Source organism: Muscardinus avellanarius (genome assembly GCF_963383645.1).
Source record: "Muscardinus avellanarius genome assembly, chromosome: 17".
In the NCBI taxonomy this organism is placed as follows: domain Eukaryota; kingdom Metazoa; phylum Chordata; class Mammalia; order Rodentia; family Gliridae; genus Muscardinus; species Muscardinus avellanarius.
In genome coordinates, this window is record NC_137803.1 from 300,885 (window position 1) to 422,780 (window position 121,896).

The 121,896-nt window shown below is 56.1% G+C and overlaps 1 protein-coding gene across 5 annotated transcripts; it reads right to left on the reverse strand.

Annotated features, from left to right (window-relative positions):
• Nucleotides 1-25,868: 25,868 nt before the first annotated feature.
• On the reverse strand, nucleotides 25,869-121,033 carry NFATC1 (nuclear factor of activated T cells 1; the record flags this gene model as incomplete). Of its 5 annotated transcripts, none has more annotated exons than XM_080714745.1 (10): nucleotides 25,869-25,918; nucleotides 53,165-53,845; nucleotides 66,939-67,071; nucleotides 71,027-71,082; nucleotides 75,704-75,844; nucleotides 77,671-77,843; nucleotides 79,262-79,464; nucleotides 92,743-92,902; nucleotides 107,793-108,894; nucleotides 120,907-121,033. In XM_080714745.1, 10 exons carry the CDS (start codon nucleotides 121,031-121,033, stop codon nucleotides 25,869-25,871), a joined length of 2,826 nt encoding a protein of 941 aa, XP_080570871.1. The 5 variants fall into 5 exon arrangements, with proteins under 5 accessions (XP_080570871.1, XP_080570873.1, XP_080570872.1 ...); XM_080714747.1 differs by lacking the exon at nucleotides 120,907-121,033 and adding an exon at nucleotides 117,014-117,092; XM_080714746.1 differs by lacking the exon at nucleotides 120,907-121,033 and adding an exon at nucleotides 117,002-117,092.
• Nucleotides 121,034-121,896: the final 863 nt, after the last annotated feature.

Consider the following 121,896-nt stretch of genomic DNA (forward strand, 5'->3'; position numbering starts at 1 on the left):
TCATTATCACCACTACCATTATAATCTTCACCATCATTACTGTCAGTAACCATCATTTACTGCAACCATCACCACCATTGCCATCACCACTACCATCATCACCACCACCATCACTATCATCACCACCATCACCATCATTGCCACCACCACCACCATCACCACCATCACCACCATCACCACAATTTCCACCACCCTCATGTGCCTCCCCATGGTAGTCCAACTCACCCTGCACCCCTGGCCTCCCCAGCAGTCTTTCTGGGAATTTGGACATCATTCACACTGAGAAATGAGGACCCAGGGAGAGGAGGAGCTGGGAGACAGACAGAGGATCCTGCTACTCACGAGACCCCCTCTACATCCTTGGTCTCTCAGTGGCTCATGGTGTCACTTGACCTGGACTTCCAGGCCCCGGCTCCCACTCAAGCTTTCTACTGCTCCTGTTGGGCTGTCCTTAGTGGTCATTTTGGTGGGCAGGAGGATGCCCGGAGGGCCCACTGTGGGAGTGCTTTCCTTGGCTTGCATGAGCCTGGGCGCTGTTGCAGAGCAGCCTCCGCCTCCTGGGAAGTTGGAGAGCTGTGGGCCCGGGGGCGTGCCTCACCCTCTGGGGCTCCTTCTGCAGATGTGGCTGCCAAGCACACCCGCCAGCTCGAGGTGTCGCTGGCGCCCGAGTCCTCCCCAGCCAGTTTCCAGCTCACCAAAATACCTGGGGCTTATAGTAATCTCCTTTCTTTCCTCTTGTCAGCCAGCCAAGGCCCAGGGAGGTGGCTTTGTTTGGGCGGCAGTCTCGCTGAGCTGTGAGTACAGCTGTGGAGCCCGGCAGAATTGCAGGCTTGGGTTTTCACCGTCTTCTCATTTCACTTTATATGACTGAATGCTTGCAGCTGCTTCAAAGGGATGCGCCTGTTACTTTATTCACTGTGTCCTGGGGGCGGGGAGCCAGCACAGCTGGGCAAAAGTCCCCCCACCCCAAGCTTGGATGGAGTACAACACATACGTATCTCTGCAGGCAGACTGTCAGCACTCACAGATGGTCACTCCTGGGCAGGGCAGGGCAGGAAACTGGAGGAATGTGAAGCCTGACTCGGGCGCGCTGGCGCACCCAGAGCGGAGCTTGAGCTCTTTGTCCTCTCCTGCCTGCCGAGAGGACCCCAGGGCCAGGCTCGGAGACCGCTCACCTGCCTCTGTCCGCCTGCAGGACAAGCTCCAGGTTTCCATTTTCAGGCCTTTTTCTGCGGTTCATTTGAAACCTTCTGCCCAGACCTCCCTTGCAGGAGAAGGGTCCGCACACCCGCCTCCTCCGATGTGCTAGGGAGGAGTGTGGCCACACCATGGGCCGGCTGCAGCTGGGCACCTGGCGCCTGGCGCGTCCCACCAGGGAAGAGGCTCAGAGGTGAAGTGAATGGAAGGCTGGAAGCCAGCCACTTGGCCTGGGAGCCACGCGGCCTCAGTGAGCAGTGAGTTAGCAGGATGTGCTCTCCTGGCCAGAGAGGACTGTTTTTTCCTTTTAGCCTGGGGCATTTATCACCACCTCCCAGCCATCGCGAGGTGCCTGAAATGCATATAAAAGTACTTTTCCAAACTGGAAGTCTGAACTAGAACAGTAAAAACAGGCTCCAGGTTTACGGCCCCACGTTTTCACTTCTCTGTCTCTGTCCTGTGTTTTTCTTTTTTCCAGTGAATCCCGGGCCCTTGGGGAGAGGACCTGGCATCCTGGGGGTGCACCCTGGGCTGTGTGAGGGTCTCCCAGAGTGCCCCCACCCTGCAGTGCCCTCTCTGTGGGCAGGCTGGCGTGAACAGCTGTTTGGCAACCCTTAGTGAAGATCAACTGGAGATGGCTACAAAATTGAAGAACGTGGTGGAAGGCGGTGGCGAGACCCATCCGCCCTCTGTTTTCACAGCGCCATGTGCCCCGGCTCCTTCCAGGGCTCCGCTGGCCTTCCGCGTCCCGGGTTCTCCTCTGGCCCACACAGCTGCCATTACAGGGATGTGCTTGGACTGGGGGCCTGCCTTCAGCACAGCGTCCAGCCCACTGCAAACACGTGGAACCATGTCTCTCAGCGGCGTGTGCTCTGCTTAAAGTACCTCGTTCATGGACGCAGAGGACCTCATTTTACGATGTTTTTGCTGAGTGCTCTGCAGGGCAAAGTCTCCCTTGTGAAAAATCAGAACGGAGCTGAGTTGCCAAAGGTGCTGTTCCTCCAGCTTCAGCAGGATATCACATTTGCCTTAATATTGTTTTAAGTGAAAGCAATTAGTCTGCAATTTAGTTTAATCATTTGCCAGATTTCATTTTTAAAACCCCAACCATTTAGGGGTTAAAACTCTTAACCTGTGTTTCCACTCTGAATGCAGGGGAGCCAGAAGGGGCGGCACTGACGGGATCCCGGAATTCACCTGCTGCCAGCAAAGCAGAGCTGGGGAAAACACCAGCATCACGCACCAGGCCCTCTAGAAGGCAGGCTGGGTGAGCTGGGCGTGTGTGCGGTGGGCAGCCCGTCCTGGAGGCGTGAGGGCATGCCGTCTCCAGCACCAGCTTCCAGCTCAGGAGCCTGGACCCCGAGCACCGGGCTTGGTCAGCAAATAGCTCTGGGGTCTGAGCATGGTGCCCCTTGCGGATGACCTAGTGGCAGAGGCCTGGCCAGGCCGTGGTGGCCATCCTAGGCGCTGTTCTGCCCTGTTTTTTATCTATTTGTTCGTGAGCACATTCAAGTCTCTCTTGCTTCAGCAAGACTTTCTCTTTTTATTGTTTTAAAGTTTAATGAACATTTTAATTTTCATTAAAGTAATGCTTTTTAAACATTCGACATGTTGTTATACTCTACCAACCACAACCACAAAAACACGTCCTTGGTCACCACCTCCACACCCCATGGCTTGTTGGCAATTTTTTTGACTTTCGTTTTTCAGCTCTAGTTTTAAAAAATGTTTCACTGCCGTTCAATGATTTCTGAGCTTGAGGAATGAGCTCCTGGCTTCCACTGGGAGGGTGATGGACAGTTCAGGCTGGAGCGGGCCTCTGCAGACTCTTTGGCCTTCCTCCCTCTCCTCCGCAGCCTCCTTTTCCTCCCTCCCCAGCCTCAGGGCTCCCTGTTCCTCCCCGGCTCTGTGCTTGGCCCTCACGGGGGGGCCAGAGCCTCCACCCCCTGCTCTTGGCCGCGTGCTGGTCCTCCTCCCCCACTGTGGCTCCCTGCACCTTCTTGGTCCTGTGGTGTTTCACCTCCCCACACCCAGATATCGTTTCAGTGGGGCTTCAGCAGAAAGAAACGAAGATGTTCAACCCACGACAGTCCCTTAAAGGAGGTGCCCCTGGAATCATTCGGATCCGGCTCGGGACCGAGACCAGCCGACAGGACGGGCCCCGTGTGTGAGGTCCGCGGGGTGCCGCTCCCTTGGCCTCTCTAGTTGGAATCTCATGGTTCCCTGAGTCCACACCGCTGCCTGGAGTGGGGCAGCGACCCCACCTGCACAGCTGCTTCCCTCCTGCTCTGGTGTGACCTGGCTCTGGGGTCCCAAGTCCCTGTCGACTCGGGATGCAGAGCCCGCCGCTGTGTGTGCTCTCGGTGTCAGGACACTGCATGAAGCCAGAGCAGGTGGAGGTCACTCGCTGTCCTGACCACGAGGACAGAGCACCCTTCTCTGCATCCTGACACCCACTCCAGGCCCGTTCTGCCCGGGTCGGCACCGGCGGATCTCCATTCTCACCTCCATGTGTGGAGAGCAGCCAGGAAGGCAGAGGGGGCTGCAGACCCACTGGGCCCTGCACAGGGGCTTCAGGAGCCACCCTATGGCTGGGTGCCTGTGATGTCGCCGGGAGCCTGCTCTGGCAGGGAGGCACCCCATCTTCTGCCCCTGGGTGCAGAAGGAGTGGAACACCCAGGTTCCCAGGACATAGACCCTGCCCATGCCTGCTTCTGCTGGCATCCTTGCTGAACCTTGCCTGCTTCTTGTGGACCATGAGCAATAGAGTGCAGACATTCCCATGAACTGCAGAGCCCCGGGCGTGTGCTGGTCAGGTGCCCCACAGCCGCACTGCTGCAGCCATGGGCACGTCCAGTCCATTCTCCTCCACCTCGATAGCTCGCCCAGCCACCCGCCCTAGAGTGTCTTTGGCATTCTGCAGAGAGAAGGCAGCCAGGCCCCGCAGGACCCAAGACAGAGCAGCCTGCTGGCTGCAGGCACGTGGTTGCTGGCAGGGCCCCACACCAGCCTACTGAGGCCTCAAATGCAGGGCAGGGTGGATGGTCTGCCTCAAATGTGTTTGCATTTTGACATAAAACAAGTTGACATTATTCATCTGCAGGAATGAGAAATTATTATCTAATTTCTGATTCTTGGGAAGAAGCGATTCTCTCTAGACTCCTAGGGTAAAAAACACATGACCATTTCTCACTCAACTTCCTGACACCTGTTGGGTCAAAACACACCTGGAAGCCGGGCGTGATGGTGCACACTTGTAATCCCAGCATTCGGGAGGCTGAGACTGGAAGATTACAGTTTGTGGAGAGCCCTGGCTACTTACTGAGGCCCTCTGCAACTTAGTGAGACCCTGTTTCAAAATAAAGAATAAAAATAGGATGTATTCATTCGAGTCACCCCTCCATGCCAGACTGGTATGGAGCTGTAGCTATCTTCTGTATTTCTATCTTTTAATAAACTTCTTTAAATCTTCAAAAAAAAAAAAAGAATAAAAATAGGGCAGAGGAGCTGTGCGTGGTGGCACATGCTTGTAATCCCAGCATTTGGGAGGCTGAGACCAGGGGATCACGGTTCGCGGACAGCCTCAGCTACTTAATGAGGCCCTCTGCAACTCAGTGAGACCCTGTTTCAAAATAAAGAATAAAAAACAGGGCAGGGGGTGTAGCTCAGAGGTCGAATGCCCCTGGGTTCCATTCCCAGACCTGCAAAACAAACAAAAACAAACAAGACCAAAAACAAACAAACAAACATGGAGATCCCCCTTCAGGCCTCCGGCAAAGCCCACAAACACCAGGGTGCCGCACGGGTAGCTGTGCATGCGGGCAGGGTCAAGGCAGCACTCTGGCAGGAGCCGTGGCAGCCACAGTACCTCTGAGCCTGTCCTCCTGTCCTCGGCGCCCTGCTGACTGGTTAGCGTTGGTGTCAGGCTGGATGATGGAGACGGAGTGGGCTGGGTTTGAAAGAGCCCTCTGTGTTTTCTGAGACATGTATGCTTCTATTTTTCAGATTTAGGACATGCCTCCATCCCATGCTGGGGAAAATTATTAGCATAACGAGCAGCTCTTTGTTTCAAATCTCATCCGATCACTCTCAGCTTTGTGTACAGCTCTAATACTTATCAGGAGCCCTTTGGTGAAAGCTCAGGTGTGCCCAGTGCCAAGTGTTTGAGCAATGTTCATACACCACAGGTAGCAGCCTGTGTTGTACGATCCAGGGCAGCAGACAAAGCTCACAAAGGGGCTTGTTGGCGTACACCCCTGAACGAGGCATGAGGCCGCAGGACCAGCCGTGTGGTACAATGTGGGCGACTGTGCCAGCCCCGGCAAACACGTTTGACCACGTGGCAGCATGAATAGCCAGCCTTCCCAGGATACGCGGGCGCCGCTGGGCCTGTAGGTCTGTGCCAGTGCCTGCCGGCTTAACTTCATGGTGACCCCCAAGACAGACGTGGCTGCCAGTCACTCTCACAGATAAGGGAACTGAGGCACAGAGATGCTAGGGAGCTTGTAGAGTTCACACGGAAACAAAGTGAATGGCGACCCCAGATTCACATTCAAGGAGCCTGAGTTTCCGTGCCGTTGGGCCACAGGCACGAAGTGCTGGCTCGGCGAGCTTCTGCTTACATACATGCCTTGAAGCCTCTCCGAGAGCGAGATGTGCAAAACCCAGAAGCACTTCTGCCCTGCCAGGCTCTCCGATGGACCGTCACCTTTCTACGTCTGTTGCTGTGAGCTCCACTGCTCTTGGGGTTGGAATCACATGTTGTTGTACCGCCTTTTCACTAAGGTTCACCCCTGTCACTGGGTACATCGATAGGTTTTGTTCAGTGCTGCGTAATATTTCTGTATATGGACATACCACAGTTTATGTTTCTGTTCAACTGCTGATGACATTGGCTTGTTACTAGCTTTCAGACATCAAGAAGCTTATACAGAATGTGCATCTTTTGTGAACCTAAGTGTTTCTCTGGGTATAAGCCGGGAGTGGAGCTGAAGGACCGCGAGTGTCTGTATGTCTCACTCTAGTGAACAACAGAGAACAGTCTCCGAGCATGGCTATCCCAGACCCTGCTCCCTCAGCAGCGTGCAGTTCTCTTCGCTCCATGTTTCCCCCACACCTCCTGTCCGCAGTCCTTTTCATGATCGCCATTCTGGGGCAGGGGGTCATGGTCTCTCATTCTGGGTATTTTCTAATAAATAATGACAGAGATTCTTTTTCAGATACTGACTGGTAATTTGGATATTGTCCTTTGGGAAGTGTCTATACAAGTCAGCCCTTTTAAAAATATTGAGTTGTTAGTATTTTTCTTATTGATTTGCAAATGTTCTTCATATATCTGGGTATTTATTGCAACATGGGCCATAAATCTCTTCTCTGTCTGTGGTGTCTTTGGATAAACAAGTATTCATACACACACACACACACACACACACACACACACACACACACACATATATTGGTGGTACTGGGAATGGAACCCTTCTACCTCCAGGCTGCACTCCCAGACCTATTTTTTAGATTTTTATTTGGAAACAGGTCTCTTAAGCCAGCGAGGGGCTTCTAACCTGCGTGATCCTCCTGTCTCCGCCTCCCAAGCGCAGGGATTACAAGCGTGCGCCACCATGCCCAGGGTATTCATAATTTTAATGGAGACAAATCTATCTTTTCTCTTTTGGTTCAAGTTTTCTGTGTCCTACTTAAGAAATCCTTACTAACCCAAGGTCATGAGATTCTTCTTGGTCCCACATTGAATCTAGAATCCACCCAAGGCCACATTCTTCCCTCTGTGGCCCCCTCTCAGACAAAGGAGGGGCTCACAGTGAAACTGAGGAGGGCGGGGCCAAGGAGGGGCTGCGTCTCCTGGTGCTCTCTGCCCTCCTCTGCCCCACCCAGGAGCTGAAGGCCCAGCTCAGGGAACTCGGCTGTTAGTGCTGCTCTGGGCCAAGGGCTCTGGGGAGGAGGTCATGGCATCCCTGGCCCCTTACAGCTCAAGAAACTGCTCGTCCACTTGGCACAGCGACACGGCCGCAGCCCTGGAGCAAGGTGATCCTTTTGGAGACTGGGCCCTGCGCAGCCCCCTTGTCTTGTGCCTGAGGAGGCTGTTCCTGCCAACTGTCCTGGGGACCCTGATTGCAGTGGCATCTAACCCCTTCAGCCTCCATTGCCAAGGAAACAAAGCTGCACCAGCCGCTGCTGGCATCTCCAGGGAGCTTGTGCACGAGTCCTTTGCTTAGGCACGCCAGGCCAATCGTCAGCTGCACCCAAAACGCACAGCTGTCTGTCCAGGAAGGCAGGCTGGGCTCCCAGGAAGGGCCCCAGGCCGCAGTGAGCTGCAGGCCGGCCCAGCTGCCCTGTGCCCAGCACACCTTGCGGCTCTGCTGGTGCCCGGTACTGTGAGCAACAGGTGTAGACGTCAGCCTCACACTCTTCCTGCTCCCGACCGGAGGCCCTTCCCCGAGGACAGCAGGCAAGGCAGGCTGCGGCAGGAGTGTTTTATTTTACCTTCATCCTAACACTGACTGTCTTTCTGCTTCTAAAAGTAATGTGATCCACTGGAGGCTTAAAAATGTGACAAAAGACCGAAATTCTTGACACTGCCTGGTCCTAGGTTCAGAGCTGCCTGTGGGTGCCTTCTGTTTGGCCTTGCCTCATCCCTGGTCACTGGCCACAGCAGAGGGTGAGTGCCAGGGACACTGATGGCTCTGTAACAGGCCAGAGAGACCCCAGCTCAGGCCCGCTGAGCCATGAAGCAGGAGACAGCCCTGGCTGAGAGGCTGGAGGACCTGGGGATAGGAGACAGTGGAGGGGCCCTCCAGGGGGATAAGAGGGCCCAGGGAGGCCAGGCCCGGGCGACCCAGCAGCCTGCAAGCGGCAGGTTGCAGCCCATTGCTGGTTGTGAAATCCACTAATGAGCCCTAACTAGCCTGTAGACAACTGGAGTAGTGCGGAGCAGAGCCATCTGTTCTGGGATCAGAGCAGAACGCACGATTCCTATCAGGCCATCGCTCATCGGAGCCGCTGCTGACGAACTCTTACTCCAGTTCTGCATGCGCCTGCTGGGCGGGCTGGAACGTGCTTCTTGGAGCCCCATTTGCTGGGGAAAGTTGGAAAGCCACAGTGTAGAGGACGAAGGGCCCAAGGCTGTGCGCATGGCCTTCTTAGAGGAGGAAGAGGGCAGGGGACCCCGGCCAGTGCGCGAGGAGGCTGGGCTCCTGCGAGCCCAGGGTGGCCAATGGCTCTCCGTGCCAGGTGAGGTGCTGACGGCGTCCTGCCCTCCCTGCTGTCCCTCCTTAGCTCCTTGACATGTCCCTCCCTGAACCCCAGGCCCTCCAGAAACTGCAGTGGCAGCCCCACCTGGCATGGCGTGGGGTACAGGCTGCTGCGTGCTTTCCCAGAAGTCGCTCTTAGAATGAGTCCCAAACAGCCTCTAATGGGATCAAAGGACCAGAAGGAAGCACCCACAAACCCATGGAACAACACCTCCTGAGTGGCTGGCTCAGCACTGGCCCTGGTGGGCTGGCAACGGGGGCAGCTGTGCCTTGTGAGTGGGAGAATGTGCTCTCCTCTTAACCCATGCTTCCAGACGCATCCTGCTGATTTGAGGGTAGCATGGCCCACCGGAGCTGCTCTCATGAGCCTGGAGAGGCTGGTGCACACCCCTCCAGGAGCTGGCTCCTGAGTTCTGCACTGTCTCAGGAGCACTGGCCTCCATGGGCCCTAAATTATAAAGGACTTACATTTTTCTTCCCAAACAAAACTGCTGCTGTGTCTTGGGTGTAGACATGGTGGCCACATGTCCTTTGCCTGCAGTTGGTGAGGACAGGGCTGTGGGCTTCTTGACTGCCCCAGTGATGCTGCCTCTGGGCAGCCTCCACCCTCAGCCTCCAGACTGGGGCTGGTGCTGTCTGCCCCCCGTAGCACGGCGGCCTCACCCCACGACTGCCCGGTGCATCTGGGCAGCCAGATTCTGTGTGCACTGCAGTGTGTGGGTCTGGGAGGGGGTCGTCTGTGCCCAGCCTCCCCACACCATGGTCTTAAAAGCTCCCCTCCAGGGGAGAGCAGCCCCAGTCAGCCAGGCAGCTGGGGCTACCTGCTCGGCCAGGCAGAGGCCAGCCCGAGGCACCTCTGCCGACCTCTGTCTGCGTCATAGCAAAAACACAGCCTCCCAGGAGCCAAGCCTCCACGTCTTTACCTGCACAGTGTGAGTTTTCAGGCCCTTTGGTGGAATCAGTTCTGAGAGTCTTATCTGAAAATAGATCCTCAATTTCACAGACAATTGGGAACTTCCCATGGAACTACAGAAGCTTCACCATCGCCCCACACCCGGGAGCCAGACACTGTTCCTCCTCCCTGCCCAGTGCAACCTGCACAGTCCACGGTCGGGGCAGTGGCGGGGAGGGGAGCTGGGCCCCAGTCCAGGCCTCCGCGATGCTCCAGGCTGCTGTGGGCCAGGTGCAGGTCCTAAGCACCTGCCAGCAACACCATGTCCTCTCCCTGTGTGCACGAGGGTGCCATGACCTCTGAGCAGGCTGGGCGAGCAGGAGATCGAGGCTGGTGGATGCCGCTGCCCTGGCCCAAGGAAGGACTGTGTGTGAGGGGCAGAAGGGAGGCCACAGAGGGAGCCAGGGAGGCCCCAGAGAGCCATCTCTGCTTCTGGCGCTGGCGTGCAGGGCACACTACGTGCTTAGAAGTGTTCACTGAGACTCATCTTCTGTGTCCCGTTTCCTCAGAGAGGAGATGAAAACACAGACGTTGAGCTGAGGAGCAGGACATTGAGGGCAGACATGGAATCCACGGTCAGCTCAGAATGCACAGAGAGCGTGGCCAAGGAAGGGCCGGGCTCCTAAGGTGCTCTGCAGGCAGCGGCCGCCGCGGGCCCTGTGCGACCCTGTCTTCCTCCCTGGGTCCCTGAGGCTTCGTGGGAAGCTGCCCTAGGCATGGGGAGCGCTGGCCCGGAGCCTGCAGTGCTGGCTGAAGGGAGTGACAGGGAGGAAGGAGGGGGATGGAACAGGCGTGGAGCGGGAGTTTGTGGGTCAGGAGCGGCCCAGGGGAGATTACACAGAGGACACTGTTGCTGGTGGCACTGAGTGCAAAGGACCGCACAGCAGGCTGGAGGCTCATCAGCTCTGGGCTGAGAGGACAGCAGCTCCTGGAGGCCCGGGGGCTTCCTCCCAGTGAGATGGGTGTTTGGTGACAGAGGGTCCTGGGCCCCAAGCAGTACTTGAAGCAGACAGGCCACACAAGGGCGGGGAGGAAGAGGTGGCCTGGGTGTGAACCGTGCATGGTCTCCTTGTGAGAACGGCCCTCGGCCCTCACAGTGATAAGCTGCAAAGGAACCTCAGTGACCAGCTGTCTCAGCTCAGCGAGGTGGACGCGACGCCCAGGTGACGCCTGCTCGGTGCCCTGTGCTGCTTCCCAGTGCTCCGGCCCTGGCAGCTCTCCCTCCTCTGTCCACTCATCCCACACTTGGGAACACCGGATTGGATCGACCGTTTGATGAGACACCTGGCCCTCGACATGAAGGCAGAGGCGGCTGAGCCACCCGGGAAGACGACCGGGTTGGGCCGGGCCGGGCTGCGTGGGCCCCGGGAGGACTGGCGTTCTCACAACCAGGCAGGTCCTGGAAAGTGAGTCACCTGGGCCACACCCAGGACGCCGTTGGTCTCTGTGGCTGAGGTTGGCTGAAACGTGGCCTCACCAGTCTGCCTTAGTTTACCCAGTGTGAACTTTATAAGACCAAGGCCTGAGTGGCCACTGCCGCTCTCCAGGGCGTGTCTGTCACTTGCTGCACGAGCCCCTCCCTCCGCAGGCTGCGGAAGCTGTCCCCAGGGCCAAGGCTCGATGGTACCCAGATGCTCTGGCTGGCCCGCGGGCTCCGACAGCCCTCCGTGGGGAGTTGCCTCTGCCAGGCTCGCGTGGGAGGGAAGGCTCCCGGCCACAGCACCAGCTCTGGAGCCTGGCCAGTGAGAGCCAAAGCACACATTCCTCCCTGCGAAGTCACAGCTCTGCTCCCCGGAGCCCTGTGAGGTGCGGTGTGGCACCTGAGGTACGCGGCAGGTATGACCGCTGACCGGGGTGGTGAGGGCAGGTGAGGCCGGAGAAGCCTGTGGACCTGTGTCTACGGAGCAGCTTTGCAGACCAGGTCTGCGCACTGCCATGGAGTCTAGGCTCTGGGAACTACAGAACTCTGCCGCCTTTGGCCCAGTGGGTCCTCTGTCCAGGGGAAGCAGGGCAGATGCATCTCCCACATGGAGGACCAGGTAGGTCTGCACGGGTCTGGATGTGTGGGCCACATCCGCCCCCAGGAAGCACGGTAGAGGATTTAAGAGAAAGCTACACAGCCCGTGGAGCCGCTGCGCTGTGCTCAGACTTTCAGGAGTGTCCATGGGCCTCCGGCCGCCCCTGCCCAGAGTCAACACTGTGTCCGGCCAGGCGGCCACTAGCAGATGCCCCCTAGGGCCCATGCCGGGCCTCAAGGTCGTGTCCACTTGCTGTCTTCATTCTGGCACCCACACCCAGGTGCCTGCACCCCACATCCAAATCCTTTGTTTCCCTTAACACTGACAAATACCTAGGGCTCCTGGGGAGCAACCTGAGGCCCAGAAGGTTTGCACAGTGCTGTTCACACGCACCATCGTTGGCACACGCGGGCCCACGTGCACCGCTGTCGTTTCATGAGGCACTCGTCTTCAAGGCTTCCAGCTCACCAGGCTGTGTGCAGGAGGCCTCCCAAGATGAGGGCCTGAGTCACTGAGCCCTAGATTCATGGAGGAGCATCACCCCTAAAGACCGAAAATGCCACATTCTGGTATTTAACCAAATCGCTTATACACAAGTTCAAAGGTGAGACTTACAGGAACTCTTTCGACATCCTCTTACCTACATGTGGGCCATAGCTCTTTAAAGCTGACATGCCCCGAATGGCCCTCATCCATGTCCCGGTCCCCCAGGACAGAGCCAGCACCCTGGAGGATGCTGGAGGGAGCAGGTACGGAGGAGCTCTGCAGTGGCCTGGGCCCTGAGCTGCTGAGGGCGCTGTGGAATGTGTTCTTCCAGTGGCAGAGGACCCCCGGACCCCAGAGGCAGGTATGCCCACCCTGCAGGAGCCCTGTGGCCCTGCCCTGGGTGCTGGGGATGTGGATGGCACCGCTCTGCACGAGAGCCAAGGAGCGCCCAGAGTCATTTTTTTTTCAAATGTTGCCAGGGAGAGATATTTTTCCTTCAAAATCTTAGAGTCTATGTCACCACGTCTTGGGAACTTCTGGAAACTTAAAGTGCTTTCAGGGTGAGCAGAGGCTCACGGGCTCCTGCTTTCTAGGCTGGTATTTGAGACCAAAGCAAGATTTGGCCCCAGGAGGCTGATGGCTCAGCACATATCTCAGTGCAAGCCCTAGCTGCTGGTGACGGCAATATTTGCTTTGCAAACCACAAGTTTAGTACTTAGAAAAAATACACTGCTCACCCACCAAGAAGAAGGGATGGGAACAATGCGGCCTTGTGCCACAAACAGAGCAGCTACTGACGGAAGCCGGTGCGCAGACTAAGGGTCCTCCACGGGGTCGCCGTCCTGTCCACACCAAGTTCCCAGCAGCCCAGGGAGCCCGAGATGTAAGACCACCTGGCATTTATATCCCGTGCTGTGCAGGGCTCAACTGATCGGCTATGGTCAAGTGGGTGGGCAGCGTCCTGCCAGAGCCTGGACAGCAGAAGGCACACAAGATCTGGGGCCGACTGGCGAGCTTGTTAGAATTTTCTGAGATGTTCTGACGCATGTTCAAGCAAAGTTGGAGCAGGAGCCCTGGGACAGGGCTCAGTGGTGCAGTGGGACAGGGTCTGCAGGAGTGTATGCCTTGAAGGGCAGGGCAGGGATGAGGCTACTTCTTGGTATCTGACCTGAGCATGTGTCCGCCTCCCACAGATAGCCGTTTTTGTCAGGTGGATGCTTTGATGAGCATGAGGAGAGGGGAGGGTTGGGGTGGTGTGGGGAGGGCCACGGAGGGGGCTGGCTGCCCGGGGTCAGCCCAGAGCAGAGGCCAGGGAGACAAGTCCACTGGGGTTCTCAGGGGGAATTCTTGGTTAGCTATGAGTTCTTTCCTTAATTTTTCTTTCAAACTCCTTTAAAAAACCCACCTTTTATCAGTGTATTCATAAGTCGATTTTCCTTTCAGGACAATGTAAAGAGAAGTGGACACCAAAGCGCTGAGATGTCTCACATGGTGGAGTTTACAGAGTGCTGGATACTAGGGTACTGAGATATCTCATACTAGTTTACAGAGTGCTGGATATTAGGGTACTGAGATATCTCATACTAGTTTACAGAGTGCTGGATACTAGGGTACTGAGATATCTCATACTAGTTTACAGAGCACTGGATACTAAGGTACTGAGATATCTCACACACTAGTTTACAGACTGCTGGATTCTAAGGTACTGAGATATCTCATACTAGTTTACAGAGTGCTGGATACTAGGGTACTGAGATATCTCATACTAGTTTACAGAGTGCTGGATACTAGGGTACTGAGATATCTCATACTAGTTTACAGAGCACTGGATACTAAGGTACTGAGATGTCTCACACACTAGTTTACAGACTGCTGGATTCTAAGGTACTGAGATATCTCATACTAGTTTACAGAGTGCTGGATACTAGAGTACTGAGATATCTCACATACTAGTTTACAGAGTGCTGGATACTAGGGTACTGAGATATCTCATACTAGTTTACAGAGTGCTGGATACTAGGGTACTGAGATATCGCAGACTAGTTTACAGAGTGCTGGATACTAGGGTACTGAGATATCTCATACTAGTTTACAGAGCACTGGATACTAAGGTACTGAGATGTCTCACACACTAGTTTACAGACTGCTGGATTCTAAGGTACTGAGATATCTCATACTAGTTTACAGAGTGCTGGATACTAGAGTACTGAGATATCTCACATACTAGTTTACAGAGTGCTGGATACTAGGGTACTGAGATATCTCATACTAGTTTACAGAGTGCTGGATACTAGGGTACTGAGATATCTCATACTAGTTTACAGAGTGCTGGATACTAGGGTACTGAGATATCTCATACTAGTTTACAGACTGCTGGATACTAAGGTACTGAGATATCTCACACTAGTTTACAGAGTGTTGGATACTAGGGTACTGAGATATCTCACATACTAGTTTACAGAGTACTGGATACTAAGGTACTGAGATGTCTCACACTAGTGTACAGAGCACTGGAAACTAAAGTACTGGGATGTCTCACACACCAGAGTCTTCATTCTGTTGATACTGAAGCCATGAGATACATGGATAATGGATGGATGGATAATGGATGGATGGATGGATGGATGGATGGATGGATGGATGGATGGACAGATGGATGGATGGATGGATGGATGGATGGATAAGGTGTGTGTGGATGGATGATACAAGGAAGAAAATGGGTGGGTAGATGGGTGGATAAATGCAAGGCTAATCAGTTAATAGACGGATGGACACACGGATGGATGGATGGGTAATGGATGGATAGACGGGTCACTGAATGTCCAGATGAATGGATAATGGGGATGGGTGTGCGGATAGTGGATGAATGATGAGTGCTGAGCAGATAGATGAATGGATGGCTGCAGGGCAGGTGAGTGGGCACACAGGAGAGGCATGAGTGGGAGATGGACCCATGGACGGTGGACAAGTGGATGGGCAGGTGGAGGGTGGATGCGAGCAAGAGGGCGTGCAGCCCGTTTCTCCAGAGCACAGCACACTGACAAAGCCCTACAGTCTACGGGTAAACCATGGCCCAACCTCAGTGACTGCACCTGTGCTGGGACTTGCTTTTCCTTCCTCACAGAGGAGCTTTGAGGATAAAACAGAATCCAGCACATTTGAACAACACTTTGAAAACTGTAGCTGAACTCCTTTACGAGCTGCTATCATCCAGATTAAGTGGCGTCTACACTGGTAAAGAGTCTGGATTAGAGGTATTTTTAAAATTTGCTTATTCCTTTCAAGTATGTCATTATAGGAACTAATTGCTAATAGCATATTTTCAAGTAGAAGTCCTGCTGGGCCTACTCCAATGAATGAGAAAAAAATCTCATAATTAGCAGCCTTATTTGCATACAGACAATGAGCATTCCTAAAGTCTTTAACCCTGTTCCCATAAGAGCAGCTCTGGCATTCTTGTTTTAAGTGATTAAATTGCTTGGCAAACCCCTTCCTCACTAGAAAGCCGAAAGGTAAGATTAACCCAGCCAAATCATCATTAATACCCAATTATTCCAAATTCCAAGTTAAGGTAGTCTCAATTAATAAGGCTCCCAGGTACAGTACATGAAATGGCACGAATGAGGAAGGTCCACAAGACGCAGTGATCTCCATTCTTGGGTCATAAAGCTAAATGCGCACACAGCTCGCTGGTCTGTGTCTGGGTCCACACCACTGGCTCGTGCAACCCACGCCAACCCTGCCAGGCAGCCTGGCCTTCCAGAAGCAATGGCTGGGACGAGGCAGGAGGAGGAAGCCGCGCAGCCAGAGAAGGCGGAGGTAGGGCGGGCCCGTGCGGGCTGCACGTGCGTCCCGGGCCCCAGCCGCGGGCAGGCTCCCGCACACCTGCGCACCGAGCTTTTGCTTCACCCTTGCGTCTTTAAAAACTGTGAAACTGCTTGGCTCTTGCCCAGGACGCTTTTGTTTTCCTCCAGGTAAGAAGCGTATTTGGCAATGAGAGCTGTTTTTCAGCCTCTGTTTGATGCTTTCCCTTCCGATTAAAATTATATGAGGCCCCAAGGCATATCCAGTGATCACGAGCCACTCTCTTGGCTAGACATACAGTTTTTATTTGAATAGCATTATTGTTACATGACATAAAATACAGGGGAAGGAAGATTGACTACTGCGCCGACTAGAATCTGGCCTACCAGGGAACCCTTGAAATATCGAACATCAGAATTTCTGCTTTTAGCCAAGATGAACTAACAGGGACCAGATTTACTCTTCCACCAAAACAACTAAAAAATGGACAAAATATACGAGACATGTGTTAGACATTAGACATCAGGCAGTGAAAGCCGGAGGTCCCCAGGAGAGGCCAGCAAACCTGGCAAGGCCCCACTTATGGCCTGGAGTAGATTCTGGGCCTGGTGAGGGAGGAGGACCCCGCAGAGCCCACTAGTCTGCCAGAGGTGGAGATGGAGCCAGGGGTCTCAGGAAGACTGCCAGGGAGGAAGGAGCTGCCCAGATGGAGCTCTGGTGTCTGCAGAGGTGGCCGCGGGTCTTCATCTGTGGCCTAATCAACACACTCGTGCCAGGCAGCTCCTCAGGCCTGGGCAGGTGCCACCGAAAGAACGGGGCAAAGGGAGCAGCCCAGTGCCCACTCCTCTCTGCAGAGTGCCGCAGTCACGCACCTCAGACGGCCTCTGGGCAGGCTCCATTTCAATGGTGGGGATTGGCCTGAGATTAAATGCTGCTCCTGTCCTATCTAAAAAAGCTTAAAAACAAGGAGGACCCAGAAAAATGGAGCACGTGCCATGCGACTTAACCATGCCCTGGACTGAGCTCAGGGGTACTATGAGAAAACAAAGCACCCCAAGACCTCCTGAAGTGCAGTCTACATGCCCGACACCCACTTAGAAACAGCAGGCTCCAGAGGAACAGGAGACCCAGCCCGTGATGCCAGGAAAGACTGGTTGACAATTGGTCCAAATGGGCAGAAAATGAGACCGGTGATAGGATCAGCCAACGCAGACGTGAAGACAGTTGCTTAAGCCATGTCCACAGGTTCAGGGAGTCAGAAGAAATATTGAACCTGGAAAGAATAAATGAATCCAAACCAGACTCCTAGAGTTGGAAACTACAGTGCCTGCATTGAAAAGTGTAGTGGAAGGACAGCAGATTAGACAGTGCAGAAGAAAACCAGGGAGCTTGAAGACAGCACCAGAAAACCAGAGCAGGATGCTTTTGATGATTTCAGAACTTACGGTGGGGAGGTGCCTGGGTCAAGAAAGCAGAATGGGGGGCCCAGAAGGAGCCCACATCCCTGTGTCCAAAACAGAAAAGGCCTTTTGGAAAATGGTGCCATACTGCTTAGACAAACAAGAAAAAAAGGCGAGTCTTGACCAAAGCCTCATGCCGTATGCAAAATAAACAAATAAATAAATAAAACTGGCCATGAACTTAAATATAAAACATAAAACCATACAGCTTTTAGAGTAAAACATACGAGAAATGCTTCCGGACCTAGGACTTGGTGGAAAGTTCTTACATGTGACATGAAAGCACAGTCTATGAGAGGAGAAACTACAGATTGGACCTCATTGGAGTCAAGCAGCTCTTCTGCCCTGAAGACCCTGTCAAGGAGCTGGAAAGCCAAGATGCAGACCGGGGCACACACCTGCAAACCACGTACCAACCAAGGGCTCGTGTCTAGATAAAGAACTGTCGGAACCTGGCAGCCGGCACCAAGCAAAATGCAAACAGCTCTTAGAAAGGGACAAAGACTGCAAGAGAAATCTCAGTGGACACAGATGTGTCCAGATGCAGAGAAGCACTCAAAGAGATGTCCAACACGATTAGCCACTAAGTAATCCACAGTAGGCTTATCACCGCATGTATCAGAATGACTTAGTAACAACACCAGCCCCACCGTGGGAATGTTGGTGGCACAGCCACTCTGGGAAATGGTTGGGTGGTTTTTCAGAAGTTAAACATGTACTTACCATATGACTTGGCAGTTGTGTTCTTGGGCCTTTATCTAAGAGAAATGAGAACAATGTTCACCAAACCCTGGGTACCAATGTCATAGCAGCTTTATCAGCAGTGCCAAAAAGTAAAGGCAAAAAAACCCCTCCCAAACAAAAACAAACCCAAACAACTCGAATGCCCTTCAACAGGCAAGCGGCCAGTGTGGCCCGTTCACCGCGGGCATCACCCAGGAAGAAAGAGGAAGGGGCTCTCGGGTCAGCAGCAATTGAAGCCAGACGGCTTTGCTGAAGAACTCTACGTTGCCTGTTCTGCGCAAACTTGCAGAACCTTGAGGGCGGGTACTCCCCACACCACTCTAAGGCTGGGGTCCCTCTGGTATCAGAAGCAAAGGTATTGGAAGGGAGCAGAGGCATCCAGGGCTCCGTTGCACCCCTAGAGCCGGTGCCAGGCTGCCGTTGGCGGGTGAGAAGGCAGAGGCCTTCCTGGGCTCTCCATTCTCCACCGCTCAGCACTGGGCTCTGGCCACTTCCAGAATCTGCAGCAGTTTGATCTTACAGGGAGGGAGGCGGGAGGCTGGGAAGGGAGGGAGGATGTAGAGGAAGGCCCAGCACGATTCAGACCTGCGTGGATGTCGCAGTCGGGAGGGGACTCCTGTGCTCACCTGTCTGGAAGCTCTCCAGCTTCCCTATCAAGAGGAAAGCCATCGCAGACAGTGGGACCCCAACAGTCAGGTTCCATAGGATAAGGAGTATTTGAATTCAACCCTCCTTTAACACAGGATTAAAACATCAACTGACCACCTGGAGTGAAGGGCCAGGGTTCAATGAGCCCATGGTGGGCAGTGTCTGCCAGTCGGCTTGCGCTTCAAGGACGGGTTGGGGGTTCGGAGGTGTGGGGATCTCTGCGTGTGAGAGGGGTCATGGACGGCCATACATGGGATGAGCTCTGAGGCTGGGGTCGCATGTTCTGGGGTAGGCTCCCACACTTTCTTTTTGCTGGGGAGTAAGCACCCTCTGAGGACCAGGGGCTGGCGGAGGACACAGAGTGCGAGGGGATTGAGCCCTTCCTGGTGAAAGGGCGCCATGGCCGGCCACACTGGCCAGAGAATGTGCAGGTGGTCAGAGGCGTCAGTGGCTCTGTGTAGCGTGAGCCAGGTAGCGGCCTCTCCCTATGGCCCAGGTGTAGAGCGCCGGCCCTGGCCTGGCTGGGTGTGCCCACAAGGAGCCCAGCACTGGCCTAGAAGTTCCACTGCCTTGGGCTCCTCCCTGAAGGAAGCAATGTGGGTTCCTGAGGAGCAGGAGGCCCCTCCATCCTGTGTAGGGGTGTGCAGGGCCGTGGGGCGCTGTCCCCTTTGAGCCTCCACCTGCTTCATGGCGGTCCTTTCTGCACTTCCCCTGGCTCCACCCTCTGCCCCACTTCCTCCAGGTTGTCCAGTGACCCCCATGACCCCAGCAGATCCCACATCTGCACCTTCGCCTGAAAGCTCAGGTTCATGTGATCATTACTAGTGTTCTATTCTTAATCATCTCTCCAGGAATGATTAATGCCCTCATCAGTCTCCCTGAGAGTCTGTTCTCAGTGGCAGCCCATGGCATTTTATTTTATTATTTTATTTTTAAACAGAGCCTCACTAAGTTGCAGAGAGTATCATGAGTTTTCTGAGGCTGGCCCTGAAACTGCAATTATCCCAGCTGCATTTTATTTTTATTAAAATTTTTTCCCCTCAGGACTGGGGACTGAACCCAGAGGCATTCTACCACTGAGACACATCCCCAGCCTTTTTTTTTTTTCCTTTTCTTTTTAGCACAGAGAAACAGGGTCTGAGTTGCAAAGGGCCTCACTAAGTAGCTGAGGCTGTCTTCGAACTGCGATCCTCCTGTCTCAGCCTCTTGAATGCTGGGATTACAAGCATGTGCCACCACGCCCAGCTCCCAGCCCTTTTAATTTGCATTTTGAGACTGAGTCTTGCTAAGTTGCCCAGGCTGGCCTTGAACTTGTGGTCCTCTCGCCTCAGCTTCTTGAGTCATGGGATCACAGTGACTGGTTTCCGTGTGGTCATTTTAAACCTCGGTCAGCTCACATCCTGTCATGCTTTAGCCCCACGGTGGCTGGGGCTGGCCTCAGGGTGAAGCCTGGGTCCTCAGCAGAGTCCACGGGCCTTGCAGTACCGGGCCAGTTGCCTCCCTGCATCTGCTGCCTTACAATGCACACGACCAAAGTTAGCAACTTGAAGCAGCGGGCTCTCGCTGCAGTCTGGAAAAGCCAGGCAGGGACGGCTGGTCTTGGCTGTCCTGGTGTGGGCTGGGGCCGGGCGGTGGGCTGGGAGCCCTGAAGCAGCTCTACTCCTTCTCTCCTACTCACGATCCTGCGGCTGGCGCTGCTGTGCTTTGGGTACTCACTGGTGCACAGTGCGTACACACACACACGAATGCACGCATGCACGCACGCACACACGCACAGGGCCTGTGTGGCTTGGGCTTCCTTATGGCATGGCGGCCAGGGTTCTAGGGCTAGCATTCCTCAAGGGTAGGCAGATGCTGCCACCTTCCTGGCCCAGCCCTGGAGTCCTGGGGCCTGCCTTCTCTGAGGCAGCACAAGTCTACCAGGTGAGGGAGAGGAACACTTGCCCTGTGACCCAGAGCCAGGCTGAGCACGGGGCACTGGGGCTGTGGAGCCAGGCCCTGTCCAGCTCCCTGTCCCGGGTCCCCTCAGCATGGGCTCCTGCTGTACAAGAGACCTGCTGACTCGCAGAGGCACAGAGGCTCTGGGATTGCCCTGTTTCCATGTGAAGAAGTTGAGGTGCAGAGCTCTTCCCACCAGGTCACAGGTGGGAAGTCTCCTCACAGTGTGGGCAGCACCCAGGCCCGGCTGGGGAGGAGGGAGCCAAGGCCGGTGTTCCCACCCACCCTGCTGGCGAAGACTCCCCGGGGCCAGAGCTCAGGTCTGGGATGCTTTCCTCTTTGGGGGAGCAGAGCCGCTGTCTCTGGGATGGGCAGTGCCCAGGAAGGCAGGGCGTCCCTGGACGCTGGGTGGACATGGCTGCTCCTCCCTGCAGTGGTGGCAGATCTGGACGGGCAGGAGGGACACAAAAGGTGCCACGTGGGGCTCTGCTCCGCCCCACCTAGGAGCCTGTTGGGTGGGCACTGTGGAGACCCCTCAAAGCCTTCGTGTCTCAGGGTTCCAGCCAGCAAACACCAGGGTGTGGTGTGCCCTGCCTAGGGCCTCTGTGGGCACGGCGGGCTCCTGGCTGGGAAGGGCAGCGGGCTGCGCGGGGTCCAGCTCCAGAACCGGCCAGAGGAGGCAGCAGCGACTGCCTGACACAGCCGGACAACCCTTGGCTCCAATCACCCGAGCGCTTCCCCGCAGATGTGACTCAAGCCACCCCCAAAATAGATCCTCATTAGCGATTCTCTTCCCCCTTTTTGGAGAAAGAGGGATGGCTGCCGGAGGGAAAGTGCCCATAATTAAACCCATTAGCAGCTGCTCAGCGGCTCCGGGCACTTTGAGGAGCCCACTCCGTCCTGTCCCTTGGGGAAGAGGGGACCAGTGGGACATAGGGAAACTGTTGGTGGGAGAAAGGAGGGTGAGGGCAGCAGCTGCTCTCGGGCCCGAGGCCCCTGCGGGCAGGGCGTGGTGCCATGGGCTGGGAGGTCGCCCAGCCTCCACCCACTCCGGGGGGGCTCGTGCCTCGCTCCTGCTTTGCTCCATTCTGTGTGAGCATGTGTGCGTGCGTGTGTGTGCATGTGCGTGTGCATGTGAGTGTCTGCGTGTGTCTGCGTGAGTGCACACGCACGTGTGTGTGTGTAAAATGAGTATCGCCTGGCCTCTTTTGGTGCCATTCGAGTGATTCAAACTCATAGGACTTTGAGTCCCAGCTTCCTGGCAGAAACCCAAGACAGGAGGTTCTGCTGGGAGTGGTCACACGTCATGTCGGCACACGGAGTCTGCCTTCTGCTTCGGTCTAAGCAGACAGTCATCTTAGACCTAACTTAATTTTTTTGGCATAAAGAATTATAAATATGATGTGCTTCACATATGTGATTTCAAATCAGGTTACTGAGCCGGGGTCTGTCTCAGGCGTGGATAATTGAAAAGCAGAGTTGGTAAACAGCTGCTGCTCACCCTCAGCTCATCCTGTACATGAACCTCACAGCAGTATCACCGTAGTCAGACAGTAGACACCTGAGCGTCCACCGCGCGTGAGTAGGAAACAGGTGAGCCGTGTCCATAGCCACGGTGTGGGTGAGCTGCAGCGTGTGAAGGTCCCAGGCACACAGGCCGCGCCCGACCACCATTCCTAAGGGGGCCAGAGCAGGCGGAGCCCCTGAGTTAGCTGTGGCTCTTAGGAGCTGGGGAAGGAGAGATGGACATGGCATTTTTTGCAGGGCAATGAAAATATTTGGAACTAGATAGAGGTGGTGACTACTCAGTTGCAAAGACACAAAACACCATGGAATCGCATGCTTTAAAACGGTAAATTTCAATGTCCATGAATTTCATCCCCATTTCTGAGACAAGAAGATCGGGTAGACATCTTTAAAGAGGCCCTTTGACTTCTCCCTCACCATGGTCCTGGCCTCTTCCCACAGGGCCTCCTCGAGACACATGTACTCGGTACAGCTTAGTTACTGCCACACAGGAGGCGTTTATGAAGACGTCGCCAGTGCTGGGAAGCTCACTGCTGCAGGACAGCTGCCCACCCTGGGCTGGGGCAGTTGGTCTGCATGGGTCCCCCGGCGGGCAGTGTGGGATAGGACCGCTACTAACCACGGGGACCCTGCGGCCGGGCCCATGAGCCCCTAGGCTGGGCAGCAGCGCCCTCAAACGTCTGGGTCTCTGCTGAGGCTGCACTTGGTTAGATTTGATGTTTACAAGATGAGTTTTTCATCCCACACAGTCCCAGATGTAGGGGTAAAGCAGCGGTTCCCTGCTCTTCTCGTAGTGAATGAGTCTTGGAAAGCCTGTCTGCCCTGGAGGCCCCCACAGGCCTCCGTCGCTGAGTACAGACAGTGCGAGAGGCCCGTGAACCTGGGAAAGCAAGCCCCAGACGCCCTGCCAGGCTCGCTGGGCCGCCACCTCACGTGGCTTCCCGGGACACAGCCTTGGTTCCGCGGCGTGTCTGAGGGGACACAGGCTGCTCTGACAGCCAGCTCTGCTCAGCCAACCTAGCTCGTGCAACAGTCTTGTCCTGATCACTCTGTCGGGATTAGTCTAGAAGGTGCCAAAGCTGACGAACAGGGAAGAAGCCCACCGGCCACTCTTCACAGCTTGGAATCTATTTGGGGCGATAAGGTGCTATGTTGGCAGAGGGGAGGGGGACTTACAAACCCCAAGGGCGGCTCCAAAGCCCCTTCCTCAGCCTCCAGCCAGGCCAGTTCCCAATGGAGCACAGCATGGGAGCCGCTGAGCAGTCAGGACCAGCGAGGCCTCTGCCTCCCACCAGGTGCAGCGCCAGCCCAGGCCTTGCCATTTATCTAGCATTTAGAGATGCTGAGCCTGGTGATGACCAGCTCCTCCTGCCTCCTCTGTCACTCCTAAATCACCCCTCAGCCGGCCTCCCTGACAGGACACCGAGAGCTTGCTTCAAAGGGCATCAGGTGGGGAGGAGGGGCAGGTGCTTCTGCTGTTTGAGGGGATGGGGACTTCTCCAGTATTTTAACTCAATCTGGAAACCTCTCGGCAAAGACTGGGAACTTTTGCATTTCATAAAGCCCCAAAGCAAAATCTTGTTTCAGAAAGACACCTAAGAACCATAGTTACCATAGAGGTCCTGGGTCCATACTTGTCTGAGTGGCTAGAGCACCTTCCCGCACAAATTTGAAGGAGATTCGAGAGGGGACAGAAGAGTAACTGGAGCCAAGTGCAGAGAGGGGCAGGGTCTCACTGGGGAGGCGCAGACCTGCTCTTCCCAGAGGATGGTCGAGTGGTGAGCGACTGTGTGGGGCCAAAGCCTCACCCCGACACTTTTCGAAGCAAAAGTATTGGGTGTAAGCAAAAGTTCCTTCTCCACCTAGCCTGTGTGAGCATTTTCACAGTGCTTTATTTAGAGCCTGAGAACTGTACCCAATACCCACCGATTTCTGACAGGTTTTCTTTAAACGCAGCAGGAAGGAAGAGAACACCTCCATAGCAAGGCACATTTCCTTCTGTTTCAGTGATCACACAAGCAGCCAGCTCTACCAACAAAAAGCACATTTCCCAGACCGTCCCCTGTCCGTGCCTTTGAGAACAAAGAACTTTCCATGCATGCGATGAATCACTCAGACTGAGATCGTCCAGCAAAAAAAAAAAAAAAAAAAAAAAAAAAAAACTGCTTTATTGGATCCATTTTCTAGCTACAAAGATAGCCGACACAAATATCAAACGCTTCCTTTCATGACAGTCTACTAGGAAATGGTTCATGCAACTCCCTGACACTAAGCACAGGGTAGGTGTCCGGGCTGGGACAGGGCGGGGCGGGGCGGGGCGGGGGCGCTCAGGTAACGCACCGCATGTCAGCTCTTTACGGTCCTGCGCAAACCTTCAGATATGGCTTTCAGACTTTGCTTCCTTCTGTGAGTTAGAAAAAGGTAGCACATCATCAAACAATTGAGTATTTTAAAGATGTTTCTTCTTTTCCGGGCTGTAACTTTCAACCTCCACCCATGGTGCAATTCAGGCTTGTTCCATAAGGGGGCGTTAACTCCTAAGGCACAATTATTAGGTTAAACATGTTTTAATTAAACCATGCTTTTTGGTTATATGAAACAATAGGTCACTGCCAGTAATAGAGTGCAGTAAGCAGTTAATAGTACAAAACGCAGCAGTGGTGCCTACACTAACCTATCTGTCAACAGGAACTAAGCTGAAAACCCACTACACATGGCTGCGTATGAAAACATTGCTTTCGGTAATTGTTTTCTTAGATGAAGCAGAGACTATAAGGCTTCTGTGAAATAATAATCCTATAATTGAACAAATATATTACACTCCTTTGTAATGGTATTTACAGCTACTTTCCGATTTTGCCATGTGGTAGCCCACGGGCGTCTAAATGCACTTCTCAGGAGTCTACAGTGTCCGGCATTGCCCAAGATGGCAGGGGCGACAGACCCAGTGGAAGGTGCTAGAGGTGGGTCTGGACTCTCAGGTGCTTCTGCAAATGGACACTGGTTATTGCTAATGTGGAAGCCCTGCTGGGCATAACGATTACCACCATCTCTGCCACTGATTATTGATACATAAATATATGCCTATATAAGTACATGCATGCTAACGCAGGATCCACCCGGGACACACAGGTTACTTTTTTGTCCAGCCCTGTCTTATGCTATTCAACTTCCCCGTGCTATGTTCAAAGCCAGATTAAAAACAAAACCCCAGCATGCTCCTAGGAACAACCCTATGGCTTCTGTCACACGGGGGGGGGTCTATCATGCACGCGTGGAGATGGCTGATCGGAAGACCTCTGAGGTGCGCTGAGTGAGGCAACACAGCTGTGTAGCCCCAGGGAAAGTCAAGGAAGAGGAGGGAGTCCTGCTGAATGTCTCCCATCACCCCCGGCTTGCCGAAGTTTTCTTAATTTGTACAAATAAAGTCTTCTCCTGAAGGCTTTTGATAGCTCTTGCTCCTAGGACACTCCTGGCAGCAAGCCCAACGCTCCACCCATGATGCCCGAGGGGGTGGCGTGATGAAATAAGGCACTTCCAGTATTGCGACCCGGCTTGCGAGGACAGAGCTTCAGATAGACCCTCTGCTGGCCCTTCCCGCGAGGGTCTGTTCTCCAGAGACGGCTCTCCCGCGGAGCCGCTGCGGCCCCATCCGCCCCTGCACTTCTTGCTAGAACTACTTCTTTGTGCATGCAGGGTAAGTCTTCAGCTTGCGTTCAGTGGGCTGGAGTCTGAGTGGTACCAGATGTGTGCTCAGCTCACGTCGTCACGAACCTCGCTTGCTATGGCGCAGCTGTGCCCACCAAGCCAACCCCGGCGCGGCGGGCTACGAGTGGGGGTTCGTGCTGGAGAGGTCGTTGCGTATGATTTCATTTACTGCAAGAAAGGGAGAGAGAGCATTAGGGAAGAGCAGCCGCGGCACCTGTAGGCAGGTAACAAGGAGGAGCTGCGGCTGTGGAGAGGTCAGTGCCCCAAGGGGCTGGCCCTACTGTTCCTGAATGGTCTCGCACCTCTGAGCTCCGCCTGCCGGCTGGCATCTCCATAGTGATACCCTGGCCCTGAGCCCTGGTCCACACTGGTGGGAGTGGGCTCAGCCCAGTCAGGGGTCCACCAGATGCCCGAGGGCATCCTCAGGGCTGAAGTCACCGGAACGATGTTTCCTGAGCTTGCAGAACAAGTGCTTGGACAGGCCACGGGCTCCCCGGAGCATGTTCAGTGTGAGAGACGGTGAGGCGTGGGGACTGCCCTGTGTCTGGGGCCATTCCTTCGTTTCTCTTGCTATGATGGTCCAGCCACAGTGTCCCCACAGGCCATGCTGGCCACTATCAGCCTGTGGGTTTTGGCAGATGGACAGAAAATGAGAGAAGCTGGCAAAGGCCATCAGCAGGGAGCCGCACAACATCCCTCTGCCCAGCCCCGATGGCCCCTGATGGGCGGCTGTCACCATGGCCTGTCTTCCTGGCGGGGTCTGGGGTGGGGGAGGCTGCACTGACGTCAGGGAACTGCCGGGGCTTCCCTTTGTCGCTGCGGCCAGAGCGCCTGCACCCAGATAAGCACCGGCCTCCCTCAGAGGCCAAGGGCGGCTTCCTGGAGCCCCGTGGGTGTGGGCTTCATCACCCCACTCCCTTCCCTGAGCTGCCTTTCAACACCCCCCTGCACTATTTTTAAGAATAACAATAATAAAATGCAGTTGGGGAACCAGGAATTGTGTCATGGGAACCGATAACAGAAGAAACTTTGGCTGCAAACAAACCATGGGCTTGCGGGGGGCCGGGGTGGGGGGAGGAGGCTCGCGAGAGACTCGAGCGTTGCAGGCCACCGCGGTCAGCGCTGCCCCACACGCATGAGCAAAGACGGACCACACAGCGGCCACCCACTCCGGGGCCTCCGTGGAGACGGGGATGATCTGGTCCACAGTGCCAGCCGCTCTCTGGAGAAGGCTCTGGCGGAGGCGTGGGAAACTCCAGAAGGCAGGCAGGCTCCCTCCCACCGTGGCTCTTCACAGCCACTAATGAGGAACCGGGTCCAGGTGCTCACAGCCGGTCCAGGACCAGCATCAGGACCCAACTTGCTCCCGGAGGCTGCGAGGCAGCTGCTCAGCTACGGCACTTTCCATGACACACGCAGGCAGGTGTGGCCGATGGCAGCCCTGGGGCCGGGGCCGGCAGGGGCACTGGAGGACAGAGCACTGTTCTTGGCCGAGAGCCGCAGGGCCGTGTCCTCCTGCCTCGGTATGCGGTGGGGGCACAGCGGCCGCAGCCCTGACGCTGCGCCTTCCCTCGCTCGGTCAGCCTTCTTGTTGTAAGAGGCATGTGTGTAAGTTCACTTCGCCTGATCCTTGTGACAGCAAAGACCCTGACGAGACAAGTCGCCAATTGCCGGGGTCCTTAGCATGTTTCTTGGGGAACAGAAGGCTTGCTTGTGACTGGGGTTTCTCGGTGGCAGGTGAAGGGTTCACACACTTGGCGAGGTGCAGGTCTGCTTCGGTGAGCAGGTGGAGGCTAGGATGTGCCCACGGCCTCGCCCCCGCAGCTCTGGCGGTCCCTGGCCCTAAGCCTGGGGTGGCGGCGGGGTCCGAGTGCACATCACCCAGCTCCTGGGCCCATGGCCCTCCCTGGGCGGGTGGACAGCTGGAGCTGGGAGAGATGTCTGGGGTGCAAAGCAGCGAGATGGGGAAACGAGCCACCCACTCAAGCCAGAGAGGGTTCACTGGCCGGGGCTTTTGAAGTAGGCCCACAAGGAGAAGTGGGAGGGTGTTCCAGGGCACCAACAGAGCCAGTCTGACAGCGCACTCGGGTCTCACGAGAACTGAGAAACGCTCCAAACCTATGCTACAAATGGTGATGGAGGGTGGGGAAGGCCTGAGGAGGGAAGGGAGGCCTGGGGTGGTAAGGATGGGACATCAGGGAGGCCTGAGAGTATTGAGGGTGGCCAGGAGCGAGGCTAGGAGTAACAGGGTAACAGTGATGGGCAGGAGGGAGGCTGAGGACAGTGATGGGCAGAAGGGAGGCTGAGGACAGTGATGGGCAGAAGGGAGGCTGAGGACAGTGATGGGCAGGAGGGAGGCTGAGGACAGTGAGGGGCAGGAGGGAGGCTGAGGACAGTGATGGGCAGGAGGGAGGCTGAGGACAGTGAGGGGCAGGAGGGAGGCTGAGGCAGTGAGGGGCAGGAGGGAGGCTGAGGACAGTGAGGGGCAGGAGGGAGGCTGAGGACAGTGAGGGGCAGGAGGGAGGCTGAGGACAGTGAGGGGCAGGAGGGAGGCTGAGGACAGTGATGGGCAGGAGGGAGGCTGAGGACAGTGAGGGGCAGGAGGGAGGCTGAGGACAGTGAGGGGCAGGAGGGAGGCTGAGGACAGTGAGGGGCAGGAGGGAGGCTGAGGACAGTGAGGGGCAGGAGGGAGGCTGAGGACAGTGATGGGCAGGAGGGAGGCTCAGGGACAGTGATGGGCAGGAGGGAGGCTGAGGACAGTGATGGGCAGGAGGGAGGCTGAGGCAGTGATGGGCAGGAGGGAGGCTCAGGGACAGTGATGGGCAGGAGGGAGGCTGAGGACAGTGATGGGCAGGAGGGAGGCTGAGGACAGTGATGGTGATGAGCGGGAGGCCCGTGGGGTCTCAGCGGGGCAGGAGCTAACCTTGTTGGGAGGGCGCCCAGAGGCCTGTGGATGGTGGGCGCCCACAGGTGGACAAAGGCCACACCCAGAGGGGCACCGGCCACCGGTCCCACCCCCACTCCCCCCGCCAACTCTTCCATGAGGTCACGGTTCCGGCCCCGGCCCACACTGCTGGTCCTGCTCCCCCGGGAACTTCCTCTCCCTGATAGGCTGCCCGTGACACCCACGGGTTCGCAGGGAGCCTCCTCTCGCTGATAATTTCCACCTTCTTATTCAGCTTTTCCACCGACACGCAGGCTTCGCTTCACAGAGGTGTCTGAACTGCAGGTGACATGTGACCCCCGCGAGGCCCTGAAAGCGGAACCTCGGCCGGCTCTCAGTCAGATGTGCCTCAACAGGATGTGGCGGGCTGTTGAGCCACAATTCAATTTAATAAGAAGGGTTTTCCCCATGTACTTGATTTTCTCTAAAATGCATCAAGGTGGAAAATATGGCTTTTTCCTAAGGTGTGTATGAGGCGGTTCAAACCCTCGTGAAGGCCTGGCATGCGAACACAGGCTGCCCTCACCCGTGTCTCCTGTCCGCACGACCACACCACACCCACCTCACATCCCTGCCTGGACTAGGGAAACAGGAGTCACAGTGTTTTAAGGAACACGGGCAAAGCTTTTCCCCGTGCTCGGTGCTGCAAGTATCAGTGGGCGCCGGGTCCCCACAGACCACTCCTGGTTCCCCTCGCGAGCTGGGCCACCACCCAGAGGGAGAGGCCCTTCCTAGTCTACACTTCCACAGGATCTGTCCCTCCTTTTTGAGCGCCCTCTTGGGAACGCTGACAATTACATGGCCACCGCTCATCTCAGGTTTCACTCGTGGGTTTTCATATGACTAGAACAAGAACATTGCAACCCAAAAGGTGCTTGGGAGAGTCTGGGTGCTGTGTATTTTACCCCTTTCATGCCTTGCTTGTGAAAAGCAAACTTTCCCCACAATTCTGAATTCTTGGTTTCTGAAAGCCACGAAGGACAAGTAAAATCTTAGACAGTGAGCAGGCTGACTGGCCCAGTGTCCATCCAGCCCCTGCGTGGGTTTCTGACCCTTGCCCCAGGAGTAGTGGCAGACGTTGCAGCAACCAGTTCTGCCAGGGAAGAGACCACGGAGGCCCAGAAAACAGAAATGGCGGCCTGGCTCCCGAGCAGCTCCTAGGAGGCTGAGGTCGGTGAGCTGGAGCGGGCAGCCACCGGCACGAGCAAGGCTGGCTCCCGGGTCCTCCCCGCTGGCACCGCGTGGGCCCACTGCCAAGTCCACGGGGCTAGATGTGAATCAAAGTGCTGCTCCCTGGGTGGGCTGGCGGGGCCGCGGGCTGGGCACAGAGGACGGCAAAGGGCGGCCCCTCCTCTCCTCCAGCCCGCCGCACACTGTCCCTTTGTCCCTGGTCCTTATGTTTTCCCTGCAGAGGTGCTTGGTTCTCAGAGCTAGGTATCCCTGAGGCAAGGAAAGGTTGAGGACTGTTGTGACTATTCTGTGTCTCTGCTAACAAAGCATCACGGTACACACCCACCACTGCCGCCTCTGCACATGCAGACACGGTCTCCTCCTGTTTGAGCTAAAATGCTATTTTTTCCAGTCATTTCTCCTGTATTATCTTTCGTGAGCCTCAGAGGACTTTTAGGAAGGTGGGATGGGGAAAGCCAGTGACCAACGGCCCCACATGAAGCCTGAGCAAACACGGCATGCCAGCTCCTCCCTCTCAGACACAGACGGTGGGTGGGTGAAGTGACCAGAGTGCCGTACCCACTGCGGCAGAGATGTGCTCACGCTGGCTCAGAAACTGCATCCCAAATCCCAGCAGAACTCGGGTGTGATGCCGCATGCCTGTAATCCCAGCACTTGGGAGGCCGAGACAGGAGGATCGCAGGTTCAAGGCCAGCCTCAGCAACTTAGTGAGGCTCAAAGCAATATAGTGAGACCCTGTTTTAAAAATTTTTAAATAATAAAATAAAATAGAGCTGGGATGTAGCTCAGTGGGGCCACATTCCCAGTGACACACACACACACACACACACACACACACACACACACTCCAGCAAAAGCCAGGGGTGGTGGTGCAAACCTGTAATCCCAGCCACTCAGGAGCCTGAGGCCAGGAGGACCACAAATGCAGGGCCAGCTTCCGCGACTTAGTGAGACCCTATCTCAAATTTTCAAAAGGGTTGGGGTGTGGCTCAGTCTAAAGCTGCCTGGGTTTGATCCTCCACACTGAAAACAAGAAGAATAAGAAATCCTTACGGCAGGGAGGACATTCCGAGACGCTGGATGTGAAAGGCTGGTGTGGCCTTCACGGAGGCTGCAGGCCAGAGCTGGCCAGTGAGCTCCTCAGAGGACCCCTGCTCCATCAGCTGTGGCCCCTGGGCTCTGACTTCAGAGCGCTGCCTCCGCCGCAGGCAGGCCCCTCGTCTTCCTTCTCCCGCAGATACAAGGCCTCCTGTATCTTATCACCGGGCCCCAGAGTACAACAGGGTGCATCTGTGTCTGGCTTTGCGCAGCAGGGCTCTGGTAAAGCGATGTTACTTAGCGTTGTGCCAGGAGTCCCCACAGAGGAAACCTAGGCTCCCTAGATCCTGCATAGGCCCAGGCCCAGCCTTCTGGAATCAGAATTAAGATACATCTGAGGACACGCCGCCCCGGAATGGGTGGAAGGGGCACCGGGAAGTGTGCGGTGTCTTCAACAGCATGACCTGGTCTAAATTCCCAGGAGTCCCTCCAGCCAGGCGAGGCCTTCTCAGTGGCATAAAACAACAGCCACAGCATTTAGCCAACGATTCCCAGGACTTCCCAACTCAGACGGGAACTCTCCCCACGCTCCATTCAAACTATGACTCAGAGACGTGGAGCCACCTCCTGGCCCTGGCCTGGCCCTTCTGCAGAAAGCCTGGCCGCCCTCTGCCTCCTGAGCTCGTGCTCTGGGCAGGTGTCGGGAGGCAGTGGGCTGGGGAGCCCCGGGCCCTCCGGGTCTTCCCCTGAGTCCTGCTCGCCTCGAGGTGTCTGAGACCCTTTCTGCTCCAGCCTCCTGAACCAGAGCCCCTGCTTCTGTGAGGAGCACCATCTCCTTCTGCAAACCAGCCTTAGGCCAGAGTGGCCAGGCCCGGCAGCACCTGCATGGGGAAGGCAGAGCTGCTGGGCGGCCCTGGGTGCGGCTCCCGGGGGCTAACTCAAGGCAGGGCTGGTTGCAGCTACTCCTGAGCCCCACGTTGTCGGCCTGACAGGGCTCTGGGATCCTCCAGGTCTCTAGTAGCAGAACAGAGCGGCCCAAACACTCAGTTAATGCCAGCCCTCAGGTGGCCTGGCTTTAGGAAAGAAAGATATGCCACCCCAGTGTTTTCTGCTGAACTTTCGGTTTACTGATTGTCGGAAAAAGAAAGAAGAGCCTGGGCAGCTGAGTGGAAGTCACGGGGTTTGCAGAGAATGCAAAGCAGAGTGGAGCGCCCACCGACTCCCGCACTGGGCTCAGGAGCGCACGCCCTGTGCGCCACCACACGTAGGCCTCCAGGTTTCCATGATGCTCACAAACCCTTCATTTCCAGAGCACGTATCCGCACAGGGACAATGCGACGTCCCTCCCGTTGGATGCAGCCAGGGGAGCTGAGGGGCGGCATCGGTTCGACACGCTGAGCTGCCTGCCCGGCTGCCCACGCGCCTGTACATGCTGACGCACATCTCGGTGGGACACAGGAGCGTGGGCTGCGAGCCCAGCCAAGGGAGATGGTCTAGGATCTTCTGCCTTGGTCTTGGCTCTTTAGAAACTGGACTTGGCTTATAGAATAAGAAATCTGAGCTGTGTGGCGGCACAGGCTTATAATCCCAGTGCTTGGGAGGGAGGCTGAGACAGGACCGCAGGCTGGAGGCTAGCCTTAGCAAGTAGCAAGATTCTCAGTGACCTACTGAGATCCTGTTTCAGGATAAAAAGTTAAAAGGGCTGAGGTGTAGCTCAGAGGTAGCGTGCCTGGGTTCAATCCTTAATACCACAGAAGAAAGAAAAGGAGAATGAACCAGAAACCTGGTTCAATAATGGCACCCTAGGCACTCAGCCAATCCTTTGGGAAGGATACTGTGTCAGTCTTCAACAACTGCCTTAACCCGGGAGCCGGCTGGAAACACCTCCCGGCATGGGACCCTGGATCCAGGCCCTTGGGCCACCGGGAGGCCACAGCTGAGCTCGCAGCCATGTCTTGTTTGAGAGCACTTCCCTCAGAGCCCTCCTACGTGACCCTGGCAGGGCTCCGCCCAGGACTCCGCTCCTGTCCCCTCTCTGTGCGTCCACGCACTCCATGCCGCAGCCTCTTGCCCGGCTCAGAGTCCTGAGCCGGAGGGTGCCCAGCGGGCACTGGGCCACTGACACCCAGGTGCTCCTCTCTCCTCCGAGGGACAGGAAAAGCATTGTCTTCACAGGCCACAAGTCCTAGAGAACATTTTTATTTTTAAGAGAAGCCAAAATAACTTTTAGAGACTCGAGCAAAACAGGACGGCCATTCTTTCCCGTTCCTATAACCAAAAGATAATTACAAAAACTATTTGCTAACCTTCCCAGAAGTACACCTTTAGCTAAAGTTAGAACTGTAACCCAAGAGGATAATAATGGAGGTAGACACAGCAGACCAGAAATATCTCAGGCTGTGTCCCATTCTTAAATAACTACCGTCTGAGAAGTACCCAAATTACATTTGCTGTACTAAACTTTTACAATATCTAATAATTCTTGGAATAAGGGAGCCATGTGGTGGTGGCTGGAAACCTTAATGAACATATAGATTTTCGTTGCTGTAACTTTTGTGACAAAGGGTTATGACAGATGTATTTACCTGCTTGTTCATGGCTTCGATAAGTTGCCGAACGCTCGGCTTTCAGTGGCTCCACCTGTCTACACATTTAACTCATTTGGTTACTTGAGATCCTGTAGTCAGTATGAGCTCAGAACATAAAAATATCACAATTAAAGCCACAAATTGGAGATCAGAAAATGGGAAGTAGAGAAGACAGCTTCTGTCCCACTGTGAGTGCACCTGATCTGGCGCAAGGGGCCTGGGCACGCGCTCGGGGGCTGCCTCTTCCATGGGTTCTCAAATGTCTTCAGGAGAGACAGCCTCTTAGTCTACTGTGGAGACTCCCCTCAATCAAAGTCTTCCTGAGATTTGCAGTTGGCCGGTATCCGGCAGCCTGCTTGTCCATGACTGCCCACTTGGCAGCCACCCCAGAACCCCAGGGGCTGACCTGGGGCTCAGGGCGGGGGCTTTGCACAAACAGACAGCGACCCCCATGACCCAAGGCATGGGCTGCAGAACCTTTCCAAAGATGCTTCAGGAGGCTGTGGAAGGAGCACAGCTTCCTGGCGTTCATTAAAAAGCCAGCTCTGGTCCTTCCTTGGTGTCCTGGGCCCATCTCAACTCTCACTTATTTTTACCTTTTAATCATAATAAGCCACCGCCACGGGGCCTGCTATTTTTGGAAGGAGAGAATGGGGCAGCGAAGGGGCTGAGTGACAACAAGTCACAGTTTTAATAAAACATGACCCTCCATCTGCAGTGGGGCTGGCGCTGATGAGTTCCGCACTCGGGACTGTCAGCCGCTGCGTGGAATGATTTTCCTGTAAGTGCTTGCTTCCCCATTTAGCCTGCAAACTCCTGCGCGTGCAGACCCGTGTGGAAACTTCAGCAAGGCAGGGCGCGGGCGGCCACGTGGCCGGGAGAGTCCAGCAGGCCGGTCCTCAGCCTTCCCGCCGATGCGGGCTGGAGAATGTTTCCACATTATCTGGTGCACTCTTCTATCTGCGCCAAGCTCCGCTCAGCAACCACTCGCCAGGATCATTAAACCGCCAGCAAGCACTTTTCCAGGACTTTCTTTGTGCCCTTAGAGAAGTTGTTTCTCCAGGTTATGAAATTACCAAACAGATTGAAAAAAAATTTTTTAAAGTCACTTTTAATTAAAATCAGCGGACTTGGAGAAGCGTGACCGGTGGGGTGTAGGCTTTATCCTGTCACTCTCCTCTCTGACCCTTTCAGCATGAGACGGGCGCTCTCTGGAAAAAGGCACGTGGGGGAGATGGTTGAGCCCAAATACTGCTGTTGGGCAAAGAAAAGGTCACGGGTCAACAGCAGGAACAGAAGCCAAACGCCAGGGGCCTGGCTCCCCCCAGCTCCAGGGCAGGTGTGGCGCCCAGGGCCAGCTCAGGTGGGGGCGCTGTTCGCTACGCAGGGCGGCGCTGGCCTTGTGCGACTGGGCTGAGCTCAGCTCACGGAGGATTGCCTACACTGTCAGGGGCAACAGTCGTACTGTGCTCAGGTAAGAAAGACACCGGCGCTGCAACTGAGGTGTGCAGGGAGAGAGGTCGGGCTGGTTTTTAAACATCTCCCAGCAGTATCGGGGAGGAAGACAAGAGAAGTCCTCCACCTCCTTTGGAAGGTAACGAGGAACAAGTGCCCTTTGGACTAGAGGAGAAGCCAAGGGTCCTGCAGGACTTTGGATTTCAGCCTCCCAGCACACTGCACCGGCTCATCTGAGCAGGAAGTCCAGGAGGCAGCCCTGGCGCTCCGCCTGACCTCCCCACTCCCTCTCCCACTGGCACCTGCTGTCTCTCGGGAGGGAGAGGCAGGTGACCAGGAAGCCTGGGCTTGAGCACACACTGACCCTGGAGTGGAACAACCCTAAGATTGAATTTTTGTATCGATTATCCAATTATTAATCTTTATGGAGGCCATTCCAACGCTGTACATAATGAGCAATTCATCAAAGTGTATTAGGTGCCAGGGAAGTTGCGTTCAGTGTAAAGGGCCATTAGGCTCCTTGTAATTGCACATTACTGGAGCTTTCCTTAGCCCTAAATCAAATCAACGGGACCGGCACGCATGCACTCTAATTGACTTTGTGTATCAGCGCACGCCCCAGGAACCAGGGAGCACCAGGCCTGCTGCAGGACGGGCTCCAAGGACCCAGAACCCTGTTGGGCACAAGGCAGGACTTCCAGTGCTTGGCCGAGGTGAGAGGGGGCCACGTACAGGGCCAGGGTGGGTGAGCCTGGGGCCATGGTGGGGCAGGGAGCTATTCTCAAAACCCATTTTCTGCAGGAAATTTTCCCACCCAATGCTCCTGGACCAGACAGACCTAGAAGCCCTGCACTCAGAGTTTCTGCCTGCTTTGGGCCACCTAAGGCACGAGGACAGCCTGCAGCTAGCACCTGTTCACTCCTCTGGAAGGTGCAGTGGCCTCCAGGCCTTCAGCTCCAGAGGGCCTGACCCTCCCGGGGGCCGCCAGCTCTGCTTGCCGCTGCCTGGAACTGCCATCCTGTTTAAACCAGTTCCCCAGAACCACTCCAGTTTTCTGAGGTGTCAGGTTCTTGATTATTTATACCCCTACAACTCCCAGGACAAAGTCGCCTGTAAGTCTTAGGCAGTTTTGTTTTGTTTGATTGACACATAACAGTTGTAAGTTTACAGGGCAGTGAGGTGCCCGATGTGGTGATGTCCTGCAGTGATGGAATCAGGGCAAGGGGTACATCATCTGCCTGGGGTTCAGGCTGAGGGACGGGGCAGGACCCAACACACCAGGGTGGCTCCTCCCCCTCACTGCGGGTAGGGGAGGTGCTGTGGAATTTCTTCTCCTGGAGGGCTATGTACTCTAGAAATTTTTGCATTAATTCTTCCTCTGTTCACCTAAGCTTGGTTTCTGAGTAAGCCTTAAAATGTGTCTTCAGAAGAGACGGACCTGCAGAGTACAAGTCTCCAGATCCGGCCTGATCCAGCCTGAGGATGTCCGAGCTCCACCCGGGTAGAGGCTGACCTCAGCCAGTGCCCAGAGCTGGACCAGAAGCTGGGATGGGGCTCAGGGTCCTGGCTGCTCAGCCCCCTCCCATCTCCCAGATGCTGTGTCTGACTGGCAGCTGGCACCCAAGCACGCACAGGGCCACAATCGGACTCCATCAGAGCCCCAGAACATGGCCAGAGGGGCCATACTGCTGGACAAGAGTCCAGATGGCTGCATACCCCCCAAAAAGCAGGGGGTTCTGCTAAGAGGAGCCTGCTGACCCCGAGGCAGTGAGCACCCCGGGTAACTGGCCTCCTCTCCTCACCTCTGGGGAGCCTGGGCCTGGTGTGCAGCCCACCCGCCTGCACACTGTCTGTTCCTCCTGCAGGAGGAGCCCCAGAGCCCTGCCTGGCAGGCCTTAGCCAACCTGCATTCTTGGGTGGGCAGAGGGCCGAGACCCAGACTCTGGGGTGGTGCCTGGCAGATGTCGTACACTTTGAGCTGAAGGTCGTGAAACCCATTGCCAGCCCAGCCCTGAAAGCAGAGAGGGGTAAGCAGAAGAAGGGGACAGGAAGTGGCCCCAGGGGGAAGGGGCTGCCTGGCATCTCAGGGAGGCCACGGCCTGGCACAGAGCCCAGGTAAACCCACCTCCCAGGGAGCCCCCACTCGCCGAGAGATGCTCCCCAGGTTAAGGAGCGGCCCGCTTTCCATCCTCACGCTGCTGCGCAATGCCTTGATTCTACATCACCACGACAGGAAACCACGCAGAACGGAAAGCTGGCGTTTAATCCACTGGAAACCACCATTTCCATCCCAGCATGAGAAAAAGAATTATAAAAAATATCAAACACTGCAGTTCATATGGTGATGAAAGATAAGTAGAAATGAGAGGAACAGAGAGGCAGAGGGAGAGAGAGGGAGAGGGGGAGAGAGAGGAAGGAAGGAAACAGGGAGAAGAGAGGGGACAGAGAGAGAGGCATAGGGAGAGACAGGGAGAGACAGGCAGAGGAAGAGATAGAGAGGGAGGGTAAGATAACCACTGTGCATTTACCGGGGTTTGGACACAGTTTCAAAGGACAGGCGGGCTGTGCTTTGAGCTTTTCTTTCAATCCAGTATAAACACCTAATCAACAGACAGGATTTGACAAACGTCTTTAGCTCCTTTCTTAAATTAAAGCACACGGAGCTCGCTCAGCGCCCACCCCTCCCAAACACGCACTGGTGCCTTTCCAGAGGCTGTAGACGCTGTGGTCAGGAGCGAGCAAAGGCTCCAGGTGACGAGCCTGGCTTCCTCCCCAGACCGCGCCAGCGTCTGCCACCTCGCTCCATCCACCCCTCCGCCGCGCTCTCTCCAGCCATCTGCCAAGAGGAAATAACTGCTGTACTGGGCGTCTGGGAAGCCCAGGAAGCAATCTGAAATCCACAAAAATAACTGGAGCTCACTTTTACTGAGCTGTTCAGTTCCATTCTGATTTTTATTACAATGTCAACAAGAGTTTAATTTGTTTTAAAGTTTAGGTTCTTAAATCGGAGTGATATATGGTAGTTTACAGCTTGCTGGTAATAACTACTGTGGAAAAAGGAAAGGGTATATACAGGGAATCCTGAGTCTGAGGCTGTGAGAGCTGGAGCCGGCCAAGGGCACCACCGCCCAGGGGCACATGGCCACGTGACCGCACCTCACCCACCCCACCAGCCTCATCTGGACTGTAATTGAAAGGAAATGTCCTGAAATGCAGTTTCTAGAGCTAAAACGGTTGCAGATGCTAAGTAGGTCGCCAATGGTGAAAGTATCTTAGGGCGAGGAAGACGAGTGCTGAGGTATTTACTGACTCACACCCCTTCCGTCCCTAAGGGAGGGCTGGCACGGCCGCCAGTCTCTGCAGGGCGGGCTCCTTTGCTGCGGCATCGGCATCCCCGTTTCTGGGCCGTGGACCTTCCAGCCCTTTGCTGGGGTAAACTCCAAGCCCTGCTAAAGTCATTTGCCGAGACACGCTAGACTAGACTGCAAATCCAGCCACTTTATGGGCAGAGACAAGGGAGGGACATTGAAAACCCCAGTGGGCTTTAAGACAGGGGTCCCAGGAGGGAGGGCAGGCCCCCCAGCGGCAAATCGGCAGCCCCACGTGAGGAAACCCAGGACAGCGACCCACCCGCCTATCACAGCCCCACGCCCACGGGCAACAGCCAGCCCGTCTGTGCACCAGACATGCCAGGCCAGGCGGCGGCTTTCCTCCTCTTCCTGCCCCAACCTGCTCCAAGCAGGCCGAGCTGGTGAATCCCAGGCTGCGGGAAACCCTGCGCCTGGCTGCTTCCAGGCCCAGCTTCCTGCCATATCTGAAGGAGCCGCAGCTGGGAGGGCTGATAGGCGGCACCCACGGGAGTGGACGGGCCAGGGCTGATAATGCCGGGCACGGGAGCTGCGGGTGAGATGACGAGTGTCCCGTCTGCCTGCCGCCTGGGAACCGGGTGCTGGAGTGATAACCTGAGTGCCTGGCTGTCAGTCAGGGTGGGGGCTGCTGACTGGGGTGGGGACACTTTCCTTTGCTATGTGTGAGCGTTCACACTATAGTCTGGAAGGAGGAGCCCTGCTTTGGAATGAGGATTGAGGGATGAGGGAGTCTCTACACCTGGCTAGCTGTACTGTGGAGACTGCAGGCCACTGGAATCTCAAGGCTTTGGGCCTGCTGAAGGGCACAGGTGCAGAGCCTCAACGGAGACACCCACGCTGCTGTCTGCGTCCCTCACGATAACCCTTAACTTGACCAAGCACTTGGTAACTAGCAAGCACAGTTTCACGCCCTAAAAGAAACTCTGCTGTCGACACCATGTCCACATCCTATGAAGACAGACGGGAGTTTACCTACAGTCATCCACGGACCGTCTGATCCATGTAGGCCTTGGACTCAGAAACTTCCCCTTCTCTTTCCACCCTGAGAACTTTAAAAGGCTGCAGAGCTTACTCAAATGTTCCTGGGCTCTAAGCTCAGGTGAAAGCAGTTCCTTAAGTGTGCTAGAGGAGTCAGACCAGCAGGTCACGGTGGCACACTGTAACCCCAGTACTTGGGAGGCTGAGACAGGAGCATCGCAGGTAGCCAGCCTCAGCAACTCAGTGAGGCCTTCCACAATTATGTGAGACTCTTCCAAAATAAAATAGGGCTGGGGTGTAGGTCAGAGGGACAATGCCCCTGGGTACAATTCCCAGCAACACACACACACACACACACACACACACACACACGCGCGCCAGGCCTGTCCTCGTCGGAGACTGCTTTTGGGACGGACGCAGTGGGCCAGGTGCATTGGTTCCCCAGCTGCCGCCTGCCATTTTCTTGGGCGAGACCCCACAGTGAGCGGCCTACAAAAGGCCTGGCTCTGCAGATGCCTTGTTGCCGTGGCAGCCCTAAGTGGCATCTCCTTCCCTGAATGGCCCCGCACCGGCTGGCTCTTCTGAGCCACTGCATGGGAGGGCGGCAAGGATCCCTCCATGTGCAAACCCAAGGGCCTGTTTGCTCAGGAGCCACCTTGTCTTGCATCCACACAATTCTTGCAGTGCTTGAAGCTCACTTTTAGACAAGTAAAAAAGAACACGGCACTGCTAATTCACTCCCCATAACCCTTTACTATACAAACTTCACGGGGATGTATTTCACATCCTGTGGATTCCAGCTACTTCAAGGATACAATTCAGTGATTTTTAAAGTAAATTTACAAAGTTGTGTGACTTGACATAAATCCGCTTCAAAACATTCCCATTGCCCAGGAATGATCCCCCCCTCTCCACGTACACTTAAGCCCTGAAGAGTTCACAGAGATGGGCCACGGAGCATGGGGCTGGGTCCAGCTTCCTCCACTCGGCTCCACTGTCTCCAGGTGCGTCTGTGCCCAGCGTAGCTCAGGACCAGTTCCTTCCAGGGCAGAATCCCTCTCAATAGTGAGGATACACCCTGCTTCTTCTGCTTGCTCAGGGGTCACTGGACATTGCTGTGTCTCAACGGCTTGACTGTTATAAAGAATGCTGTGTTCAAGCCGGGCATGGTGGTGCACACTTGTAATCCTTGCGCTTGGGAGGCGGAGACAGGAGGATTGCGCAGGTTCGAAGCCAGCCTTGCTGGCTTAAGAGACCCTGTTTCCAAATTTAAAAAAATATAAAATAGGTCTGGGAGTGTAGCCCGGAGGTAGAAGGGTTCCATCCCCACAGCCACAAAAAAAGAAAGAAAGAAAGAAAGAAAGAAAGAAAGAAAGAAAGAAAGAAAGAAAGAGAGAAAGAAAGAAAGAAAGCCAGCCAGCCGTGCTGGACATCATATGCAGATCTCTGCAGAGGTATGTGCTTGTGTCTTTTGAGTAAACACGGAGTAGTGAGTTGATAGGTCATATGGTACATTTAACTTTTAAGAAACGGATGAGGTGGCTGTACCATCTCATTTCTGAGTCAGTAATGTGTCCAGGTTCCAATTCTTCTGTGCCCTCTCTGGAGCTTACTATATTGCCACTGTAATGTATAATGATATATCTCGCTGTGATGTTTAATTTTCAGCCAGGCACCTTTTAACGCTGCGGGGTATGTTCTGATACCCCATGTTCGAGGTCACACCTTCGTGATGTGATCTCAAAGAATCAAGTGGCCGTCCCTGACTGCAGTGTCAGGCTAGAGGATGGTAATGCTGGCCACTGCATATCTTCTTTGGAGAAAGGTCTGTTCAGATCATTCACCCAACTTTTGATGAGAATTTTATCATATTACTATTGAGTTGCAAGGGTTTCTTGAAATTTCTGAATAGAAGCTCTTTATGGCTGGGCGTGGTGGTGCACGCTTGTAATCCCTGCACTTGGGAGGCAGAGACAGGAGGGTCGCGCAGGTTCGAAGCCAGCTGCGTGCGCTAGCTTAGGAGACCCTGTTTCCAAATAAAAACGTAAAAATAGGTCTGGGAGTGTAGCCCGGAGGTAGAAGGGCTTCCAGGAACCCCAGTACCACCACCAAAAAAAAAAAAAAAAAGGAAGCTCTTTATGAAATGGTTGGTTTTCAAATGTATTCCTCCAGTCTACTGTTTATTTCTTCATTTCCTTAATGGTATCTTTTGAAGCACAAAAGCTTTAAATTTGATGAGGTTCAACTTCACCCATTTTTATTTCATGGACTGTGGTTTTGGAGTCCTGTCTAAGAAATCCTTGCCTAACCCAGGGTCTTGAAGATTCTTTGAGTCACCTCTTACACAGGCTTTTCACTGACTCTGACATTTAAGTCCCTGACCGCTTAGGAGTTGCTGCAGTGTGTCTGTGGTGCGCGTGTCTAGCACATGGGTGGCTGGCTACCCCTGCACCGCTGTTATAGGGCTGCCCTCACCCTCGAGAAGCGGTCTGGCACGTTTGCTGAGGATGCTCACTCTGCCATGGGCTCTCCCATCCTGCCGGATGGTGGGCCTGGGTTGGTGCTACATGAACAGGCAGGGCCTGCGCTCAGATTTGAACCCGCAGCACCATGAGAGTCTAGCCTAAGAACATTCGTTTCTGCAGCCGCGCTTACTCAGACGTGCCCTTCCAGGGCTGCTGTGATGTGGGTTTTCTGTTTCACTTTTTGATTATTCATTGTACACAGAAATATAATTGATTCGTACCCTAAATATATATCTTATCGCTTACTAGTTTTTACTACTAGATTCTTTTCCTTTTTTTCTTCTCTTTTGGCAGATTTCTTAAGATTTTCTACAACATCTTTTACAAAACCATGCTATCCACAAATTAAGAAAATGTCTTCTTCCTGTCTGATCCCATGTCCTTTATTTTTCTTCCTTACCTGGTCACTCTGGACAGGACCTTAGGACGACACCAAGCCGTGAAGGAGGCCCCTCACCTCGTCCTCCCCTCAGAGGGAAGGCTGCCGGCTCCCCAGCACACAGGGCACCTGCCCGAGAAGCCCCTCCACTCCAAGATGCCTGGGCATGCCTCACAGTGGGTGCTGGCTCCATCAAGAGTGTGTTCTCGTGCACCGATTGAAGTGATTTTGTAGGTTTTGTCCATTACTGCTCCAGCACACCACATTACATAATTATCAGGTATTAAGTCAACCTTATGTTATTGAAATAAGTCTCACTTGGTAATGGTAAACAGTCTTTTTTCTAATTATTGAATCCCACTTGATTATATTTGTGGTAGACTGTTGCCTCTATATTCATGAATATTAGTTTATACTTTTCTTTTTTTGTGACATCTTTGTCTGATTTTGGTATTAGGATTATAATCAAAGAATTGGTTAGGAAGTGTTCCTTCTTCCTCTGTTTTCTGGAAGAGTTCGCGGAGTGCTGTGTGATAGAGTTCACCAGTAAGGCTCTCTGGACCAGGACTTTTCTATGTGGGAAGATGTTAAATTATTAATTTTCCTTGTTTGCAATAAATTTATTCATATTTTCCCATTTTTTCTTGACTCAGTTTTCATTCATCTAGGTTGTCAAATCTGCTGACAATCCTCTGAGTGTATAAGGAGTCAGTGGCAATTTCTTCTCATTTCTAACTTTTCTTGGTCAAACTAAAGATTTGTCAACTTTTTCCCTTTCAAATAATTAACTTTTGGTTTCATTGGCTTTCTCTGGTTTCTCAGTTTCATTGCTTTCTGCTATAATCATTAGTATTTCTTTCCTTCTGTTTGCCTTGGGTTCAGGTTTCTTTTTTAACATTTTTGGGGAAAAAGCTTAGATTATTGATATAAGACCTTTGTTTCTAATATGGACTCTTAAAGACATAAATTTCCTTCTAGGTAGTGCTCTATTACATCCCACAAGTCTTGGTGTATTGTGTTTCATTTGCATTCATTTCAAAGTATTTTCCTATTTCCCTCATATTTTCTTATTTAACCCACAGGTTATTCAGAAATATGCTAATTTCCACATGGTTTGTGAAGTTTGCTGATTTTTGTTGTTGACTTTTTACTTAATTTCATTGTGATCAGAATTAATGTTTTAAAATGATGTGAGGTCTTGTGACCCATAGGAAGTCTTTCCTGGCAAATGTTCCATGTGTACTCCACTCTGTAGAGTGCTCTTCAGATGTTCTTAGTCCGGTTGGTAGTACTGCTTAAGTGTGCTACATTCTTGCTGTCTCCTGTCTGGTTACTTTAGCCATCACTGAGTCTACTCATCTGTCAGTAATGACTACAGGTAACTTTGAGTCACAAGTCTCTCTCCTCCTGTTTGGGGCTTTGTTACATGTGACAGTGTGTTTGTAATCGTCATATCTTCTTGAATCTACCTTTCACTATTTTGTGATGATAGAGGGAACGCTACCATTGATCCCCATGTCTCCAGTGTTTGTCTGCTATTAGATGCTGTGGTTTGGATATGGTTTAATTGCATCTCCAACAACCCACTGTGATTACAGGCTTGGTCCTCACGGTGGTGAGACTGGGGCGTGGAGCCCCTGAGAGGTGGGTGTGGTGGGAGGCCCTGGTTGTCCCTGGAGTGTCTCAGAGGGGCTCAGGATCCAGACTCTGACGTCCTGTTTGCATATGTGATCTGCCCTGATGTGCCCCAGCTGTGGAGGGAACCTCACCTGAAGTGCCCAGAGCCAGAACCATGGCCGTAGCCTCCACACTGTGGGCCAATCACCCTCTTCTTCTTCCCCATAGGCAGCCCATGTAGGGCCTTTGGTCTCCTGGTGATGCCCATGGTCTCCTGGTTTCCATTTGCATGACACTGTCCCACTGCAACCCATCTGTGTCTTCACCTCTGAAGTGTTTTTATATATGACCCATGAATGGATCCTATTCCAATTTGCTTTTATTTTATTTATTTATTTTGGTGGTACAGGGGTTTCTGGAAACCCTTCTACCTCTGGGCTACACTCCCAGACCCATTTTATATTTTTTTAAATTGGAAACAGGGTCTCTTAAACCAGCGCAATCCTCCTGTCTCCGCCTTCCAAGCGCAGGGATTACAAGCGTGCGCCACCTCGCACAGCTTCTGTTTTCTTTTTAAACCCAGTGTTCAGTCCTTTTATTGGCGTGTTTGTCCCTGTACACTTAACGTGACCGTGGGTCGGTCATCAAGACATGGATTTATGCTTGCTCTCTGTCCTGGCCTCCACCTCTGATGGAGTCTTTGGCGGTGCTGTTCCTACCCTGTCACTGTGCCAACTGCACATCTGCCAGTACGTCATTTGGTCTTGTCACTTTGTTCACACATAGTTTTAGTTATTTTCCTAGTGGTTTTCTTGTTCTCAAAACAATCCATTTCATGTTAGTAATAATTTAGTTCTAATACTATATACACGTGGGTCTGATACGGCACCTCCCCTGCCTTTCCTGTTTGGTGTCGTTCTCATACACAAGCCATCTTTATAGATTATGAGCCACCAGCACAGTTTTATAATCATCGTCTTATGTAGCTTTCTTTTAAACCTCTTAGGAGGAGAAATACATTTTAAAATATGCTTGTCTTTCTACTTGCCTGTATAATTACTTTTGCCAGTGCTTTTCCTTTTTTTGTGGGTTCTAAGCTGCCCCAACCTGAAGGGTTGCCTAACCTGAAGGACCCCTTAGGATTTCCTGCAGGTCAGGACTGCCGACAAGAAACACGAGGCATCTTTGTATGTCTACAGATAGCTTTAGTTCTCCTTCATTTTGGAAGACCAGTTTTGCCACATTCAGAGTCCTGGCCAGGTTTTTATGTGTGTGTGTGTGTGTGTGTGTGTGTGTGTGTGTGTGTGTGTGTGGTTCTGGGGGCAGAACCCAAGGGCTTTCTACTTCCAGGCTATACTCCCAGACCTATTTTATACTTTATTTGGACACAGGGTCTCACTGAGTTGCTGAGAGCCTCACTAAGTAGCTGAGGCGGGCTTCGAACCTGTGCGATCCTCCTGTCTCAGCCTCCCAAGTGCAGGGATTACAAGCGTGCCCACCACGCCCGGCTTTTTTCCAGTGTTTTTAAGATGGCACCACAACACTGTTCTCTGGCCTTTGGATCCTGATCAGAAGTGCGCTGGGAATCTTGCTGGAAGTCTATGTGCTATGGAATGTCTATCTGCTGCTTTCAAGATGGTCTCTAGGTGTGACTCTCTTTTCATTTATCCTGCCTGGAGTTTGTTAACCTTTTTGGATGTGCAAAATAATGTTTATTTATCAAATTTTTAATTGGGGGCATCATTTCTTCAAATATTTTTCCTACCCTTTTTTCTCTCGTCTCCTGTAGGACTCTCACTATCTATCTATATTTATATATAACTGATGGGGCCCACATGTCTCTGAGGTTCTACTCATTTCTCTTCATTCCTTTTACTTTGGGTTGCTCTGACGGGATACTCTGTTCATCTTTCTTCACATTTATTGCTTCTTTTTCTCTGCTAGCTCAAATATGTTGTTCAGCTCTTCTAATAAATTTTTTCATTTCAGGTATTGTACTTTTTAATTCTAGAATTTCTATTGGGCTCTTTAAAATGTTTTCTGTCTCATTGCGAATATTCTCTATTTGGTCAGACACATTTGTCAGACTTTCTTGTAATTCTTTAAGTATCATTTCCTTTTGTTCTTTGAATATATGTGTAATAGATGTAATAGATAGGTTGCCCCTTAGTCCAACTCTTAAGCTGCTCAGGGCTATTTTCCGCTGCCAGTGGGGCTTTGTTCGTGTGTAGTTTTGTGTTCCTGTGCCTGTCTCTGAAGACACTATCGTGACACCTTTCTAATAAATCTCCCTCCATTAGGACCTGCTGCTGCTGGTAGCACACTGTTTCCTGTTGCTTACTTGCTTACTGACATTCCTGAACTAGCTCTAGAGACGAGTCCTTGAGTGTGCAGACACTAGGTTTTGTTCCCCTTCTAAAGCTTGTTAGTACTCTGCTGAGGCTGGCAACATTTGATGGCCGCCAGAAGATTTCCTGAGTGCTGGAGACACTGATTCCAACCTTCCGAAAGCAGGCTGACCAGCCAGCTCAGCTGCCGCTGTTTGGGGGGTCTCAAGGTCAGCTGGAGGTGAGTGTCTAGGCTGCTCCTCTCCTGAGCACACACACACCCACTTGCATGTATGCGACCTTCAGGGGTCTTAGGAATAGGACAGGGATTCCCTGAATCCTCTCTGCTCCTCGGTTTTGTTTGGGTCTTGTTTGCTCCAGAAGAGACCACAGCTTGAGCAGCCCCACCACTCGTAGGCACAGGGCCTTTCCAGGAAGCTTAGAGCAGCCCGAGTCCTAAGCTGAGCACGGGCTCAGCTTCCTTCAATGCCTGTGGAGCCAGGGGCACTTCTAAGTGATGCTCCGTGGGGAGGACGGGCGGGCATAGAAGCTGAAATTCCACAGATCCTGCCTCTCCCGCGGAGGCTCAGCTTGCCTTGAACAGTGCTTGCAATGTGTTCTTTTCCTTTGTTGATTTCCAGATTCCAGAATGGTTGGTTCATTCAGTAGTTTTGCCAGTATTTGCGCTGCTTTTGGGGGACAGCTGGTTGATTGGTGTCCTCTGTCCCTCACCTGGAACTCCCACATCTCTCCCAGTCCTCCCTTGTCACCAGAGAGCACCTCAGTCAATAAGCATACTGTCCTCAATGAAGAAAAGACACGTGTCGTGCTCCCACACTGCTTCTGGAGCTGAAAGTGCTGCGAGCCAGGCTCCAGCAGGGCCTTGGCTCCCTGGCTCCAGGGAAGCACCAGCTTACTGCTTCTCTGGGGGAGAGCATGACCTCAGCGCTGGAGGTGCAGGCGGGTCCCAGGCGCCACTCCTGACTGGCTTTGAGCAAGTCGGACAGCATTTCCATCTATACCTCTGTTTCCTCGCTGCGAGGGGATGTCAATATTGGCAGTTTTGCTTCCCCACAGGGTTGTTCTAAGATAGAAAATATTAATTTGAAAATGGTATAGGAAGTCACTCTGAGAAGTTCCAAAGGGCCACAGCAGCAGCCCTTGAGGTTTCTATTTGCTGGCCGTGCTGGGCCCCGTCGGGTGGAGACAGCATCTCTAGCTCCAGTATAGACACGACGCAGTGCCCTCCATTCTGGTGGCCCATGTTCTTTTACATGTGGGTGGATGTCTCCAAGTCAGTCACTCACAGTGCCTTTGGAATCCACGTGAGGAAGATCATTAAAAAGCCCCTGTGCCTTGACTCTTGGGGCAGGAGAACCTGGAGCCACGTGAACTTTGTGGCCAGGGCGGGAGAGCCTGAAGCTGGTGAGACCTAGGGTCTGGCTGCTCTGCAGAAGCACAGATGTGGCAGAGCCTCCCTCCCTGGTCACTCCGAGGACCGCCACGCTCCAGTGGCCGCCCACCGCTGGACTATGAGCGGGGCCACTCTGCTAGTAAACGCTGTGCCTGATGGCTTTGTGCTCTGGCAGCAACATAGTGGTGGGCTGTCTGCTGGCTCACGGATCTGAAGACTGTAGCGAGCGCTTGGTCTGAAATAAAAACGCCCGGAGATGGATACGCCTTTGGAGAGGAAACCACACAGAGAGCAGAACGCCATTGTACTAATTGATTGGCAGTGGAGGAATGCCACTTAAAATATTTCTGTAAGACTTTAACCTATTTGTAGAAGGAAAACAGATGTCTCTGCACAAGAAAAAAATAGCATTACAATAACAAGACGCACACTCTCTTTACTACTGTTCAGGGCTTGCCTGTGAGCGTGGCAAGGGTATCCCAACACACCCACAGTGCCGAGATGCACGGAACACGGCCCCATAGTGCCACAAGCGGTGAGCGCTCCTTGGCACCGAGTGTTACAGTCTCTGAGCCTACAGCCTTCTCACTCTTTCCTGTGGCTTTTAAAATGCTGCCCTTATTCTTTCTCTCATAATGATTTCAAACAACTCTTTTTTTTTTTTTTTTTTTTTTGGTGGTAACTGGGGATGGAACCCAGCGGCCTTCTACCTCCGGGCTATACTCCCAGACCTATTTTATATATTTTTTTTATTTGGAAACAAGGTCTCTTAAGCCAGCAAGGCCGACTTGAAACCTGTGCGATCCTCATGTCTCCACCTCCCAAGAGCAGAGATTACTAGCATGCGCCACCACGCCCGGCAAACAACTCTTCATTTAAAGGATAAACTAGCGGGGCATGGAGGCAGGCGCTGGTAATCCCTGCATTTGGGAGGCCAAGACAGGAAGATCATGGTTCGCAGCCAGCCTCAGCTGCTTAGTGAGGCCCTTTGCAACTCAGTGAGACCCTGTTTCAAAATGAAGAATACAAAATAGGGCTGGGAGTGTGGCTAGGAGGTAGAATGCCGCTCCATCCCCACTATATAAAATAAAGGGGATAAGCTAACGTAACAAGCAGATGGTTAATAACAGCTGAAAGTAAAACTCTAGATTTCCCCTCCCAGCACACAGGAAGGAGGGGTTTGTGGGTGGCTCTCCCATTAGGAAGGCAGTTAATTCAAAGCATCATGTGTTGACGACTACACCATGCAACTGTAAAAGTGCCCAGAACCCAGCAGACCCTCAGCTCCAATGGCACCTGAACTGTGCCCACCTGGCTGGGCAGCCCTCCTCCCCTCCCTGCCTGTCTTGCTGCAGGAGAGGACAAAGGCCAGGCAAGAGGCTGGGCTGGAGGCCTGTCCAGGGTAGCCAAACCCTGCCCAGGATGGCCAAACACATGCCTATTTATAGAGAGCCTTGCTCTTCAGTAGCCAAGAGCCACTGCCTGCCACCCACTGCTGCCTCACAAAGGAGAGTTCTGCCTGCTGCTGCCCCAGGGCCCAGCAGCAACGTGCTCGCCACACAAACACCGACCTCCAGTCCGCATAGGCCCTGCCAGCCCCGCTGTCCCAGCACCAGCCCTCAGAGGGCTGGGCCACACTCCCGGGGAGCTTCCGGCCAGCAGGCATCATCTAGACAAGCTCAAGTGTTCAAGCTGATGTCTCTCTCATGTCCTATGCACCACGGCTCCCAGAGCCTCCCCCTACCCTGTGCCCCTCGAGACCCTACTCGCCCAGGGCCGGGGGTTGGGCCTGGCCAGACTCGCACCGGCGGGCCCTGTGGGTCTAGGCCGTCACAGTAGTCTCCACACCGGGGGCACGTGGTGTGACTTTTATGCCTATGACTGCCATGCAGACTTCCCAGCGCGTGCGGGCTGACCCTGATGGATCCTCCGACAGCTGAGTTCGCTGTCCTATCCATCCCGTAGTAGCCCACATCCATAATATTTATGACTCGGCCCGTTTGATCATGGCAGTGCTGGCTCTCCAGCCGTCGTTAGCAGCGGGGCAGGCTCAGACCTGGGCACTGCGCCAGGTTAGTAAAACTTTCCATGAGGAAAGCTTTTTGTTCTCTCCCAGAGCAGCTTAAGCTCAGGAAAGAAGGGGAGGGTAGAAGCAGAGAAAGTCACGGCCCAGACAGGCAGACAGGACTGGCGGCCGCGGCTACCTGCTTGTTGTTTTAATGACATCTAGACTCGCAAGGGAGCTGAAAGGCGCGGTCGTCAAGAGTCACGGGGCAGCAGACAGCAAGCACCTGGGGACCGCTCCCTTCAGTTGAAAGGTCCGAGGGAGGGTCTCCGTCCAGAGCAGTGGTGCTTTGGCCACATGGGTCACCGTCATGCAAACGCTGGAATATGCCCCTGACGCAAGCCTTTCAGCGCAGTTTCCAATCAGACGTGAGTACAGTGGGAGCCTGTGTGTGTGTGCGGGCGAATCAAGAGGACCTGCCACCGCATGGGGCAGCCTCCCACGGCTCACCTCTGGGCAGCAGCAATTCTGCAACACCAGCTCGCATGGAGCCCCAGGGCACGTTTTCAGGAGCCTACATTTGAAATGACGTGAGGCCCACAAACAACACTAGTATTTGCTAAATGTGCCTTTGTGGTTCTGCCACACTTGAGAATAAAGCGGAAGCTCCGATCGCGTGGAGATTGTTGGACCAAAGAAGAAATGACCACTGAAGTTTACTCATGGGCCAAGAACATCTGCTGCAGCAAAGCTTGAGAGGGCTGATGGCTGAAAACCAAAGAAGCCCAAACAAACAAACACAAACTAATGGGGGGATTGGGTTTCATTCTGAGGCTTAATCATTCCTCTAGACAAAGGGAGGCTTGGAAGGCTGAAGTCCTTGTGTGGCTCTGGAGGCCAGGCAGGCCGTGCATGGCACCAAGGGTGGGCCGCCCCCCAGGACCTCGCGGCGATGCAAGTCCTGCACTCGTACGCACCGCACCCATCGCAGGTACTGCCGGCCTCTGGGATGGCTCTGACTACTGCCTTTTTACCCTATCCTCCAGAAAACACCACCAAAACCCAAATAAAAGGGACAAGAACCCAGAATACATCCTGCCAGCTACTCTGCGGCCTGGCATCCTCAGTGCACAGGACACGCACAGCCCTGCGATATGCAAAAGGCCAGAGTGGCTGGCGGCCTTGACCCCGCCAGGAGGCAGAGGCCCTTGGGGCGCTGCTGGCCCAGCCCTTGCAGCTCGGGGCTTCCTGCCTGCGTGGCCTCCGTGTCCTCCTGCGGGGACTCTACAGCATCAGGGAACTAGGTTGGCACTATGTTGAGGGTGCTGGGTGCTTCCTCCCTCATGCAGAGGGAGATTCCAGAAAAAGCCGCTCAGGAGTCTGCCTTGCCTTCCAGCCCCAGAGATTTTCAACCCAGGTCATGGGGGGGTTGGAAGGAACCCCAGACCTTTCAGTAAAACATGTCTACAAAGTGTGTCCATTCCCCAACTCATATCTCTTCCCGTTGTAGAAATGGTGAATGCCATTGCCTTGTGCTGTCTAGGGCCTCTTAATGGAGGAGCTGTTTTCTGACTGGTTTTGTGGTTGCTCCCATCTCTCTCCACGCTCCTTCCCAAGGAGAGTCAGAGAGCCAGACCGAGCCAGAAGGGATGGAGACAGTGCCGTGTGGGTCCCTGCCGAGTGGCCAGTGTCCTCCTCCTCCCTCCCGAAAGCTGGGCGCCCATCTCCACACCCACGATGCTGCGCCTGGTGAGGGCAGAGCGGAAATGCCTCTGCTTTTCCTGGGAGATGCCGTCAATGTCAACAAAAAGGTGCTGGAAGGACAGTCGCCCGCACCCCTCCAACCCCGCGGCCCACAGCACTCTCTGACCGCCGCCCGCCACCTTCTGCTATGGCCATCCCCCAGGCAGGGCGCCTACCCTCGCTGCATAGCTCACCTGCTACATCACCTCTGCCCGGCCATCCTGTCCCTCACTGGGCAGCAAGCTCCGGAGGCCACACCAGTACTTGCCCAGGCAGCCTCAGGCAGGAGCACTGCACGCACCCAGCCCAGCATCCACCTGGGAGACGCTGGGGACAGAGCTCCCTCACGCTCAGGGAGCAGCCCCGTGTGGCATCAGGACAGCCTGAGGAGCAGACGCCCACACGTGGCGCACCTTCCCGGCACCCGTGCACATCACAGCACATCCAGAAGGTGGTGCACCAGAGAGAAGACACCCAGGGAGGAGTCGTGTCTCCTGAGCAGCCATTGTGGGCCTCAGGGGTGGTGGAGGGAGGCCTTGAATGTGACCAGCAAGTACATCACACACCAGGGTGCTGGGCTCAGGAGTTAAATATGCTGTGAGCAAAGACTTTGCATACATTCTCAGAAAGCTCCTAGTCCTGAGTTAAAAACTTGTAGGACAACAGCCTCCTTCACAGATCACTCAGGGCTGCTGCTGCCCGGCACCAGGAAGCTCAGACCCCCCCACACCTGCCCAAGACAAGGAGAACAAGACGTGGACCCCAGGCACTGCACCCACATCGCAATGCACTCTCCGAGGGCCCCCTGCAAACACAAGGGCCACCTGGAAGCTCACGTGGATATGAAGAACTCCGCCTCTGCAGACAGCTACCGCGGAGGAAAAGCCAACAGCGTTTAGCTTTTACTGCTATCAAGACTGGCTACAGAGGCTTCAAGGCCTCCATCTTGGAGGCAAGAGACCCAGCGCTGTCCTGTGCCCCACCTGAGCAGGGAGGGGTGGGCACCTGCCCCAGATGTGCTGGGAAAGAGGTCTGGTCTGGAAAGAAGTCCACGGCAGGGAGACTGGCTATGCCTCGGCTGGAGTCCTGAAGCCATACAAACAGCCTGAGAGGCCGGAAACAGCGTGCACCACTTCCTGACAGGCAGGCCGGCAGCCGTGCGGAGGGCACTGGAGGGAGAGGGGCTTGCCACTCACTACGGGAAGACTTCGGTGCTCAGAGGAGCTTGTCACACTGGGCCCTGCCTCTGCCGGCAGCGCCAGCACACCACACCAGGTGGGAGCCCTGAGTGAGCCCAAGAGCTTGCTGGGGGCCTTGGGCCTGAACCACAGCACCCTGCCCCTGTTCCTATTCTCTGAGCTCCGCCATGTTGGCTCAGCATCGAATTATTCTCACATGAATACTTAGAGTAAACTGGTATCACCTGTAGCTAGGTGGCACCGTGGATAGGGGGCATTTTGGCCAGAGGAACACTCTGGCTAGGCAGGTCCTCTAAAGAATCTTCCAGTTGCGTGGGCCAAGAAACCTGACTACACGCCATCCTCCAGGAGGGTCTCGTCTACAGAAGCAGGACTTCCTGAGTGTGCGCTGCATGGCTGTTGGCTCAGATTTTTTCTCAATGAACCTGGGGGGCCCCAAGTTCACTGGTCTTGGGCAGGGATCACTGGGATGCCTGGGGCAGAACCCCAAGTCACGCAGCTTGCTGGCTGGAGGTCGGCACGGCACGGCACGGCACGGCAGCGGGCCCGACAGCCAGCCGATGGCACGCTCTTCCACAAGCAGGCGGCTTGCACACCCCTCCTTCCTGCGTGAGCCCACACGTGTGCGGCCGCAGGGACTTACCATCATCCAGGTACAACTGGTCCAATTCTTCAGGCTCTCTCTTGATCGTTACGGGAATAGGGGCCAAACTATGATTACTGTCCTCACGCACCTCTGTCTGTGACAGTGGCCCGGCGGCTGGAGACATGTTTCTTGGAACCTTCGGCAGTTGGTGCTGCTGGTGGCCCATGGCAGGAGAGTGGGCTGAGGGCTGCAAACAGGTGGGCTCGTGGGTGGCGGACGGAAGAGAAGAGGGGCTGTTGGGACAGAGTGCTTGTTGGTGACCCAGGGGGCAGCTACCGCTCAGCTGCTGACTCACCTGCGGCTGCAGCAGGACGGGAGGCTGCTGCTCTGGCGAGCCAGGCGGCCCGGCCATGGCTCTCGGCACTTCCTGACCGGCGGGGGCCTCTGCAGCCGGCGGCTGGAGTCCAAGGTGACCGTGGCCTGGGCTAGTGAGGCCCTTGGTGTAGGCAGCAGAAGAAAGATCGTGGAGCTTCGGGCAGGCGCCAGGGGGCGTGGACATCATGGCACTCCTCTGCGGGCAGGGCGGGAAGCCAGCCGCGAGGCAGGAGGTGGGGTCGGGCGGCAGGGTGAGCTGCTGGCTGTAGTAGGGCCTTGGGAGAGGACTCAGGCCCTGGCTCATTGGTCCGCAGGTCAGGGAAGGCTCATAGTCATCGGCGGGTTCTGCTTTTATAATTGGAACTGTGAGGAGGAAAGAAAAGGCTAAATAAACACGAGTTGCAGGGCAGGACCGGGCGGGCCGTGGCTAGGACACCCCGTGCAAAGCAAACAGCGCCTGACTGAGCCCCTGTGCCTCTGGCTGGTTCTCCCACCCAACTAAAACCCGAGTGAGTCACTGGTGGAGGGAGTCGCAGCTGGTTCTAATACTGAAGAGGACTATTTTCCTTGGAATCTCCCCCAGCACTAACGTGCTATAAAAATCCATTTGCAAACTGCAGTAGAAGGTTTGGGCCCAAGGGCCCGAGGATTTGTAGTAATCAAAGTAAAACTTTAACTTGGAGACACTCTGGGCACTGCTGCTACTGACGCCCCTGCCGACGCTGCACATGGGGGCTGCCCGAACAGGCAGCGAGGAGGCTTCTGGGAGCTGGGGGGGGGCAACAGAGGAGAAGAGCAGGCTTTGTGGCAGGGAGAGGCAGGGCCACCACAAGAAAACACTCTTCCCTCCCTCCTGGTTTCCACTCCTGAACGGGCCCGCAAAGACAGTCACCAGGAGGCCAGGCAGCTCCCCACTCCTCACCCTAACCCCCGCCTGCCCGTCCCGCACGAGAGGGCTCATGGCGCAGGGAGCTGCCAAGGGACATGTGGCCTCACAGTCAGGCATTGGTCCCAGGCGCGGCCACGGCAGCGCCAGTCTCAGCCCCAGTGCCACACGCTCCTGTGCCTGGCTCAGCAGGTGAGGGGGTGGCACCTGGGCAGGGGAAGAGGCGCCAGGTGGACCCAGTGGGGCCCATTCCTGCCCTGCTCACGTCCTGGCCAGTCCAGCCCTCGTGCTGTTTAGGAGAGCCATCTCCTCTGGATGGTGAACCTGCAAGTGACCGTCAACGGCCGCCTGGATTAGTGACAGGCCATGGTGCTGCCTCCGGCCAAGGCAGTGCACAAGGTGCTGTCATCTGGTTCTTTAATCACAGCAGCTCTTAACAAGCCACACACGGGTTCAGCCATGCAAAGGGGCCCCTCTCCATTGCAGCCTGCAGGCCTGTGTGCGGCCCCTTAAGACCGGCACGAGAGTTCCCGGGACACACACACGTGCCACGGCGGGCCCTGCCTCCACCATAAACAAAAGCATATCCACACCGACATTCTGAAGGAAAGTCTTTAGCCATGGTTGTGGGCCATCAAGAATGTGTGCCTGTTCTCCATTACAGCTGGCGTCTGCGTCACCAGCAGCTGCAAAGGATGAAGGCGGAATTTTCCTGGCGGGAACACCTTGCTGACGGCGGCCCCGCAGCAGGCCCCATGGCTCCTCTGCAGGAGGCCTGTGCTGGGGTCAGCTGCCCACTGGCTGGCTGAGGGGCCACCTCCCAGCGAGGGCCCTGCTCTAGGCCAAGGGTCTGCATGGTTCCTAGGTGTGCTCAGCCTCCAGGCGCAAGGGGACCCTGGAGTTCCAAGCCGCGTGGATTCCCAGTGGGCTGCTGAGGCTGACTTGCACTCTGGCTTCCCTGGTGCCCACTTTTCAGACCTTTATATCTGTGCTTCACGTGGCAGGTGTGGGCTCTGTGGTGCCTGAGCTCCCAGGTGGGCAGGCGTTTAGAAGCAACGACGGCAAGGGCAGCCCCGGTTTTCTTGGACTCTGTCCTTAGCCTCTGACACTCTCATGCTGCCCAGGAAGCCACGTGGCTGAGGCTGTACAAGGGGCCTCTGCCCTCCACCTGAGCCAGGTCCCACCCTTGGCCTCCGCTAATGCGGGGAGTGTGGGGCTTGGCTGGCCAGCACACACTGACCTCCCAGAGAGAGGTGTGGACGCCTGTCCACAAAGCCGCCCTCCGTGTGCTGTGTGTCCAGGAAGGCTATCCCTTTTCTCTCGTGGGGCACTGCCCACGAGGCCTGGAGAGCAGGCTGGCGTCACGCTAGGATCATCCAGAGACACAGGGATGAGCCGCCACATGTGAGCAGTTAAGTAGACGCTGGAGAGAGCAGGAGCCAGTCCAGGGGCAGCCGGCGTCTCTCGGGGTTCTGGGAGGGCCTAAGGACCTGGGAGTGGCTGCCGCCAGCAATGGCCACTGTCCTCTTCCTGAAGGACCCTGCCCCTTGAAGATCTGCTATTGAGGTGTCTCCTAGCAGTGATCCGGAATCCTGGGCTGTCTGCTGGGCTGCCCCGGCCCAGACAGCGCAGGGGGCAGGCACCCTCAGCTGGGGGCCAGTGCAGGACGGTGGGTCCAGGCAGGTCACCTCAGCGTAGTGTGACCCTGCTCTAGAGTGCGCACAGAGAGGCCTGGTCAGTGCGACCTGGGAGAGTCCCTTCCCCAGGGCTTCCCAGCAGCTGCCCACATGGACGTCAGTAACCACATCCACGGCCCCCGCGGCAGACACTGGCTGCCTCTGAAGCTGCCATGGCCATGGGGGCCACGAGGAGGGAGGCCACAGGGCTCCTGTAGCGAGCGCTGCATGTGCAGGAGCCCCTCCTGCAAGCCCGATGTGGGAGGGTCGGAGGCCACGCACCAGCCACCCTCTGCCCTCTGCCCTGATCCTCAGGGGTCACGGACACAGGTGGCAACAGCCTGGTTTCTGTGTGGCCCCAGACTGCCGTGCATGCGTGGAAGGCCCAGGGCAGCTGACAAGAATGATGACATCCTGGCATTTGACAGAAGCTGGCATTGTGACCCTGCTTGCTGGGCAGCAAGAGGTCAGCACACGATGCCTGCCAGGGCCCTGACACCTTTTGAAGGGCTGCATCTCCCTGGAGGGCAACAAAGAAAGTACAAGCCCAGCTGCCGGGAAACCCACAGGGCTCACGGAGGTCGTCGGAGGCCAGCCTCAGCTCCCAGTGGGGACCCACCTGGGCAGATCCACGCCAGGGCACTGCAGCTCAGGAAGTGCCGCCAAGCAGCTACTTTCAAGCGTGTTAGAAACCCAGAATTGGCCTGTGCCAGGATGAAGTCAGACCCCATGAGGAGCTCCGTCCAGCCAGTTATTGTGAACACAGGTCCTGGCCCGGCCAGCAGACAGCTGTCACTGAACACAGCTCCAGACAGTTGGCAGGACACCAGGGTGCCAGAGTCCCCCAGTCTAAGAGATGCCCTGTGAAAGGCTGGCATCCACACCTCAAGTGGAGGTTAAGTTCTAGACTGATACTATCCAGAGTTCATGATCTTAAAGGCCTGTGGCCGAAAGATTCAATTAGCACCCCACAGGGACGACTCTCTCCTGTGCTGGTTCTCAGCCAGTTATAGGACTAGCTCGGTTCTCCCACAAAGTGCCGCTGAGCTCCAGGAAGACTTGTGCCTAGCCGTCCGGTGTGACTGGAGGGTGCGGTCCCAAGCGCAGTGCTGTAAATACAGGAGGACACAGCTCATCTGCACGCAGGGACAGGACAGCCAGGTGGGCAGGGCCTGGGCCAGCAGCAGAGGCTGGCAGGGCAGGGGCTGGGTGGTGGTGCCTGCCATTGTGAACCTGTTGGTAATGACCTGTTTAAAAGACCTGTGGCTGATTCCTGCATTCCCTCGGGCCACCTCATTCTTCCTGGGGCAGTCTCCTGGTGAAAGGGTGTCTAAGCAGCCTGTGGTGGCAGAGGGGCTTCCAGGCTTCTGGCTCTGGGGTGCACAGTGGACCTGGGCAGAAACTCATGCTGGGCCCGGGTGGCAGAGGCTGTGTGGACCCTCACTGCACCCCTCGCCTGCAGAGCCCACTCCTCTCTGACCAGCAAGGCGGCAGCAGTGTGCTCCTCCCAGGAATCAGTGCGTGGCACTCACCGGAGATAGTCCTCACTGGCCACCCAGGGCCTGGCCAGGGCTGGCACTAGCTCCTCTCCCACTGAGGGGATGTGGGGCAGTGACTTAGAGCTGATGAGGCCATGCAAGGTGCCCTCCAATGATGGCATCTTAGGTTCTGGTCTCTAGGCCCTAAAGCCAGAGCACAGCCCAACTGAGCAGCACACAGGTGGGAGGAGGTGGGAAGATGACCTGGTGCCTGCTCCTGTTCTGGATGGGAGGCCCCACCCCCACTGGGGACACCGGCCCTCTCTGCTGCTCTCAGCCTGGCTGCCCAGGAGCTGGCTGGGGACCGAGGCTGGGGATGGTTCCCTTCTCAGACCAGGGGCCCCTTGTGAAGGACCTTGTCCTGGGAAGCCCTGACCAGGAGCCCCAGCCCTCTCCTTTTGGCTCCTACACAAGCCTGGCCTTTCCTGGGCACCGTGCCGCAGGCCACACTTCCCTCTCCCTGTCCTGGTCCCCCATAGGGACGGTGGGACCATGCAACCCAAGGGACAAAGGGCGGCTAACAGCAGAGGACGAGGCTCTGTTGCTTAGCACCAGCTGGAGATGGTTTCGGGGTGAACCAGCCTGACCTGCTAACAAAGGAACAACCCAAAGACGGGTTCTGCTGGCCCCGCCTGAGTTCCGAGGAGCTGGGAAAGGCAGAAATGAGCCATACACCTGCCTCCCATGGCTTCTACAGCTCGAAGGCCAGGCAGCTTTGGTGAGGTATCCATGTCTTCACTGCATTCCTCCTCCTCCTCCTGCTCCTGCTCCTCCTTCTTTGTTGCTGGACATAGAACCCAGGGGCATTCTACCTCTGAACTATACCCCCAATGCTTTTCTATTTTGGAATAGTCTGGCTAAGTTCCAGAAGGCCTCATAAGTTGCTGAAGCTGGCTGCGAACCTGCGACCCTCCTGTCTCAGGTGGAGTTCTGAGGACATCCTCTTAGCAGTACTGTCCCTATTAGTGCCTTTCAGGGAGACCTGGGTGGATTCCTGTCCTCTGCACATCCACCTGAGAGACCTTCCTCCCCTGACACTGGGCTGGGGCAAGGCCTCTGGCCCACATGGCTGTAGGGCAGCGGGGGATGGCCATGGATCCAGGGCGGCCCCACTCCAACGCTGTGTGATGTCATGCTGAAAAATACCACGTTCCCCAAGTGGCGAGTTTATGATCTAAATTTATTACAGACAGTGAGAGTGTGAAAGATTAAGGTTACTCTTTAAAGCTGACCATCATTTACAAAGCGTTCCAGAGGAGGTGGGCTGCCGGCGTCTGCAGGACTTGTGGCTCTGCTGGGCACAGCACTGGGGATCTGGGCCTGGCAGCCACCTTGCCGCACCCCACAGCCTCCCGCCTCGGGGCCCCTGTGCAGAGCCAAGCCTGTTCGGCAGCACCAGCTTTTGGGGGGCCCCGGCCTCGTGGCTGTGAGGAGTTGCTGGAGCGGCTGGCGGGGGCTCACTCTGCTGGAGCTGCAACCTGCTGCCACAGCGGCCACACCTGCCTCCCACCCGGCCTCTGGAGAAGGTGACCCCGGCTCGACTCGGACTGGAACTCATGTTGAAGCCCAGCCCTGAGGAGCTGCCGTGGAGACGGCTGTCCTGTCAGGAGGTGATGAGACATGAAATGCGCTCTGTCCTGCGGGCAGCCGCCATCACAGGGGACAGCAAGAAGCAGGCCCCCAAAGTCCACGAGCGGCACCGCATCCAGGCCCCAGCCCCGCAGCCTCCCGCCTCTCCATCATGCATCTGGCCGTCGGAGGACGCGGCGCCCAGGGAGCGGCCTGCCAGCGGTCCGCGGGGGCAGCAGGGGCATCAGCCCTTCACCGCCAGCCACATTTCCAAGTGACCTCGAGTGGTCCAGCCCGAACTACTTCATCGGGTACGTCCCTCAGTACGAGACAAAGAGGTTTTGTTCAATGTCCAAACCCCTGAAAGACAAAGATCAGATTGTCTCCCCTGCTGTGTGGCATCACAGTAAAAGCTTGCCGTAAGAAAGCAGCGGCCACAACAGCCCAGGCAGCTTTTGAACAACAGAAGGGGGCGCAGCGAGCAGACGCCTGCAGGGCCGAGCAGCTCTCCTCCCAGTCCAGAGCCTCGGTTTCCCCTGCAGGCTGAGAGGACCGGGGCCAGTGGGGGGGCAAGAGCCACAGGGACCACGCGTCAGCCGCACGGGGATGCAAGGGGCTGCCATTCCCAGCTGGGAGCAGATCTGCTGTCTGTGGTGCAGCCTAACCAGCCTCCTTGTGCGTCGGCCCAGGGTGTCTAGGGAGGGGCTGTGTGCTGGGGCACAGGGGAGTTTATATTCCAGCTGCGTACACTGAAGACCTACGAGCTAAGCCTCAGATCAGGCCTGTCGACAGCGACAGCTCACCTCGCCATGTGCCAAGGACGGGCTCCTGGGCAGCATCTTACTCGGTCTCCACGTCAACCCTGGAGATGCAAGAGCATCAGCGAAGGCACGAAGGCACGAAGGGGATGCGCTGTGCACCAGGGCTTCAGGCCACGCTGATGAGGCAGGAGGAGGGGCAGGTTTCAGCTCTGTGGGCGCCAGCCCACGGTCACAGGTGTGGAGGAGCTGGCTCTCCCCCAGGGCACAATTAAGTAGGGATCTGCCGAGGACCAATTAGGCCCAAGGCAGACGCTGATGGTCGAAACAGACCGCCCCAGCCAAAAAACACAGCGATCGGATTTCACCCAACAGTTGCCAGAGCTGCACTTTGTGCCTTGAGAAGGTGACTCACCCTGGGCAGCCCGCGCCCAGGCATCTGCGGGGCTGGGGCGCACTGGCTCCAGGACCAAGAGCCGGGCCGGGCTGCGCCGCAGTTCACACTCCCGGCTGCCTGGGTGTTCGTCGGCTCACACTGACTCACACTTCCTTTGTTTTCGGTGGCCGGTGGCCCTGGGATTTCTAAACAGACCGCCCGCCCACCCCTTCTTCCAGGCGGCCTGTGTGTGCTGGGGCTGGCCCGGCACTGGCCTCAGCTCGGCCCCTCCTCAGTTTCCTCTGCAGCCTGGGACTGCGCGGTCTCTCACACGCCATGCTGGCCGCCCACGATTGTTCCATAATTTGCTCTCTGCTCTGTCTAATTTCTCCAGGGGCAATCTTCCTCCTCCAGACACTTTTCCTTCTAAAACACAGAGTCCAAGGACTCGTGTGTGTGTGTGTGTGTGTGTGTGTGTGTGTGCGCACACGCACGTGTGTGTGTTACAATGCCTGTGTCCACCGTGCCCAGCAAACATTTGCCTTCTAACCTGAGCCCCACTAACACTTGGGGAGGCCCCAGGAGGCCAGTGTGGGGCTGTAACAGCCTCTTCCAGAGCTTGGGCTGCTCCATGAGTGGCTGGGCCTCTCACGCCAGGCGTAAGATGTAGGAGGTGAGAGAAGACGACACCTCCCCTCGTTTGGAGATGCTGTGCGACTTCAAGGGGATGGCGCATCAGGGTACAGGCCAGCTGGGGGCTCAGCTCCCACCGTCTGGTTACCCCATAGCTGAGCTGGCTTGGGGAGAACATTCTAGAATGTCCACAGAACCAGCCAACCTTAAGGCACAGTAGCCTCTGGGAGCTGTAGCAGCCAGCTGGCCCTGGGCCTGTGGGGGCTAAGAAAGAGGATCCAGGAGGCCACCTCTCTGGATGCCTGGTGGCGCTGTGCCCTTCAGCTCCTACCACCCTGATTTCTCCAAGAGGACTTTATTTTGCTTTTAGAGAAGAATACCAGGAAGTGGAGTTCCTAGAATCAACGCCCCTTCAGCACATGGACACGGTCAGGCATTGCACTGCAGAGTAGACCTGTGGCGAGCATGAATAGCTCATTTGAAATCAGGATAGGCTGTGCGTGGTGGCGCGGCTTCTAATCCCAGCACTTGGGAGGCTGAGACAGGAGGATTGCAGGTTGGTGGCCAGCCTCAGCTATTTTGTAAGGCCCTCTGCAGCTTAGTGTGGCCCTGTTTCAAAATAAAGACTAAACGCCGGGCGTGGTGGTGCACACTTGTAATCCCTGCACTTGGTAGGCTGAGACAGGAGGATCGAGCAGGTTCAAAGCCAACCTGAGCTATTTAGTGAGGCTCTCAGCAACATAGTGAGACGCTGTTTCCAAATAAAGTATAAAATAGGTCTGGGAAGATAGACTGGAGATAGAAAGCCCCTGGGTTCCACCCCCAGTACCACCAAACAAACAAACAAACAAACAAAACTAAAAATATAGGGCTGAGAGTATAGCGCAGAAATAGAATGCCCCTGGGATGCATCCCCAGTAGTGCAGAAAATAAAATAAAAATAAAATAAGAAACCCCAAGCCAAAAAGAAATCAGGATGGGCTCCATGAGGCACAAGGGTAACCCGGCCTTGGCCATGGCCCACAGAGGTGCTGGCAATACTAACCCAGGTGGGGCTGTGTGTTTATACCCACCACTCTGGGCACTGGACAGAGAGGAAGACACCTGAGGGCTGCAGGGAGACCTTCGCTTCAAGGAGTGCTGAGTGTGCTGGATCTGGCCCAGAACGCTTGGCCAGATGCTTCCACGTGCAAGGCTGTTTGACTTATTCTCAGAAGCAGAGGCAGCTGTTTTGGAGAATAGGACAGGTGGGCAGGGGTTTGGAGACACAGCCCCACTGGTTCTGGAAAGGGTCCAGTGTCGCAGCATGCATGACCCAGCCTGCTGAAGTTCTGGGCACTTCACACTCCTAGCACTGCCTGGAGGGATCCTTGCGAGTGGGTGCCTGGTGCTCACAGATGAGCCACCCGGTTGGAGGCCAGCACACTCCAAGCTCAGGGGGGCGAGGGGTCCCGGGGCTGTGCCTTGCACCAAGGCCCCAGGTGCCCAGAGGTGCACAAACCAGGAGACGGCCACAGGAATTCTGTCAGCCCAAAGCTCGTTTCCCAGTGGGAGCTCGAGAGCCATTTGAAGTCACTCTGAACATCTATGGCGACTCAGTGGAAAGAATTCCTTTTGAGTTAAACTTTACATGCTGAGGACTTGGGGGTGGGGGATGACCAGGAAGTTCCGTAGGGAAGCTCTTGAAGGATACAGGGCCACGGCACCCAGGGGTGCTGGAGACGCCGCTCACGGCTCTCCTGTTCCTTCCAGTGACCTACCACCCGGGGCACCCAGAGCCCCGGACGGGGTGAGTGGCTTCTCGTGGTCCTGCATCTGCCAGCTCTTCCTGGCAGCGGCCACAGGTCTGAGCCCTGCATCGGTGGGAGCCCCTAACAACAGCCTGGAGCAGGCACTGGGTGGGCTCTCTACAGCCGCAGGCCTGGGCTCTCAGCTGCACCATGGCTGGCTGAGGGGCGCTCCTGACGTTGCAGGCCTCCCCTCTGACACCTCCCGGGCGGCTAATAATGCCAAGGAAGCCCTGTGGATCCCGCTTCCCCTTCCTCCCTCATTGTCTTTGTAGGGTTGGATTCTTCACCCAGGCCATGCCCCCTTGGCGGGGATGGGAGGCCCAGCAGCAAGGGTCCCAAGTGCAGAGGCCGATGTTTTGCATGCGGTGGGCCAGCCAACCCCTTCCCAGCTCAGATGCCACACGCGTCACCAGTGACTCTGGGCCCCGGGGTTCTGGCCACACAGGAGTGCCCAATGAGAGCAGAGCCCTTGTCCTGACCTGGGAGCCATGCCCAGAGGCAGCTCCTGGGGACAGTGGAGCGGGGACCCCTCGCCTCTAGGTGGGAGGCCGGGTGCCCAGAGCATTCCAAGTAAACGACTTAGGGTTAAAGAATGAGACTCAAGGATCCAATGATTTGTCATGATTTATTTTCTCACTTTAAAGAAATATTGACTTTGTGATGCTTTTTAGTTCAGAACGTGGCTTTCTTTTCTAAGGAGTCCTGCCCCTGTGGACGGGCGTCAGGCCCCACCCTGCTTAGACCAGAACAGCAGAGACTGCAAAGGCGGCTCCGGGGAGTAGACATGGACCTCACCTGGAACCCACCAGGCCACCCACCGCCCAGCCGCTCATCCCCAACCCTATCTGACATGTCGGCGTAATGGAGCGGAGCTATGACTGGTCCTGGCAGCCTTTCATGACGGGCACCTCCAGTGCTCGAAACAGCTATAAAGACAGCCCATATTCCTTTTTGTGCAGAGTTTTGCAAAAACAGTGAGCCCCAAGACACTTAAAGTTTCTCTGGGCAGGCTGAGCGCTCGCAGCCTCTTGGCACGGAAGTTTCTGCCATCCTATGTTCCATGGCTATCCCAGCGACACGGCGGGCGGGGGCTGAGTGCTGGGATTTCAAACTGACCGGTACGTTCCACTCACGGTGTCTTCTGTTCAAGTGGAAACTTTCCCCGCTGGACACTCATTCCCCGCCCCCATGGAGGGTGGAGGGACCCAGGACATCCTTCCAGGCCCATCACGGACCACGTGCCACAACGTGCACCTGTCAGGCCCCAGAGGCCTGCGCTCCAGCCTGTATCCTGCTACCATTTACCTTGAAGTGAGGGGAAGGTGGTGGAGGGTGGGCGCCCAGGTGGGAGGCACCCGGGTGGTGGCTGGGTTTATCTGCAGCCGAGTCATGCAGAGACAGGGTCACGCCGGGGTAACACAGTGCCTCTCTTCCAGCTGGGACCCTCAGAAAGGGCCCATGGGCAGGACACTCTACAGAGAGCAGGACAGACGGGGTGTCTGAGCCATCCAGGGGCCATCCTACCCTCAGTAAGACCTTGTTGCACTACTTGTATGTGAGGATGACTCTCACAGGTGGGGCCCAGGTGGACGTGTGTGCCTTTAGCTCCTATACCTCAACAGCGCGTTGAGAAAACTGCCCAGTGGCCGATAGCGTCTGCCATGACCGTCGACACGCAGCCACAAGTGGACACACAACCCACCTGAGGTCCAGCAAAGCCTGGGGGAAATGACAGCAACCCCACAACCAGTCTTTGGAAAGAAAGGGGGAGCGACCCAGGTGCCCTGGGCAGGCGAACGCTGCCTAGCCGGATGCCCTCTGCTATTGTTGGCAGGGCGGGCCACACTAGACCTCACGATTGAACTTGGAGCCGCTAACTCCGTCTCAGTGCAGGCCGTGTGCTCAGCCCGCAGGACCCAGGATGCCAGCGTAGGGATGCGAGTGCTCAGGCTCTGGAGCCTGGTCAGCTGCAGGAGTCATGGCCTCTACGTCCCCAGACTCAGCCCAAAGCCGCACAGGTCCTGCATGTGGTGGGAGGCACCAGACAGGACACGGACACAGGAGACACTGTCCTCCATTGCTGTTTATTTATTTTAAAAATCACATGCTGTGGCAGCCAGCCAGGCATCAGGCGCAGAGAGCACTGTGGGGATCCGAGCCCACAGCAGCCAGGGCTGTCTAAGGACTCACATCATGGTGCAGGGTGTGGTTGTAGCTCCAGGATCAGGCTGGTGGCAGAAGGCTTCCTGGGGGCCCGAAGCGCTGGGGCGAATGTCCAAGAGGGAAGGGATGGAGGCGGCTGAAGGGAGGCCAGGACCAGACAGGCCCAAGCCCAGGAACGACCGGAGAAACACCTGCGCTGTGGGTGGCCGGCAGAGCCATGACTGCAGGGCTGAACCTGCAATCCTCTTGTCTTAGCCTCCCAAGTGAGCAGAGTCTGTGAGACATGGGCCGTGGAGGGGGAGGAGGCGCAGCTGCAGGACCCGGCAGCCAGCTGTGGGCCGGGGCCCAGGCTATCAGCTACGTGGTTTCCCCCTCGGGGCCTGGGCCTTTAGTCTTACAGGGCAAGCACTGTGCCCAGAGCCCCTTAACTTGATAGGGACACTGCTCAAGTCAAGTACAAGAACCTGCACCAGGGCTGCCATGACCCAACTATACAAAGGAAAGACAGATGTTCCAGCTATTTCTGCACTGCACTACACAGTAATTTTTCAGATAAGGTTTAGACTTTTTAAAAAAATATTCAATTTTTGGTTAACCATGCCTAAAGTTTAATTAGGGCACAATCATTACACCTCCAAAAAAAAGAGTAAATATTTTCTTTTGTTAGGTATATTGTGCATTATTTAAGAATGGAGAGAATCGTGAAGTAGGGGTGGGGTTCATGCACAGCTGAGAGGAGCTGTGCTTGTGGGTGTCTGGGCTGGGGTCGCATGTGGTGTTTGGTGCGACTCCAGTTCACAGACGCACTCCTGATAACTTGACAACAAAGCCCTATTATTCAGATCTTACAAAGGCATGTTTAGTATTTGCCTGATATCTAGCAGTCTAATACCGACTTAGGCATTTAGGGCTTTGTGTTTGTTTTGATGCAGTTGGGATTTGAACCCAGAGGTAGTCTACCTCCAAACGACTCTCCTAGCCTACTGTTTATTTGAAAACAAGATCTTGCTGAGATGCTGAGGGGCTTGCTAAGCTGTTGAGGATGTCTTTGAACCTGCAATCCTCTTGTCTCAGCCTCCCAAGTACCAGGATTACAGGTATGCACCACCATGCCCTGCTAGGGCTTTCTTATTATCTAAGTCTTGCAAAGATGTTTTCCATGTAGATGGAACTGAAGACTTTAAGACAGTCTTGACTTTACTAAGATCAGAAAGCAGTTGCTTTTGCAAATAGTTCTTAGCACATGATTTCCCTCAAGTTATATGAATCTGTAATGTTTTTATTTTAATAAGCAACAATATAAAAAGATTGTTGACAGAGCTGAGCTTACCCAAAATACAATAGAATTCAGGAGGACAACCAGTTTTGTACCTCTGAACACACACCTGCGTGTGCCCACACAGAAAGGCCTGGGGTGCCACAGAGCACACCTTTCTTTTCTACAAGTTTAGGGAGTAAAAAACAATGATATTTTATTCAAGAAAACACCCTAAAAAGTTGGAAAGGTAGGCTGGATTTTTTTTTCATGGGTGAAAAGAATCCATCCCCACATATATAAAGGGACAGTCAGACCAAACAAACATACTTCTGCCCGCAAGCCTCGCGTCACTGGGAGATGGAATTATTCAGTGGGGAGACGCTGTGCCGCATCACCAGGAGAACAAAGATGCTCCTGTTCCCTAGTGGCTGCCCGGGCGCTAGCTTGGGCTGAGCAGCAGGGTTTATTTCTGAAGGCCCCGCAAAACAGCTGTGACGAGCTGCTTTTCCACCTCAGAGAGCTACAGATTAAAATACACAAGACCACCTCGGTGAGCCTGGCTTGGCTGCCGCAGGTTTTAGGAAGCCAGTATGACAAGCGATCCCATACACACAAACGATACGGGAAAACAGGCTGGGGCACCACTCTTCTTGGAGGGGTGGCAATCGCATGGCTAACAGGTTACCGACAGTTGAAATGCACGACAAACCAGACTGCTTCGCAGCAGCGCCACCGCCACGCCCGTGTCTTTTAGAAAAAGCACCCGCTCTGCTCATGTTCAGCACTTAGAGTTAGAAAGACAGCGTTACCGTTGGCAGGAAGGTAGGTGAAGTGCTGGTGCTGGCTTCTCTTTCTCTTCCCATTGCAGACGTAGAAGCTGACTTGGACTGGGCTGGTTATTCTCTGGTTGCGGAAAGGCGGAATCTCAACCACCAGGGAATTCTAGCAGAGAACAGCATAGGACAATAGACAATTAGCGCCTCAAGCTGGGGACCGTGAAGCCCCCGGGGTCCTCAAAAGTCGAGCTCTGGCACATGTCCGCCAGGAGTCGGCATCAGGGCCCAGAGGCAGCCTTCGTGGGAGGTGTAATGGGCCACGGAAGCTGGCTCCCGTGGGCCTGGCCATTCAGCATCCTAGCCAGGAAGGGGCCAGCCTCGACCTTCTGGACATCCAGAGCGGGAGACCGAGCGGCACTGAGCCCAGGCAGCTCAAGGGAGAAACATGAGCCCCGAGATCGAGGGTCTGCTGAGAGGTGCGGCTGCCTTGCACCCGAGGCCAGTGAGCTCGGAAGGAAAGCACCACTGTCTGCCTGCCCATCTGGAGGAGGCGCCGCTCAGTGACATGGGCAGGCCCTGTGTGGTGGCAGCCTGGAGGCACGGGAGGAGGACCTCAGCTGGGGAGAGGCGGTGAGGCCACACCTGTACCAGGGCCCCAGGCCCACCCAGGCCAGCAGAGCAGGCCACACTGGGCTGGGGTTGGGATGATTGGGAGCGCCGGCTGGCTGATGGGTGGGTGGGTGGCATATGGTTCAGTTTCCTTTTTGCATTTTTAAACAAAAAATAGTATAGTTTTTTTAAAGAAAAAACATGCTCAGCCAGGCGTGGTGGCGCACGCTTGTAATCTCAGCATTTGGGAGGCTGAGACAGGAGGATCATGGTTTGAGGGACAGCCTCAGTTAGTTGGTGAGGCCCTTTGCAACTCAGTGAGACCCTGTTTCAAAATAAAAAATAAAAAATAGGGCTGGGGGTATAGCTCAGAGGTAGAATGCCCCTGGGTTCCATCCCCAGTACCACAAAATAAATAAATAAATAAATAATAAATAAACATAATAAAGCGTGCTCTTTCAAGGGCGGCGTGAGAAACGAGTTGTGGGTGTGTACCACACGAGGAAACAGCTGGGGTCGGGGCGCCAGCCGTTGACCGCGAGCGAGGCCGAGGGGCCTGTCTGAGTGAGCACAGGACAAGAGCCAGGGTCCTGGGTCAGCCAGTACTGCCATGTGCTGTACTGGATTTCTGAAAGAGGCTTCAAATACAAAAGAAGGTTCTTTATTTTGTTTTACTCATATGATTTAGGTTTAACAAGTTGGGGAAAATGTGCAAGAAAAACTCCACTCTACTGCTCCTTTGTTAGAATGATTAATCGTAGCTGTGAGAATGATAGCAAGTCAATTGCAGCAAATTGACTGAATAAAGCTAATAAAATCACAGAGCATTAGAAACAGAAATCGGAAGAACTTCAGGCCCAACCACTTTCCACTGACAGGCGAGGTAAAGGAGTCCTGCTGGCCTGAGCCGAAGGCCTGCGGCGCCAGTGCCAGGCCCCGGCTGGGCAGGCGGGCAGGGCCGCACTCAGGCGAGCACCTGCCTTGGCCACTGAGCAGCATCGCTTCCTTGGAAGGAGCGAGAAGCACAGGGCACACTCTGCCCGCGTCCTCTGTCCCCATGGCGGCAGCAGCCAGGCAGAGGGAACACGCGGCGCTCAGTCCACGCGCATGCGCCTGTGGTGCTGAGGCTGCCTGTAGCTATCCAGGTCTGGGCCTCCACCTGGCTCCTAGCAGCCTGAGTGAGGAGGCCCTGTGCCCAGTCTCACCATCCTCACATGTACACAGAAGAAAAAGAAAAGGTGCTACCCTGGGGTAGGAGGCCTCACGGGCCGTGTGGCCTGCAGAGCAGGTGCTCAGTAAGGCCCGCAGTGCTGAGACTGCAGTGGAATACGGGCGTCTCCACTGAGCGGAGACAAACACGAGAGGGAACACCTTGCTGACACAGGCTGCAGCAGGACAGCCTAGGATGGCGCGCGGGGTCTGCGTGGTGGGCTCGCCCCCAGGGTCAGGGTGCACATGTCTCACTGTGGCTCATCAGCTCAACTCTCTGAACGATGTGCCTCTGACAAGGGGTGGCCTCGTGGTGCCCGGGCCTCGCACAGAGGAAGGAAGACAAGGAAGACATCAAAGAAACGAGGTGGCGGGAACCTCGTCCACCCGGAGTGAGAGCAAGGGCTGCGCACACCCCAGCGCACCGCCTGGCCTGCCGCAAGGAAACCGCTGTCTCGATGAAGTCATGTTCTTAATTAGGGACAGTATGCAAATTGCATAATAGCACAACCCTGTTTTGTTTAAAAATATCTGCAAAAAAATCAACACACACGTGTGGCTTGTGTGCACCCTGCCCAGCAGCCGCCGGTGTCTCCTGGGGGCCTCGGGAAAAGGAGAGCACGATCCGCCAGGTAGAGCTGACCTGTGATCAGCAGATGCGGCTCCAGAGGGGCCCAGACTACCAAGGACTCCTGAGAAAACGTTCTTCCTGGGCGGGGAGGGCCTTCCACCTGAGGTCACTTACCAGGCCTGGCCCTGGGCAGGGGACCGTGTCACAGAGTAAAAAGTGCTGTGCTGGGCAGCCTGCCTGTGAGGCCAGGGAGGCAGGCTGGGCCCGCAGCAGACATGCAGCCAAGGTGCTCCACGTGGGCAGCGCGTCTCCTTCCTGCCAGGCGAGATCGCCTCACTGCCTCTGGAGCCACCACCCGTGTCCCTGCTCCTAGGATCCCGCCGCCCAGCGTCCAGAGACCAAGATAAAAGCATGCCTAACCTACATGGCATTTCTGGGTAACTTAGCTTCCATTTGCACACTACAGGTACAGACAGAAGCCTCTCCCAGCCCCGTGAAAGGGAAGGCCCTCCAGGCACTACATCGGCCGTCAGTACAGTGAGATACTGGGCTTGGGAGAAATTGGGATTTTTTCCCAAAACTACTTACTGGTCATAATGTGTTGGTTCTTCTAGGACCAGGCACACATACAAACCACTCAAAGGTAGATACTAACACAGCTTGGCTGATAATCATTTTAAATGTCAGCGGTCTAAGGGACCAATTAAAAGAGAGACTGTCAGAGAGAAGACAGGGGCTTGTGTCAAAAGGAAGGACCCAGCCAGGTGTGTGGGACATGACTGTAATCCCAGTCTTGGGAGGCTAAAAAGACAGGACCACCCACAAACTATCTCCAAGATGCTCACATCTCTTGTAAAGATCCTTGAAAGTGAGGCCTGGAGGAGGCGGACCACGTTAACACATGTGGAGAGAGAAGGCTGGAGCAGCCACATTAAATTAAAAAAAAAAAAAGGGCTCCATAACCAACCAATAATCAGCAAAACAATTGCTCCTAGTAATAGCCACCTGCAAAGGACCAAGAAAGAAAGCATGAAGGTGAAGAGGGTCTGTGGGCAGATGTTGAGTGCCATGACAGGCCGGAAACGCTAATGCCGTGCGCCTTGGATGGCGCCACATGTTCAGCACGCCATCCGGCACACACGCATCCCTGAGCTCATTTTCAGACTCAGGGACCAGAGCCGGGCTGCAGCTAGGTGCACCCTTGTGCCACGTCAAGTTCAAAACGGGTGGATAAGCAGTCGGTGTTCTCTGGAGGAGGAGGGAGGCCATGCCAAGGATACTGCTGGGACTCTGGCACAGGCAGCGTGGCACGTCTGGGCCGGTGCCCTCTTGGTGGCTCAGGGTGCCAAGGTCCTGAGGCAGTTCTGGGCAAGAGGTAGCAGGGTCCCGGGCACATGATCCTGCTATGGGCACCCTCTTAAGATCTGGGGCTCCTAGGGGCAGTTGCTGGCAAGAGGAAGGAGGAGCAAGGGTGTGCGACATCCTGGGGGGCAGCGTCTGGCCCTGCACCTCGAGGTGCTGGCTGCATCCTGGGTAAAGAGGCCTCAAGCCTGCCAGGCTCCTGTCCTCCTCATCTCTGGACTGTCCTGGTTCTCCATGCAATCTTGCATATAGTTATACTTTTTTCTGCCAGGGTTTTATGGATTTGCATCATTACTGGATGTCTGTTTTATGAGTCATTTCATTTTAGCTGATACAAACTGTGGCCTGCTGGGCACTCAAGGGTACTTACTGGCTTGCACATGTCGCGGTCAGTCTTTGCTTCCATCTCCCAGACGTGGTGGCCATCTGCAAGAAAGGGCAGGAGGAGTCAGTCACTTGTATTGCGGGGAGCCGTCTCCTGCGCCCCCAGCTGGCCTGGCTCAGAGTGGGGCGGATGGGCAGCACCAGGCACCCCAGCCAGAGCTGCAGTTGAGGCCCTGGACAGTGCCCCTCATCGGGTGAGGCCCGGTCTGGCCTGCAGAGCATCAGGAGCCCGACGGAGCTCAACGCCACCATCCTGGGGCTCCCGCCCCAGCCCGCGGGAAGGAGGCACAAAGCCACGGGTGCCTCAGAGGTCCATCCCCAGGGCCACGCTCACAGGCATCCCACACAGCCACGAAGGGTTTCCATGCACCGCCCCTCTCTAGGGGCAGCAGGCCAGGAGGAGCCCAGCTCTGCGCCCAGCACCTGTCCCCACCAGCCTCCTGTGGCTTAGGGGAAGCCAGAGCTATTGGGGCCCCAGCCTCTGCCGAGGACCTACTGAGAAATCAGAAAAACCTTTCTTTGGTGATCTCTGGCCCCATCAGGACGCAGAAATGCAAAGCACATGGTATTTTTAACCTTAGCCCAGTGGCCATTTGCATGTTAAAAAAAAATAAAAAGGCTTTGGGAGACACGGTGAAAGAACTCATTGTTCCCAGCTGGCGGCAGGGTGTGGGCCTGGCGCTAGGGCCGGGGCTGTGCTCATGTGTTTCTAGCCCGACGGGACACTATCTGGGGACAGTCTGGGTATTCACCATGAACTGCCGGTGTCTAGCCTCCACGGGCCTCCCTTCCTCCTCAGCTCTGTTCCCCTCCAACATGAAGTCAGTTCCCCAGATGAGGGGAACAAGGCAGACCCCCTGGGTCTGCTCCATCTTCAGGGAAGAAATGTGTTACAAGCGCCACGTTATTGACACACAGATCTCCTTTCCCTCAGTGCCAGGCAGGCCGTGGGCAGAGGTGGAGGCACAGGGGGGAAGTGTGACTCACCAGAGGCCCTGGGAGCCGCCCAGCCACACAGGGACCACACCAGCCTCTGGAGCCCGAGGACCCAGCCCAAGTCGCCCACCCGATGAGCCTGAGCAGCCATCAAATACCAACCATCACCCATTAGCCTCTGGGAAAACAGAGGGACCTAAAAATACCCCAGCCACCGCTCAAGCACCAGCCTCAGTAACGGTGAAGCCCTCGGCTCTTGAGCCAGGGATTTGGGCAAAGAGGCACTGTTAGCCAGCCACGTGTGCCCATGCATCAGACGGGCTCCTGTGGTGGCTCCACCTGGCATGCTCCTCTGTGCAGCCAGTGCCACTCTGCTGGTTAGCAAGTCCCAGCACCCTTCACACAATGAGCGCGGCTCTCAGCACCTTAAAAGCAACTTCAGAGGTTGGGTTAAAGCCGGGTGTGTTGGTGCACACTTGAAATTCCAGCAGGCTCGAGGATAGCCTCGGCTGCTTAGTGAGGCCCTTTGCAACTCAGTGAGACCCTGTTTCAAAATAAAGAATAAAAAATAGGGCTGGGGTGTAGCTTGGAGGTAGAATGACCTTAGGTTCCATCCCTAGTACAAAAAAAAAAAAAAAAAGAAAAAGAAAAAAAAAAGAAATTGGGTTAACGTTAGCCACAAGTGGCAGGCTGGGCCTTCGGTGGCATGACTGTCTTCCTCAGTGATTTGTTCTGAAGGTTCAAACCTCGTAGGAAAAGTTAGAGGAGATGTAGGCAGGGAGACCAGAGTGCCCCGTGATCACCCTGTGAGCCACTGTGCTGCGAGGCTAGCAGGCCTGGCCTGAGAGGATGCCGGTACCGAGTCTTCTGCGTCGCACCCAGGTCCATAGGCAGCATGCCTCCTCCAGGGAAGGCTCCTGGCATCCTGTGCCTCGCTGCCCAGCCTGGGGTAGGGGCAGACACCACCCTTGCCCAGGCACTCCACGCCTTGGCTCCTCAGTCGCTAAACAGACTCTGGCCTTAAAGGCAAATGTATATTCACAGCCAGACACCCACCCCATAGTCCCAGGTATAAGGCAAAGGGCTGCGGTGGGGAGGAGGCGCTGCTGAGCCTGAGCTCTTTAGGACCTGCAGGAGCAGGTCCTGTCTCCACGGCTCTGCGCTCCTGGGGAGGTGGCTGGCTCCTGCGGGATGGGCCGCTGGCATCCTGTGCACAGCGCCCACACTCAGAGGCAGGCCTGCAGCAGGAAGGGACGGTCAGCCTGAAAGGGCCTGTGTGTCCAGTCTTATCAGGAGCTCTGGGGCTCCGGGAGGAAACTGTGCTGTGTCCAGAAACAAAAATATTCCCAGTCATTAGGGAATTCCCTGCAGCATGAGTCACCAAGGCTTCCCCGCCACACCCGGCCGGCTTCCACGCCCGGGCCTGCAGACCAGAGGCGGCCTCACAAGCGCCCAGCCACTGCCTGGGCCCACAGGAGCTGTGGCTGTCCTGAGACACAGTCTCGGGTATCTAAAGGTGGGGAAAGAGGCCATTCTTCACATTTGCATCTGTCCTGTTGGCCACATCTGCCAGAGGAGGTCCAAATGGCCCATCTTGGAGGGGCCAGGACCTACCCGTGCTATCTATATGGCTGCTCAGGCACACCGAGGGCCCGGAGCATGCAAACCAAGGACCCAGAGTGAGGGCATGTCCCAGCCCTACAGCTGCTGTCTGGGACGCAGCCGCTCACTGCCTGTGGGTGCACTGTCCGCCTGCTGTGATTGTTGACTGGCCTGAGGTCTGTGGCCCTGTCTCTTTGAGTGAAGGAGAGATTGCCCAGCCACTGTGGAAACCAGCCTGCCAGCCTGTGGGGGCTCACACAGAAGAGCAATTGAATTCCACCACGTGTGCAGAGAGCGACACATGTCCACACGGAATGACCATGCAGTCAGCACACGCCCGCAACTCTACCCTGGGTGTGTGCAGAATTAACATGTTGCCAGGAGGTGACAGGTGTGTGCGAGAAGATGGATATATGTCTACACTGAGCCTAGCTCATAGATGATCAGTACCCTCATCCACGGCAGCATATGGGTGTAGACAGCCCAGGTGTCCATTGCTGTCAACCCAGCTGGACCATGCTGGCCACCTCCAGGCTGACCTCGCAGGCCCTGGACACCCCCCTCGCCTGAAGAACTGTCCGCAGGCACACAGTCAGGCAGGACAGTGTGGGGCCCTGCCTGGTGACCCTGCCCCGCAGATCACAAGTGTCTACTGCAGGGAGCTAAACGGGTCTGCTGCTCTTCCCAACGCAGAGGCGCTGGGACTCTGGAGGTGGGATTCTGTCAGGATTGCAAATACCCCTCCTCATCTCCTCCACAGTCTAAGACACACTTCCAACCCTGCACAAGCTTATGCGGCAGGCCGAGTTAGTGAGAAGCCTTCGAAGTCATGCTGAGTGCCTAAGCACCCGGCAAACCACAGGAAATCAGGACGCCCAGGATGGCCCCTGTCTCTCCAGGACTAGGTGGGAATGGACTGACCACCTGCAGGACTCCAACTGGTGAGCAGGGAGGAGCAAAGCCTGGGCAGCTGGCTGGGGTGGGGTGCTGGGCTGCTCCCGGAGCACGGGGTGCCTGTGTGGGGCCGAGAGTGCACAGGAGCCGGTCCTGAAGCAAGACAGCAGGCAGCAGGTCCGCACAGCTTCTCAGGGCCACGCCCTGCAGCCTCGCCCTTCTCGCCTTCTAACCAAGCGCTGGTGAAGGCAGCCTGATCATCCTCCTGGCGGCAGCACCTGGCACAGGCCTCCACTCGAGCCTGCGCCGCCCCCGGCAGCCAAGGTCCTGGGGTCAGTGTCTAGATCTGGGTCTCATGCCAGACACAGCGTCCACACACATCTATGCACAAAGCAGCATCCATGAGTACCCAGAGATACAGAACAGAAACTCAGGACATGTGGGGTTAGGATGCCCACCGTACACAGCCAGCACTGCGCCTAGGACCCCCACACTCCAGTCCTGACACTGCATATGACGCCCACCATCCAAACCCAACACCAAGCCCTGCACCTTAGGACACCCGCCGTCCAAACCCAACGCCGCGCCTAGGACGCTCGCCCTCCAAGCCTAACCATGTATATGCTGCCTGTCCTTGAACCCTAACACTGCACTTAGGATGCCCACTGTCCAAACCCAACACTGTACAGGCAGCAGAGGCCCCTGGTCCAGCATGGCACAAGGCCGCTGAGAGTGGAGGTGGATTCTCTGGCACTCCCCGGTGGGTGTGGAAGTCTCCCTTCGCTCTCTCTCCACCCCCCCACAGCACTGGCACGAAAGGCCCCCATGTCAAGGAGCACAGCTCTTCTCGGCCTCTGGGCCCAGGCAGGCTGGCAGGCCGAGCACTGCCCACTGCGCAGGCCTACCCAGCCCTCTGCCTGGGGCCCTGCCTCTCTAAGGAGGTCCTCCCTGGGGCAGGGAGGGGACAGGGCCCAACAAAGTGCCAGCGATGGGAGGTGGGAGGGCCGTTGGCTGAGACAAGCCCAGAGCTGCCCGGGCGCCCACTGCAGGCAGGCTCAGCCCCACCACAGCGCACCCACAGTGCGCGGGGTGCCAGAGCTTCCGCACAAGTGTGCCTCTGCCTGCCCCCCGCTGGGCGCCGGTGGAAGGCAGGACAATCTACAGCCGCTAACCAGAGGTCTGTTTCCACCAGTGCCAGAGTGGGGGCGAGCCAGCCTGTTAAATGACATACCTGGAGCCTTCTCCACGAAAATGACCTTGGAGTCCTGCAGAAAGTTATGGCCAGACAGCACCATCTTCTTGCCGCCGACCACCAGGTAGCTGTCGGTGCTCTGCTTCTCCACGAGGGGCAGCTCCTGGGCTGACCGCTGGGCTGCGGCACAAGGAGAGGACTGTGAAGGAGTTGCCCCTCACCTGGAGGACCCCCAGGGCTGCCACCCAACACGCCTGCTCAGAGCCACGGGAGCCCACCCCTGCCACCTGGGAGTGCCTGGCTGTGTGTCCCAGGGAGGACCGAGGGCCCTGCTCTGACTAAAGACTGCCAGGCCTCAGGTGAACCCGCCAGCCACATCCTGTGGTAAGGCTGGAACTGTGCCTAGGAGCTGGAAGCAGTGACACCCCTCACCCCAACGCGGGCCTCCTCTCCCTGAAGCCGGATGCGTGTCTGCAGAAGGGCCGGCTGATGGCCGCAGGAGGCGGGGTTGGGAGAAGAGTCCAGAGAGGGAGGAAGGCCCGGCCCCGGGACAAGAGCATCCAGGGTGCGAAAGCCAGGCATAGGCTGGATTACAGCGGGGGACCCCGCAGGCCATGGGCACACCGGGAAGGCATGTCTCCTGGAGCAGAGACTGGTGAGGACAACCGTCTGAGCACCTGCCCCAGATAGTGTCCTGGACTCCCCTGGAAGACAGGGGGCCTGGGCGGGATCAGGCTCAGCCTTGCAGGGTGGGAGGCCCTGCCTCAGTGTGGCACAGCAGCCTGATGGCACCCCGAAGTCCACATGAGCCCCACACACAGGTGGGGACCAGGGAGGCAGGAGCAGTCACTGTGTGGCTCTGTGTGTGGCTGAGAAAAGACTCAGGACACTGCAGAGGAAGGCCCAGGCCACACTGACACCCTGGCCTGGGGCTGGGCCCCAGAGGACGAGGCTAAGCATCCCAAGCAGGGAAAGAGTGCAGAGAAGGCGGTGGCTGTGGACGAGAACCAAGGGCAGGCAGAGCCCTTCAGTGGCCCACCCAAGTCTGGGCTGTCACTGGGGTCTGAGTCTCAGGGAGTGTACGGGAGGAGACGCTGACCAGAGGGGCTCGAGTCTTCTAAGGAGATGACTCACTGACCAGGAGCTGGCAGAGAGGGCAGGAGGAGGAAGGTGGGCCCTCCCAGGCCCTCCACCATGCATCAGGGCCAGGAAGCCCGGGGCCATGCTTGGCGGCCCCTCACAAGTCACAAGGACAAAAACTGTCCCTTGGATGGAGAATCTCGGTTTACAAGGTTCAGCTTTGGGGCTGGGAGTGTGGCTCAGTGATAGCACCTGCTTAGCATGCACGGGGCCCTGGGCTCCATCCCCAGCACTGTTCAAGAAGGCAAAAGAAGTATCGCACTCCTGTAATCCAAGTACTCAGGAGTCTGAGAAGGGAGAATCACAGGTGTGAGGCTTGCCTTTCCAATCTAGAGAGACCCTCGGCAACTTAGTGAGACCCTATTAAAAAAAAATAAGGCTGAGAGTATGTAGATTGGAGGTAAAACCCCTGGGCTCAATCTCCAGTACTGGTGTGTGTGTGTGTGTGTGTGTGTGTGTGTGTGTGTGTGTGTGTATGGTTATTCCATCTGATGGGCTGCAGTGCCAAAATAACTATCTCATTTTCCATAACACAATGACCTAATTAACCCAAATGTGGTGGATAAAACTATCTCAGTGTTTCAGGACAGGCTCTCCTACTTCCTCCCGTGGGTGCTGGGGTTGAAAGCATGTGAGCTCGAGGCAGGCTCTGCGCAAGCCCCACTGCACACAGAGTGCGCCTGGGTGGGGCCTCTTACAGACAGCAGAGACCCTCTTGCCTGCAGGGACTGGCCTTGGCCTGGGAACACACACTAACACAGACGCAGCTGGCGGGAGGAGTCCAGGCCATAGGCTCGCGCAGATCAGTGTCCTGCACGAACGGGCTCTGCGGCCTGTCCCCAGTGGGCACCCACGTGGGCACTTACAGCATTCGATGGGGTTCGAGGCCACCTGGAGAGACAGCGTCCGGCCATTGGGCTGCGGGACGTGGACTCGGAAGACCAGCCGCACCCTGGTGTTCTTCCTCCCGATGTCCGTCTCTCCTTTCCGCAGCTCGATGTCAGAGTTCCTGAGCTTCAGAATCCCGGCGCAGTCGATGCTGCCCCAAACAACAGGCCACGCTTTGCTTTAGTCACTGCTGCCTGGTTTTGACCCACCCAGCCCCCCAGGCCCAGGCTGGCCCCACAAGCTCTCCAGGAGAAGTGGGCAAGGAAGCCCCAGAGCCTCAACTCCAGGAATACGCTCCACGTACAAATTCTCGGTGCCATAAAACAGTGGTTTCCTTTTCTCGATAGCTAATTAATGCTCGGTGTGCATGGTCTGGGCCTGCACCGCCCTGGCTGTCAGGGCCCTGGGGGCCAGCAGGGTGGCACAAACAGCAATAGGCGCCCGCCTGGGGTGTGGGGCTGCATTTGCCATGGAGTATCTTGGTGGCGGCACAGCATCCTGGCAGCACACCTTCCAAAAGGCAAAAGAAACGCTGCTTCTCACAGCTGCCTGACCCTTTAGGGAAGCATCACTGCAGCCCAAGGAGCGGGTGTTTATGTTCCCTTGAATTTGGGAACCTGAGGCAGAGAGAAAGTGTTCCCTCTGTTTTTACTTAAAGGGTTTAAAAGTTACCAAAAACTTATTAAATCCATGCAAAGTCCTGCATAATGCAGAACCCCCGGTCAGTCCTGCACTCTCCCTCAGCCAGAGGTAGAGTGTTGTCCTTCTCGACACCCAACTGAACGCCCCAAACCTGCTCCGGCCCCCCCGGCCTCCACACGCACTGCTGGAAGCCATCACAGCTGCCCCTATCAACTCTCGGCTAAATGGCACCTTGACAGAGACACCATCCGGACCTGCAGGCCAAGTTCCTGGCACTCCCCCCATCTCACCCACCTGCCTGCTGTGTTCTTGACACCCCCCTTCACGTGCCTGTCTATATGCAGGCATTTGTTGCTGACCGCCGATGGTGGCAGAGTGGGCACAGAGGCCAACCCCACAGGAACAGCCAGCTCGCTGTGTTTACAGCTCAGGCCTGACTGGCACAAATACACAGTACTCAGCTCCGAGGAGCAGTGAATGGGATGCCCACTGGAGAGTACGTGACACCTCTTTGCTTGTAAACAACTCACTCTCCAGCTACCTGGTGCTGGGACTGACTCTGCATGCCGGGACTGGCTGTGCCGGCCACCACGGCCGCGCTGGCTAGACAGAGGTGCTGCCCTCGCCACCTGGTCATGTTTACATTTCAACCATTCCTCTCATTTGCACGGCCATATTCAGATATAAATAGGTGTCATGTTTAGGAGCTAAATGCAGACACCAGGGAGGCTTTCAACGGCTGTGTAATTGAGACACTTACTTTAAGTGGCAATATACACAGTGGCTGAAACCCTAGAAAGAAGCCAGTCTATTATCATAAGTATTTGTAAAGTTTGTTCCGGCACTGAGCCATGGCGCCCAGCCCCAGGGTTGTGGGGTGGAGCGGCGTGAGCCCACCCTGCAGGCCGGAGCCTGGGTGCAGCTTACAGGGCACGCATGTTGTTCTCAGGCAGCAGCGGGATCTCCAGGACTTTGGTGTTGGACAGGATGGCCTCGTGGCTGGTGGTAGAGACGGTTTTCCCCGTGATCCGGTGGACTTGGTAGAAGGCATGGGGCCGCAGCAGCCGGTCATCTGCCGTCCCAATGAATAGCTGGAGCGTGAGTGGCTCGTTTTCCAAGTAACCATGTAGCTGGCAAGAGAACAAAAAACCCCACTAAGCACCATGCATGTAAACTGCTGGCAATCAATTAAATGTTCATCAAAGACTCTAATTAAAGAAGAAAGCCGCGGCTGGTGCCCCTGTCCAGTCGTCTAGCCCCTTCACTTCTCTGTAATAAAACATTGGTACTTTTTTTTAAAGTCGTGCCCGAAAGGTCCTGGAGAATGTAGGTTAGGATGCTGCGAATACATGTATTCTTTTCAAACACACATGTGTGTGCACATGTATGCACACACCACCAGTACCAGTGAGCCATGCACGGCTCCTCTGCTCACCCACTGTCTAAGCAAAGCTGGCGGGAGGGCTGTGGCATCTCCAACAGAGCCTGCAGGTCACCTTGGCAGATCCTGAGGACTTCTGAGGATTTCTGAGGCAGGAAACACCCGCCTGCACAAGCAAGGGGGACAGGGACGGGGTGCGCTGGGCCTCAGATGGGCAGTATTGCCTTCAAATGAGAGGCTGTACTCGGCATCCCCTGAGAAACCCAGGCACAGTGCCCAGAGGACAGGGCCCGCTTCCTGGTATTCAGTTAAGCTAAATCTGAGCAGAGTACCAAGTCCAATCCCAACAAGTAAAGACGACTCTGCTCACAAAGGACACACGCGTAAGGCCCGCGTCAGGCACGCTCCTGGTGGGCCTGCTGGGCACCTTACCCCCTCAGGGCAGGCGGCGCCCACACTGCTGGTGGCTGGGGTCACACTGCTGAGACCCGGCCAGCTGTGGCCAGGCTGGTGGAGCATCTGGCAGCCAGACACAGACCCTGCCTCCACACCACACTCTAGCCTCTGGCACCTGAAAGGCCCGGTGTGCGTCAGGCACAGAAGTCACGGCGTCGAGGACATAGCTGACCCCCCGCCTGCCTCTCAGAGGGTACCCACATTGTGGCCCGGATGCTGAGGACCAGACTCCCTTCAGGATGGACAGCCAGGGTCTGGGAGGCAGACCTGAGACATGTATGTGCAGCTACACATGTGTAGCGCCTCCTGCAGCAGCAGCCAGTCACTTTGGAACTGAATTTAACACTGCCACTCACAACCACAAGAGCAGCCCTGACTTTGGAGGCGAATTCCGTCTGGCAGGGAGCAGCAGCCTTCAGGGAGACCCAGGAAAGCCTGTGTGGGGCTGGGGCCGGAAACAGTGCTGGAGGCCCCTGGGCTCTCGGCCCCCAAGTTTCCCTCCTGAGGCCAGACATCTCACTGGACTAACCACAAAGTCCTTCACAGCAGACAGCAAGTGTGACAGTGGCCATGGGGTTGAGCTGGAGCTCCAGGTAGGCGCCATCAAAGCAGGCCCACAGCACGCTCCCATGAGGGCCAGGCCGTCAGGGATCATAGGTGATGAACTTGGTCTGGGACAGCCCTGGCCCCACCACAGAGGACCCAGGACCACAGAGGGCCTGTCCCAGAGCCTCCCCACCATTCTGTCCCAGTCCCAAAAGTGGATACCCGCAGTCACACCCGGCCGCAACCCAGAGCCCCACTGCCACCAGGAAGAAAGCCTGGGTCAGACAACGTACGCTGGTGACACAGAGCCACCTGTCCCCAGCCGTGCTGCGAGGCCCTGCCCACGGCTGGCGCAGCCTCCCGGCGGTCACTCTGAGGACCTTGCCAGCGGCTCACTCCAAAGCCCACCATGGAGGCTGCAGGGCACGAGGTGACTGTCGACACTGTGGGGCCTGAGCACAGGCAGGCAGAGTGGCAGGCAGGTGGAAACGTGTGGGTCAGCTGGGGAAGCTGCCAGGAGCCCTGAGGGCCAGCTTCTACCCTGGAACGCCAAGCAGGCCCTCACAAAATCCTTCAGAGCAGACAGCAGGTGACGCTGGCCGCCGGGGTGAGAAACTCCAGCCACAAAAATGGAGCCCCTATTCTCAGTAAGGAGAGGAAAAGGCAGGCTCAGCCAGGGCCCGAGGAGACAGAGCCCCTTTCGGCGTGACCTCATGCTAATTCCACCTCACAGGCCGGGAGAGGTTTGAGACTTTCATCTTAATATGCCAATTTGAAAACAACAATGGACTTCAGAAATGAGAAACAGTCAGATGTGGCCACTGGCTGCCGCTGGGTTTGATGTGGGCACAGAGACTGGCCTTTGTACAAGGCGGTCGGCCACGCACGTGTCCCTACTGCAAACATCGCCAGCCACTCATTAGGAAAGGCTGAGGCCCATGATTTTCATTAATTCTCCTGGACCACCAGTGCACAGCCCTCGGCCAGCACAAACACTGCCACAAGATGAGGACCCCAGGCTGAGAGCGCCCCTCAAACAGCATGGCCTGTATTCTCTCGGTTAAGTGTTGGCTCCCAGCCACAGTGACAGGGAAGTGCTCTCTGTGGCTTCCATGCCCACATGGCACAGACACAGGAACTGGCACCAGGGGCCTGGTGTCAGACCTGGCTCTCGGCTCCCTGAGGGTGTTGAGGCCAGCATTAAAAAAGTAAAGGCTGCTGCTTCCACGCAGGAAGGAGGCCCGCCCGCCCGCCCCTCCCCAACAGCAGGTTCTGGAGGAACTGAGTCCTCTGTCCAGAGGCAGAGGCCACGGCAGGCGGAGACGGTTGGAGCTGACCATGCCCTTGACCCTGCACTCAGAGGACCTGCACTATGTGGACAACATCTGTCCCCAGCCCTGGCCAGGACTCCCGGAGCCCATGGGAAGGCACGTTTGGGAGCTGGAAGTGACCGAGAGACCTTCCTGAGCCCATCGGTCCTTTGCCACAGCACAACTTGGGCCAGCAGGCACCATCCACAGAAACCTGTTGGCATAAGACGCCACCGCCATCTCGGCTTCCTCAACTGAGAGAAGGACTTTTAACACTCAAGCCCTCAGGAACTCAGTCCATAAGATGGCCCATCAATAAGATGGCCCATCGATAAGATGGCCCGTCTCTGCCCGGGGTCAGGAGCGAGCCAGTCCATTAGCACCAGAAGGGGATGTGCGCAGCGCTCCATGGACACTGCAGGAGATCTGGGTGCGGGACAGCAGTCCTCGCTCGTGACGGCCCCACGGCAGGCCAGATAGAGAGCCGATGGCAGCATGACTGCGGCAGGCTGATGGAAACCTCCAGAGCACCGTGGCCCTGCCGCTGTCTCCTCGCAAAGCTCCCGCAGGGAGTCATGGCTCCGGGTACCAGAGCTGCACGCTGACGGCCTCGACTGGGGCCTCTGCAGCCGGCAATTGTGCCCACCTCAGAGCGTGGCTCCCAGGTCTCTGGCGTCTCCATCTCTCAGGGCGGCACTCCTGCAGCTCCGTTAGATTAATACCTCACAGGCTGCAGAGGGACTGCGGGGGCCCCAGCCAGTGGAAGACGAGGAGGAGCTCTGTGTGGGACTGGTCAGTGCGTCAGGTGGAGGTTGAGATGGGGAGGCTCCTGACCCTCAGTCACACGCGCGCACGCACACACACACACATGCACACACATGTGCATGGTCTGGCTGGGAGGCACTCTCTGGCTCATAGCAGGAGGCTCTGAAGATGTTTCCATCTTCCTGTGACATGGACCCAGCACCCTTTGGCCATCACCTGAGGCTGATCCCTTCATTAAAAAGCCAAGTATTTCTCCTGACACACGGGCATCTGCCAGAGTACCGCGCCAGTGTTCTCGGGCTGTGCACAGGAACACGTTGGTGATTGCCGGCTGACTGAGAGGCCCGGGTCTTCCCTGGAGGAGCTTGGCACCATGGCGGGGAGCTGCAGTTGGCGTAGGTGGCGCCAGTGCGTAGGGCATTGTCTCCGACTGCTCCACTGCTGTGCGCCTGGCTGGTGAAGACACAGATGCCACGTGGCCTCGAACCCACGGCCCTCGGGCAGCCAGTCGGTCTCTGCCACCTTGGTTCAGCTTCTGCAGGAACGAACACCTGTCCCCTGGGGCTGCAGATCTTCCTGTGCCCAGTCAGGGCAGGGCCAGACACACTGTCCAGCCTGCTTGACTCCCAGGCTGTCCAGGAAGGGTAGGGGGCCTGGCCTGCTGTCCAGTTTGCTGGACACTCAGGCTACTATCAGGTCCACTATCCCAGCCTTCTAGACTCCAGGCTGCCAAGCTTACTCTCTAGTCAGGGCGGGGCCAGACACACTGTCCAGCCTGCTGGACGCCCAGGCACGAAAACCAGCCATTTGCCAGTTTAATGAGCTTGCTAAGGAACTGTTACTCTGTTGGACTCGAGCTGCTTTACAATGAGAAAATGTAAAAGAGTAAAGCAGAGCTCCAGAGGCAGAGGCTGCTGCTCAGCACTCCATCTTGAGGGAGCTAACCGAGGATGTGCAAACGAGGCTCTGGCCGAAGCTCTCGGTGGGCAAGGCTCCGAGCAGGGCCGCTGGTCAGAGGACTTTAAATGACAACACAGTCCCCAGGGCCCTGCTGCGGCAGCTCTCTGACGGCACGTGGAGGGCGGTGAATTTGGGGTATAATTTTATGCTTTAGAAAACATGCCATTTCAGTGAAAATGGGAATATTTAAGGTTTAACCTGGGAGGTAAACATCTATTATTTAAAACATCAAGTTCATTTTAAGAAAAGAAGTTTGAACTGCTGCACGCTCCTGCTGCATGGGCCCTTCTGCCTCTGGCAGGCGACAAATCTGTCAGGATCCTGTTTGTACAGGTACCTGTCACAACAGTGACCTCTCTGCTTCCACCTGAACTCAACAAAATGCAAAATTCAAAAAAAAAAGCGAGATCCCCGAGCCTCCCGTGCATGGAAATGTTTGTTTTTAGCCCTGTGCTAACCTCAGCACTTAGCATGGCAGGACGACGAGTGAACAGAGTGGCAGAGGGCGAATTTATATAGATATCTCTTTTTTTGCAGTACTGGGGATGGAACCCAGGGGCATTCTACTTTCAAGATACACCTTCAGCCCTAGTTTTTAGTCTTTTTATTTTGAAACAGGGTCTCACTGAGCTGCGAGGGGCCTCACTAAGGAGCTGAGGCTGTCCACGAACCTCGATCCTCCCGACTCCGCCTCCCAAATGCTGGGACCACAAGTGTGCGCCACCACGCCTGGCCTAAGGACAAATTTATCCAGTGGCAGGGCTTAACTGGCCCCAGCACAGCGCGGGGGAGGGAAGCGCTGGGTTAGCACCAATCAACAGAGGGAACTTAGCCTCCCAGGCGAGCACACACCGGACACGGGCACCCTCCTGTGACGCTCCTTAGGACACCGCACACTGCAATCGACTCACGCAGAGTCAAACAGTCAGAGCCCAGAAGCAACATTGTACTACATAAATATCCCAAGAAGGTATGCAGCGGCGGTGTGCGTGGTGGTGAGGGACCCACTTTACAACTGGGATCACTATTCCTTCTTTTCTCTCTCTGGGGTACACACTGCTGCATGCACAAGGCTGATGGCTGAGGCGTCTTCACAAGGACCCCGCCCACTAGCACAGTCCTTCCTGCTCACGGGCGGGCAGCTCTCAGTGCTTCTGGCAACTGGTCACTTAATTTGCTCACAAACGTCTCTGGGACAAGGGTGTGGCTCAGTGCCATTTGGTGAGACCCTGGGTTCTATCTCCAGCACAGAAAAAATAAACCAAGAACCCCCACCCTCTGCAGTGTACTTCACTCACAGCCAAGCACAGACAGGAGACCGTGTGTTCTCCAGGAAACTCTCGGAGCTGGGCTAGGCCTCCGGCCTTGGGCAGGCGTTTGAGGCAGAAACCTCTGCTTTCTGGCCTGCTCCCTCGCTGCACCTCCTCCTCTTGAGCTTCCCGGGGTACAATGGTGTTTCTAACATTAAGGGTCCAGCCCTAATGGGGCTTTTGAAGGAAAAAGCTGGGCTCTTCAGCTTTGAAAGAGGACAGGCAGGATTATGGCTCTGCATACAGCTTACAGCTTTGGCCCACGAGGCTTTCAGTCTGAATGTCAAGTTTTGAAGGCTACCCGCCCTTCTAAAGGCCAAAACTCCTGGAGTTAAAGACCCAGACTTACTTCCCAGTCCTGAAAAGTTAGCTTCAGCCCTGCCCGGGAGGCAGTTTGACTACTGGGTGGGAGGCAGAGGCAGGGCAGGAAGATCTGGTACCCAGACACAGGCCTGGCCCCAGGCTAGGCGGTGCCCACAGGATCAGAAAGCTCAGGAACGTCAGCCAGGTGAAGAGGCACAGTCCCGCACAGGCAGGCACAGGGACACGCTGGGGCCACGCCCACAGGCAGCCTCCACAAGGAGGGGCCGTAGCCCTCGGAGGTCTGTCTTTTCAGACCCACTTTCCCTCTGCTCTGAGCTGAGATGCTCATTTCTCCAGCCTTGTCCACCCCAGGGAATGAGCACTCAGCCAGGATCCCAGGGAGGGAGCAGAGGCCCCCGTGCCCCGTACCACGCACAGAAACGGTGGTCTGAGCCAGATGTTCCCCACTGCCACGAGTGTACCAGGACATCTGACCGACTGTTTCCATTTACACTGTGCATCCCGGGAGCCATCGGCAGCCCAGAAATGCAGCTGGACCTGCCAGGCACCACTGTGGCCTGAACAGCCTAGCACCGGCATGGTGGCCAGCGTCTCTGCGGCTAGCCTGCACACGAGTGGCCTTCGCTCGGCCCCTTCCCAAGGGAACCTGAGGCAGTGGGCACCACGGACAGACATAGGCCTCACCTGCAGAGACAAGGGGCCCGGACCCACCCACCCGGGGCCCTCCACCAGCACCTCTTGGGCCTGCGGTGGATGCAGGCACAGGAGGGGCTTCCCCAGCCTTTGATTGAGGAGGTTCTGCGCGGAAGCACTACATTTAGCATTTCTAATTAAAAACACGCCCAGGAGCCCCAACTCTATAATGAAGAAAAGCAGCCTAGGAATGCAGAGCCTCGTGGTCCTGGGACCCCTGGGGACGCAGAACGGGAGCAGGAGGGGCGCCTCTGCGGATCCCCGGGCCCGGAGCACATGGACCCACACCCACTGCCTGGGAAGAGACGGCCACTGCCCAGCCTCCGCACGCCAGCAGTCCATGGCCCAGCTCCAAGCGGTAGGCCCACTGTGCTGGAAGGTATGCCCTACCCAGGCCCTCAGTACAATTGCTTGGCTCATCTCTGGTCAGTGCAAGGGTTCCCAAAGCTGTCCGGACAGGCCCAACATATGGAGCGCTGCCATCTGCCCATCCCTGGGAAGTCCCCCAGGCCAATGTCCACACATGGAACCGAGCCTCTGAGGAGCACCTGGCGCTCTCCACCCAGCCCCATGCATGGCTGTCCACATACAATGCCCCATCCAGACAGGCAGGAGCACCCGGGGATCTGAGAGGGCCATGACAGAGATGGCCGCCGCCTGACCTGGCCCCGGCCCACAGAGCTGCCTGCAGCTGCCTATGCTCCACGTCTCCCAGTGAAAACCTCTTCTTCTTCCCTCAGGACTCAGACTCTGTGAACCCTACTTGTAGAAAAGCTCTGGGACAGCAAGGGCTGGCACCACACCTGGATGGCATGGGATGAACGAGAGAGGCTGGCCTTGTCCACGGACCACTAGAAGCCCAGGACGGCTGATGGGCTGGAGAGGCGCTGGGCAGGTGAGGAGGGCTCAGAGGGCCGCTCAGAGGGCTCGCACACAGTGCCACTCTAGGGCACAGAGGCCCACCATCTGGTTGTCCTGCCTGCCCGAGGGTGTTGCTGGGGAGGCCCCACGTGGCAGCAGGAGGCAACCGTGCCTGCCTCGGCGGGTCTACACTGACAGAGAAAGCCCCTCTGTCCCACAGCAGCCCAGGTAACTCATACTCCAGAGGGGCTCAGTGCCCCAGGCCTGTGGCAGGCCCAGCAGGGATGGTAACACCACGGATTCTGAAAGAAACCGACTTCCACCCCAGTGCCTCCGCACAGAGAGAATGCCCTTTAAACATGCAGCACCCACCCACATTCTGTATCTTGTTCACGTCGGAACAGACCCTGGTGTGTAGACTGGGGCTTGATGGCTGAGGCTGCCTGCCGGCCTGGGTCCCTGGAATGCCGGGTCAGGAATCCACCTGCAGGCGTCCAAGAGGCCTCTGCGTCCCAGGGAGGCGGGGCTGCACGCAGCCCTGCAGGAGAGCCATCTTGTCCCCAGTTAGCTGTACCATATGGAGTGGCCACAGGCTGGGCCAGCATGCCCTAGATGGCCCATGTGTGCACAGCCTCCCCTGGCTCCGGCCAGGCCGGGGGCTCTGCCCTCAACACACACTCAGGCAAACCACTTGAAATAATGCAATGTCACAAAATTGGTCACGTAATTGGTTACATAAAGCAACCAAGCCGAGTGTTACTTTAGAATTTCCCGGCATGCCTGTGTCGAGACCCTGGGCTGGCGGTGTGGCCAGGAGGCACCTGAGCTTCAACGGGCCCGTTCCCAGCTCCGCAGGGCTGTGCTCTGGGCAGACGCACTCTTGTGAGGGGCCTGGGATTTGTCTCCTTGCCTTGCTGGACAGCGAAGCCAGCTGTGCCCAGGGTGGATGTGCACCTGAGACCTTGTGCCTAGGCATCTCAGCAGATCTGGAACGTTCTACCTCACGCCTCAACTGTTATTGCCTTAAACGACCACAGCGGGGTGGCTCCACCATGAGCATACAATGTGGTAAAGCTGCCCGGCATCCTCCCGGCCACTCTGGGAAACGTGTGGCGGATGCTCGTGGTCATGAGCTGCTGGGGCGTTTCGGGCAACAAGGCCTTTGCAGCAAGTCTGTGGACTTGCTCACGTTCGTGGGTAAACCAGACCCTGGCACTGGGCTGCGTGTGCAGAAGGAAATGGCAGCCGTGAGGTTGTGAAAACCTTCGCTGTGCATGAGGCACACAGAGGGACAGAGGGCCACGACACTCATCCTGAAAGAGGAGTGGCCGCTGTGCTGCCGGCACGAGTCCAGCCCATGAAAGATTAATGTGCTGCGCCGCGGCCGGCACCGCCAGCAACAAGGTCCCGACACCTGGTCAGGGTCAGGACTGCCTCTCCATCCCCAAAGCAAGGGGCCTCACGCATTCGCGGGTCCCGGGGCCGGGCAGAGCCGCGGCTATGGCTGGCCTCCGGCGCAGGGCTCCTCTGTGGCCGCGTGGTTCTGCTCACTGGCGTCGAGACCCTGGGAGAGCTCCAGAGGGCAAGGCAACAGCCAGGCCCAGCACTCACCTCAAGGACCCAAGAAAGGACTCCACCTGGGACCTCATGCCTCGCGCTCCAGCCGTTGAATTTATAGTAAGCTAGACAAAGGATTTGCCTTGAATCTATGGGGACAAAGTGGGCCTTAAAGCCAAGACCTAACGCGAGTCCCCAGGGACCAGGACCTGGCCAGCCCCAGTGGCCCCCAGGCCCAGGCTCCGGCAGGACCCCTGGCCCAGCCCTCTGCCCCACACACTGCCGCCCCCAGCGAGTCTTTCACACCCCGCTGTGGGCCGAGTCCCAGGGCCACCAACCCGGATCCTGCCCACAGCTCTCTGATTCAAACCCTTCCTCAGCCGGGCAAGAACTGTGCTGGCTGCCATCACAACTGCTGAGCCACAAACTACAAACCTAAAATGCTGTTTAGGAACCGGCCGGGTTCTAGTGCGTCATATTTCAGTGACCCATGAATTATTCACGTGAAGCCGGCCTCCTGGTGATGGACCAGATGCTATCGGCAAGCTATTTGGTGATTGGTAACCGAGCCGCCTTCTGTGGCCCCCTGGGTTGGAGCTCAGACTCTATCCCCACAGAGCTCTGTATGTTCCTGCAGGGCAGGGCAGTGCTGAGGCTGGGAGGAGGCCCTGACAGGCCCCTGGACATACTCCCCAGGGTGGCCAGGAAAGCACCCACTGCCCGGCTTTGGGAAGTGTGGCTCCTCAGCCTCCTCCTATCAGCAGCAGCCAAGAGGCCCAGCAACCGCAGACCCGGACAGATTCCTAGAACTGGCAGCCAGAGAGCCAGGCCAAGGACTGGAAGGACCCTATGGGAGCTGGCACCTTTAGGACCATGCTGACAAAGCTAGTGGTCTCCAGTGATGGGTAGCTGATGGACCGCTGATGGCCAGCAGGATGGGCGGCCATGGTGTCTTCCAGCAGAAAGAGATTGTGTCCATGAGAGGGGATGAAGGGCAGCACACTGTCCAGCAGGAGGGCCCCAGTGGAGGGAAGAGGCCCATACCCACCACTGGTCAGTGGAGGCTCAGGCAAGCCCCTCACAAACCCAGCATCCCCCAAACCAGTGAGGCTTGCCAGACACAGCACCTTGCCCACCCGGGACCCGCTGCCTGCGATTCCACCCAGGTGGAGGCGGAACACTCCGGTTCCTGGTGTGGCCTCCTCCTGCACCTCCTCTTCCTCCTCCTCCCCTCCTGGGTGCTGCTGGGGCTTTTCTGTTCTGCAGGTCGCTCACTTCAACTTCATGGACAAACTTGTGAACCACAGAGGAAAACACGTCTGAACATCGGGAAGAGACAGTAGCTTTCGGACACGGGAGGGCTCCGGCATGCTCCTGTAAGCTGGTGGATCTGAATGGTGACCCCGCAGGAGATGGCAGGGCGGCTGGGCCCCAACACCAGAGGATGCATCTGGGCTGCCCAGGGCCCACAGCGCTACGTGCACGCCCACCTCTGAAAGCAAGAAGACAGCTTGGGCACGGGGCCACTGGCGCAAAAGGATGTGCCAAAATATCTCAGCAGCACAGAATGAAACCTTGTGGTTACTGGGCTTTCGTGGCAACTGAGAGTTTCCTATTTTCGTATGTTTTATAATTATGTGCGAATTCTATTTTTATCTAATTTGTGGTCCACAACTGAAAAAGAAAACAAAACCCCCCCGATCCCCTGTTTTTAGCTGCCCACCCCATACTGGCATAGATGTGAATCCACTCTGCACAGACACATCGGGAAACTCTTTAAATTACTAAGGTCTCACTATGAGAAATGCCGACCAAGACCGGCGCGTCCGCTTCCTGGGGACCATTTTCTCCCTACCACGAGGGGCGGGGGGTCATCCTGCCCAAACGCCACCAGCCACTGCCATCAGGGGTGCCCATCAACACATGGCATTTGATCTGAAATAGTTCTAGGGACACGTTTCGAAGACATTTTGAATGACTGATTCAAGTTTCCTACTTCCTCCAAAGCATCTGGATTCTCCGGCGCTGTCTGTGCTGGATGACCGTCAGGGTCCTGGGATGGAGCAAGCTGGGGCACGGGCGGTGTGCGGGGCCGCGTGTCAGCCAGATATCCTGATGACGCTCTCTGGGGCCATCAGCAGACGGAGGAACCGAGTCCGTTAGACCACCAGGGCTCTCCACACTTGCCACCGGCTTCGCCCTCCCAACACGGCCATGGTGCTCGTGACCAGCACTCAGGCAACCGCTTGCAGTGCCAACTCTCGCCCGGGGTGCTGCCCTTCTAATAAAGGCTCGGTGTTCGCATCCCTCAGCTCCGCAGCCTGCACCCCTTACCGATATAATTTAGCACAAATGGGGGGTGTTCAGCCATTATTTCTCCGCTGCTTATTCTCATTCTCCTTCTTTAACCGACTTATTTCCTCTCCTTTTAATATCTTTTCCATTCAGCAATAATGTGCTTTTATTCAACGAGCGCCATGGCGAGACAGGGGAGGTAAATACCTGTCGTTATTTAGCACAACTAAATGCAGGCATTATCTACCCGCTTCTCTTGGGAAGGTGGGAACTTCAAATGTCAAGCCCGCTGCTGCGCGCTGAGGCGTCTCCTGCATTTTCCCACATCAAGCAGCTAACAAAGAAGGTATTAATTGGCGCCAGGCGCACGGGCCACAAATACCACCTTAACACCATCTGCAGGTGCAGCTAAAGCGCTGTGCTTCGCGAAGGCCATGGCTGATTGCAGCCTTGGCAAACAGCCACCGTGCCCACGGCCTCCTGCCCGCCAGGGCTTTGTGTTACCTAAATGGAATAAAGTCAAAACACAGGGTTCCCGCTGAGTACCCTTCCGGCTTGCAGTATTCCCTAAACAACGGGTTGGACCCCCCGCCTTTGGCACTGGGGTCCTGGGGCAGGTGCTCTGTTACCTGTGTGGCTGGACCCCTGAACATTGCTTTAGCTGTCAAAATGATAACATCTGGGGGACCCCAGCTCATGGGGTGACAGACAGAGAAAGCTGACCCCTTCATAGCCCGCTGGGATTTCATACCCATGTCTCGGCAGAGAAGAGACCCGCTGGGGCCAGTAGACATACCTGTCCCGCACGGCCACCCTCTTAGACGTTCTAACTCCACAGCAAGGGAACAGGTTCTCTCCCAGGAGTTAATGAGGCATAGAAATGCCACCAGGGCCACCCCAGGGCAGCCTGCCTAATGGGACTCGGGCACAGGAGAGGCTGGGCCTGCCTCGCTCGGTCCCTGGCCGCCCCCTCTCCCCGCTGCTTCCCTGGACGCCTCCCAGCAGGCTGAGAAACGGTGGGCCCAGCACCTGCCAGGCCAGGGGAGGGGTGGCGTGGCTGGAGAACTGCTGCCTCTGGTCAAGGGCTTCAGAGACGAAAGAACAGAGTTGTTGAACTCAAACAAGACCTCCAGGTATAAATGCACCTGCTCTGCGCAAGCCTTTAAAACAGTTCTAGGTGCCCTGCAGAGTCCTCGGTCTGTGCTCTGGGCGCAGAGGGCGCCTGACTTGGGGCCTTTCAGCATCACAGTGGCACAGAACTGGCACACACTCCTCGCAACTGCACTCCTGGGTTGGACTCCCGCTCTGTCCCGGGCTGGCAGCAAGGGACAGGACCTTCTCCCACAGTGGCAGGCGGGAGCCAGGGGCATCCCCGTGCTTTGTCGGTCAGTGGCTAAATGTCACGATGCCGGGGTGCCGGGGCAGGCTCGCTGCAACCCCAGGGGCTGGACTCTGGCTGGAGAGCAGCGAGCTTCTCTGTGGCTGTTGAAATGTTAACATCTGTGGTGGGGGGCGGGGGGCATTACGTGCAGCAAATGTACTTGTGACTTTTCATATTTTCTGTTTTTTGTGGTACTGGGGATGGAAATCAGGGGCATTCTACCTCTGAGCTACACCACCAGCCCTACTTTTTTTTTTTTATTCTTTATTTTGAAACAGGGTCTCACTGAGTTGCAGAGGGCCTCACTAAGTAGCTGAGGATATCCTCGAACCACGATCCTCCTGTCTCAGCCTCCCAAATGCTGGGATTACAAGCGTGCGCTACCACGCCCGGCTTCATATTTTCAACTTACAATCGGTTTATTGGGACCCAGCCCCGTCATCAGTCAGGAAGCATCGACGCTGAGGGGAACATGGGCCCCTGGCTATATACTGTGTGGACCTTTTAGCTAACCTAGCTGGGAGATAATACCTTCTTCACAAGGGGCCGCCCTGTGAGCTCTGCCCTACCTGCACGACGGGGTGTCCTCCGGCCGAGGCCTTCACGGCCCCACGGCTGCCCTCCGTCTCGTAGTGCGCTCGGTGGTGGGACTTGGGCTGCACTTCGATCCGCAGCTCGTAGGGGCCCGAGTGGGATGGCAGCTGCCAGTCGAGGGCGGGCAGAGATGGGCTGTGAAGGAGAGAGCAGCGGTGAGTGCCTGGCGTGCGAGCCGCGGGCAGCGCTGGCCGTGGGCAGTGACCGCAGGCCAGCTCCCAGTACCAGGCTCACCCGTCCACCGCCCACGCGAGAAGCCTGGGCTCCCACCACTACAAGGCCCATCCAAAGTAGGACCTCGGTTTGTCTGAGCGCCCTGAGGCAGGGGTCGTTTTATCACGTGTGAGGCTATGGCTTGCAGCCATCCACAAGTAAGAAGATGAGAATGCGTTCATTCTTTCAAGACTGGCTTCTGCCAACTACTCCTTCTTAATAAGACGGGTTCCCAAATAACTGAAAATCTCAACACTGATGAGGCAGGAGGCCGGCGAATCAGGCCTCGGAGGCTGAGCCCACTGCTTGTCTCTGCAGACCCCACCAGACCCTCAATGTCTGTGCAGCAGGGAGGCGGAGGCAGCTGCGGACTTTGGCTGGGTGGGGGCCGTTCTCAGCGGCTCTGGGGCTCCACGAGCAGCTTCCTCCAAAGCCACCACGTTACAGACAAGTCTGCAGACAGGAGGACAGGCGGAACTGCTCCAGCCCACCCTCCCACACCCAGGGGAATCCAAGAATGGGTACGGTGGCCGGGAAGCCTGGCACGAAGCGCCAGTGTGGTCATGTGGCCACAGGTGAGCCCGCATCCCAGAACCCTGGCCCACGAATGTAAGCGACAGGTCCCCCGAGGATGAACAGAAAGGCCACTGGTCCCCTCTACAGCTTCAGGGAGACACTCCAAGCACAGAGCCCGCCTCGCGGTCTGGGCTGTGCAGCCAGGGCTGCTTCCTGTGGCGGGCTGGGCTATCAGCGGCACACTCACGCTGCAGGCGGAAGGAAGAGGCCAGTCAGGAGGAAGGACCCGGTCCTGGGGAAGGCTGTCTGTGGGGCACTGGGGGCCCACGGAGCCTTGGAGTAGAGGAAGAGTCAGGGACCACCCGCTGCTTCCCGCTCAGCAGGAATGGCGAATGGCGGGTCAGGTGCTGGGATTCAGGGCACACAAAAGCACCCACGCCCTGAGGCTCAGTGCCCGGACGACGCAGCCTTTACCTCCAACTGCCCCTTACAAAAGTACAGGACCAAGTCTGTGGGCCCAAGGAGAAAGACCACCTTTCCCTTTGCACAGAAAAAGAAGCAAAAAACAGAACTCACAGTGGAAAGAATAATGCTGAACCCAACTTCCAGGAAGTTTAAGGAGAAGAAGAAAGTGAGAAAGGGAGAAAAGGCCAGAGAGAGGGGAGAAAGGAAGCCGAGGGGAGGACAGGCCGGGGCTGGCCTGGCCTGGCGGCGGCCGTCCCCCACAAAAGTAAGGTGGTCCAGCTCTCCGCACCTGACAGTGACATAGGATAATTCTGTGTAAACAGCCTTGAGTCACAGATTTACAGCAGGACGTGCATAGCTTACAGTAAGAATGGTTTACAAAATAAACATTGCAAAACAGACAACTCAGATGGTTGGTTTTGGCTGGAAATGCTCAGCATGAATTTGGCAGCTCCCCAAAAATAAATAAATAAATAAAAAGAAAAAATGCAAACTGGTGCCTTGGCTCAAATAAATGGCCCAAGCCAAGCACAGCGACACATGCCACTGAGAGGCTGAGAGAGGATAGCGTGTGGTAACTTAGCAAGACCCTGCTTACAAATAAAAGGCTCAGGGGTGGAGGGGCCCTGGGTTCAATTCCCTGTAACAACGCACACACGCGTATACACACACACACACACACACACACACACACCATGGCTGGAGAGCTGTGAAGAGTAGCGGGGCAACCCCCCCCCACCCACCCACACACAGATTCAGCTGCCACCAGAAGAATCTGACCAGCCCACCCCAGCAATGGGGAATTCTGCTGAAGGCCTGCAATCTTACTTTCAACTTAATTTAATCTATTTAAAAGTAGCGCTCGCTGGGCATGGTGGCACACACTTGTAATCCCAGAGCTTGGGAGGCTGAGGCAGGAGGATTAAACAGGTTCGAAGCCAGCCTCAGCTACTGAGTGAGGCTCTCAGCAACTTAGTGAGACCCTGTTTCCAAATAAAAGTATAAAATAGGTCTGGGAATATAGCCCGGAGGTAGAAAGCCTCTGGGTTCCACCACCAGTACCAACAAAAATAAATAAATAAAATAAAAGCAGCACTCACTACAACCGTGAAAACAGCAGTGAAACAGATCTTTGGACTGCCCAACGGTGCACATGAAGCCACTTGAAATTGTCCACACACATTGAAATCACCCCACATACAGTTACCCAGGCATGCTACTCTACCTGGGTATAAAAACCTATTTCTACACAAGAAGGAATGTTTCTTCACAAAACAAAACAGACAACTTGGTATCCTGGCCTTTTCTTTTTAAAAGAAAGGCCACATTTTGAGAATTCAGGCACACTGTTCAAACAACTGTTTAGTTCAGCGTTGCATTTGACCCGTGAGTAATGGCACCCCGTGGTGGGCTCTGGCTGTCCCCGGCACTTCACTACTATGAGTATCCGTGTCATGAGCACCCACACGATCAGATCCCAGCGCGTATCTCTGCCATCCTTGGTGCAGGGTCATGGGTCGAAGGTTGTGGGCAACTGGGGAAACTGAGGCAGCTTGTGTTCTCTGTAGGCACTATGAAGCCACTACCCCAACTGGCCAAAGCCAAGCCCTGCCGTGTTTGATATTTGCCCACACAAAGGCCCCAGAAATAGTTTCCTGTGTTGCTATTTACCTCTTCACATAACACTTAAAAACACAGACCTGCAAACACCACGTGGTATGTGGATAATAAATATACATGAAATAAATACTTCTGATCCCGCAGTAGTAAATGTCCTGGAGACAGCCAGCCCTCTAAGTGTCCACGGGATTTTATTCCTATTTCTTACTAACAGGCCGTCTGGGGTAGAAAATATACTGCCGAATCTCACGACTGTGTAGATTTGTACGTTCCATGTGATAGACAACGCAGCAAGACATGATAGTACGGTAAAACACGCATGCAGATATCTAAGTGGACAGCCTAGGGCGCGCAGCTGGCCGAAGGTGCATTTAATCTGCAGAACCTCAACCTTCTCCCTTTCCGAGGCAGCAGCCAGCTTGCTCTTGGGCTTGGCCCTCCACTGGTCCCCATGGAGCTTCGCAGATTAATCCAGACCCACACCTGCATGTCCAGTAAATTACATATTTATTCTCATTTCTTATTTTATTTTGGGACTGGGGTTAAACTGAGAGGGATTCTCCCTTTGAGTTACACCTCAGCCCTTTTTATTACTTATTTTGAAATAGGCTCTCATTAAATTGCTGAGGCTAGCCTTGAATCTGTGATTCTCCACCTCAGCCTCCAAGTACTAGGATTACAGGTGTGTATTGTCACACCCAGCTTTCTTCTAAATTCTTGCAAGGAAATTTTTCCAAAGAATTTATCTTCAATTCCATGAATCCTGAAGGCCTTGGGGCTGGGGTAACATGGGCCCTGCATGCAAAAGGTTAGGGCAGGAGGGATGGCCAGTGGCCTCCCCAGGTGGCAGGCGAGTCCTGCCTTCCTGCGCCCAGCCCTGTGTGGGGCTGAGCAGGGAAAGATGCCAGCACTTCCTGCTGGAACTGTGGCTCTGGTGCTGCTGGACCCGCTTCCCAGGAAAGAGCGGTCTCATCGACTCCTGGTCCCACGCGGGAGAAGCAGAAGACGTTGTAAGCACATGCTCACATCATGGAGACTGCACAGAGACCGGGACCAGAGGACACTGGTCTCGGGTGCCCCGGGTCCTCTCTGCCACCAGGCCACACTGTCTGGTTCCACTGGCTGCCTCTGAGCACGCGAAGGGCTGGGGCATGATGACCATTTGAAATCTTCCCTCACCGTGTGGCCGCTGCGGGTGCCTATACCCCTGGCCTTGGCCAGGCCTCTGTCAAGCCCGGTCCACAAGAATTTCAGTCTTAGCTGGGCGTGGTGGTGCACCCTTGTAATCCAAACATTCGGGAGACTGAGGCAGGAGGATTATGGTTTGCAGACAGCCTCAGCTACTTAGTGAGGCCCTTTGCAATGCAGTGAGACCATTTCAAAATAAAGAATAAAAAGTAGGGCTGTGGGTGTCACTTGGAGGTAGAATGCCCCTGGGCTGCATCCCCAGTACCACAATAAATAAATAAATAAATAATAAAAATAGGGCTGGGGGTATAGCTTGGAGGTAAAAGACCCCTGGGTTCCATCTCCAGTACTGCAAAAAAAAAAAAAAAAAAAAGATTTTCAGACTTAACACATTTCTTCAGGGGCAGCAGCCAAATACTTCCTAATGGTTTGGCTGTCAGGGGAGGGGGTCCCCCTTAATTAAAAGCAGAAAGAGAAAAAGAAGGAGGAGGAAGAGAGGAAGAAAAGAAGGAAGGAAGGGGAGGAGGAGGGAGAGAGGGAGGGAAGCCAGGCTCTCTGTGGGCTGTCGGTGGTTTCTCGCTGGTTCAGCAGTCTGTGCTTCCATTGGTCTGTCCGGGGCCAGGCCCAGGACCACACAGAAACCTGCTATCAAAGGTCCAGGGCTGGCCGCAACCTCTGCCCAGCACTCTGGCCTGAGAAAGTCTGTCCCACCTAGGAGAGGCCAGCCTTCCTGGAGGCCGCCCAGGCCCAGCCAGAAGGGCACCGCCGCCCACCCAGGACAACCTGACTGCTCAGGGTTCAGGCAGCCAGCTGTGCGGGGTCATTCACAGACCACCCGGGGCAGCTCAGGCACCACGTGGCCGTGACCCAGGAGCCGAGCACCACGCTCCCACTGAATCCTTCCCTTTGGCCTCTCTTGAGCATGGAGGCAGGAGAGGTCCTGGCAACTCAGAACATTCAGAAAGACTGAGATCTTCTATGTAGCAGAAGCCCAGGGCCTCCAGCCCGCCATGTCCAGTGGGGAGGGGGTCCCCTTGAAGGCCCCTACAGATGGTCACCCTGGGGAGCCATTAACAGCTCCCCTCCCAACCCAGGGCAGGAGCTGCGTGCCCCAAGGAGCTGCTAGGCTGGGCTCTCCCGCACATCGGGGTGGTCCAGGACAGGGGTCACGCTCCGCTGCATCTCTGCCCTGGGCTGTCCTGGCTGGCCCTCCTGGGGAGGGGTGTGCAGGCTGACTCCTCCTGCTGCTGCCAGGACCCATCACAGCCGCTGGACCCCAGGTGCTTGGCTCTGATCCTGCATCCAGGGTGAGGCTGGAGGCTGGTGGGATGGGAGCTCTGGCCCAGAGGGAAACACTTGGGTTCAGGCTGCAGAGCACTGTCAAAGCCATAAGTCTGGAACCTGCAGAGTGCAGGCAGCAGGTCTCAGTGGAGGGTGTTTGTGTTAAATGACAGATTCAGGAATTTCTTAAGAATTGGCTGCTTTCCCTGCCCCCGTCAAATGGGGTGTACAGAATTACCAAGGAAGCTCATTTTTCCAGAGCTTTGGAAAAGCCATGTCCCTCTTGCTCTATGCCCCCACCCCGCCCCTCCAAATACGGAGCAGGACACCCCGGGAGCCTCCCATAGCGCACACCCAGGCCTGACCTCCCAGCCTGCAGCCAGGCAGGGAGTGCAGGGTGAGCCAGTCAGACCTCCAGGCAGCCCTGGGCCCACCTGCTCCCTGGGTGCCCGCTTCCCCTATACTCAGGCAAAGCCTGTTTCTAGGGCCTCACACCTGAAGGCAGCTGCAGCTAATCCATCCTCAGAGCAATGGCGTTTCACAAGGACCCTCACGCCACACCTGCTGTGGGTTGCTTATGGAAAATACAAATAAATCCAAGGTAGACAAAGAGCAGCGTCACAGGGATGGACTTGAGGCAAGGCAAAGCCGGTCCCAGGCAGATGACCCAGGGCCTGGCCGCAGCTCTAGGTGCCGGCCAAGCCCTCAGAGGCCACGCCACCTGCCTGCAGGAGGACCTCGAGCCGCGACACACACGTGTTCCTGGCAGGACGCGAGGCAATCAGAACACACACTTCCCGAGTGGAGGTGCCCGAGACCAGCACAGCTCCTGCCTCTTGCTGAAACAGAGGGCCGGACACCTGAACTCTCAGCGTCCTCCACCGGCCTCCCTCCTTTCCCTGACTTGGCTGGGGATGGGAAGAGGCTACGTCTCATCACCTCCTCGGCCCCCCGGCAACAAGCAGAGCTGGGTCAGACGCGGGTGTTGAGCCGGGTGACCGCTGGCCATGTCCAGCCACAGCAAACATCCAGAGGCCTCCCAGCCTCACTCCTCTCCATTCCAACTCTCTCAACATTTCCACTGTCGCAGCTTCCCTGCTCACACAGGAGGCACACCAGGCATGTGGCCCCTGGGGAGCTCCAGCGCATGGCCCTGGGGGAGGCGCTTCCCAGCTGCTGGGGCTCCTCGGTCCTCAGAGTTCTGCCTCCAGGAAAAACAGGGTCATCCTGCGGCCCAAGGCTCTGGAAACACCCCACACACATGCTCCCCGGCATGAAAGCAACCGGGCTCCTCTGCCCTATCACCTGCTCCAGGCCTGCCCAAGCCTCCTCCTGGTGACAGGGCCGAACCGGCAAGCCTCTACCCCCCAAGCCTCTGAAACACTGCCTAGTGCTCCTACACTGGCGGGGCACGCCACTGCGCTCAGGAAGCATGGGTATGGTCTCCATGTCCCCAGGAGAAGCAACTCCTTCCAACAAAACTAGAAGCCCTGCACCTGCAGAGCCGAGCCCAAGGCGTGGTCCCTGCAGCGCCCACCCAGACTCCAAGCGGCCGAGGGCCGTGGTCCTTCCTTCCTCTCTCTCTAGTGTCCCCTCCTGGGAAACTGTGTCAGCACACAGGGATCCAGGACAGGGCGGGTGGCGTCATCAGGAGCCTCGGAGGGAAAACATGCAACTTCTCCAGCCACTCTCCAACAGCCAGCAGTACTCGGCTGTCAATCCCGCTTTTGCTTTTTGGGGTCTTTTTTTGTCCTTTTGGAACTAGGGATGGAACCCAGGGCACTCACGGGCAAGAAGGGCTTTGCCACTGAGCTCATCACAGCCCCCAACCCGGCTTTTAGAAGATGGCTGAGGTTGCGAAAAGGCAACTCCAGCAGGACACATAAAAACGCTCTTGTGCAAGCTGGGCGTGGCGGCGCACGCAGTAATCCCAGCATTCAGGAGGCTGACAGGAGCATCATAGTTCACAGACAGCCTCAGCTACTTAGTGAGGCCCTTTGCAACTCAGTGAGACCAGTTTCAAAATTAAAAATAGGGCTAGAAGTGTCTCCTGGAGATAGAATGCCTCTGGATTCCATTCCCCAGTACCCCCAAAAATGCTTTCGTGCAAGACACCCAGAAATACTAGCAAATAAACCCTCTGCTTTGCCTCCAAGACCCTAGCTTCAGAAGGGAACAGATGTCTCCTGGTTAAGCTCCTATCCCTGGGCGGGCCATCTCCCCACAGACAGCCACCGCAGGTCATGGCTACCGCCTGCCACCTCCGTCCTCAGACAGGAACCCTCTGTTTTGTCCGTGTCCACTGATGCACACGACTGCCAGGGCTCTGCGCAGTTTGGAGAGCGTCAACGGGGGACTCACGGAGACTCCTGGGTGTGGGCAGATGGGCTGTCCTGAGGGCCAGCGCAGCTTCTGGAGTATTCTAAGGTTAGCAACACTCCGGGTCTCCAAGGCCAGCCTCAGAACCTGAGTGTGAAGTCCCGGAGACCCTCGCCACCTCCCCCTCCCAGGAGCAGAGGCACTGACTTCCCCTCTCTCCAGAGTGCGCCCAGGGCCACCAACCTTGTAGAAGCCCTCCATTTCCCAGCCTCTGACATCTTGGTTGAATGTCAGGCCAGTCTTCCCGTTAGAGAGCAGCGTCACAAAGCCAGGTCTCCAAGTGCCAACTGTGAACCAGAGGTCCGGGGAGGCACGCGAGGCCTGCACACCAGTGAGCTCAGGGAAGCCGAGCTGAGCGCGCCATCCTTCAGTGCTCCAGAGAGTTCCATATCAGCTCCCCCGTCCACAGTGTCCTTCTCCAGGCAAGCTGTGCCTGCCCTCCAGAGCCCTGCGTGTGCTGCCAGGAGAGCCTTGCTGCCTGCTCCCTGCAGGGCTGGTGAAGGGGCTGACCCCGCTGTGCCCCCAGGGCAGGGGTCTGAGGCTCGGGGTTCAGGTCAGCTCATGCCGGCACACGCTCGGCCGTCGGTTGTTAACGAGGGGCTGTCACTGACAGGCCCTACTCTGACCTTGGCTCCATCATGGGCCAGGAGACAGTGCTGACCTGTTCTGATCGGATGTCGCCTCATCTGTGGGTCACCCACAGGATGAGGGCAGGTGGCGGGGGGGTGGGGCTCTTCCCAGCATCTCAGGAAGAACCCTGTCCTCCCTGAGGCATCTGGAAACACCCAGGCTCTGCAGGCTGCCAGGAAGGCAGGAAGAAGCAATGGCTGAAAGACTGCCTCGAGCACCCACCCCAAGCTGTAGGTGCAGTGCGACCTGGGGAGGCGCTCCCTCAGCCCCCTGGGCGCAGATGGCAGAGACCAATTCCAAAATCAAGAAGAAACCTCAGTGCTCACCACCGCGGCTACGGGGTCCTCCTCCTTCTGGGCAGGGCTCTGCTGGAGAGGTGCTCCGAGCATGCGCCCCAGGCGAGGCCAGCTCAGCTGAAGTGCCTGGCTGCAGCCCGGCCCATCCCGCACTGGGACACACCTGCCGGCTTCTGCAGCACATTTATTTGCTTCTGACTTAGCTGTTACCCATCATCAGATTTATTTAATCTTATTCCAATTTAAGATAAACTCAGCTTCTAAAATACAAGTAGATTACTTGTTTTTTGTTTGTTTATGGTACTGGGGAAACCCAAGTGCACTCTACTTCCGAGCTACACCCCTAGCCCCATTCTGTTTTTATTTTGAAACAGCGTCTCACTATGTTGCTGTGGGCCTCCCTAAGTTGCTAAGGATGGTCTAGAACCTGCGATCCTCCTTACTCAGCCTCCCAAGATTGGGATTTCAAGTGTGCGCCACCACACTCGGCTGCAAGTGGTTTTTATTCCCGCAGTGTCCTGCTAAGAATCCTGAAGCTGATACTTGTGCACAGCATCAAAGCTCTGATTCCACTAAGACCTCCAACATCACAGCCAAAGCTTGAAGAAAACGTCCTACTGAAGGACAGGAACCTACTTCTGACCGCTGGAGCCAGCAAGCTGAGTGACAGCTGTCCACCAAGCCTGCCCACCTGAGAAATTCACTCTCCAAAGAGCAGTGGTTCATGCAGAGGGATCAAACTCGACAGTGTGCTAGGAGTCCAGAACACACTCAGCTGAAATGCCTGCCTGTCCTTTTACCTGCATGCCTCATCCACTGCCTCTTCACGGCAGATCCAGAGATGAAGCTGAGTGGACAGGGAAAGCCTCTCACACACCAAAGTTAAGACTTTCCGGGGGCCTCTTCTAAAAAACAAAAAAGGTCGGGCGTGGTGGTGCACGCTTGTGATCCCAGCGTTCAGGAGGCTGAGACAGGAGAATCGCGGTTCGCAGACAGCCTCAGCTACTTAGTTGTGGCCCTTTGCAACTCAGTCAGGCTCTGTTTCAAAATGAAGAATAAAAAATAGGGCTGGGGTGTCTCTCAGAGGTAGAATGCCCCTGGGTTCCAACCCCAGTACTGCGAAAACAAAACAAAACAAACAAACAAAAAACCAGAAAAGTTTCTCACACAGCTACCCAGATTTGGAGCACAGCTGTGACGGGGCCGTGACAGGCTCTGTGATGGAGTAGAGGGCGGGTGATCACTTAAGCTTTAGCTCCTTCAGGTTAATGTGAAAACTCTCAAGGCCACCATCTGAAAAGCATGTTCAGAAACAGCTGAACGTAAGCTGGCATCTTCTGACACAGGCGCCCATGCGCAGCCCTCCAGCCCTCCCCTCTGGTGGCGTCCCCCACCTCAGGTACATCGCCGAGAGCCACGCCTAGGGAGCCACAGAGATGGGCAGGAACCCCGGTCCTTCCAGGAGGCTCTGTGGATCGAGCGGGCGCTGCAACAGAGATTACCATTCTGGCTCAGGCAAGTCACCTCAACTTCTCCGCCAGTGTTTCACACTTACCAACATTCAGTTAAAACTCTAAGCCCCAAAGCTATGAAATTCTACCCAAAATTTCACAAAATGGCATATCTTCAGTTGCAACGTGAATTCAGTGCCAATCTTTGAACCCTGTGGGTCTAGCAAGTGCTTTGCATGCAGGGGGTGGGGTAGCTGGATGCCATAAGAAATACAGAAAGACCCCAAAGGGAAATGATCCCAGAACATCAATTGTTCTGGAAAAGACAACTGCAGCCAGCACTTCTCATCAAAAAGCCCCTTCAATGTTGGGACAGACCCAAAGAGCTTGCAGAAAGGGGAAATGGGATTGCCTGAGGCTCCTCCCTCCCAAGCTGGCAGACAGGTGAGAAGGCCCCAGCGCAGGCCCCACCACCGGCCAGGCCTCCCACCCGCCTGGGCATGAGCGCAGAGAGCACTGGCGGGCAGGAAGTCAGCTGCCGGTGTCACTGGTGAGACGACGCCACATTTCATCTTGATGGTGGCTTCCAGCTGCCCTGGGGAGGCAGTTCATGGGGGCCAGGAAACATTTGAGGTGAAGCCGGAACAGCAGGAGAGGGGAGCTCCGACGCCGGGAGGGGCTGGCACAGCCCATGGGCCTTGTTCGCCGGGTCCAGGGATGTTATGGGCATCACACCCAGGGCGGGGGACCAGGGAGCACAGCCAGTGCTCCCCAGCAAAGGAAGACAACAGCAGCTGACTTCACAGCCACGCCAGAGGCAGGCCCGGGCGGGCAGAGGGCGGACACAGGCCATCATGAACATCAGAGCGCCCTCTGGAACCCAGGGGCAGCCAGGCAGGGACTTCTCAGCTAAAGGGATCCTACCATCCGGTTGAGTTGTGCCCCCCATTTCCTATGTGGGAGCTTTCACCCCTGTTTGGAGAGGTGGCCAAGTTAAAAATGGGGTCCACTACCATGAGCCCTGATCTGATGGGGCTGGTGTCCTCATAAGAAGGGGGCTATCTGGACTCAGACACACACACAGGGATGACCACATCAGGACAGCGGACACCACTGTCTGCAAGCCGAGGACGGGTCTTGAGAGGCCCCTGGACATTGGGCTCCAGCCCCTGGAGCTATAAGAATTAAATTCCTGGTGCTATAGAAGAAGGGACATATGTTTCCTCTAATATGCCCAAACTAGGGAACATAGAGGATACCAGAGGGACTCCAGATAATGGAGGGGAAATCTCAGCAAAGTTTGAATGGAAAGATAGGAGAGGAGGAAGGCTGAACTTGATTAATGAGGGTCTATATCCAAATATGTGTAAAAGTATGAATATGACATGGTTACCCTGGACAATCATTGGTGGGAGGGGGAAGGGTAAACGAGGGCAGGAGGGGGGAGAGGGCACCAAATACAGTTTAAATGTATACCATTTATTTTCAATTAAAATTTTGTATTAAAAAAAAATTTCTGGTGCTAAATTCCCTATGCCTGGCCTGGGTGCCTGGCCATGGCAGCCCCATACATAAGACACACAGCCCACCTGAACTTTATCCACTCCTGTGTGTGTGCGTGGTACCGGGGATGAAACCCAGGGGCATTCTACCTCCAATAACATCTCCAGTTCTATTTCTATTTTTTTATTTTTTTGAAACAGGGTCTCACTAAGTTGCAGGGGGCCTAAGTAGCTGAGGCTGGCTGGGAACATGTGATCCTCCTGTCTTAGCCTCCCAAGAACTGGGATTTCAAGCTTGCGCTGCCATGCCCGGCTTCTTACTCTACTTTTTTTTTTTTTTTTAATTGCTGCACTGTAGTCCTCCATCTTAATGGAGTACAAGATGGTGGAGGCGCACACGCACACATCACTCATTCAGCCCTTCCCCAGTTCCCACCCCCTCCCTCCTTCTCATGCTTGGCTCAGTGACTGACTTAGATATGTTTGTGAACGCACATCATGCACATTAGGGAGTTTCCCTCTCCCTCCCATAACCCCTAGTGAGGGCGCCTTACTTGTGAGGGCGCCTTACTTGTGAGGGCGCCTTACTAGTGAGGGCGCCTTACTTACTAGTGAGGGCGCCTTACTAGTGAGGGCGCCTTACTTGCTCATCCGTGGTTTCTCCTCCTTTGTCTAGAGTTCCTCCTATGTCCCTTTTTCTCCCTAGCATCTACAGATTAAGAAAGTATCCAGTTTCTTACTTTTTGTGACTGACTAATCTCACTTAGTATAACGTTTTCCAGTCCCATCCATTTCCCTGTAAATGACATAATTTTGTTCTTCTTTATGGCTGAGTAAAATTCCATTGTGTACCTATCTCATAGTTTTGTTACTATGCAGGAGGAATCATAATACCTGACTTTAAACTACACTACAAAGCCTTTGTAATAAAAACAGAATGGTATGGGCACAAAAACAGATACACAGACCAATGGATCAGAATAGAAGACCCAGAAACAAGTTCACACACTTATAGCCAATTGATTTTTGACAAAGGGGCCAAAAACATACACTAGGAAAAAAGATAGCCTTTTCAACAAATGGTGTTGGCAAAACTGGTTAACCGTATGCAGAAAAATGGAATAAACCCCATATTCTCACCCTGCACAAGAGTCAATTCAAGATGGATCAAAGACTTGGAAATCAGACCAGATACCTTGAGGCTCCTTGAAGAGAGCATAGGTCCAACACTGCAACACATAGGCACAGGAAAAACCTTCTCAACAAGACCCCAAAAGCACAACAAACTAAAAGGTGAATCAATACGTGGGATTGCATGAAACTGAAAACCTTCTGTTCAGCAAAGGAAACTGTCAAGAACCTCAACCGAGAGCCAACAGAATGGGAGAGATTTTTGCCACCTACTCCTCTGATAGAGGACTAATATCTAGAATACACAGAGAACTCAAGAAACTCAGCACTAAGAAAACAAATAACTCAATCAAAAAATTGGTAAGTGAACTAAATAGACACTTCATGAAAGAAGAAATTCAAATGGCCAATAAATGCATGAAAAAATGCTCAACATCATTGGTAATCAGAGAGATGCAAATCAAAACTACCCTGAGATTTCACCTTACCCCAACTAGAATGGCAATCATTCAAAACAGAAACAACAACAGATGCTGGCGAGGATGTGGAGAAGTGGGAACTCTAAGTCATTGTTGGTGGGACTGCAAATTAGGGCAACCACTTTTTTTTTTTTTTTTTTTTTGCGGGTCTTGAGATGGAACCCAGAGGCATTTGACCTCTGAGCTACACCCCTTGCCCAATTTTTTATTCTTTGTTTTGAAACTGGGTCTCACTGAGTTGCAGAGGTCTCACTAAGTAGCTGAGGCTGTCTGCAAACCGCGATCCTCCTGTCTCAGCCTCCCGAATGCTGGGATTACAAGTGTGCGCCACCACGCCCGGCGATTAGGGCAACCACTTTGGAAAACAGTATGGAGGATCCTCAGAAGAATGAGAACAAATCTACCATTTGATCCAGCAATGCCACTTCTGGGTATCTACCCCAAAGAAAGGAAACCAAACTACCAAACTAATGCATGCGTATCTATGTCCATAGCTGCACAATTCACCATTGCCAAACTCTGGAGCCAGCCAAGATGTCTCCACTTCTCAAAAAGCTCTCCACCCCCGTGACATGGCTGACATTTCCCTCCCTGACTCCGAAAGTTCACTTAGGTCCACGAGGAGTGCCGGCGACCCTCGCTGCCTGTGAAATCAGCTCATACAGAAGCACACCACAGCAACTGCTTGGCAGGGCTGGCCTCAAGCTGCAATCGTCTCGTTTTCGGTTAACACTATGATGATAGCAAGCCTGCGTCATTCTGAAGCTTTTTAAACGCCTCCACGTAGAGTTCTAGAGCCCAATCTCATGAACTACCCTGAGACACTGGAGGTAATGGCAACTCTGAATGGCCAGCCCTCCTGGGGCTGAGCCGAGACGCTGGGCAGACGGGCAACCTGCCTGGTGCCAGCCGGGAGCCCCGAGGCCACACATTCCCCGCTCTAGGCCAGCCTGCAAGCCTGTGTGCCCAGAGCCAGCGTCCTCCCACCCCGGCTGCTTCGGGAGCCATCAACCCTCACAAATCGTCAAAAGGGTGCAGTGGGCCATTCGCAGCCTAGACAAGACCTTCTTGAGCAGCCCCCAGCTGCCGCAGGGAACGGATGGGAGAGTCCAAGAAGAGCAGAGCCTTCTACAGCCTGCGGCCTCTGGGGGCACCTGCTGATCCAGGCCCACGCTGCTGAGAACCTGAGGGTCCCGCTCCAGGCCTGACTCGGAAGCCCTAACAAAGGGGGGCAGGAACCAAGAGGACAGAGGCAGGGCCCCTGGGAGGCGCAATGATGGAGCCATTGCAGGGCGGGAGGCACCCGCTGGGCTCAGAGTGGCCTACCTGTCGGAAGCTGTTTAGTTAGAAATAAAAGCGCTGTGCTGGAGAAGCGGGCCCAGGGGAGCAGGAGCAGCCGGGGCCTGCTTAAAGAGAGAAACCAACAGCCCAGGACAGGAGCTGGGGACTTGCCCAAGCGCCCTCACTGACTGCCAGAAGCAGGGCTGGTCTCCTGGGGGAGGCACTGTGCTGGGGACGACATGGGCAGTCGGTGCCCTAGGGGACTGTGGAGCTGAGGTCCCATCTGCACCCAACGTGGTGAGGGCAATTAGTGCGGAGAGAGGAGGCCAGGAGCGCGGCCGTGGCTGCGTCGCTGAAGACACACAGCTAGCCAGAGGGGCCACACTTGTTCTGGGCAGAGTCGTGCCCAGAACCCCAGGCTGTGCAGTGCCAGCCTGGTACCTATGACCTGACCTCGGACCAGGGTCCCTGCAGGTGACGGAATCACAGTGAGGCCTTTGCAATGACCTGGATCCAACAGAGGCTCACATGTGGGCGCAGGCCTAGGGGCCGGCACCTGGCCAGCAGGACGATGCTCGCACGGGGCCGCTCACCTCAGGTAGGGCGCAGGGCTCAGCGGCTTGGGCTTGGCCCACGGGTAGGGCGGCTGTGGCACCGACAGGTACTGCTCGCAGAAGGCACCCTTGCGAAGGTGCTGGAAGCCCAGCTCCTCTGGCAGGTCGGGCGCAGGCGGCGTGGCGCCCAGCTCCAGCTCCTCGCTGGCCGGCTCCACCTTGAGTGCCACGGAGGGCGCATGCTCCAGGGCCGTCTTGCGGGCCTTGACTGGGACCCCATCACCAAGGTCCAGGCTGCTGTCGGTGGTCAGCGCGTTGATGGCAGCTACGATGGCCGAGCTGGTGTATTGGGTAGAGTTGCCAAGCCAGGTGTCCTCGGTCACGCTGACCCGTGGCGAGCCGTGTGGCGAGGGCGAGGGCGAGGGGTGTGGGGAGCAGGAGGGCTGCCGCCCGTTGAGGCTGTACTTGCGTTTGTTGCAGGGCGAGGTGGGCCGGGAGCCGCGAGCGCCCAGCCAGCTCTCCTCTGTGACACTGGTGCGCGGCGAGGTGGACGGGGAGTGCCTGGGCGAGCCCAGCAGGTGGCAGGCACCTAGGCCTCGCGGGAAGCCGTCCTCGGGGTCCGTGGTCTTGGGGGACACGCAGGGCGACTGCCAGGGCGAGGTCTGCGGGGACGCGTAGGGGAAGGAGTAGTTGGACTCATAGGAGGAGGCCTCGGAGTTGCAGCTGCGGGAGGATAGGCTGCTGGCCGGGCTGAGGCAGGAGGGGTCCCGGTAGGCCTCCAGGCTGGGCAGGGTCAGCGTGGCTGTGGATGGCGAGCGCTTGCAGCTGGGGAGCACGTCGTCCACCTCGGCGTCGTGAAAGAACTGGCCGCCATGGTGCAGACCCAGGTAGGAGGTGATCTCGATGCGCGGGCTCTCCAGGGTTGGCGCCCCGTTGGGCCGGGTGCTACCAGAAGGCAGGAAGTACCCCCCGGGCCCACCGTCCATCGCCCCTCCATACCCCGAGCCATGGCTGGGGGAAGGAACAGCAGAGATGCCGGGGCTGGATGTCTGCAGCTCATGACATGGGACGGGCAGGGAGGCGTGTGCCCCGGGAAGCGGCAGGGCAGAGCTGACGCTGGACGGCACGTAACTGTAGTGCTCTGGAAGGAGAGGGAGACAAGAGAGCGTGAGTGAGACCACCAAAGCACCACCAGGAGCCTCCCGGCCCAACAGCCCGTGCGCTCCAGCCCACAGGCCTGCTCTGCTTCCTCAGTGGCCCCGGGCGGTGGTTTGACCCCAGGGAGCAGGCCTTTCCATAGGCTCCGGGCCTCCTCCTGGCTCGGCCCAAGCCTAACCCGGCCAGCAAGGTCCCCTGAACCCCTCCTGGGCCCTCCAGCCAGCACAACTGCCTCCCTCGGCCAGAGGTCCTTTCCCAGGAGCTGCTCCGCTGTCCCTGGACTGTCTCCTGCTCTTTATGAATAAACCGCATCCCGACCCCTCTGCCTTGAGTCCAGGCCCTGACCCAACACCGGGCTCACCTTTCCTGGTTTTTCCTTCTCAGCACATATCCACTCTAATGTGTGTGTGTTCATTCATTAATCTCTCCTGCCTCTCCTTGACCGCAGAAAACAAGTTCCATGGTGGCAGGGCCTTTACCTGCCTTAGTCTGGGTGGTGGCTGTGGGGCAGATGGGTGGATGGATGGATGGAAGGACAGATGATAGTGGGAGGAGGAGGAAGAGTGGATGCATGAATGACAGGCAGGTGACGGGAAGATGGAGAGACAGATGGGAGATACTGGGTGGTGATGGATGGGATGGAGGGATGGGATGGAGGGATGGGTGGGTGGTGGAGGGGGAAAAAGGGTCTGGGTTGGTGAAGGGAAGGATGATTTTAGAGACAAGGGCCCAGACACGTAGATTTGAACAGGCTGATTACTGCCAAGGGGCCTTCATCACCAGCTAGAAGGGTCTGGGTGAAAACCTGAATCTGGGGTCCCTCTCATGGACATCTGAGGCTGGCTCATACCCTAGGTATCCAACTTTTAGAATGAAACAAAACAGATGGTTCTGATGCACAGCTAATTTTGAGAATCATTATGGTTCATTACACTTCAATAAAATATTTTAAAATCAGTATTATTATAGTTGGGAGTTTGAATGGGAAGGTGATGCATCTGGGTTTCTAGCTGAAAGACTCCTGCCAGCATCCCAGAGCCTCATGACCGTGTGATGCGCATTCCCAGGGCTTTCAATAATGGAAAGCAGTAACAGTGGAAACTCTAGATCTGCCCCGGCCGAGCTCACTGGCTGGGAGATGTTTTATTCAAGCGCAATGCTGTTCTTCCGTGTCCTGGTTCAGAAACCAACAAGGACGGTTCCCAGAGCACCAAGGATTTCACAGCACCACTCAAATGCACGTTTCCAACACAAATGCCCACATGGGTGGGCTCTGTTTCTGCACCTGCTGGTCTCTAGGAATGGCCATCTCACTATTCTCAGGATGACTTTTTCTTTGGGTGGTGGGCTCAGGACCTGCCTAGCGGCCCCTCAACCCTGAGGGCAGCCGCTGCTGTCTGGAAACTCCAGCACCCAGACAAGGAGGAAGTGGAACCCTGAGGGGAGTCAGAAGCAGCACCTGGCTAGTCCGGGCCGGCCCCCCACTGTCGCAGAGAAGCCAAAAGAGGGGACCCAATGCACGCGCCCCACTCCCTGGCCATAATAGCATGCTCAAGAAGATGGCAAGCCAGAGCAGGCCTGGGGGTGCACGTCTGTACTCCCAGTGCTGGGGAGGCTGAGATAGGAGGGGCTCAGGTTCAAGACCAGCCTCAGCAACCTACCGAGACTCTCAGCTACCCAGGCAATACTTTGTTTCAAAATAAATAAATAAATAAAAATAAAAAGGGCTGGGGGTGTATCTTGGAGGTAGAATGCTCCTGGGTTCAATTCCCAGTACTACACAACACACACACACACACACACACACACACACACAAATGCACATGCACAGAGAGAGCGAGAGAGAGAAAGGAGAGAGAAGAAAGGAAACTGAAACCTGACGCTAAAAGTCTGATTACAATCTTTTTTAGAAAATGTATCCAGGCCAGGTGAGGTGGCATACACTTGTAATCCCAGCATTTGGGAGGCTGAGACAGGAGGATCTGGGTTCACAGACAGCCTCAGTAACTTAGTGAATCCCTCTGCAACTCAGTGAGACCCTGTTTCAAAATAAAGAATAAAAATGGGGCTGGGGGTGTAGCTCGGAGGTAGAATTCCCATGGGTTCCATGCCCAGTACCGCAAAAAAGAAAAAAAATACTGATAATGGGAGATTGATATTGTATATTTATGGGATAGGATTTTTGGTAGACATCAACAACGCACTGCAGTTGGTATATTCCAAAATCGACTATAATGAGATACTGTTTGCCTCCCTTCCTTCTGGCATAGCACTTGGCTTTGCCACTAACACAGGATTTCTGCCTCTTGTCATGTGAAATACGCTTCTCTTTAGAAGTTTCTCTAAAAACCTCCTGCAGTGCCCAGGCCCTTCCAGGACATCTCCCAGGGGCTCCAGAGGCCCACACACTGCCTGTGGCTCACACCAGGGCATCTGCCGCAGGAGCTCGTGGTCTTAGGGTCCTGGGGAGGAAGGCCACGAGCTGCCACCTGTGGTACCCGCTCCCCAGAGGTGCGGGGTCTCCACCTGGAGCTGCGTGCCCAGCAGTGGGAGCTGCCGCACCTGCAGAGGCAGTGTCTCTAGGAGCACGTGCTCACCCAGGCACCACCTCCACCTCGGGACAGGCTCCCTCCAGGTGGCACAAGCTGGGACCTGTGATGTCCGCCATGGCCCGGGAGGAGACGGTGTGGGGAAACGCATGGCACGGCAGTTCCTGCTCACCTGGAGCCCTGGGCTCAGGCTGATGCTGCGACTGATGTTCAAGTAAGTTTCATTTTAAGCAAACCCAGTTCCAGAGGGCCAGGAAGCAGGAGCTCCCGGGCAACCGTGTGTCTGTCTCCACCTCTGCAGGACGGCGCTCCTTGCTTCCCTAGAGCCGCGCGACCCCTGCGCTCAAGGTGAGGGCTCCTTGAGTGCACCCCTCGCCTGCTGTGGAGCCTGGAGCCCGGGAGGCCCTCCGCTCCCCTCCCACCAACCATGTTCAAACCCGCACATTCCAAAGGCCTTGTCTACAGGGAAACCTGCAGTAGCTTCCTTAGCCACTCTGTGAGCTTCGGCTGACTTACATCCTGTCACACACTGCCACAGAGCTCAGCACCGGTCATAGCACCTACTGCCACCCCCAGGAACCTGGCCATCTGCCCGGGGGTGCGTGGCACTGTGGCACAGGCCCAGGAACAGACTGAGGAGCGCACACCTCAGGTCCCATGAAGGCTGGCCACCCTCTGAAGGTGTCCTCCCTCCTCGCGCTCCTCGGCCGCCCTCCTGTGCTTGGGATGCCTACGGGTGTCATGGGCTCCTGAGGAGTGCGCTGGGCCCTGGGCAAGCCGCCAAGGGTGGCCTCAGCAAACTCAGCAAACAGCACTGTCAGAAATGGTCTGTGACCTTCTACAGAATAACATATTTCAGAGCCATAGAACATGAATGCTTCAGGACAACCTCAAAATAAAAGTTCCGGTGCGTTCTTCTCAGGAGGGCGCGGCGCAGGGCTTGCGGTGCGCTTGGCCGTCCTGGCTGGCCTGGGCCCCGGCTCTTGGCCAGCAGTAAGACCCGGCTTACAGGGCTGTACTTCAGGGAGCTCGCTCCGCACAGGTAACCTGCCACCAAGCCGCCCCATCAGACAAGGGCCGCCAGCACATGCCTCCACCGAGCGTTCTCAGGCCCGAGGCTGCTCCGTCCCACGTGACTTTTATTTTTCATCTTAAGCTGGGCTTGCACTGCGGCCACGAAGCTAGAAATAGAACTGGAAGGAGCCTGCCAGCCAGGCTGTCCTCCGCACGGGCCTGCCGCGCTTTGGCACTCAGGGCAGCCCAGCTGCGAGGACCCCGGGGAGACCCACGCTGGAAGACAGCGAAACTGAGCAGGACAACGCCCGAGGGCCGAGCCCTTGCTGCCGGAAGCTGTTTGCCCAGCATGCGGGGTGGCCTACCGAGGGAGACGGCGTGGGCGCCAGGTCAGGCCAGCAGCATGACAGACAGTGACAGGTTCTGAGATGCTATATCCCTTGCGCGCAATCTGCTGGAGGGGGATCTGCAGCGGGGGAAAGCTAGGCTCAGGCGGCAGCCACAAACAGCGCTCAGCGTCTTTTGGGTGAGCTTGCCCCAGCCTGTTTGGGGTCCTTCACGCAGCCCAGGCCCACCAGTACATCATTTCTCAAAGACCTCGGATCATATTAAAGCATCATCTGAAAGCCTCACACCAGCATTCTGTTTTTAAAGAATCTGAAATCAGTAGCACAGCCTAGTTGCTTCTGTCTAGCTGTGCTCTTCCTTTGAAAAGCGTGACACAGGACTTGGAGGGCGAGAGAGGAGGATGGAAAGCTGAAGGTCATCAGGAGTGACTGAGTAACACCATTTCAAAATGAAAATGGCTGGTGATAGACGGGGTAGAATGCTCTCAGGTCCAGTCCCCAGGAGTACATGCGCGTGCGCGCGCACACACACACACACACACACACACACACACGCCAGGCCTGGAAGCATATGCCTGTAATCTCAGTACTTGGGACGCTGATATAGGAGGATCACAGGTTTAAGGCCAGCTTCAGCAACTTAGCAAGACCCTGTTTCAAAATAAAAAATAAAAAAGGCTGGGGGAGGCACAGCAACCCTGGGTTCAATCCCCAGGACCACACACACACACAGTATGAAATAGAACTAAAATATCCTTCGAGAGCCAGGCGTGGTGGTGCACACGTGTAATCCCAGCATTCGGGAGGCTGAGACAGGAGGATCACAGCTCGAGGACAGCTTCAGCTACTTAGTGAGACTCTGTTTCAAAACAAAGAAAAAAAATAGGCTGGGGTATGTAGAATGCCCCTGAGTTCCATCCACAGTACAAAAAAAAAAAAAAAAAAGAAAGGAAGGAAGAAAGAAAGAAAAAGATCCGTCTACAGACAAGTCTGTCCTGATCACACTCCTGTGGCTCTCACAGGTAGTAAGGCCTTCGTAGGAAAGACTGGAAGGCTTTCTCTAAAATGCTGGCCTTAGTAAATGGACGCTGGGACCAGGCTGTCCTGAGGGCCAGGCTGTCCCTCCAGGTCTCCTGCTGCAGCGGCAGACCTGTCCTGGGCTCAACCTGTCCTCCTGGGAAGAGAGATCGCCCCACTTATGCACATGAACTCGAGAATAAAAACCCTTCCAGATAGCATCTCTGTGCTGCCCCTTCCCACACGTGAGCCACTAACTGCCCCTGGCAGAGCCCAAAGCAGCCAGGCAGTGCTGCCATGCAGAGGTCCAGGTTCCCTGGAGGCATGGAAGTCCTGGCCGGCTTCCTCCTGAGGTGCTGGCAGCCTACAAGCAGGCCAAAATAACTTAGAAAACAGGAGCCCTGAGGCGGGAAGCGGCACACCCGCCTCCCAGCTGACGGCACAGCAGCTATTTCCTGAGCCCCAGAAGAGAGCCCTGGGCCTCCTTCACCTCGCCCCGCGGCTGGGAGGGGACCCAGGCCCGGCAGGCTGGGTGGAAACCGGAAGATGCCAGGCACTAGAGCTGCGTCACTCCTGTCCCACCCAGAGCAGAGCATTTTAAAATTTTTCTTTTCATTCTCCTAACAAACAGTTATTGAATATCTATTATTTGTACCCGCTAAGCATGTTGAACTAAAGAACAAGGAGACACAGTCCTTCTCGCCAAAGAGCCTCCGAGGAGGTGGGCTGGGCCCGGGCGTGCAGGAGGCTCCAGACCCCGCCCGCCACCAGCCCTGGAGGGCAGCTCCTGCAGGGCCTGCAGCCCTGGCCGCTAGGCTAGGCTCCTGCTCCAGGCTGGGCCCGTCCCTGTTGGAAAGGGGTGAGTTTTCATACTCAGTTTAACTGCAAAGCTCAGAGTTACTTTGAAGTTCATCTCAGAACTACTTGTACACTCACTCATTTATAGCTAGTCTCATTCCAGAAATAATGTGAAACGCTTAGTATCACCCCTTAGGGGCTACAGATTTTAACACAGTGACACTGTAACAGGCCATGTTTAGTGTTTAATATCTATCTGCGCATAAGGAGTGTCTTCTAGCAACTTCCTTCTGACACTAAAAGAGGAAGGTGCTCTCCCCAGCCCTGGTCTCCCTGCCCAGAGCTCTCCCTGCAACCTCCAAGCTGCAGGCGCTGGACCTGGTGCCAAGCCCAGGGACGCACACTTAGCAGGGCTACTCCACAGGCAGCCTGGGGGTCCCAGCCAGCTCTAGATGTGCTGTGTGTGCCAGACCTCAGAGTCCCAGACCCGGGGGCCTGCAAGGGCCTCCAGCAGCCAAGTGCCTCCGCCTCTGCTCTTGTTTTGGTTCAGATCAAAGCCAGCAGAAGCCTCTTGGAGGACCTCACATGGCAGATGGAGGGAATGTGTGCGAATGCTCCCTGGGCGGGGAGGGCGCCGCAGCCAGAGTCCCAGCTCGGGGCAGGGTGCGTTAAGGCTGCTGACAAAGGGCACCCACCCAAGCCGAATGCAATCCCAACTCCCTGCGGCCTGGAATCTCAGGGGAGCCTGGGGAACGCTCCTCCCTGGTGTGGGGTGTGTGCACAAGAGCTGCAGAGACAGCTGTGTGTACACCCAGTGTACCGTGGCCCCTCTCAGACCTGCTCCTGGAAGATGAGGCCACACTTCCTTCAGGGCAGTGGGCGGAGGGCTGTCCTCCCAAGACAGCTGCTTCCAGCCAAAGACCCAGGCCTGCCAGCTTGACCCCGGGGCCTACCCATCCCACTGGGCCTTCTGGTCAGCAAGGCGTCTCAGGGAGACGGCCAGGCCCAAGCCAGCCTGCGAACCACCGCAGAGACCGCAGTGAGACTGGCCCAGCAGCCTGGCTGTGGCTTCAGCCCTGAACACAAAAGCCTTTAGAGGCTGGCAGTGGGCTCTGGGGCCAGGTGTTACAGCTCACGCGGTCCACAGACACTTCCATGTTCTAAATCTTAACCTCTGTCAGCTGAGCTGATCACTGAGGCAGGAGGCTTGCCTGACTCAGGAGCAGAGAGAACCAGGCTCTCCAGGAAGGCGGCAGCCAATGCCACTCTGGAGAGCAGAAGAGGCTCAAGGGCTCGGGTCTCCACTCCAGCCCAGCTCCCTTCCCAAGAACCACAGCCTCTCTTTCACTCTGACCCAGAGACCCACAGCCACAGAATAAGGTGCAAAGGAGCCCGTCGCCGGGCTTGATGGCCACGCTTGTCATCCCCGCGCTTGGAAGGTGGAGACAGGAGGATTGCACAGGTTCGAAGCCAGCCTCGCTGGCTTAAGAGACCTTGTTTCCAAATAAAAATATGAAAATAGGTCTGGGAGTGTAGCCCGGAGGTAGAAGGGTTCCATCCCGAGTACCACCAAAAAAAAAAAAAAAAGAGCCTGCCACGGGAGATATCAGGAGGGGCTGACTACGATCACTCACTTTCAGAGATGGACAAGACAGTCAGCATTCTTAAAGGGTCTGAGCGCTGGGGGACTAGTGAGTCCCTGGGAGATGGACAGGCGTCTGTCCACACCAGGGGTCCTGCTCCTCCCCAGCTTCCTCTGCTCGGGCCCGAGGATGGAGGGGAGGCCTCCGCTGTGTGCAGGTGGAGGAGACAGACAGGTGGAGAGGTGCCTGCGCCACCAGGCCGGTCGGTCGGAATCCCTGACAGGCTCCATTACCCACTGTTCTCCTTATTATTCAAATGTCAACTTGGGGGAGGGTCGTAGATTGCTTGCTAATTGGAACTATTATTTTTGACAGAGAAGGGAAAAATGAAAGAAAGCAAAAGGCCCGGTTGGTGGTAGTTGAGTATAAACCAAAAACCCACAGCAGAGCCTTGCCGAGGGAGCCGGCCGGCCTCTGGTTCCCTGTCCCGGGGCCTCCCTAGCTCCTGCCCCAGGCCCGAGGCAACCCTGCTCTCGTAGGAGGCTTCCTACTGCCCTCTGGCAGAGCCTCTGGCCATCTGTCCCCAGGACTAGTTCCAAGTCCCACTCCTGGGACGCCCCTTGACTCCCCCTGGGGAAGGGCCTGGAGCCGGCGCCCTCCTCCACCGATTGCGGCGGTGTCCCGGCTAGGAGCGTCTGGCCACAGGTGGCCTCTCCGGGGCCTGAGCGCAGGGGCGTGGGGAGGGCGGCCACCGGCCAGGCCACCCTCCCGGCCCAGCCTGCCCGGCCACCCACCTGCGGCGGCCTCACCGCCCTGGTCGAACTCAAAGAGAAACTCGAAGTCGAACTCCGGGTCCTGCTCCAGCCGCGTCATGTCGCGGGTCGCAGCTGCGGGGCGCCGGGCTCCTGCACGTCCTCGGCGTGACGCGGCTCCCGCCCCTGTCCCCTCCCCGTCCCTCCCCGCCCGGGCCCGCCCCTGTCCCCCCCCCCCGGGTGTTTCCGGGTTTACATAAACACGCTGCTCACTGCAGGCTCCTGAGTTTTAAATAAACTCTACGCGCAGAGCAAGCCGAGTGCTGCCACGGGGGCTGCCCGGCGCCCAAGGACCCTGCAACCCCACAGGTCCACGCAGCCCCCCAGTGTCCGCCCCACTGGCAGGCAGGTCCTCCCGTGTCCGCACAGCCTCCCCAGTGTCCTCCCCGCAACCTGGCAGGTCTCCGGCATCCCTGCAGCCTGGAGGAACAGCCCAGAGGCGCGGATCCCTGCACCCAGCGCAGGAGGTGCAGGCGGTCCCGGCAGCGGCCACGGGCTGTAACTTAGGTCCCGTCGCTCGCCCTGGCCCAGCGGGAGCCCTGTCCCCAGCAGGCGGAGGCTTGGTAGGTCTGGTTGATCCTCTCCACTGGAACAAAGCCCAAGGCTACAGGGCTCATCTAAAACTTTAAGAAGAAGGGGGGAAAAAGCTTTCAAACTGCAGGCCTCTCTGGACCGAGGGCTTCCTGCTTGGTTGCCACCGAGTCTGCAGGTCCAGGTCTGGGTTGAACCCAGTGGGTGGGCCTGAAGCCCAGAGCACCAGGGCACTCTTGGGGAGCTTGCCCACCGTGCCACGGAGGAGCCGGCCACATCAAGCAGTCCATTCTGCAAACAGTGCTTTCCAGGCACCTTTGCTAAAGAGATGACCCCGAAGGTGAGAGGGCTTCTGTGCAGGAGGTGCTCCTGTGAGGAGTCCGCACCAGGTGCCGGCCACACCCTGCGAAGGGCGCCACCTCGACCCTCCTGGCTGCACTCTTCTCACAGAGCAGCACCCAGGTCCTCCCTGCCGGCCAGTCACAGATGCAGATTCGCAGCCTCCAAGGCTGAGCCAGGTGCCTGCTTACCCTGCCCGCCCCCGCCCAGGACCAGCTCCAAGTGAGTAGGAAACACTGGGCCGAGCCGCGCAGACCTTTTCCTGTCTCTCCCAGCATTTTGTTCTAACTTTCCCCACCTCTTGGCACCACCTAAAACCAACATCTGGAATACCAGGGAAATGGAGGCTTGCGGAGCTGAGCACGGAAGGCAGAGGGAGCCGGGAAGGAAAGGGAGGAGGCGGCTACCAGGGCTGCCTCCTCTCTGCCCTGGGGAGGCTCCCAGAGGTGTACCTGGGCCTCAGTGGGCTGCGCCTCTCCCAGGACCCCTTCCCAATGGCTGGTTTTCTCCCGTGATAAACCGTGGTTCGGTTTGGCCTGATTTAGTTTCTAATAATAGTCCTCACTTTGAGATGCATGTTGGAGGGTTGTTTTGTTTTAGTTTGCTTTTTCTGCTGACCTTTGGGCAAATGGAAGTTCTGTTTTCTGTAGAGAAGCCTCCACATTTCATTTTCTCTCCTTTTTTAATGTCAGCTATCTTTTCACCACCACCAAAAAACCTACACACCAGTAACAGCTCTTCTCTGTTTAGATGAAAGCGTCTCCTAAACTGCTGCAGAGAGGCTGGCTCACGCTGTCCTGGGCTCAGGTGCCCCAGGGCCCAGGCGCCACAAGAAAGCCACAGGACTCTCCTCAAGGCAGGGCTGGCTTCCTCCTGGTGCACAGACTGGGCAGCTGAGACTGGGCCTGCCCTCCAGCCAGCCGCCGCCTGTCTTCCCAGGCCCTGCAGGGTCTGGGCCTCCACCACTGGCCAGCTCAGCAGCGCTCAGGTGTGGACGGGGCCTTTGGCCTGGAGAGCTTCCTCCAGAGGCTATGGGATGGTAACGGGGTGCAGGGTGCCTCTGCATGATGAAGCAGGGTGCCTGGCGTTTCTCACTTGGACAAAGTCACAAAGCAGAGTCGAGTGGCGGGAGAAAGGGCGAGCTCTGTGGGGCCCTCTGTTGAGCAACCCGAAAGGGCGGCCGCCTACAGGCCTGCATTTCCCAGCATTCTTCAGGAGAGAACTGCAGCGCCTTCAGGAACAGTGAGCGTCCACCAGAGGCTCCTTGAACCTGGGCTACTTTGACCGCGCAGGCTCCAGGGAGGGCAGCGGGCCGCTCCAGCCCGGGAAGGACAGGACCATCTTTCCTGCAGCCCTGAGCCTTGCAGGGGCTGACCTGCAGCCGGCCACAAGCCCTCTCTCTCACGGGCCTGTCGGTTCCTGGGACTGGATCTCCCTTTCTGGTTGGCCCAATTTTGTAGTCCCTATAAAATAGCCCATGGGGTATTGCTGGCCCGAGCCGGGAGCTCTTTTAGCATGGGGCATTTTCAAACTCATTTCCCTAAGTAGAAAACATGAAAAATAACCTCTCCCCACACACCAGTGTTTTTCCTTTGTAAGAGAAAATAATTTTTTCTTACTATGAAATGGAACATTACTCTTCAATTAAAAAATTAACTCAGAAAGACCTGCTTCCTTAAAGCAGTGATAACTATGTGGGGGAAATAAGTGTCCAGGGGTTCAAAATCCAAACCCCAACAAAAATATTTTCCTGGTAACAATGGCTTATCATGTAAACTTTAAAACATCACCTGATGTTTCAACATTTAAGCATTTTTAAAGTAAGAATGAAACGGTAAGAAACACTTGCAGCATCGCATCCAAACTTCACCGAACAACTTTCTGCAGGAGCGACTGGGTGCTGAGTAAGGCTGGTCAGAGGAGCAACAGGCAGGCCTGCTGCTCTGCTCTCTAGGCCCGAGTCCTTGGGGCCAAAGGCTGCACGGTCATCAGGACCTGCAGGAAACTAGCACTTCCTTTGCAGGGGGGCCAGGAGGACTGTCTGCCTGTGTATATGACTGGATACGCAGCCCTCCACGCTCCAGCAAGTCTCTGCTCCCAGTCATCCCGAGGAGCCCATTCCTGGCCCGGCCACCTCTAATGGCTACCTCTAATGCTCACCGGTATGCCCACGTCCCTTCCCCAGGTTGTTTTCAAAAACACCTGTAGGAGCCTGCTGGGGCGGCTTTTGTTATTGTGATGAGCCCTTTAGGAGATCTGGAAGGGGGGGGGCTTGAAGGTCCCCCTGGGGCCCTGCAGGAGGGTCTCAAACAGAGACTCCTAAATGCACAGGCAGACCTCCTCCCCTTTCAGAAAAGTGAAATTACTCAACCCTCCTTATTTTTATTCCATGCCCCACAGTTTCACCAAGGCTCCTACCTCCTCCTGCCTGGATGGGGGCCTATGGGACAGTGGGACAGGCTCAGGCTACCCTGGCATCTGGGCAGACGCTGATGTATCCTCTTTACCAGAGAGGCCCCGGGTCCCAGGAGGTCCCTTTCTGCTTTTCCCAAAGCATACGGGCTCAGCGGTTGGAGTTGGGGCCGTGCATTTGACCAGTCTTGACAGCGCCAGCAGGCAATCTGCGCCCTCGACCACCTCGGGCCAGCCGAGCTGGAGCTGGGCTCAGGGAGAGACCCCTCCAAACCCGCTCCGGAGAGGGTGGAGAACCAAACACCGTCCTGGGCTCCTCTCGAAGCCGGGACATCCCCCATTGCCAAGTAAACCTCACTTATGCCAAAGGTCCTTTGTGGCTCCCTGGGCCTTCCTTGCCCTTCCCAAGTCACTGCCCGGGACCCTTCCCGCCGCGATCGCGGCCACCACCAGAGCAAGTCCGCGCACTCAGCGCTGGAGAGGAGGAGACACCTATTGGCAAGAAAGCGCACTGGAAATCAGGCTGTGCGGGGAAACACCAGGGGACACCCTGCTGGCCACGCCGCCCTCGGCCCGCGGAGGGGCGCGCTCACCTTCCTCCGCCGCCTTCATGGTGCTGCCGGCCGGCGGCGCGGGCCCCAAAGTTTCCCGGCTGCCGCAGACTGTGGCCGGAGGGCCGAGCGCGCACCTGGAGGGGGCCGCCAGGCCGGTGCTGGGCATCCACGCGGCGGCGGGTGGCTCGGCGCCGGGCGCCCGCGGAGCTGTCATGGGCCGCGGCCGCGAGCCTCGCGGGAGTCCGGCCGAGTCGCTCTGACGCAGGGCCGTGCTCTCCTCGGCCTTTTTAAAGCTGGAAAACACCTCCCCCGCCTCCCGCGGCCGCGCTCGCGCCCTCCCCGCCGTGACATCACACCGCCCAGCCCCGGGGACCCGAAGGGAGGCCCGCGGGCGGGGTGGGCACGGAGGGGTGGACAGGCGCTGGGCGGGAAGGGCGCGGTGGGCGGCGGGCCACGGGGGCTATGGTGGACAGAGGAGGTGGACACAGAGGTCTGGACAGAGGAGCTGGGCGACGGCCACGAGGGCTGGGAGTGGACACGAAGGAAGTGGACACAGGGGGTGGACAGAAGTGCTGGACGGAAAGGGGCCCGCTGTAGGCGGTGGGCCACAGGGTCTGGACACAGAGGGGGTGGACAGAGGCGCTGAGCGGGAAGGGGCGCTGTGGGCAACGGGCCACGGGGTCTGGACACAGAGGGGGTGGACAGAGGCACTGGATGGGAAGGGGCACGGTGGGCGGCGGGCCACGGGGTCTGGACACAGATGGGGTGGACAGAGGCGCTGGACGGGAAGGGGCACGGTGGGCGTCGGGCCACGGGGTCTGGACACAGAGGGGGTGGAAAGAGGCGCTGGGCGGGAAGGGGCGAGGTGGGTGGCGGGCCACAGGATCTGGGGTGGACAGAGGCGCTGGGCGATGGCAACGGGGTCTGGGAGTAGACACGGAGGAAGTGGACACAGGGGGTGGACAGAGGCGCTGGGCGACGGCCACGGGGGCTGGGGTGGACACAGGTGCGAGAGGGACGGGGCAGGGT